This window comes from Mytilus trossulus, chromosome 6 (assembly GCF_036588685.1).
Source record: "Mytilus trossulus isolate FHL-02 chromosome 6, PNRI_Mtr1.1.1.hap1, whole genome shotgun sequence".
NCBI classification, from domain to species: domain Eukaryota; kingdom Metazoa; phylum Mollusca; class Bivalvia; order Mytilida; family Mytilidae; genus Mytilus; species Mytilus trossulus.
Window position 1 is genome coordinate 79908980 of NC_086378.1, and position 139646 is coordinate 80048625.

At 32.3% G+C, this 139646-nt stretch overlaps 4 protein-coding genes and 1 long non-coding RNA gene across 13 annotated transcripts; 3 read left to right on the forward strand and 2 right to left on the reverse strand.

The window, feature by feature from the left end:
• Positions 1 to 6024: 6024 nt before the first annotated feature.
• Positions 6025 to 7902, forward strand: LOC134721962 (histidine-rich glycoprotein-like). Its single transcript, XM_063585303.1, has 2 exons — positions 6025 to 6118; positions 6661 to 7902. The coding sequence occupies exon 2, from the start codon at positions 6697 to 6699 to the stop codon at positions 7699 to 7701; it is 1005 nt and encodes a 334-aa protein (XP_063441373.1). The 5' UTR covers positions 6025 to 6118; positions 6661 to 6696; the 3' UTR covers positions 7702 to 7902.
• A 21828-nt stretch (positions 7903 to 29730) lies between these two features.
• Positions 29731 to 82786, forward strand: LOC134721963 (abnormal spindle-like microcephaly-associated protein homolog). Of its 9 annotated transcripts, none has more exons than XM_063585304.1 (16): positions 29733 to 30005; positions 36821 to 36891; positions 37606 to 37784; positions 38359 to 38500; positions 40386 to 40499; positions 43077 to 43217; positions 44529 to 44693; positions 46084 to 46212; positions 47614 to 47757; positions 53623 to 54094; positions 75647 to 75739; positions 76994 to 77070; positions 79009 to 79276; positions 81052 to 81155; positions 81414 to 81635; positions 82404 to 82786. In XM_063585304.1, exons 1-16 carry the CDS (start codon positions 29852 to 29854, stop codon positions 82551 to 82553), a joined length of 2625 nt encoding a protein of 874 aa, XP_063441374.1. In that variant the 5' UTR covers positions 29733 to 29851; the 3' UTR covers positions 82554 to 82786. The 9 variants fall into 9 exon arrangements, with proteins under 9 accessions (XP_063441383.1, XP_063441379.1, XP_063441380.1 ...); XM_063585306.1 differs by lacking the exon at positions 29733 to 30005 and adding an exon at positions 34924 to 35218; XM_063585309.1 differs by lacking the exon at positions 47614 to 47757 and having other exon boundaries at positions 29732 to 30005.
• Positions 82787 to 87589: 4803 nt separating this feature from the next.
• Positions 87590 to 112360, forward strand: LOC134723793 (uncharacterized). The gene is made up of 7 exons (XM_063587341.1): positions 87590 to 87695; positions 88284 to 88376; positions 107620 to 107696; positions 108648 to 108861; positions 109354 to 109448; positions 110071 to 110292; positions 112006 to 112360. The coding sequence occupies exons 1-7, from the start codon at positions 87689 to 87691 to the stop codon at positions 112165 to 112167; spliced, it is 870 nt and encodes a 289-aa protein (XP_063443411.1). The 5' UTR covers positions 87590 to 87688; the 3' UTR covers positions 112168 to 112360.
• LOC134723792 (perlucin-like protein) lies at positions 89901 to 100419 on the reverse strand. Its single transcript, XM_063587340.1, has 3 exons — positions 100308 to 100419; positions 91248 to 91421; positions 89901 to 90752 (listed from the first exon to the last, which is right to left on the reverse strand). The coding sequence occupies exons 1-3, from the start codon at positions 100366 to 100368 to the stop codon at positions 90523 to 90525; spliced, it is 465 nt and encodes a 154-aa protein (XP_063443410.1). The 5' UTR covers positions 100369 to 100419; the 3' UTR covers positions 89901 to 90522.
• A 2726-nt stretch (positions 112361 to 115086) lies between the features above and the next one.
• LOC134723794 (uncharacterized) lies at positions 115087 to 119961 on the reverse strand. Its single transcript, XR_010108179.1, has 2 exons — positions 119736 to 119961; positions 115087 to 115194 (listed from the first exon to the last, which is right to left on the reverse strand). It is a non-coding gene; the product is annotated as an uncharacterized LOC134723794 (long non-coding RNA).
• Positions 119962 to 139646: the final 19685 nt, after the last annotated feature.

Consider the following 139646-nt stretch of genomic DNA (forward strand, 5'->3'; position numbering starts at 1 on the left):
GTTGTGTTGTAAATTAAATTAGTTGTATTTTATGGTTGATATATTTATGTATATACATGTATGTAAATCATTGGCTCTTCAACCAATGATATTTTACAATATCGATTATTTGTTTATTTTTCTATTGTTGATATTTTTCAGCATACTAAAAATGTTTTAACACAACACGAGCGCAAGCTTAATAGGGTGTCCTCACACAAGGTATTCGCTGGCGGTCGCCATTTTCCCAATTAGCGAAAAAATAATACTTGTGGCGATAAAAATTCGTCATTTGCTTAAGAATTTGGCGAAAGAAATACATGCATATAGAAAGATTTATTTTCCTCCTTCTTGTTTATTTACTTTTTTTTCGAGTTTCTCGGACTTTAACTTATCACACAATACTCGGAATTCACCTTGAATGACCTCATTAAGATTTTGACAGAAAATCAATTATCAGCATCTAATCGTCGGACCCGTCGGACCTAAGGGGCAGAATTTATGCAGGTCCAGCAAAACTCGTAGCTGTGCAGGACCTGATGGCCGGCAATATTTAAGTCCGCTTGGGTCCCCCAAAACTGAAATCCCCGTCGGCCCCGGCAGAGTATTTTGTTTATAAAATTGCGATCATCTTTAATAAAAGTAAATGTCCTGTTCCCCCGCATTTTCTAACTCCGGGAACCAGTATTTCCGCTCAGTAATAGTCTTTTGTACCTTTTCCATCTCGCCCCAAACAATTCTCCGTATTTCCGTCATGTTTTTTGTTTTAGAAATTCGCTCTCTAGGAAGGAGGTCTATTAAGCATTAAGTTGATAAGTTCAGGAAATATGTCATGGCTGATAAAACTACAATTGTTATGAATCACAGGTTATTTTAAAATAAAAATAATATCAACAAAATCAAAATTAACGTTTGTTCAATAGCATAATTTCATTTGATTTTCGAGTGAAAATATGGGTCTGGCAGAAATTTGATGGGTCTGGCAAAACTTGGTACCCTGTAGGCCCCATTGTCTGACAGGAAAAAAAAACTGTTTGCATCTCTGAAGGGCAAGAAAAATCTCCGATTTAAAACTTGAATTATCCTTTGACTTTGGTGTAAGTAATTGATCAGGGAGACTACTAAAGTCGTTTGAGTGACATGCGTGTTTCAAGCATAGTTTTACATCTCAACTTTTTCATTTAAGATGGTCAAGATGGTTGTTATGAAGAAGGGGGGGGGGGGGGGGGGGGGTAGAATGCATTTTGGCGTCACAATTTCAAATGACATAGGATAACATATGATCGGTCCATATACATGTATGACGGTAGAAATGGGGGTATCTTATTGAAGTATTCTTGCCAAATGAAGATTAAACAGTAATTCTTAGACATGACCATAAAAGAGGGGGGATAGGACCTTTATCGGGACTCCAGGATCGGGTGTTTTTAAGCTCGGGATTATCCCCCCTCATAAAATGTACACTTTTTTCCAGAAGATTAAAAAATCAGCTGAATTTGACAAATCACACTATTTGTTTTCCAAAAATAACGGTAATTGGATGGGGGTTGTGTGTATTCACATTATTTGAACAATTCTCCTTGGGCCGAGAAAAAAAAGATCAGTGTTTCAGGTAACCCGACCGACCCTGGTTTTTAGCCCAGACCTTAACTTTTATATTGGATCTTTCAAAAAAAAAATAAAAAAATTATCAACCGACCCTGTTTTTGACACAGGCTTCTGATAAATGACATCAAATTTTTTCTCTCTTGCTTCCTCTTGCATAGAAAGCCAGTAAAACATTTTATTAATGTCAAAAGGTATTCCAAACAGGTTAAAATCCAAGAAATTTGCACAGCAGGTGCTTCAAAAACATTGCAAATGGCCCAAGACCACAATTAATGACCCCACTGTTCGTTGTTCATGAATGTAGTTCCTTTTAATTAGTCATTAGAGTGTATTTTTCCTGAATTTTTTTCTTTCCCTTCCCCACTCATTTCTTAGATTTTATCAGAGTTCGCGAAAACCGTCGGTCCTGTCGGTCCTGACCGCCAAAATGAGGCTCGGACCAGTATGTTGTCCACTTGTGACGGTCCCAATGACCGATGCAAAAACGGCCGTTGCAGTGCCTATGTCGGCACGTTTTTTACATCGGTTATCAGATGGACCGTTTTTTCATTGGTCATTAGATGTACCTGCCGGTAATTTCCGGTACTGGTTTCCGATTTTTATTATAAACAAACCAACTGACCAAGGCGGCGAGCCACATGTGGCCTATCAAATTTGTTCAAGGAGCTGTTCCTGGCAAACGATCGGCGGAGGAACCTTATATAATAAATAAAGTTAATTTCCGTTGAAATAAGTTATTGATTTTATTTCAGGATAAAATTGACAGATTTTGTAGGACCAGCAAAAAATTTGTAGGACCGGCATATAATCTTGCTTTGTCAGTCCTATGACTGACGGATCAAAAAAAGTTTTCGCGAACTCTGTTTTATTGGGTGGAAATGAAAGATCAGAGGTGAAATAATTTTTTGGATGTTGTATTTAAACTGATTTTGATATGGAATGAGTGATTAGGCCAAGTGCAAAAAGGTCATATTTACAGTTTTCGGAACATCTCTTGACTTGTCCATAGGGGTATGGATGTATATTGGCTTTATTTGTAAAAGTGATTGCTTCAATCTTTCTGAATTTTGGATATATTTTTGGACTAGTGCTATACATAAGACACACAAAAAATTTGACAAAAGTGCATGGTGCAATTTTTTTAATGATACAAAATGTTCAAAAGAAATGATAGAGAAATTAATTGTGGTCTGTGGCCAAATGGCACACTTCCGGTTTTTGAAACTAATTAAGGATCCGGACTTGGAAAAAACATGATAAATACTCAATAACTCAAATATGAAATTTTGAATCATCACCAAAAAGTACAGATCATGTGACCATCATAAGAAACAACTATATTAAGTTTCATGAAATTTGGATAAGTCGTTCTCAAGTTACGGTGCCACATGTTTACGCTGGACAGACAGACGGACACCTGACATTTGTATACCTTTATACGTCCCGTCTTTGACGGACGTATAAAAAGCAGTACTAAGCGTGCATGTTACGCTAGTTACATATTCAAAGAATAAAGTTTTATAACTTCTTAATGTCATATCCAATATTTATCAAAACCTAAAGGGGAGTTACATGTATCTTACTTCCTATATTTTTTCATGGATGTCAATACACCTAATTGCTATTTATTCCATACCGGATAAGTTCTAACATTACACAACTTTTTCATCCAGTTGAAGCTATCTGGGGGCCGTTGAAACAATTCACCATGCACAAAACTTTTTAATGAAAACCCTTTTAATTTACCGTAAATACTTAAAACAAAATAATTTTTACTTCAATTTAATTTCGAAAAAAGTGGATCATACTATATTAAAGTTTCTTGATAATCGCTTTCTTAAGTTTTTCCTCCCTCAGCTCTCTACTGAAAAACGCTCTATTTTCAGCCGCATGACCCAAACAGGAAGTTTTACATGAGACTGGTTTTGCAAGATTGGACTAAATAGCAATAAGGTGTATTTTCTGGGATTGTTGAAAACTTGCATATTCATCACTATCTGATTTTATGGGTATAACAATCCAGACAGACAAATAGCAATAAGGTGTTTAGGAAAACATGACCTAAAGCCTCCTTCATATAAGTCAAAAACTTGGGAACTCATACTGAATGGTCAAATGTGTTCAATATGAAAATTGCAGTTAAGATGGTAAAATCACAAATCAGCCGTTAACGAAATGGACTGAAAGTATGACTTTTGCGCAAATTTAAAAGGGAAACAGAGGCGGATTTAGAGGGGGGCCCGGCCCCCCCTTTTTGGGAAAAAATTTGGTTGCTTATATAAGGAATCACTGAAGCGTGACTGGAGCGGGCCCCCTCTTAGGTCAGTCAGTGGGCCCCCACATATGAAAATTCCTGGATCCGTCACTGGGAAATGACGGGGAAGGGGCAAATTAACATTCAAGCAGAGCAAATGCTGTTTAAATTAGTATGCGGGTTTTAAATATAGAGTGAAAGTGGAGTCATCTTTATAAACTTAAGTTAAATATAACTTATGTAGACTTACCTTCTAATTCAATTAAAAAAAAAACCACACACGACTCAGAACTATGTCTAATTCACTTGGACTACTAATATGCAAACCTAAAAACAAAAAGAAATATATCATAAAATAGTGATTGAAAAATTCATAACACTTTGAAATGATAATCCAGACACGTGTTACACGGGGAGCATGTTTGTTTACAAATAATAATGTCACGTGATCGCGCACTGACCTCGCATGTTGCATCGCCCTTACAATTCACCAATACATAACCATTTTCATGCAAACATGCAACGTGAATGTGATTGGTTATCAAATAATACAAAAATAATGCATGAACCGTTGAAGAAAAAATTATTTCATCAAATAGATGGATTTTCACTTTCGACACGAATAGGTCGAGTTGACGTTTCTGTCATCGGAGATAGTATTGAGATAAATGGGATAAAACGGACCGTCAAAAAGGTCTAGAGAAGCACATCAGTAGAACCTTAACATGAATAAGTAATACTTACAAAAAATTCTCTAATTGATAAACTATATGACTAAAATTTCACGAAAATAACAATAAATAATTTTGTTCTTCGTGATGAAACTGCTTAAATTGGCGCGAAAAAATATTCTTACTCCTACTGCTTCACGTAAAAAAAAATGTATAGAACTGAATTCGACTACAGTTCAGCATAAAAAAAAACGTGAATATGCAAAAGTCTGATAATATGTTTATGAAAAAGTGTGTATAAATTTTCGTAAACGAAGTTACCTGTATACTTCACCAAGAACTACATTTGAGCGCAAAGATCGTATGTGTGATTTGGCTTATGTAACAATCGTCAATCGGAACTACTCGGCTATTCACTTCGTGCAACCAGAAAGGCCGAGTAGTTCCGATTGGTAACAAAATGGAATTTTTTGCGTTGCTATTAAATCATTGAAACCACGTGATTGAGGCCATCTATTTTTATTGCGGGTTCCACATATCTAAATCGGAATTATAGAAAAAATGGAATTTTGTGAGCAGAATCAAAACAGAAATGATGAACACTGCAACATTTCCATCAAAATAAAAATAGGATGGAGGATCTGTGTATTCACATTATTTGTAAAACTCTCCTTCTTCCTGTGAAGCGTGTGCTTTACATCGAGGCTTATTATGCTAAGCATCGACGCCGTAGTACTTCAACCAATCAGACAATGTTTATTTGGGGAATTCTATCTAATTTTACTCAGATTTTGGAATATTTTAATCGAAATTATAGAAAAATGGAACATTGTTAGTACATATAAAATAGAAAAAGATGAATACTTTTAGCTGGAGAAAATTTGGATGGGGGTTCTGTGTATTCACATTATTTGCACAACTCTCCTTACTGATGCCATATTTTGGAATTTCCGTGACCTAAATGGTTCGCATTTCGCTCACACCGAACAGCAAGCTATACGTAAAGGGCCCTAAACATACTAGTGTAAAACCTTTCAAACGAGAAAAACAACGGTTTAATGTAGAACGCTCAACATTTTGTAACAGAATGCGCCATCAATAACAAATCATCGCGCTTCACATCTGAAATTCACTAAGTTGGATAATGTTTATCTTATTCGATTCTCAGTTTCATGAATATTTGAATTCTTTCCAAAAAATTGTTTTTGATTATAGGGAAGTTTTGTAAGTCTTTAATCTCTTGCTCTTGCATCAGTAAGAAACGTGCAGGAGTTTCATGTAAGCCCAATAACTAACAAGACATTTTTTTGCATAACTTGGAAAGCCGTTTGTTTTTAATAGTAGCCAACTATAATATCCGTCAATTTTGCATGGTATGCCACTTAACACAGCATTGATATATTTTTTCTACTCAAGTATTTTATTTCCTGGTAATATTTGCTACTTTTTGATACGCATGCATCAATCGCTGTTGGTGTGACTGTCTACAAGGTGAATGGTTTTTCGGGAATACGACAACGTAAGTTACGCAAAATAAATGTGTGACGTTGTGTTTCTGTGACATAATTTGAAATCACTACTGTACAGCACAAAAGACAAGTCAAAGGTGAGTTAAAAGTTCAATGCTTCGTATATATATACTTTAATTTCTGTGCAACTCCTCGTTTCACATTTATATAAGTTATAACTTATCCAATGAATTTGTTGTTTCTTGCGATACTTCAGTCAGCCTGCAGCTAGTTTCGTTGCATTTTCATTTTTTAGGGGGTACCTTTTACACAAAAAAACTAAGGCCATGTCTATAACAAATATTGTGCATATCGCATGGGCAAATGGCACCAAATATTTGTACAACTCTCTACCAGAGACCAAATGACAAAGTAGTCATAGGTCATCGTATGGTATTTAGCATATGTCAGAAAGGTCGCCTCATATTGAATTCTAGGTTAACTACTGTAAACCAAAACTCTAACCCAATAACATACTGATTTCACGCATAATGCGATCGCGATATGACACAGCATAATTTACAGACGCCACATATCGAAAAACACTAATGGTTCCTTCCTATCGTAAACGGGGTACAAAGAACCCCGATTTGAATTATTGTCTTTATTTAGAGTTTGAACAGTTGACTATTTTTTGCAGATAAGTGGAAGACACAAAATTGAAAAAATCAACGATATGGAGAAGGAATTTTCTTCTACAAATTCAGAAGGTCCTCTGGACGGCCCGCATGCGTCAAAAAAGATTAATGTCAATCATAAGCCGGGAAATACTAACACATATAACAAAGAGAAATATACGCCAAAAAAGAAACATTCACCGATATACCATCCAAACGTTCAAAAGGTGCCAGCTAAACTAAAACATCTTTCAACTGATTCCCATGTTTCGAGAAAGGAAGCTTTTCAGTTGGAGAAAGAAGAAGAAGAAAACGAAGAGAAAGAAACCCCAAGAGATACCCACAAAAAAACACATTCTGAAGAGACGAAAAATGAAAAAGCTACACATTCAAAAGAAAAAATGCATACAAAGGAGGCACTTCTAAAGGAGAAACACCATGCTAAGAAGACGCATCCAAAAACGACACTCAATGATGATGAAATAGAGACACATCTTATGGAAATACACAATTTAAAGAAATCACAAGCAAAAGATGTACACGATGTAAAAGCGCTGGATACAAAAGAGAAACATAAAGAAGCACATCCACACGATGTAAAAGTAGCACATCCAAAGGAGAAGCACGATATAAAAGAAGCACATTCACACCATGTTAAAGCAGCGCACCCAAAGGAGAAGCACGATATAAAAGAAACACATTCACACCATGTTAAAGCAGTACATCCAAAGAAGAAACATGATGATAAAGAAGCACATTCACACCATGTTAAAGCAGCGCACCCAAAGGAGAAGCACGATATAAAAGAAGCACATTCACATTATGTTAAAGCAGCGCACCCAAAGGAGAAGCATGATATAAAAGAAGCACATTCACACCATGTGGAAACAGCACATCCAAAGAAGGAGCATAATGTAAAAGAAGCACATTCAATCCATGTAAAAGCAGTACACCCAAAAGAGAAAGATGATGTGAAGATAGCATATTTAAAGGAAATACAAAAGGAAAATGATATCATGGAAACACCACCAACAGATGTAAATAGTGGAAAGGAAAACCAATAAAAAGAGGAAAGTAATACAATGGAAACACGACCAACAGAGGCAAATGATTGGAAGGACAATAAACTAACAGGGGAAATTAAATGAAGAAAATATACTACCAAAAGATGCAAATAATGAAAATAACAGACAACAAACAGAGGACACGAATGAAACACAATCTATACTGAAAATTATGTAAAATAAACTGATATCACAGAGATATGTCTCGCCTTTCTTTTGTTATTTTTATTATGCAAATGTTGAAATCAAAATAGCAATACTTTAACATCTTACCATCAAGTTATGAAAATATTCAAAGTTAATGAACCATGACTGAGTTACATGGCTAACATATCCAACTAAGTTAGACATCACGTGACTTTTGTGACGTATAATAGCCGCCATTTTGTATTATATTTCCCCATATAAAATGCATATATGCTTCAATAAAGTTTAATTTTCCCACAAACCTGATCCGTTTTCATACTTTTGCAAATCAATCCTTGATATTCAAATATATTTCTATCAAACAATGTTGGTCCTAACAGTTTAATTTTTGATTAAATTCGGTCAAATCGACATCGTAAAAAATGCACTTTTTCTCGTCATTTCTCCGTTGACTCAATGCTAAATTACCGATACCCATGTCTACTTTTACAACAAATAAAGAAATTCTGTAAATAAAACACAAACTTTGCAAATCGATCAAGTATATTCAAACATATAGCTCGCAAAAAATACTACTTAAAACAGTTTAATTTCAGGACAATTTCGGTCAAACATCGATTTAAAAAAGGGAATTTTCCGAGATTTTTCAAAATGGCGGCTGATGTATCATATGGAAATGTTGCATCAAATCAATGATTTTTATTATAGTAAGACTTTCCTAGATTATATATAATTTTTCATAAAGAATCTCTGATGTTTCTGTCATTTTCCTTTAGTGATATTTCGATATCATTGATTTCAAAATAACTTTTCTCAATAAAAAAAAATATTTTAAGTGTGACACAGGAACATTTATTTTGACAGATAATCATCCAGGCGATACTATTACCAGAAAATAGTTTACAATATCTATAATAAAAAAATTTCTCTTCTTTTTAAAAAAAATTTTTAAAAAGTTTTCTGTATATTTTCTTTTTCTTTAGAAATATATTAAACATTTCTTTTAGAACAAAAAAAAAATTTTCATCCTAAGAGAAAAAAAAACGATGTCCAATTATAATAGATAAATATTCTATACCTTTACATTCCTTGACCGAACAGGTGAAATCTAACTTGGGTTAAATGTTACATCATAATATATTGTCAGGTAGACGTGCAAACCAAAAGCAACCAGGTGACATTCAACATCCTGTCAGTGTGTATACATGTATTGCCAGAGTTTAAATTTTGTGATATACAAAAGTTTTCATAAATGTACAAATAAATATATTCTCCTTCCCGTGTCAAATCAGAAGACGTATGGTTCATAATAAACTTTAGAAGAATTTTATTATTATGAAAATTTCTTTAAAATTTTTTTTTTGCTTAAAACGCATTCAAATATTTATTTGTTTCTATAATTATTTCAAAGAAATATTCTGATTCAAATTTTAATTTAAATGAATTTCGATCATTGAATATGATTCTATTGTTATTTATTTTTTAATTCAATATTTAAAGCTAAATCCAGGCAATGACTCGATATAAAGTTTAAATTGTGTTAAAAAAAGAGTTATTGTATAAATTCCAGCAGAGACGTATGATACGATTGATCAGGTTTTAACAATATTGTATACCGTATAATATCTATCGACAGAGTTATCGGTCCTGAATAGGACTGATATAGTTGGGTATGACAATTTCCATGTAAATGAGACGAGCCTGTGCTAATACAACTGCATACCAAATACCATTGACTTATTATAAGTCGTTCCCAAACCTAATTAGAAACATTAACTTGTAAACATTACTGTGTAAAAGTTTCAAAGTCAATGAACCACGAAGAGGGGGTGGGGATATATTATGATCTCCATGGAAACAATACTTGCAAAAGCAAACACATTTTGCATACCAAATATCATTGACTAAACATTAGCAGTTCATCTTAAACTGATCTAATCACAAACTAATACATCATCCTGTAAACTAAGATAAGTTTCAAAGTAAATAGACCATGACTAAGGGGCGTAGCCAAATTATCTCCATGGAAATGAGATATACCAATGCTTATACAACTGCATACCAAATATCATTGACCTACCACTTGTTGTTCCCCAAAAACTGGCCTAATCATAAACTAATACATGTAAAATAAGCAAAAGTTTCGAAGTCAATAGATCATGACTGAGGGGGCAGGTCCTAATAATCTCCATGGAAATGAGATGTGCCAATGCTTATATAACTGCTTACCAAATATGGTTGCCCTATAACATGTGGTTCACCATAAACTAGACCTAATCACAAACTAATACATTGTTGACGCCGTCGCCGTCGCCGACGCCGGAAACAGCATACCTATGTCTCGCTTTTTGACTCTGTCAAGGCGAGACAGTTTTGAGGAAATTTATAAGGACTTGTACGTCAAATGGGTAAATGATTTCCCACTATTGTTAAATGTGACTGTCATATGTACAGGTGGTGCACATCAATTTATCGAACGGATCTTTCAATGAAGTCTTTTTAGCTCACCTGGTCCGAAGGGCCAAGTGAGCTTTTCTCATCACTTGGCGTCCGTCGTCCGTCGTCGTCCGTCGTCGTTAACTTTTACGAAAATCTTCTCCTCTGAAACTACTGGGCCAAATCAAACCAAACTTGGCCACAATCATCATTGGGGTATCTAGTTTAAAAAATGTGTGGCGTGACCCGGTCAATCAACCAAGATGGCCGCCACGGCTAAAAATAGAACATAGGGGTAAAATGCAGTTTTTGGCTTATAACTCAAAAACCAAAGCATTTAGAGCAAATCTGACATGGGGTAAAAATGTTTTTATCAGGTCAAGATCTATCTGCCCTGAAATTTTCAGATGAATCGGTCAATCGGTTGTTGGGTTGCTGCCCCTGAATTGGTAATTTTGAAGAAATTTTGCTGTTTTTGGTTATTATCTTGAATATTATTATAGTAAGAGATAAACTGTAAACAGCAATAATGTTCAGCAAAGTAAGATCTACAAATAAGTCAACATGACCAAAATGGTCAGTTGACCCGTTTAGGAGTTATTGCCCTTTATAGTCAATTTTTAACCATTTTTCGTTAATTAAAGTAATCTTTTACAAAAATCTTCTCCTCTGAAACTACTTGGCCAAATTAATCCAAACTTGGCCACAATCATCTTTGGGGTATCTAGTTTAAAAAATGTGTGGCGTGACCTGGTCAACCAACCAAGATGGCCGCCACGGCTAAAAATAGAACAAAGGGGTAAAATGCAGTTTTTGGCTTATAACTCAAAATCCAAAGCATTTTGAGGAAATCTGACATGGGATAAAAATGTTTATCAGGTCAAGATCTATCTGCCCTAAAATTTTCAGATGAATCGGTCAATCGGTTGTTGGGTTGCTGCCCCTGAATTGGTAATTTTGAGGAAATTTTGCTGTTTTTGGTTATTATCTTGAATATTATTATAGATAGAGATAAACTGTAAACAGCAATAATGTTCAGCAAAGTAAGATCTACAAATAAGTCAACATGACCAAAATGGTCAGTTGACCCGTTTAGGAGTTATTGCCCTTTATAGTCAATTTTTAACCATTTTTCGTAAATTAAAGTAATCTTTTACAAAAATCTTCTCCTCTGAAACTACTTGGCCAAATTAATCCAAACTTGGCCACAATCATCTTTGGGGTATCTAGTTTAAAAAATGTGTGGCGTGACCTGGTCAACCAACCAAGATGGCCGCCACCGCTAAAAATAGAACATAGGGGTAAAATGCAGTTTTTGGCTTATAACTCAAAAACCAAAGCATTTTGAGGAAATCTGACATGGGATAAAAATGTTTATCAGGTCAAGAACTATCTGCCCTGAAATTTTCAGATGAATCGGTCAATCGGTTGTTGGGTTGCTGCCCCTGAATTGGTAATTTTGAGGAAATTTTGCTGTTTTTGGTTATTATCTTGAATATTATTATAGATAGAGATAAACTGTAAACAGCAATAATGTTCAGCAAAGTAAGATCTACAAATAAGTCAACATGACCAAAATGGTCAGTTGACCCGTTTAGGAGTTATTGCCCTTTATAGTCAATTTTTAACCATTTTTCGTAAATTAAAGTAATCTTTTACAAAAATCTTCTCCTCTGAAACTACTTGGCCAAATTAATCCAAACTTGGCCACAATCATCTTTGGGGTATCTAGTTTAAAAAATGTGTGGCGTGACCTGGTCAACCAACCAAGATGGCCGCCACCGCTAAAAATAGAACATAGGGGTAAAATGCAGTTTTTGGCTTATAACTCAAAAACCAAAGCATTTTGAGGAAATCTGACATGGGATAAAAATGTTTATCAGGTCAAGAACTATCTGCCCTGAAATTTTCAGATGAATCGGTCAATCGGTTGTTGGGTTGCTGCCCCTGAATTGGTAATTTTGAGGAAATTTTGCTGTTTTTGGTTATTATCTTGAATATTATTATAGATAGAGATAAACTGTAAACAGCAATAATGTTCAGCAAAGTAAGATCTACAAATAAGTCAACATGACCAAAATGGTCAGTTGACCCGTTTAGGAGTTATTGCCCTTTATAGTAAATTTTTAACCATTTTTCGTAAATTAAAGTAATCTTTTACAAAAATCTTCTCCTCTGAAACTACTTGGCCAAATTAATCCAAACTTGGCCACAATCATCTTTGGCGTATCTAGTTTAAAAAATGTGTGGCGTGACCTGGTCAACCAACCAAGATGGCCGCCACCGCTAAAAATAGAACATAGGGGTAAAATGCAGTTTTTGGCTTATAACTCAAAATCCAAAGCATTTTGAGGAAATCTGACATGGGATAAAAATGTTTATCAGGTCAAGATCTATCTGCCCTGAAATTTTCAGATGAATCGGTCAATCGGTTGTTGGGTTGCTGCCCCTGAATTGGTATTTTTGAGGAAATTTTGCTGTTTTTGGTTATTATCTTGAATATTATTATAGATAGAGATAAATTGTAAACAGCAATAATGTTCAGCAAAGTAAGATTTACAAATAAGTCAACATGACCAAAATGGTCAGTTGACCCCTTTAGGAGTTATTGCCCTTTATAGTCAATCTTTAACCATTTTTCATAAATCTAAGTAATCTTTTACCAAATCTCCACTGAAACTACTAGGCCACAATCATCTTTGGGGTATCTAGTTTGAAAAATGTGTCCGATGACCTGGCCATTCAACCAAGATGGCCGCCACGGCTAAAAATAGAACATAGGGGTAAAATGCAGTTTTTTGCTTATAACTATGAAACCAAAGCATCTAGAGCAAATCTGACAAGAAGTTAAATTGTTAATCAAGTCAATATCTATCTGCCCTGAATTTTTCAGATGAATTGGACAACTGGTTGTTGGGTTGCTGCCCTCCAATTGGTAATTTTTAAAGAAATTTTGCCGTTTTTAGTTATCTTGAATACTATTATAGATAGCGATAAACTGTAAACAGCAATAATGTTCAGCAAAGTAAGATCTACAAATAAGTCAACATGACCTAAATGGTCAATTGACCCCTTAAGGAGTTATTGCCCTTTATAGTCAATTTTTAACAATTTTCATTAATTTGGTAAATTTATGTAAATTTTTACCAAATATAGTTCTCTGTTACTAATGGGCAAAGTTCATGATAGATATAATTGTAAGAAGCAAAATTGTTCAGTAAAGTAAGAACTTCAAACACATCACCATCACCAAAATACAATTTTGTCATGAATCCATTTGTGTCCTTTGTTTAATATGCACATAGACCAAGGTGAGCGACACAGGCTCTTTAGAGTCTCTAGTTTTTTTATCAAAAGTCTACAAAATTGTTCAAAGTTGGTTTACATAAAATTTGTAAAACTCATCACATATACTCTCTTCTGGTCTTACATCAATATAGAAAAATATTAAATGATGTTTAAGATCGAAGCAACTTCACTGGTTAGCTCTTTCAGTATAATTGGTTTGATGTTGTCTGGTCCAGCAGCCGTGTCTTGTTTTTAGATTTTTAACTTGTTTTTCTACTCCATTTATGTTATGAATTTTTCTTGGAGCACGGTTTGGTGTTATTTTACTTGTTATTAGTGGATGGTTATATTTGTTTGCCCCCGTTTTCTACGTGGTACTACAAATTTTTGTCACATTTCTCGTGTTTGATATATAGGTCTAGAATCTTTTTGTTGGTGAACGAAAGTCCTCGTTTTCTTTTGGGGTTATTAATATATTTCAATAGGCTTGTCTTCATTTTGTTTCAGAGGTTTAAATATATTAATACCTACTGTGTTAGTAAATATAGTTTGATTTTTTTTATTGAGCTTATATACAGTTATATCAGAACCGTGTGAATGCTCGATGCCATTAGTGATACTGAAACTGTGGTTAAATATGATATTGCTACTTTTATACAAGAAGTCACTTCTATACTTTTGCAATCTGCAGAACAAACTTTAAGAACACAGAGGCCGGTAATTGATACACGTAATTGTCAAGAAAGCAAACTATGGTTTAACGGAGATTGTAAAAAGTCTAGAAGGAATTATCGTAAAGCAAAGAGATTATACAAAGAAATTTGGTTCAAACATTTTTAAGAGCAGATTCAAATTGACAGAAAATGTATATAAAAGAGCTCTGGATGAAAATATTATTAATTTTAATAGAGAGATGCGAATAAAAATGAAAAAAATGAGATAAAAAAATCCAAAAGAGTTTTGGAAATTTTTTAACAAAGGTCGAAGAAAAGAAATACAAATATTTCAATAGATGTATTGTTAGATTTTTTCAAAGATTTGAATAAAAATAAGTGTGATGGTCAAAATTGATATACAAAATGATGTAAATGATGTACAGAATGATATGTTGAATTGTAATATAACAATTGAAGAAATATAAAAGGCAATACAAGCATAAAAAAAAACAACAAATCACCGGGTGAAGCTAAGATAATGTTATAAATGATATATATATCATCGTCTTTTGAGAAAATGAGTGACATATATGTACTTTTAACTTAATTTTTGAAACAGGTATTGTGCCTGAAGCATGGCATGCTGGTATAATAATATAGGGTTATTGCATTAATATTCCCCAATATTTATTCAATAACACTTTTATTGTATAGCAATATAATATTAGAAAGTAAAAATTGGTTTAGACTAAGATTTTGTCGTTGATGACGTCATGAGTTTTGAAGACTAATTGCACTAGTGCAATATTAGAATTTATTGCATGCTAACCTTTGGTTACTTTCTGTGGGATATATTATATTGCTATACAACAAGTATGGACACAGACGCAAATTGTCAGTGGGGTTAAAGGTCGTTACAAATGTATTGAAAGCTAGACTGGAAATGTGTATTAACAAATTGAGTTGATGTGTACATGTCTTCATTCAAATGCATTGACTGATAAAAAAGGTGGCTTCAACTTCCACCCCTCTCTATGAATTAGTTGTTTGAGTGTTTGAATATGGAGTTTGTTAATAAATAAATAGCTGCACTCTAAGCGCATGATATGTCTTGATTCCTTTAAAGGTTGAACTATTTTGTTTTGTACAATTATTAGTCTATTTGTTTTCTCATTGCATTTGTTTTTAAATGTCATTTTAAGGTCTTTTATAGCTGACTGTGCTGTATGAGCTTTTGTCATTGTTGAAGGCTATTTGGGGACCTGTAGTTGTTGATCGTGTTTTAAATTTTGGAATGTAGCTGAAGTCAACAGACATAGACAATTCACCCAAGTTTTATAAAATGATGTGGAAGTGTTTATGTGAATAATTAAGATCGGAAATAAGGAAAGTGTCAAAGTGACAACAACCCAACCATAGAGTAGACAACAGCTGAAGACCTCCAATGGGTTTTCAATGTAGCCAGAAACTCCTGCACTTATAGGTGTCCAAAAACTATAAAATCCCTTATTTTTTTTTAGCATATATAAAAATTCATAACACAGAAATGTATAATCTGAAATTTATTACAATCAAAAGGGACCTTAGGTCAATAGTGTAAACAATTCCCCAAAGTTTAATTAAAGGTGATGGATGCATTTTTGTGTTATTGTTCAAAATTGGAAAATTCTCTCTTTTTTAAGGATAAAATCTCTCTTCATAACATGGAAATGAAAATTCTAAAATTTATAAAATCGATGTGGAGCTAATGTCAATAGATATAAACATTTCAACAAAGTTTCTTGAGAGTGGGGGAAAGTGTTTTCTAGTTATTGTCTGAAGTGTGGATGATGGACTGATAGACAACAGTATACTATAATATGTTGTGTGTGAGGCATTGGTATAATAAAATGGTTTTGAATGAATAATGATTAGAAACTGTTTAATGCAGTTATTGAGGAAACGACAGTGAAGAAATTGCTGAGATCAATGCGTTTGAATCCTAAGAATTCAATTTTTGTTGAAATGAAACAAAGTTCAATTTTTGGCCCTTTGGATCTTAATGTAGACCAATTTGAAAACGGGACAATCCTGTGCAATTGAATATTCCTGGCTATTGGCAATACTGTGCAATTGAAAATTTCTTGCTATTGCGCAATATTGTGCAATTAGATATTTCTTGCTATTGTGCAATACTGTGCAATTAAAAATTTCTTGATATTGCACAATACTGTGCAATTGGAGATTTCTTGCTAGTGTGCAATACTGTGCAATTGAAGATTTCTTGCTATTGCAGAATAATGCAAAATTGAAAATTTCTTGCTATTGCACAATACTTAGTATAATAATTTTTGACCCGATTTGGACCAACTTGAAAACTGGGCCCATAATCAAAAATCTAAGTACATGTTAAGACTCACCATATCAAAGAACCCCAAGAATTCAATTTTTATTAAAATCAAGCTTATTTTAATTTTGGACCCTTTGGACTTTAATGTAGACCAATTAGAAAACAGGACCTAAAATTAAGAATTTGGACATGGTTAGATTTGGCATATCAAAGAAGCACAATACCGTAATTCATTTTTTGATGAAATCAAACAAAGTTTAATTTTGGCCCCTTATTCCTTGGGACCAAAACTCCAAAATTAATCCAAACCTTCCTTTTGTGGTCATAAACCTTTATAGATTTCTATTAACTTATACTTAAGTTATTGTTCAAAAACCAAGAAAAATGCTTATTTGGGGCCTGTTTTTGGCCCCTAAATCCTACACTGTTGGAATTAAAATTACCAAAATCTATCCCAACCCTCCTTCTGTGGCCATAGACCTTCTGTTTACCAATACTTAAGTTATAGAGCAAAAACCAAGAACAATGCTAATTTGGCCCCTTATTCCTAAACTGTTGAGACCAAAATACCCCAAGTCAATCCCACCCTTCCTTTCATGGTCATAAATCTTGTGTCTAAATTTCATATATTTCTATTTTACTTTCACTGAAGTTAGAGTGCGAAAACCGAATGTCTTTGGATGAAAACAATGATGCCAACGTGATACCAATGTACAACCAAAAAGTTTTCAATTTTTGCGGTTGTATAAAAATGATCTCAAATCAAATTTTTAATGGAGTTTGCAACAGTAATTATTCAACTACTCATTTTAATACATCATAAAGTATTAAAGTGTAAATGTCATACAGTCATGGTGATGATGCCTCCGCTAGCATATAACGTTATAAAGGTACATAAATCAAGAACTGTTAAAGTGAAGCTGCTAAAAATTGAACTTAAACCGAGTTTAGAGGTCCCGGTAATAAGCATTGTATAAACATTTCACTAAATTTAGTTGAGACAAACTTGAGAAATTTTTCCATTTGTGAAAGGGGATAACCCTAGAATGATAATCAAAGTGCTTGTAATCACTGAATGGCTATTAAAGACTGCTTAAATTTATCAGTTGGTAGTAAAGTGAATTTTGCATTGTATATTGTATATATAGCATTATTTGAAGTCGATTCAACTTCTATTCTGGACAGAGAAAGATAACTCCAATTTTCAAAGAAGATTTCATAAAGCAATGGTTTTAGGTAATATTAATTCAACAACCATTCTGGACAAAGAAAGATAACTCCAATTTATTGTCTTGAATCTACAAAAATGTTTATTTTGGTCCCTCAATTCCTCTACTGTTAGCCCCATAACCCACATAATAGACCTCAAACTTCTACTTATGGTATGAAATATCATGGTACAGTTTCAGAACAATTGAAATACTTATACACAACTTTTTGTACTGACACAAGATTAATGTGTGTATTGGGCACCTTTGGAACCCTTATTCATAAACCTTAGGGACTATATATATATAACCGCCCCAAAACAATCCCAAGCTTCCTTTTATGATTATAAATATTATGTTATAATTTAATGGCTTCCTTTTTACTTATACTGAAGTTATTATCTGGAAACCATCCGTCTTGGGAAGACGACGACAGGATACCTACATGTATTTCAACTGCAAAAATTTCTGTGGTTGTATAAAAATTTCAAATATGTACAATGAAATATAGTTTTAGAAATTGATAAGCCTAGATAGGCCTTATAATTTTTTCCCCACAAAGTTGAAGGACCATTTACACTCAGGACCGAGCCATAAGTAGACAGTACAGTCTACAGATGTATTAAAACAACCTAGCATCATATTGCTAGTAGTGGGAGTAGCATTCTTGGGTAAATTTGTTCTTTTTTTTTTATAATATGTTTGGTTCAAATCAAAATTGAATGCTTTTATCTCCCTAATACTTACATTGTAAATAGAGGTGGTACTACTTTGACAAATCCTTGTACATGAGAGTTTTCTGTCAAATCTTTATTTCACAAAGAATGAATTGCATAACAATGAACTGAGCTCAAAGCAAAGTACTTTAATAATACACTTAGACAAAGAGCTAAATCCAGTGATATACTTTGTACTACAGGTCCTTCATTAACATCCATTGACCAAAACCATATCTCAACAACATTCCATACTACATGGTTGGATTTGGAAGTCCTGAAAAAGACATGATTTTTTTTAACATATTTTAAGTATATATACACAGGTTAAAACTTTCTTGTTGTATAATCATTCCGTATCTATATATATATAGCTAGAAACTATCAATTTGCTTAATGCACATATTGATAATCATATATGTTGAGTGTACCTCTGTTGGAAATAAGAACCTAGTTTTAGTCAATGGACAAAACATTCATAACTATAAAATATTATAGATCTAAGACTTGTCAGTGTCTATTTACCATTGCCACTGAATCAGTGATATATGTATTGTACACATAATTATATACATGCAAGACTAAAATTATAAAGTACATACATGTTTGTATATAAGACTAAAACTGACATTCAGTCTTTACAACATCTTCATTCCCAAAGTCATTTTCAAATCTGACTTCATTGTGAAATAAGATTCCATATCTACAACCAATTAAAAGGAAAAATCCCTCTGATAGACTAGCATTTAAATCCGATTTCTAAAATGGAAGCTAGGACACCTTGGAACTTAGAACTAAAAAATATCGAACAATATATCTGATATATTTCAAATGCATGTACACTTGTACATGAAATAATATAAATCTCTAAAATTCACCATATTGTTCCCTATTTCATCTTCTGTTAGATACTGTATATCCAGTGGCGGATCCAGAAATTTTCTTAAGTGGGGGTCCACTGACTGACCTAAGAGGGGGCTTGCTCAAGTTATGATTCAGTGAATCCCTATATAAGCAACCAAATTTTTTCCCAAAAAGCAGCCCCCCCCCCTAAATTTGCCTCTGATATCAACCTCTAGATGTCTTTCAATTACATTCAGTTAAGTGTGGGTTGATCTTTGATTGTTGTACATGTTACAACCAGATTCCCAGCAGGGAGCAACTTTCAAGCTTCGATTTTGAAATAAGGAGGAAAATGTAACCTTTTCAATTTATAAAACAGGCTCAACAACATTTCTATACATACATGTATATAAACATATTCTAAGTTGTGGACACACCTTCATTAAATATTCTACTTCAATTAGAAGAGGAGATCAAATTTTTTGGGTCTATAAATTGTCCTTGATATTGAGGTTATTTTGACACAGCAAAATATAAAGAAAATGTAAACTATGATCTGGAAATTGACTTCGTTTTAACAAAATAAGCCCACTTAAACTGAACTTTAAATGCAAAAGACCTCTAAATGGCTAACAGATATTGCTATATAAAAGAATAGTCCATGATTATACATGTACATGACATTAAAGAATTCATGAAATTTACACTGATTCTGTCAGTTGAATGGACTAGAATGAGACATAAAGGTTTTTTTCAAACAGTTGTGTTGTAAATTAAATTAGTTGTATTTTATGGTTGATATATTTATGTATATACATGTATGTAAATCATTGGCTCTTCAACCAATGATATTTTACAATATCGATTATTTGTTTATTTTTCTATTGTTGATATTTTTCAGCATACTAAAAATGTTTTAACACAACACGAGCGCAAGCTTAATAGGGTGTCCTCACACAAGGTATTCGCTGGCGGTCGCCATTTTCCCAATTAGCGAAAAAATAATACTTGTGGCGATAAAAATTCGTCATTTGCTTAAGAATTTGGCGAAAGAAATACATGCATATAGAAAGATTTATTTTCCTCCTTCTTGTTTATTTACTTTTTTTTCGAGTTTCTCGGACTTTAACTTATCACACAATACTCGGAATTCACCTTGAATGACCTCATTAAGATTTTGACAGAAAATCAATTATCAGCATCTAATCGTCGGACCCGTCGGACCTAAGGGGCAGAATTTATGCAGGTCCAGCAAAACTCGTAGCTGTGCAGGACCTGATGGCCGGCAATATTTAAGTCCGCTTGGGTCCCCCAAAACTGAAATCCCCGTCGGCCCCGGCAGAGTATTTTGTTTATAAAATTGCGATCATCTTTAATAAAAGTAAATGTCCTGTTCCCCCGCATTTTCTAACTCCGGGAACCAGTATTTCCGCTCAGTAATAGTCTTTTGTACCTTTTCCATCTCGCCCCAAACAATTCTCCGTATTTCCGTCATGTTTTTTGTTTTAGAAATTCGCTCTCTAGGAAGGAGGTCTATTAAGCATTAAGTTGATAAGTTCAGGAAATATGTCATGGCTGATAAAACTACAATTGTTATGAATCACAGGTTATTTTAAAATAAAAATAATATCAACAAAATCAAAATTAACGTTTGTTCAATAGCATAATTTCATTTGATTTTCGAGTGAAAATATGGGTCTGGCAGAAATTTGATGGGTCTGGCAAAACTTGGTACCCTGTAGGCCCCATTGTCTGACAGGAAAAAAAAACTGTTTGCATCTCTGAAGGGCAAGAAAAATCTCCGATTTAAAACTTGAATTATCCTTTGACTTTGGTGTAAGTAATTGATCAGGGAGACTACTAAAGTCGTTTGAGTGACATGCGTGTTTCAAGCATAGTTTTACATCTCAACTTTTTCATTTAAGATGGTCAAGATGGTTGTTATGAAGAAGGGGGGGGGGGGGGGGGGGGTAGAATGCATTTTGGCGTCACAATTTCAAATGACATAGGATAACATATGATCGGTCCATATACATGTATGACGGTAGAAATGGGGGTATCTTATTGAAGTATTCTTGCCAAATGAAGATTAAACAGTAATTCTTAGACATGACCATAAAAGAGGGGGGATAGGACCTTTATCGGGACTCCAGGATCGGGTGTTTTTAAGCTCGGGATTATCCCCCCTCATAAAATGTACACTTTTTTCCAGAAGATTAAAAAATCAGCTGAATTTGACAAATCACACTATTTGTTTTCCAAAAATAACGGTAATTGGATGGGGGTTGTGTGTATTCACATTATTTGAACAATTCTCCTTGGGCCGAGAAAAAAAAGATCAGTGTTTCAGGTAACCCGACCGACCCTGGTTTTTAGCCCAGACCTTAACTTTTATATTGGATCTTTCAAAAAAAAAAAAAAAAAATTATCAACCGACCCTGTTTTTGACACAGGCTTCTGATAAATGACATCAAATTTTTTCTCTCTTGCTTCCTCTTGCATAGAAAGCCAGTAAAACATTTTATTAATGTCAAAAGGTATTCCAAACAGGTTAAAATCCAAGAAATTTGCACAGCAGGTGCTTCAAAAACATTGCAAATGGCCCAAGACCACAATTAATGACCCCACTGTTCGTTGTTCATGAATGTAGTTCCTTTTAATTAGTCATTAGAGTGTATTTTTCCTGAATTTTTTTCTTTCCCTTCCCCACTCATTTCTTAGATTTTATCAGAGTTCGCGAAAACCGTCGGTCCTGTCGGTCCTGACCGCCAAAATGAGGCTCGGACCAGTATGTTGTCCACTTGTGACGGTCCCAATGACCGATGCAAAAACGGCCGTTGCAGTGCCTATGTCGGCACGTTTTTTACATCGGTTATCAGATGGACCGTTTTTTCATTGGTCATTAGATGTACAAGCCGGTAATTTCCGGTACTGGTTTCCGATTTTTATTATAAACAAACCAACTGACCAAGGCGGCGAGCCACATGTGGCCTATCAAATTTGTTCAAGGAGCTGTTCCTGGCAAACGATCGGCGGAGGAACCTTATATAATAAATAAAGTTAATTTCCGTTGAAATAAGTTATTGATTTTATTTCAGGATAAAATTGACAGATTTTGTAGGACCAGCAAAAAATTTGTAGGACCGGCATATAATCTTGCTTTGTCAGTCCTATGACTGACGGATCAAAAAAAGTTTTCGCGAACTCTGTTTTATTGGGTGGAAATGAAAGATCAGAGGTGAAATAATTTTTTGGATGTTGTATTTAAACTGATTTTGATATGGAATGAGTGATTAGGCCAAGTGCAAAAAGGTCATATTTACAGTTTTCGGAACATCTCTTGACTTGTCCATAGGGGTATGGATGTATATTGGCTTTATTTGTAAAAGTGATTGCTTCAATCTTTCTGAATTTTGGATATATTTTTGGACTAGTGCTATACATAAGACACACAAAAAATTTGACAAAAGTGCATGGTGCAATTTTTTTAATGATACAAAATGTTCAAAAGAAATGATAGAGAAATTAATTGTGGTCTGTGGCCAAATGGCACACTTCCGGTTTTTGAAACTAATTAAGGATCCGGACTTGGAAAAAACATGATAAATACTCAATAACTCAAATATGAAATTTTGAATCATCACCAAAAAGTACAGATCATGTGACCATCATAAGAAACAACTATATTAAGTTTCATGAAATTTGGATAAGTCGTTCTCAAGTTACGGTGCCACATGTTTACGCTGGACAGACAGACGGACACCTGACATTTGTATACCTTTATACGTCCCGTCTTTGACGGACGTATAAAAAGCAGTACTAAGCGTGCATGTTACGCTAGTTACATATTCAAAGAATAAAGTTTTATAACTTCTTAATGTCATATCCAATATTTATCAAAACCTAAAGGGGAGTTACATGTATCTTACTTCCTATATTTTTTCATGGATGTCAATACACCTAATTGCTATTTATTCCATACCGGATAAGTTCTAACATTACACAACTTTTTCATCCAGTTGAAGCTATCTGGGGGCCGTTGAAACAATTCACCATGCACAAAACTTTTTAATGAAAACCCTTTTAATTTACCGTAAATACTTAAAACAAAATAATTTTTACTTCAATTTAATTTCGAAAAAAGTGGATCATACTATATTAAAGTTTCTTGATAATCGCTTTCTTAAGTTTTTCCTCCCTCAGCTCTCTACTGAAAAACGCTCTATTTTCAGCCGCATGACCCAAACAGGAAGTTTTACATGAGACTGGTTTTGCAAGATTGGACTAAATAGCAATAAGGTGTATTTTCTGGGATTGTTGAAAACTTGCATATTCATCACTATCTGATTTTATGGGTATAACAATCCAGACAGACAAATAGCAATAAGGTGTTTAGGAAAACATGACCTAAAGCCTCCTTCATATAAGTCAAAAACTTGGGAACTCATACTGAATGGTCAAATGTGTTCAATATGAAAATTGCAGTTAAGATGGTAAAATCACAAATCAGCCGTTAACGAAATGGACTGAAAGTATGACTTTTGCGCAAATTTAAAAGGGAAACAGAGGCGGATTTAGAGGGGGGCCCGGCCCCCCCCTTTTTGGGAAAAAATTTGGTTGCTTATATAAGGAATCACTGAAGCGTGACTGGAGCGGGCCCCCTCTTAGGTCAGTCAGTGGGCCCCCACATATGAAAATTCCTGGATCCGTCACTGGGAAATGACGGGGAAGGGGCAAATTAACATTCAAGCAGAGCAAATGCTGTTTAAATTAGTATGCGGGTTTTAAATATAGAGTGAAAGTGGAGTCATCTTTATAAACTTAAGTTAAATATAACTTATGTAGACTTACCTTCTAATTCAATAAAAAAAAAAACCACACACGACTCAGAACTATGTCTAATTCACTTGGACTACTAATATGCAAACCTAAAAACAAAAAGAAATATATCATAAAATAGTGATTGAAAAATTCATAACACTTTGAAATGATAATCCAGACACGTGTTACACGGGGAGCATGTTTGTTTACAAATAATAATGTCACGTGATCGCGCACTGACCTCGCATGTTGCATCGCCCTTACAATTCACCAATACATAACCATTTTCATGCAAACATGCAACGTGAATGTGATTGGTTATCAAATAATACAAAAATAATGCATGAACCGTTGAAGAAAAAATTATTTCATCAAATAGATGGATTTTCACTTTCGACACGAATAGGTCGAGTTGACGTTTCTGTCATCGGAGATAGTATTGAGATAAATGGGATAAAACGGACCGTCAAAAAGGTCTAGAGAAGCACATCAGTAGAACCTTAACATGAATAAGTAATACTTACAAAAAATTCTCTAATTGATAAACTATATGACTAAAATTTCACGAAAATAACAATAAATAATTTTGTTCTTCGTGATGAAACTGCTTAAATTGGCGCGAAAAAATATTCTTACTCCTACTGCTTCACGTAAAAAAAAATGTATAGAACTGAATTCGACTACAGTTCAGCATAAAAAAAAACGTGAATATGCAAAAGTCTGATAACATGTTTATGAAAAAGTGTGTATAAATTTTCGTAAACGAAGTTACCTGTATACTTCACCAAGAACTACATTTGAGCGCAAAGATCGTATGTGTGATTTGGCTTATGTAACAATCGTCAATCGGAACTACTCGGCTATTCACTTCGTGCAACCAGAAAGGCCGAGTAGTTCCGATTGGTAACAAAATGGAATTTTTTGCGTTGCTATTAAATCATTGAAACCACGTGATTGAGGCCATCTATTTTTATTGCGGGTTCCACATATCTAAATCGGAATTATAGAAAAAATGGAATTTTGTGAGCAGAATCAAAACAGAAATGATGAACACTGCAACATATCCATCAAAATAAAAATAGGATGGAGGATCTGTGTATTCACATTATTTGTAAAACTCTCCTTCTTCCTGTGAAGCGTGTGCTTTACATCGAGGCTTATTATGCTAAGCATCGACGCCGTAGTACTTCAACCAATCAGACAATGTTTATTTGGGGAATTCTATCTAATTTTACTCAGATTTTGGAATATTTTAATCGAAATTATAGAAAAATGGAACATTGTTAGTACATATAAAATAGAAAAAGATGAATACTTTTAGCTGGAGAAAATTTGGATGGGGGTTCTGTGTATTCACATTATTTGCACAACTCTCCTTACTGATGCCATATTTTGGAATTTCCGTGACCTAAATGGTTCGCGAAAATTAATATTTTTATATATAGTATAGTAATAATACCAATTATAGTATAACTATATAGTTTTAGAAAATTTTCGCCAGGTCATATATAGCTTCGAAGGCATGCATTTTCTTTCTTTATTTCCTTCCAACTTTGTCTCAATTTCAAAAGTTTCAACTCATTTTGTATTCTCTGTATAGTAGTTTGTGATTGATTGATTGTTAGTTGCTTAACGTTCAGTGGCAAACATTTCATGTATGTTCAGAACGAGAAGAGGTTTGTGTAAAATATGACTCGCTACTCATCGGTTGAACAACCCTGCAGAGTTTCAAAAGCATTGCATAATAACTTAAGTTTGCATTTACATCTTCAAACAACCTTATTCGGATATTTTGTATTTCATAAATTTCTGATACATTTGTGGAAATTCGCCTACCGCTTCCGAATATGAAAAAAGTGACACCTATGACCGATGGGTCTTTCCTGTTGGGAGTTTCTCTAAAACAAATATGTTTTTTTTTTTAATTAAATCTGTTGGATGGGTATCTCTTACTACCCTACGGATGTACCATTTGGGGTTTTTTTTCAGGGAGAGGGGGGACTGGAGCTTTTGAGTAAAGAAAAGGCAGAATGAGTAACTTGTCCAAAAAAAACCCTTAAATTTAACTTGCTTAATATGTATAATATATGATAATCAATCTAGAATTGAATGAACTTGTATAACCCTCGGCCTCTTTTTTCTAGACCACCCACTCCTACGCGCTTACACCTTTTATGTAATTTTGACAGGTTTTAGCCAGCAATGATGTTACATACACAATGATGTTCTAGATAAATGTGATTTGAATTAACCAAGACGCACAGGATTTAGATTTTACCTTTTTAAATCTATAATCAATGTTTTGACACCGTCCCCAAATTTAAAGTCTAATTTGTCAACCTCAGCGTCGAGAATATACCTTTTCGTAACATGTCTACTTCATCAATACCAAGCTGTTTTTAGAAGTGGGTTTTCTACAAATGACCACATTTTTTCTTTATATGCTTTAATTGAGCTATTGCGTTTCAAAAAGAAAAAACTCCATTGTGCATTTGTGAAATTTGAAAAGGCGTTCGACTTTGTTCATAGAAATTCGTTATTTTTTTAAACTTTGGCAAAATAATGTAAATGGTAGTTTTTTACGTATTATTCAAGATATGTATGAAGGTATTAAATCATATAAATGATGAATGTTCAGGGTTTTTTACGTCTAAACTATGAGTTAGACAAGGTGAAAATATATCTCCTGTACTTTTATCATTGTATCTTAATGATCTTTAATCATATTTAGAAGAACATAATATAAAAGGGTTAGAATCTATCAGTTGCGATAATGAAAATGAGTTAACGATCTATCTTAAAATTCTATTGTTTTTATATGCAGACGATACAATTTTGTTATCAGAATCAAACAAGGATTTACAGTTTATGTTGGATACGTTTTCAAATTATTGTGAAAATTGGAAACTGAAAGTTAATATTTAAAAAAAAAAAAAAATCTTATATTTTCTAGAGGAAGAATTTCAGAAAAAGAAAAAAAATATTTTTGTAATAAAGAAATAAAAATTGTCAAAGACTACAAGTATCTTGGTGTATTTTTTGTCAGAATTGGATCTTTTTTTTAACCACAAGAAAATATTTAAGAGATCAGGAAACAAAAGCAATGTATAGTTTATTAAAAAAAAATGTCGAAGACATAATTTATCAATAGAATGTCAATAAGATATGTTCGATAAAGTCATTTTACCAGTATTACTTTACAGTTCAAAGATCTGGGGTTTTGAAAATTTAGATGTTTTAGAAAAAGTACACTTGCGTTTCTGCAAGATCATATTAAACCTAAAGCAGACAACCCCAAATAGCATTATTTATGGAGAACTCGGCCGATTTCCGGTCTCGCTTACAGTTAAAATGCGAATGATAAAATTTTGGTGTAGATTAGTATGTGGTGAAGAGGAAAAAATCTCCTCAATTCTCAGTCACAAATTGCTGTTTGTACATTTTAAGAATTATGGCTTTGAAAGCAAATGGTTGAAACTTGTAAAAAGTATTTTTGATAATTGTGGTCTATCATATGTATGGATATCCCAGTCTCATTTTTCTACAGATTGGATAGAAAACTGTATAGAACTTAGACTAAAAGATCAATTTAAGCAAGAATGGTCTTCTGACATTTTTAATTCAAGTAAAACAATTTGTTATAGAATATTTCAGAATGAATTCTGTTTTGAATTTAATTTGTCGTTATTACCCTCATATCTTATGTATTATTTATGTAAATTCAGATGTGGCTGTCATCGTTTGCCCATTGAATCGGGCAGATTGCATAAAATTCAAAGAGACGAAAGAACGTGCATTGTATGTAACTCAAATGAAATAGGTGACGAGTACCGTTATATTTTAGTTTGTAACTGTTTTAGTTTAGAAAGGAAAACATTGTTACCGAAATATTGTAAAAAAAATGCAAATACTGCAAAATTTAATCAGTTATTCTCATCAACTGATTTTATTGTATTAGAAAACCTAGCAAGATTCATTAAACATGTAATTATCAATTGTCGTCCCTCCCGGATAGTTAAATTGTGTTTAACATTCACAATTAAATTTGGATGTCGAGCTGAACTTAATAGAATTCCCTTAAAAAATAAAATATTATATTCAATATTCAACTACCTGAACCATATAGTTTCTTCGGAAAATTCTTTGGCATATGATATATTCACTAAATCTGTAGATTCAAACCCTTGGGTCATAAAGGTCAAGAGTCTTTTGAATGAACTTGGAATGTCTTATATCATCAATAACTTTAATTATGTTAAAAGTAATTTAAATTCTATTAAACAAAGAATTAATGACCAATGTTTGCAAGTTCAAAATGCAAATATATTTGAATCCAAAAAGTTAGACTTTTTCAAAAGTGTCTACATAATGGGCAGAAGACCACCATATGTTGATATATTAAAAAACAGAAGTGACAGAGCTGCAATATGTAAGATCCGTATAAGCGCTCATACACTGATGATTGAAAGAGGGAGACATCTAAATATTCCCAGAAATGAGAGATACTGCTCTGTATGTAATTCTGGTCAAATTGAAAATGAAAAACATTTTCTTTTACATTGTGAAAAATACTCAACTAAGAGGGACATATTTTACCATAAAGTTTCAAATATAATTGTTGATTCTACAAAATTTCAAAAACATGAAAATAATATAATCTTTTTATTAAATAATAATTCATACACAATCCTAAAATTAACTTCCTCTTTCATCTCAGACAGTTTGAACCTGCGTAAAGCAGAACAAACTCTATAAAATTGCTAATAATCATTGTTCATAATAAATAATATTACATATTAATATTGTCGTTATTTTCAATACTTATTTTGTTTGACCAACTATGTAATTGATATATCTTTTTTTAATCATTTACTGTTGATGATATTGATATCGTTCGATGATATTGTTCGAAATATGCCTATTGATATTCTATGCATAATTACTATTTGTATAACAGTTGTATGGGCCATTGCCAATTATTGTAATTGTGTTTGTGCCAATAAAATATTTGTATTTATTTGTATTTGTATTAAATGAACTGTCTTTTCCCATATTTATTTACGCATGCACTGTTATTGTATTATAATTGCATATAAATTTCTCTGTAACTATGTATGTTTATGAGAATAAAATATTCGTACCCGTGATATTTCTGTAAGGGAGCAACCATTCAACTTAAAAAAAAAAAGAAAATAAAGGGGGGGACAGCACTTAGCGCAAAAATTTATTCTACTCAATCAAATATTTTTTCTCAATATTTAACATTATCATTATGAGGAATTGGGAAAACGTAGATTCAAAATATTGATTTAATCATCTGCTTGATCAGAATATTTTTATTTTCATCAAATTGGAGATCTGACTTTTTTGAGACCCCTCCCCTTTTTGTGTGTGTGTTAAATATACATTATGTACAACTAACATATATTGGCCGAACATGCAAGACCCTCATGGGTGGTCAATGTCGTTAAAAACCCTCCTCATCGTCTAACATATACTATCTTCAAATAAATAAATAACAAAAATGTAATATTTTTTTGGTTATCAGACAGACCGGAAGCAACAAATTCCGTGTTGTCCGATATGAGTTGAAATTTAGAATGTACATTGTTATGACGACAGGCGCCAAACTATACACACATTTCTCCACTGCCAACTAGAGCAATAGATTGCTGGTGATTGTTCAGTCAGATTTACAAGAAAAACATGGCAGTTCCATTTTCAAACACAAAACTTCGCGTTCCAAAAGGATTTCAAAATATTTTAGAAGGGCTCGCACGTGAAGTTTTGAGAAATCAACCAGATAACATCTATGAATTTGGTGCAAAATACTTCGAACAGATGCTGGCTGTTCGAGATGGTAAGATTTTCTTGATGAAAACTTTTATTTTTCCCTATTATAAAGATATATGTACAGTCAAAAAGAGATCTGTATTCACAGTTAAAAACGGTGCTGTAATTTAGGTGTGGAGTAGTGACCAGTGTGTCGACACGCTGACATCTTACATCATATATGTATAACCAATGCCGTGGTGAATACATAATACTTTTGATAGTTATGAATTATAGTTATCTCGTACCATTGGCATTGTCAACTCATACCATTGCTTACTTGTACCACGGTAAGCAATTGACGGGAAGATAGGTAATACCCAAAATACACAAGAACTTGCTAAAACCTGAAAATTGTTTGGGCTCACACTGTCAGACTTGGTATCAGGTCTGTTCACGCCCAATACACTTTAGCATCATACACATTCACACCTTATACATTTGTATCAAATTTTTATTCAAATTCTAGTTTCATACATTTCACCCTTAAGTTCACAATAAACTTTTTGAGCTCAGTATTTTGAACATTTAAGTTGGATTCTGCTGGCTTGTTGAGAAGAATTTCACAAGCAGGAAAGCAATTTGGCAAGCCAAAGCATGAAGACTGATAATAATTAGATATTTAAACTATAATAAATATATTTTCCTGAATAAAAATTGGGGAATAATTACATAAAATCAGAGACATACATGACATATACCGGATTCCACATATATTTATACATATAAATGTTTCTTAATAAAAATTTTTTTTTTATAAATTATAAAAGAAAAACACCAAAGGTATTTTCTTTTATTTTTTAACAGGTTAATTTGCCCCTTTGATAGATCTCACTTTATTTTGAAGCAATGAACAATTATTTTGATAGCAATACACTTACCAAAACATAATTTCAGATTAATTCAGCACAAAAAAAACGAAGGTGTTAAGTGCAAACAGATTTTGGGTGTGTATACGTAAGTGAGAGGTGTCAAACGTGAATGGAGGCAAACATGATTTGGGGCAAACAGACCTGGATTCAGGCAATTGGTGCCTTAAAGTTGCTTTCCCCTCTGTCACTACGCTTTACCGGACCGTCAAAAGCTAAAACTTGTAGCACATTGTACTTGCTTTCAGCATGTTCAGTGGCTTTTGTCATTAGACATTTTCAATTTTTACCAAATCAGTGAAACATCCCCTGGAGAAAAATCCCAATTTGAAACAAAAATGGCTTACAATTATTCCCAAAAAGTCAACTTTTTTCCCTAACAGTGCAGTCGTAGTAGTAGAAGTGCATGAATTCAAACAGAAAAACACTCTTTCAGACATTTTTCATGCCTAAAATGACTATACATATGTATGTGCAGATTTGAAGGTCTATTTATGTATCTTCACTGACAATAAGGGGTATAATTTGAAATGAAGGTTTACCTCTTGAAAGGGGGTCTGCAAATTTAAGTTCCAGTCAAATTCCAGGTTTATTATATATTTCCCAATTGCATAAAAATGCCGCATATTTTCCCAATAAAAATGGGAAGAGGTAGTTTTGAAGCCAACAATATCACTGAGTCCCTACTGTCTTTGTTCAACTCAAAACTTCAAAAGTAAATGTTAAATCACAGCCCTTGTACATGTACAATGTATTATCATACAAACTGCTTTGTTTTACATTTTCTTATCGGGGCCTTTTAAAGCTGACTATGCGGTATGGGCTTTGCTCATTGTTGTAGACCTATAGTTGTTAATGTTTGTGTCATTTTGGTCTTTTGTGGATAATTGTCTCATTGGCAATCATACCACATCTTCTTTTTTTTTTTATAATTAGTTATAGGAAGATGTGGTGTGAGTTGATTTGATCACTGAAAGTTAAATAAGGGTAGATGGAAATATTAACTCTGTCAAGACATGTGTGCTTCATAGTACCTAGGTAGACTGGAGTTTATTAGTATGTGGCAGCGGCTGACTCTCATCACTTTGCCCAAGTTTATGCATGATGTGTGCTTAGTTTATAGACTTTTTTAAAGATAAAATGTATGAACAGCTCAACTTTTGGTGTTCTTTGCAGGTATTTTCACTGTAATAATTCAGAAATTAGCCTACCTTTTATATACCATACATGTATAAGACCATTTAAAAATGTTCCAACTACAAATGTAGATTCAGGTTTATAAAAAAAAATCATTTTAAAGCAAAATTTTCTAGAAAGTCTTCCATGGTTCAAAGTTGCACTAAAAACTAGGAACCAACACAAGATGTTAACAGATTCTGTTTATGGTTTATCAATGCTCCAGCTGCTAGGTAACTACATGTAGGGCCACTGATAGCTATATTTGTTTCCCCTGATCTTCAAATTGTTGCTCTTGCATCTGTAAATTTCCATTTTGAACAAATTGATGTTAGAGAAATTTTTCAAATGAAGAGAGAAAAGTAGGCATTCAATTCAATTCTTGAAAACCCATTGGTGGCCTTCGGCTGTTGTCTGCACTATGGTCGGGTTGTTGTTGCTTTGACACATTCACCATTTCATTTCTCAATTTTATTCAGCTTACATCAATTATATTTTATTAGATTCCCTTAGTTACAGTATATATCTTAATGCAAATGTATTGTTTTGATTTATTGATTTACATGTAAGTGAGTAACTTACATTGTAAAGATAAGGAATCCTTTAAAGAGAATCAATGAATATATTAAACACAAAAGATTCCTTATACATTGGTATAGAAACCTCAACTGATAAATGATTATTTCTTTTTCATTGAATTTTGTTCATTAAATCTGCAAAAGTCTAAGATACTTGATGATAGTATTACATTGTACATAACTAGAAGGAAAATTTTATAGTGTAACTGCAAAATAATCCAATTTAAGACATGCACTGTAAGCTGAAATCATGGAAATAGTAGTTTCAGACATAAAATTAAACTTTATTGGATTTGTTAAATACACTGCAAGGGAACAAACACTTCTCTTTGTAAGTCTAACCTGGTCTACATATCTTTTTCAAAATGAGACATCACTTCTCCCTCTGATTTAAAGTACTGGAATACCTTCAAATTTAGTAGCAAAACACCCTGAAAACAAATATTTGATCAAATTTAACTTGTATAGAAGCCAAATGCTTTTGACAGACCTGATTTTTTTAGTTATATATTTAAATTGGCCCATGCAATTTGGACTATTCCTAAAGATATCAACTAGTTACATAAATTGTCCCTGTCAGTTTGACTAGTCCTGAAGATAACTAGTTATATATTTAAATTGGCCCATGTAATTTGAACTATTCCTAAAGATATCAACTAGTTACATAAATTGTCCCTGTCATGTTGACTAGTCCTGAAGAAAACAAGTTATATATATAAATTGGCCCATGTAATTTGGACTATTCCTAAAGATATCAACTAGTTACAGAAATTGTCCCTGTCATGTTGACTAGTCCTGAAGATAACAAGTTATATATATAAATTGGCCCATGTAATTTGGACTATTCCTAAAGATATCAACTAGTTACATAAACTGTCCCTGTCATGTTGACTGGTCCTGAAGATAACAAGTTATATATATAAATTGGCCCATGTAATTTGGACTATTCCTAAAGATATCAACTAGTTACATAAATTGTCCCTGTCAGTTTAACTAGTCCTGAAGATAACTAGTTATATATATAAATAGGCCCATGTAATTTGGACTATTCCTAAAGATATTTACTAGTTACATAAATTGTCCCTGTCAGTTTAACTAGTCCTGAAGATAACTAGTTATATATATAAATTGGCCCATGTAATTTGGACTATTCCTAAAGATATCAACTAGTTACATAAATTGTCCCTGTCATGTTGACTAGTCCTTAAGATAACAAGTTATATATATAAATTGGCCCATGTAATTTGGACTATTCCTTAAGATATCAACTAGTTACATAAATTGTCCCTGTCATGTTGACTAGTCCTTAAGATAACAAGTTATATATATAAATTGACCCATGTAATTTGGACTATTCCTAAAGATATCAACTAGTTACATAAATTGTCCCTGTCATGTTGACTAGTCCTTAAGATAACAAGTTATATATATAAATTGGCCCATGTAATTTGGACTATTCCTAAAGATATCAACTAGTTACATAAATTGTCCCTGTCAGTTTAACTAGTCCTGAAGATAACTAGTTATATATATAAATAGGCCCATGTAATTTGGACTATTCCTAAAGATATTTACTAGTAACATAAATTGTCCCTGTCAGTTTAACTACATGTAGACCTGAAGATAACTAGTTATATATATAAATAGGCCCATGTAATTTGGACTATTCCTAAAGATATAACTATAGTTATATAAGTTGGCCCATGTCATATGGACTAGTTCTAAAGATAACTAGCTAGTTATATAAATTGGCCCTGTCATTTTGACTAGTCATGAAGACAACTTAAGCTATATTAGAAATTGACTCATGTCACCTGTATATTTGTGACTAAATGCATATTGCAAGATGGTCCATCCACATTCAATTTCAATGTAAAAAAAGTGTGTGCACATTATAAGTTAGAGATAATGATTGGTCAGATCAAAATCTGTGTTCATTGTCCTTGACATTTTTGTTATGCCATTTTTTTTATCTGAATTTGCGTAACAATTATCTAATTTCTGATTCTATAGACAGGAACTGATCGAAGAAGTTGTTCATAATGGCTCAATTTTTCCTGTTTTATAGATCTCCGACATGTGATTGCTACGGATGTTGGAACTTGCTATAATTATCAATATAATTATTAATTCAGCAATTGAATTTGAATGTTTATTGATGTTATTGATTTTTATACATAATTGACATCGTTTATTCTACCATCATTCGAATTCCCCTTCCATGTTTGGTTAGACAAGTAACTCCCAAGAGAATCAAAGTAGTTCATGACTTACGATACTCTTGCTTCAAAAATTTCTTTAAATGTTGCTATTGAATACGGAAAGATGGAAAATACTAAATTTGTATAAAAGCATTTTCTAAATTGTTTTTCACACTTTAAAGTTATAGTGAATTACATTTGGATCATGAATGTGTGATAATATCAATATTTAATGAAGAGCAATAAATTTCTGTTTACTGGGCTGTATCTGAAAACAAAAAAAAGTTTTATAGATCAATAATTGTGTATATTGGCAAACCATAATGGGAGGAAAATTTTCGAGGTTGAAGAATTTTGTGGAATCAAAAAAAAGGAATTTATCAAGTGATGAGGAGGATAAAGCACATAAAAATGGAGGTATTTTTTTTAATGAATTAATGAACTTTTTAATTATAATTTACAAATTGATTGAAAAACAAATTTACACAATTTTAAGTTTCTTTAAAAAAGCATGACTGAGTAAAAAAACCTTTCTTTTTGTTTATAGATACTTTTTCTCCTTTGTAACATTTTTTTTGTAATATACGTGATACAAAGGGCTAGGACTTCTTTCATATCGATCTATGATATTGGCATTATATTGTTTGTTTATTAATATTTGCAATCAACATTGTGGTGTCATATTGATAACTTTAACATGTTTGGACTTCTGTAGCAATTAAAGGTCAAGATTTAGACTGGCTATTCATTTTGTATTCCATCCTTTAATATACCATGCAGTGAGTTTCCATTGATTGTTTTTGCCCTATGAAATAAAGTGACCTATTTCATCTACCACATTTCTTTTCAATTTACATCAAGTATAATAGTTCTTTTACTAAACATTGAATGTTTATGTCGGAAAATGTGTTTTGAAGTGATGGATGATGCTTAGTGAAAAGCACCTCAAGCATTAATCAGAAGAAATAATGGCTACATTTGTACGAGTATTGATTATTGCGTTTTCAGTGATGAAATTACGGGATCAGTTCTATTTAATATTATACAGAGGAAACTTGCATGTCAAATAATAGTTATAAGATTTTATCCTAGGGCTTAGTGATTAAGTTATTGTGTAACAGAGTACATTAAACAGCCAGAAAAATGGTCAAAGCATTTTATTTGTCTGCGCTCAGGGAGTTAATCAAATTTGGATGTTTATTGGTAATTTTTTTTCTCGTCTGTTTGATGTTGTTTATTGATAAAAGTATATGTTTTAATCTAGGCATTGTCTAGAAACATAGTGTAGTCTGACGTCCATCTTTTCTTGACGTAAGTTAATGCAATGAGACCATTATTGAACAACAAATTATCGCTAAGAAACCTTAATTATCACATTCTTCATTCTCTTACTATCCTTATTTGAATTGACACACAGTGGATTTTTTATCTGTAGCAAAAATATGCATAAAAGTAAGAAGTTTTGATTTAAATTTTTGATGATAATTGTAATTCCAATAAAGTATTATTTTTAAAATGATAAATTTAACATGTATACTTTGACCTTTTGATTACGCTAAATATCAGAATCATTCATTTAAATTTATAACATGTCTTCAGGAAAATAAATTCAATAATTTAAAGGTAGTATTTATAAAAAGACAAATATTAATGGTATATATTTTGACCTTTTTACACATTTCAATATGAGAATCGTTCAGTATTATACATGGCTGTATGTAAAACAATTAAACAGAGGTTCTGATCTTTGATGGATGGGAAAAATATTCAAGAAAGAGAATCTCGGGCAAATCCTATTCTAACCATTAGTATGTTATATGATCAGTGATATAAATATGAAATCTCAAGGGTATAAGTTCCATTAATGAACGCTATACTTGGTCTTCTTATATTGGAGAAGACCTAACTTACTTATAAGCTTGTGTCTAATTACATTTGCCCTTTTTGAACAATAAAATATGATAAAACTAATTGGAAATGCATAAATGTATAAAACTTATAAAAAGTATTGTTTTTCAGAAACTGGACATGACCCAGCTGTACATGGTGCTAGACTAGAAGACAGATTCTATAACAATGACTCGTTTAAGGTAAGATATTGTCTTAGAAATCAATTAAGTCAAATCATAAATAAGTGAGGTATATCCCACTGGACCAGGTTATATACCAGACAATGAATTACCCAAGTCACATCTAATGATGTTAGATACCAATTATATTGATTTAATGGGAAGACTGGATATAAATCTGTTCTCTAATTTCTCTTTGGTCAATTATATGGCTTGGAGGTTAAAACTCCCTTCACAAGAAAAATCAGTATTGGTACAATATTGAAAGTAATAAATTTCCAAATTAGAAATGGCTATTTAATCATTTTTTCCTTAAGACTGTTGTTACGTGTGCTTGCTTCATATTTCCTTTTGAGAAAATTCTTTTTTTTTTTCTTTTACCTTCATTTGAAAATATTTTTATTGGTAGACCCATAACTAGATGTATTTCATTTATGTTAGAAGCGAATGATGAAACAAAAAAAATGATTTACCTTGAAATAACAAAATTATATACAACCAAATATAGTATGATGCATGCTGTAAACAGTTCCATTTAAAATAAAAAATTAAATAGTACTTATAATTTTGTTAATATCAGGATACAAGGGTTTTCCATAAGAACAACTGGCTGTTTACAAATTTGAAGCGGCTGATCTAAAAGGGGGGAACATTATTTTTCCTTTTTAAATGGGCTCATCTACATCTTTAAACTATTAATAGATTTGTAAAGGGCTGATAATCTTCTATTTTTAGAGTCCTGTGGTAGATTCCGGTGATCCACAACAACAAGATGCTGCTCTAAAAATTCAAACAGAATTCCGCCGTCATGACGCTGTCAAAAAGGTTGAAGTTATGCAGGAGGAAGAAGCTGCCCTAACAATACAATCAAGTTTCCGTGGTCACCAGGATAGAGAAAAAGTCAAACAAATGATGTAAATTCTATACTTATATTTTTTTTAATTGAGGGGAAAAAATCTTTTTTTTATTTGCACTGTAACATGTCTCGCATATTTTTGACATTTTTCTTTCTTTTCAAAAGACAAATAATGAAAATACAAACAAATAAGATAATGTGCAAAAAATTCATATCAACAATAAACAAAAATATATCAGAGATAAAAATTGAGAAAAATTATTGGCTCTTCATCAATAGATCTTCTTTAAGCTTTGAGAAAAAAGATTCTCAGATTTTCTAACAAATGGGATGCTGTTTGCTTAGAAAGAATTATAAAATCCATATAATTATTTCTGTTTGAAAAATTGATTCTTTCTACATAGAATTGTTCCTTTAACTAGTAAAAGAACAGGTGTGTCATAGGTCTTCATGTTTGTGTCATACTGAAAATAGTTATACAGGATGAAATTCATGAAAAATCTAGAAATAACTTTTAAATCAATTGTTGTCATACATTTGTATATTGAAATAAGTGTAATTTTTTATGTGCTTTTCAATGTTAATGTAGTCTTTTTGACAAATTCTGATTGAGTATGATATATTTTATACAGTGTAGAAAAAGACCCAGCACAACCAAAAGCCGAGGAGGAAGAAGTAGATATAGATTTAACAGATCCTGATGTAGAACATGCAGCCATAAAAATACAGGCAGGATTTAAAGGATATAAAGCACGAAAAGACGTCCAATCAAAGGTAATATAGGAAATCTTTGTGTAGTGTTTTTAAGGGGGGAAATGTGTGCAATTTTGAGTAATTGTTTGAAAATGTGTAAAAATAGAATTGTTGTTTAATGTTTTGCTGTACTAATACACCTATTGATGAAGTGAGAATATTTTTAAAGGTAGTGCAAAGTGTGAAAGTTTTACATGTTTGTCCCAATATAGTTACCTTTTAAAGAGTTTATTTGTTAAAAAAATGAAGGTTTAAAAGTCCAAGATGCACATATTTTCAGAATATTCAATCAATACCTTATATTTGATCATATTTGTTATATGAAACAAAATTCTTAGCTGACATCTTTATTTCCAAAAAAACAAAAATTCATAATTGTCTGAAAATAATTACAAAAATTTTATGCTATGATAGTAGGACTTGATCAAAATTCAAGTTGATACATATCATGTTTGTTGTAAGTAAAGAAAGGAGAAGGGGCATTAAGGCATAGTTTTGGCCCAAGAAAATAAAATGTTTGATAACCATTTCAAATTGGCACATAATGTTTAGAAATGCATAGGCTCAAGAAATATAAATAAAAAACATAAAGATTTTTATCTGATGACGTCACAATTACGTCATGATATGTACTGTTTTTACAAAAACGATGAAAAAACAGATTTTATGCAGTTTTCTGTCTTTATTTCCTTTGAGGAAACATCCTGCGCAGCAGAGAAACAACAAAATGATTTAACAGAAGCTTTATTATATCTATTGGCATAATTTTACCAAATATAAAGTTGTTTCTTGGGTGCACACATACTTTTTCAATCTAAAATATGCTTAAAATTGATGAAAAAACAAGGAAAATCACGAAATTCAACAAAATATGCAAATTATGTCATGATTTGTTGCCATAGTAACTTGTTTGATATCAAGTTTGTTTTGTTTTTCTTAGTACCTTATACCTTAGTCAAGTTTTCAATAATTAAAGATTATGTGTGATAACTTTTAAATATATATATGCAGTAATTTTGGGGCCAAATAAGGGCCTTATTGCCCCTACTCCTTTTAACAGAAAATGAATTCCCAGAGATCTGAACTTTGAAATAGCCTTTTTCCTGATATATGATGTTATGTGATCTAAATATCAGCTATTGTATGCTGAAACATTGGACTGTTTCAAAAGTTTTATCATATTTACCCCTATTTAAAAAACACTAGGACCAATCATCAACAGATATAGATCATCCCCATGATGAAAATGAGACACTCGTCTCTAATGAAAATACTGAGGTAGGAGCCACAGGGGGAGCCACTGCAGAGGCTCCTAAAGTGGAGGAAGAGGAAGAAGTTGATATTGACCTCGATGACCCTGATGTTCAAAAAGCTACTGAAAAAATTCAAGCAGGGTTTAAAAATTTAATGAGGTCAAAGAAAAAGTGATTCAACAATATGAGGGAAGTTCTCAAAACATGATCTTATTGTTTATTCTAAAATTGGTAAATGGAAATGATTGCAGTATTGGACCAGAAGAAAACTGTCAGACCATATTATGGATTTTACTTGTTTGTTTTGAGATGTTACAATTTTGAGAACTAGAGATTAATATATAATTGAAAAAGAAACGAATCAATAAAATCATGTTTATAAACTTTGTTGGTAGTTTTTGTTGGATTTTGAATTATTTGAAGTTTTGAATTGTTATATTGATATTTAATAAATATTTATTTTTTTATACGATTTCCCCCAAAATTAGAAATCTCGGTTTTTAATGCTGCATATATTTTTCACACCCATCCACATACCAGTAAATTCTGCTTACAGATTTTAGGGCTCTGTAAGCGTATTTGTGTGGTCAGTATTTTGACAAACAGGATTTATGTTTGAAGGTTTTCTGTAAGTTTGATTTTCTGTGTTAAAGGCTAAATCAAAGAAACCAGAGGTCAAAGAACAAACCGAACTTGACAAAGCAGCAACCAAAATACAAGCAGGCTTCCGAGGCCATCAGACCCGACAACAACACAAAAACCCAAAGGTTCACATCATACAATCTGTAGTCAAACTATTTATCAAATTCTTTTATATTTATACTATGTATTTTATTATACATTAACAATCTTTTCTTACAATACAGAGTAGAAATATAATCCTATCACTAACATAAAATCTTCATTTCATTATAAAGTAGCTTTATATTTAGAGCTGATGAAATATCCTCAATTAATGCTATTGAATAATACTAATCAGGTCGTTAATAGTTGGTGTTGTGGAAAAAAATCTTTGTTTTTTTCCTTGAAGAAATCAATAGACATTACCCTCTTGATTGAGATGTGGCCATATCATCTATATCAATTGTCAGTTTTGTTTTAATGGGAGATAACTCATTATTCTTAAGTGTTCATTGCACAGTAAAAGATTTTAATGTTACAATTACAAAAAATACTTAATTCCCATATTTGTCTGTAAGGGTACTAGCAGTTTACAACTAGAATAAACAAAATTTACTAGACCAGTTGTGATATTCAGACTTTTGGCTATCCTTATACAAATACGAGCAGAATTATAGTAAGGTAAAATCAAATTGATTATTTGGATTCATTGGTTCCTAGTTTTATGGATGATGAAAATTTGAATGTACAAAATTATTTCCCTACATTTAAGAGCTGAAATGAACTATTTATTCAGATTAGCACTTAGAAATGTATTTTTTTGCGCTTGCAAATTTAGATGGCTTTAGTATTTAACCTTGTAATGTTTGATTTATAAGAAATAAGCCACAACACCGCTAGCCCTGTTTCAAATACCTTATGGAAACTCAGACAACTAGGTTTCATACAGATATTATTTTCTTTAGTCTTATCATGCCTTACCTTATCCACTTAATCATGGTTGGTTGTAGCACAGAACATGATGTAGAGTAGCTTGGAGATTGTATATTTTGCAGTTTATCTAATTAGTTCCAATATATTTAATATTGCCAATATGTGTATGACATTGTTTTTGTCATACAATTGCACACAACTTTTTGCTTTTTATATAAGCCTTTTAACTGATGACAACTCTAGTACATGCTTTTACAATAAAAAAAAAATCCATCTTGAATTCTGTCCAACAATATTGCAACTAATTTTTTTGTCCTTAAGCACTTTTATGTTTGTAAGAGGAAAATGAATAAATGCTACTGATTCTATCAGATTAAAATGTTGATCCTGCATCCAGGCTTTAACATCGACCAGTTTATTGTTTTAAAAACCTTTTGGGATCGTCAGCTTTAGTTGTAATGATACACAAGTTCACAAAAACGTAGGAAACACAATTGTTATAATTACCAGAACAGAAGGTTGTACTGTAAATTAGACCAGTATGATTTCAGATCTTTGTTAAGAGAAGGTTGTACTGTAAATTAGACCAGAGTGTGATGCCAGATCATTGTTAATGAAGTATGGACACAGAATATATAATCCAATCAGATTGCTATTGATTTTACTTCTCCAAAAACTACTTCTGATTTTAAGCATGCCATCTGGTTCAGAATTTCACAAAAATTTGAGTTTACTGTTATGTTTGAGTCTTCCCTAGTTAAAGACTTTCAAGCTATTAAGTATACTGACCTTTATTATGCTTTATATGTACAATTCTTCAGATTGTTTTTATATCTGACATATAGATTACATAGCTTGTTTGTCTAATGACAGGTGTAGAATTTGTTTTGAAATGTATTTTGTTAATATTTTCCTACTCCCATCAGTATAAAAACATATATTTTCTAAAACTGAAAAGGCCTCATTACAAAATTTATACGCTTATGACTTTTAACTCATTGTTCTTCTTGTATTCTTGGCTATCTTTTGTATGCCTCAAGTTGTTCTCTTTAAAATTTCATTAAATAGTTTTATATATATATTCATAGCCAGGAATTTCCAAGGGGGGGGGGGGGTGTATTTGGACTCATGAACTCGACTTTAAAAGTCACAATTTGAACAGAACGTTGGCTTCAACAGTGCTTATTTGGTTTCAAGGGGAGGTTCATCTAAAACCCTTCTGGCTACAGGTATGATGTTTCAGTTTTTTTTAAAGGTATTCTTTCATATATATTAGTCAATTAATTTGATTTGAGAAATGTGTCAGTTAACAGTTTTTGTAAGGCCATATATTTTGAGTTAATACTTATGTTTCTTGGACTGCTAAAAAGTTTGTTGATTTATTTATGGTTAGTTTGTTTGATCAGTCATTTAATTCAAATTTGACTTTAATTAAATGTTTTTATGTTGTTTTCTCATTGTTTTAGCTTTAAGTTGAAGAACTGTGTCAATAGATTAGTATTATGGAAGTTTAACTGTTGTTCCTATTAGTTTTTCTAATCAATCATAAAGTAGAACTAGAAATTATCATGATTATAGGTCATGTTCAATGTCAAAATTAGTCAATAGGCGAAATAAAATAAAATTTTAGTAAAGAATCATATTTTGCTTTGCTAGAAAACAGGGAATTTAATTCTAAATGCATTTGTAAATGTCTTAATTTTTGTGTGTTTGTGTGTTTTGTTTATCATTGCTAACTTCAGTGTTGTTTGTTTTGTTTAACTCAAGTTTGATGTGTGATAACATTTCAGGAAAAACAGCCAGAAACTAAGGAAGAAGAAGTAGATATTGATCTTAATGATCCAGAAGTAGAAAAAGCTGCCACAAAAATACAAGCAGGGTTCAGAGGTCACCAAACACGAAAAGAAATGCAAAGCAAAACTGATGTAAAGGTGTGTGGATCAATTTGACCTTCAGAATCCAACCTTATTTGTGATCTCTTTGACCTTCAGAACCCCTCCTTATTTGTGATTTCTTTTTCAGTATTTCCCAGAATTCATAATCTCATGAATTTTTGTTGACCTTTTGAAAATCCTTGACCCAACCTTTTATTGTGATGATTGTCTGTATTTCCTAGAATTCATTTTAACATGTGATAGTTTGCTTTTGAGTGGCTACTTGTGCTTTTGATTTAGCTATTCATAGTTGTCTGGTTTTAGTTAAAAACAATCCTTAAATCATGGTTCCTTGTGCTGTTCAACAAAGAAATGTCATATTTGTTTATATGCACTTTTGTTATTCCTAAAAATGTGCTGTTCTACTTTTTACATTTTCATTATGATTAAGGCATTTGCTTGTTCTAAGTTCATCATTGGTCAAAACTTATATTAATGTCAACATTCATAACTTAATATTGTAATGCCATGAAAAAATGCAGCAATTTCTGATAAAGTCTCAAAGAATTATTCTTGCAGAATACCAGAAAAGAATCTCAAATTTGCCTAAATATTATTTCAAATTCAATAGAAACAGAGTTATATTTCAATAGTTACATCATCTTTTCAACCATTTAAATGCAAAAAAAACAGTCATTATTTATAATAATTTATGTTCGTCTAATTTACACATTTCTGTTTTAACCTCTTTTCACTCATTCATCTCAAAAAATTAAAATAAGATTTTAGCCAATTACAATCCAAACTTTCCAGCTAGATTATCATGAATTTATATCTCATTTTGGTATGCATTCAAATTTAGTGAATATATGACATATATATTTCAGAATCTTCTTTTAATGTATATCAATTCCTGTTTTCTAAGTTATATATTGAACAGTTAACCCTTTGCAATCAAGAACTTGTCAAATAGTTTATCCTCTACTGGGAAACTTCCACTGCATTGTGTGAAAAATTCATGTGCTTATTTTTTAATGATGCTAAATTCTGTTTCTGCTTCATTTTTAACAGAGCTTTCATATATATGTATATTATGGACTAGTTAAGATTTACAATTAAAAAATATTCTATATTTAATAACATAAATGATTTATTGGATTTAAAAAAAAAAAAATATTTTGAGAGTTAAAATTTTAAAACGTCCATAAAATACTAAATATTTGGATGAGTTTAATATGTTTGTTTGAGCAATATTTGAATTCACAGTGTTTACTTAAATTTTACATTGAGTCTTTTTATGGATAATTAAACATTTTTTTTCACTCGAGTATTTAATATATAGCAGTATTAACTTTTTGCACTTCACAGTCAGAAACAAAAGTAGACCAATCTAAACAGTCCGAAACTGAGGAAGTTGATATTGATCTCAATGACCCAGAAGTAGAAAAAGCAGCAACAAAAATACAAGCAGGTTTCAGAGGTCACAAAACACGAAAAGAAATGTCAAGCAAAACTGACGTTCAAACAAACCAGGTTGGTAGGAATTGGGATTTTTTCCTAATTTTTCTTCATCCTCAATTATATATTCATTTTACAAATCATAATGTTCAGAATTAAAAATGTGACATCCTTATTAGAAGTATGCAAATTTTTATGATTCTTTTACACCATGCACAAAATAAGTTCCTACACTAAGGTTGAAACATAAGGTTAAGATTATATGTTGCTTAAATCTTTTGTGATGATAATTTGTTAGTCTTGTTTTATGTGCTCTTTGCTTAGATAAATGCTAGACACCTTTTAATTTTACCGACAATTTTAAGTAGACTTGATTGTAGTGCATTTTGAGACGCCAGACAAGCACCGGAATGTGTATCTTAAAGTGATTGCTATTGGCTACCTCTTTACTTGGTATTTGTTATAATTAATTCTTCAAGAAAAAAGTAATGAACTTAAAAGAAATGATGCATTTTATTAAAGTTTAGATTATTCCTTTTTCTTCAGGAGAATTGCTTATACATGCTCTTAGTAAAAACAACTGGCAAAATAATTTATGAAAAGCAACAAATTTTACCAAAACTAAATTTATAGAGACACTTTTGTAACATGTGTAGAGAAAATGCAGACTAAAAAATATTGTGTCTTTTGATAGCTAATACCAGTAGATATATACATCACAGTGATGTTAGTTGTGATCATTTTGTACATAGTAAAATGCAGTTGAGCAACTCTATTTTGTTAGGTCACAAAATTGCATTCATTGTGATTGATTTAATATATGGCTTCTTTGTTTGTTAATCATCTTAAAGTTTCATATCTCAATCATTTTTTAGCATTTTGAATTATTTATGATGATATAATTATTAACCACATGACATAATCAATAAGAGAAGCAATTGTGAAAAAATATGATTAAATTTGTAATAAGGTTTTGAGAAATGATGCAAATAAATTAATTCTTATTAATGAGGTTTCAGAAAAGGCTAAATATGAAATTTATTTTGATTATAGTATTAGTAAGCACATCTATGAAATGCTTGAGATATGAATAAAAAATTAAAAAAAATGTCTTTAAAATGTTTTACAGCAATAATAAAAATTAATTACCGTGGATTCATTTATGTTTGTGGATACCAACTTATCATGGATAGAGGAAAATTGTACTTTTTCTTTAGATATTTGAATTTGTGGTTGTGCCAAATTCTGCATGCAAACCTTTACTAAATTTGAAATTTTCTACTCATTTGAACATTTTTATTCATGCCTATACTGTACGATTTACATTGTTACTATTTACGAAAGTTGGTGTCCCCAAATAATAATGAATTCACTGTATGCACTAATTTGTGACCTTCCTGCTACACGTCTTAGCTTGCTACTTACATGTTTCATCCTTTGTTGTTTCACCGTCATTTTCATACAGGAAACAGAACCAAAGAAAGAAGAAGAAGAAGTAGATATAGATTTAAATGATCCTGAAGTTGAAAAAGCTGCCATTAAAATTCAGGCAGGATTTAAGGGTTTCCAAACTCGAAAAGAAATGCAATCTAAGGTTTGATCCATATTCTTTTTTCCATCATTGCTTAGTAGTTCTAGTCAAGTATATTCCACGCCACATGTTTTAGTGAAGGAATGTTTCTTTCAGACTTCGTGTGCGTTTATCACATTTTTATTTTTTCATCATTTTACTTCATAAATCACACATGTTGGTCCTATACAAATACATCATTACTCAGATGAATAAATAGTGCCCAAATACTACGTTCATACAAATATATATCTATAATACTAAAATTACGAGGTCCAATTTGTCAGCCGTCATCACGTAAAAACGATGAATCAAAGAATTCAACTTTATATATAACTAATATAGTACAAAGGTGTAGATTAAAAATTACACCACTCCAGGCCCTTTTGTTTTCCACGTAATTAATATTGCCAATAATTAAGAAGTTCCGGGTCGAGTTTGATACCAATAGTATATTCACCTGTTACCTATTACCTTATCTGTATGTTCCGCATCTGACAGACGCACCAACAAACGGTGTATTCAGGATTAATATATGCTATATACACGGGTCATAATCACAGGGTTGACACTACTTAATTGTCAAATTGTTACTTATTGTAGTATTTTAATCAGTAAGACTTTCATGATAACAATATGAATACTAAAAATCTGGACTTAAAATAAGGCGTATAGGTACAGTTTTCAATTTGTTAGCGGGCATGACGTAAAACAGCGAATCAAAAAATTCAACTTTATTTATAAATAATAAAGGACAATGCTGTTGATTAAAAAATACTCCATTCCAGGACCTTTTGTTTTCCAAATAATTCATATTAGTAATACCAATAATTGATAAGTTCCAGTTCCACGGGTTCAAACAGAAAGATTTGAAAGCAGAGAAAATTGTGTATCTTATAATCGGCATGACTTTATCAGATGACAATACTAATACTAAAATAAGGCTTGCACATAGTTATATCAGGGACCCGCGATATCACAGGTGTGTTCTAGTATATATAATATATATCATTACTCTAGTTATATTCAAGTGTGCACAATTATTGTGTTTGTACAAATATCTCCTTACTTTGACAGATAAAGGGTGCACAGTTATTGTTTGTGTTCATACAATTATATCATTACTCGTGTTATACTGAAGTGTGCACAATTATAGTGTCTTGTTACTAGACATCACAAAAATATGGAATTTTATTTGTATTTTAATTTACAGATTTGTGTTTATTCCAAAATTGGCATCCCTCATGTAAATGACTATATGAATGATTTTACTTGTAGCAATTAAATACTAAGAACTTTTGCCACCTGAATGGAAAATTACTCTTTAAATGTTTCTATAAATAGTTTACTTCTTTGACCCAATATTATTTGAGAAGAACCTAAATTGTTACTATAAATAGTATTATCTTCTTTGACCCTATATAGTCTGAGGAGAAAGTACCAGAGAAAAAAGAAGAAGTGGAAGAAGTAGTAGATATAGATTTAAATGATCCAGATGTTGAAAAAGCTGCCATTAAAATTCAGGCAGGCTTTAAGGGTTTCCAAACTCGCAAAGAAATGCAATCGAAGGTTTGACATTTTTCCTTCGTTTTTTCGTTTTATTTATCCATGCCTGCCTTGTCTGTTTTAGTTTCTCTGTATAATACTTTCTTTATAGATATATATTTATGTAGTCTTATAGTTCCTAAACATTAAACGTACTAATAATTGTAGATATAATCCATAGCTTGAAAAAATAAAAATGTAATTTCTTAATTTTTCTTTATATGTGGTTTTTACCTATTTTCCCTGTTTTTGTCTCTATATGCATGTTTACTCCATAATTGTAAAATCTGAGCTTGTATATAATTCATATCACTGCATTTTGATTTGTATTTATAAAACTATATAATTTAACTAGTTTTTTTTGCTTAAGCTTGTGCATCTTAAATAAAGATGGATTAAAGGGAAAATTCACGATTTTTTACTTATGGTTTAAATATGTTCATTATGACATAATATATATATTCACAAAGTTTTATCGCTATATGTGCAGTAATAAAGGAGAAATTCAATATTTAATGAAAAAATATTAACTACTTCCTGTAGGTCGTGACGTTTTCTCCTGGTTTTTGCATGCCGGGATTTAAAAAACAATCATTAAAAGTCTTGGTTTTTAATCATATTTTAACGTAATCGTAAGCGCGCCGATGACTTATGCTTTATCTAATAACCATCCGATAATAAGAAGATAAAACGCACATACGTTCAATTGTACATATTCATGAGATAAATTTTCTATGTTAAACGTATATATTCGAATTATTTTTGTAGACAACACAAAAAGTTATAAATTGATTTTTAATTAATGTATTTTCGGACTGATAAGGTGAACAAAGTAAAGTACAATAATCTGTAAAGACAATATGTTGGTGTACTCTTATTGACCTTTTACTATCTCTGCTATGACTTGGTTGATACGATGTGTGTATTCACGGTTCTGTAGCAATACTCGTAGATGGCTTGTTGAAAGGTAAATTGTTATTTGCACTTCGGTATTTAACCACGCCTCTCGGGCACACCTTGCCAGGTGTGACTGTCTATTCGGATCAGTGAATTATAAGACAAGGGGAGCATCCAATACACATATTTAAAATATATATTCAAGTTGGTGACAAATAAAAATAAAAATTGATCGCCGTGGAATTATTTAATTATGTTTGGTGCTATTATTTATTTGAATTCAAATAAGTTAATTTACTAAGAAATACACAATTTTTGGTTAAAGACAGGAAACTTAATTCATATGTCCGATTGAAATGATTTACACCTTTTAGGCAAATAAATGAATGAGAACACTTAGATTTAGACTTTTTAAAAGCCAAGTACAAATTAATAACTGGAACTCACTGAAGATAACTCTACCGAAGCGGAATATAATATGAACGAATAAAGAAAAAAATACTTTTGTACTTGAGAAGTCTTAAAACATTGACAGCAAATTTAAGGTCTTCTTGGAATGGAATCGAAAAATTACGAATAGATATTCTTTATCAAGTGTGAAAAACGTCAACCAAATTTAATCATAATCGGGGACGTCCTTATTAAAGTAGTCTTTGTCTCACAACGTATAATACTTAATAACTATTTGACCAAAGATGTTTAAAAACAAAAGACAACGAATTTAATGTCATCTTTCCCTATTTTAGAATGTAATTATAAGTCTGTTCAACTGGCAAGAATACCCCTAAAGCGGACAAATATCTGACAAGCAGATTATTCTTTAAATTTGCTGTCATTGAATATCAAGAAAGAAAATAAATCCCGAAAATGATTTGAAACTTTAATACTCAATAGCTTTCCTAGAAAATATTCACATCCCTCGGGGATTATTAGTGTACGTCCAGTTGCATATGTCGGAACAGTTGTGGTAATGACGAATTTCTTTCTTTATTCGAGAACAATCTAACTGATATATAAATCTGTGATTTTACTATGTCCATAACTTCGATGAACCAAAGCAAGTTATAGATCGACCTGTATTTAAATCAAATTGGTCCTCTTCTTCTTCTTCTTTTGATATACAATAGTCTATCGAATTGGATGATTACATACTGTTGGTATACGTGGACTAGTCTATTTACAAAACTTTTACCCCAATTTGCACAAAATGTATGTTTCTTTCTTATGTTCAATGTATACATGTATATATTTTAAATTGCGCTGTAGTTCCGTAACTTTCTATCCGGGCGTATAAACGATCGTCGACAAGTGCGCACATTTTTTTAATCAACATTTCTGGAATGATCCAACTATGTCCTTTACTATTGACAACGAGTAAATATTACATTGTTCCAGAGACATATAATACAATTATATGTCTCTGATTTTCCCCAAATTAACCCTTGGAAAAAAATTAGTATATTTGTATATCTTCAATTTTTTATTTTTTTTTTTTTTTGGTATCATTTTTTTTTTTATTAATAATATTCTTTACACCAGGAATTTTATTTATAAACAAGCGTATGAGTTAAGTAAAAATGACTAGTATATTATATCACTTTCGGACAGGCAAGACAGAGATGTATATTATACATGCACCTGATAGTTCAAAATGGAAAGTTATAAGTTATCGGCCGTGTACACTGATCAATACCTACAGAAGTGAAACGATGCATGAACTTGCAGGCCCGACAGGAAATCGCTTGAATACCTGGTCGTGTCACCTTACACCCCTCACAATACCTTTGGGAGTAATACCTTAAGCCATGCGAGTGGTCAGTGGAGCGAAGATCCTAATTTATTTGAATAAAGTATATTACTTTAAAGAATTATGAACGAATTAGATTTTCGAAAACAATTTTCACGGAACTCTTATTTATGATTTGAACTTTGACTTTTTAACTAATTCCAATATTAACAGTTTAAAAATAACAGACTATATGGTTAATAAAGATATAAGAACTTTTTCCGAATCAAGTTAGTTAGTCAGATAAAACAACCGTACGATTGACAAGATATCGACACGTAATTACGACAACATCGGTTACTGTAGTTTTGTTTCTTTATGGTTTATAGACATATCGTGATTTTTATTTGGACAAGATAACAAAATGGCGGAACTCAAAGAACTGATACTCAAAATTTAAAATCGATGGTGATCTCTTATCTAGCGGAATAAAACTTTAATATTTATAAATTTGAGCATTTTTATACAGAATGGACATAATATGAATTTTTGATTTTTTTGCGAAGTTTCCCTTTAATGATAAGAAATATTATATGTTTGTTGGATGTCTTAGAGCAAAAACACTAGATACATTTACCAATCTATTCATTATTAAGTTGTTTTACTAATAAATGAAAAGGAGCTGCCCAATTTAGGATATAAATGGTGATTGTGATCAGGAAAAGAAATGTCTAAAGATACTAAACTCAAGTCCAAATTGACAAACTGACAAAACCATGACAAAAAAAGACACCAAAAAAAGGTCGAAAGACAAACATAAAAAAGCTAAAGACTAAGAAAGTAAGGGTAATAATATAAGGTGATATGAGGTGCTGAAAGTGTTCCCAAGATCTGTATTTTATTGACATTGTATAATTTAAGGATAATATCTTTTCTTGGGAAAAGAATTAGATAAAAAAAAAAAATAATTCTTAAAACATATATTAACTGCAGAAAAAAGCTGTTAGGATGAACATGAGATATAATTGACACCTATAGTTGTTAATGTTTGTGTCATTTTGGTCTTTTGTGGATAGTTGTCTCATTGGCAATCATACCACATCTTCTTTTTTATATTACAAATTGAAAATGGTGAACCAACACCTGAATTGGTTATCGTGCAGTTGGGTAATAGCGGGTTATATTACAAATGTAAGAAATAATAAGAAGATTACTAAGTAATTATACACCTTTTAAAAAAGGGGGATTTTCTAGTTTTCTGTTAATAACTCAAAAATGATTTTGTGAAACTTTGGTGAATTGTTTATATCTATTGATCATGAGGTAAGCTACCTTTAAAATTTTACACATTTTAGGTTTTATGTTTCTGAGAAATGGGATTTTATTCATAAAAAAAGGGGGATTTTCAAGTTTGTGGATAATAACTCAAAAGTGCTTTGAATTGTTTTCATTATTCTTCGGTGGCTGTTTTATATTTATTAAAATAACCTCCCTTTAGATTTTTATAAATTTTTGATCTGATATTGAGGCGTTACGGAATATTATTCTTTTAGAAAGGGATGGGCATATCATGCATTCATGGCGCAGCTCTTTATTTGTTTATAACTAGACATTTCTTTTCCTACTTGCATTCAATATTTATAGCATATTTAAAATCTGTTCTTTATTTTCTTGGCCATTTTAGATTGATAAAGCTTTCATAACACATGTATATCCAAGATATATTTTTTAATATTTTTTCTAATACTTGCTTCTTTTTAATAACTAATAATCTCATATTAGATTGTTTTATCTTATTGTTGATAAAATTTTATTCCATTTATGGAATTCAAGTTGTAGACAAATATCATACTCCTTATTGAATCATTCAACTTTCATGTGTAAATGGTCTGTTTTTCATTGTTAAAGAAATATCATATACATATATATGTCTGAATGAAGTTATTATAGACTTGTTTATTTTGAGATATGTTAATTTATTTCTTTTCAGTGTATAAGTACATGTAGGTAGAATATTTGCAATTTTATTTAATGGTTATTATGTTATTTACATGTTCCTTGAAAATTTTATCCATAAGATATAAGAAAGCTTTTTACTTGTTAGGACTGACTTGTGAGTAGTGAACAATATTCTACCAACATTTAGTTTGGACATTTTTTTGCTGGAGTTACAGGACATTGGCCTTTTTTCACAATTGTATCAACATGAAATGAGGGGGGATAGGACCTTTATCAGGACTCCGGGATCTGGTGTTTTTAAGCTCGGGATTTTGGGATTGACCCTTTCAGGATCCAGGAATTCTTGTTTTAGAATTTCGGGACGTTGGGATTTACTTTATTTAGATTTGGGACCTCATGATTTCGTGTTTTTAAGCCCGGGATTTCGAGATCAGGACCCCTCCTATCCCCCTCTGAAATCTAAAGAGTGTTTTCTAAAAAGCTTCTTCACTTGTTAGGATTTTCAATTGTAACTCTCAGACAGTATCTTAATTACTTAAATAATCTACTGAGACTGTTTGCCAGAAAGCTCTTGTTCTTGGTTAAGCTGGGGGGACTGTTGAAAAACAAAAAAACTTGAAAAATTAATTCCTCTTGTGATGGCTTGACAGATACTGTTCATACTTGGTAGGGTTGTTTGTGTATTTGACCATACTGTATATATCATCCAGGGGTGGATCCAGCCCTTTTCAAAACATAGGAGAAAGGGATGTTCCAACCATATGTCCCCATTCAAATGCATTGATCTTCCCAAAAGAAGGGGTGTTCTAATCTTTAACATAAAAGTTTGATGTACAATGTTTGAATTATTGAAGTATATTTATTATATGTATGGTATTTTCAGTATAGATTTGTGTCTTCTGTTTTTGAAAAGGTTTAAAACAGATACAAATGTATATGAAAATGATTTTTGACATGAATTTTTGGCATGACTTAAATGTATATTTTAACGAGTTTGAGTTACAATATTACTTTTTAAGTTGACAGAGTAATACATATAGATTGTCAACATTTGATTTTGATTTGAAAGTGATATGATTTCATACATGGTTCATACCTATTTTTGTTTTTATTGTCATTCATATTTATATGCTTGTTTTAATGTTTGCTTTGCTTCCATTGAATAATTCATGTTTATATTCAACACAGATTTTATTTCAATCTTAATTGATTTGCTAGATTTTAATTTATTTGATTGTCTTCAGGATTTTAATTATTCATCCAGGGTGAATGTATAATGATAATAATTGAATCATTCTTTTTTTCAGAAATCTGACACTGAAGTAAAGACAGAACAAAAGACAGAAGCAAAGAAAGAAGAGAAACAGGAGGAAGAAGTTGATATTGATTTAGAAGATCCAGCAACTGCTGATGCGGCACTTAAAATTCAAGCTGGATTTAGAGGCTATAAAACACGAAAAGAATTACAAGGACAAGTAGAGGAAGGTAAAACGAAAGAATCAGAATCAAATACTGAATCTAAGGAAGAAACAAAAACTGAATCCAAAGTGGAAGAAACAAAAACTGAATCTAAAGTGGAAGAAACAAAAACTGAATCTAAAGAAGAGGAAGTTGATATTGACTTAACGGATCCAGAAGTGGAAAAAGCGGCAACGAAAATTCAGGCAGGATTTAAGGGATATAAAACACGGAAAGGAATCCAGGACAAGAAGAGTGAAACATCTGTTGAAGAAAAGAAAGAGGAAGAAAAAACAGAGGAAACAGAAAAGAAGACTGAAGGTGAGAAATCAGGTCAAGGTCAAGAGGAAGAAATTGATATTGATTTGAAAGACCCTGATGTTGAAAAAGCAGCTGTCAAAATACAGGCAACTTTTAAAGGTCTTAAAGCAAGGAAAAATCGTAAAAAAGAGGAAAAGGAATAGGTTATAATCAATGAATTTACAATGATCCATTCATTAATCAAGAGCCATATCCTTTTTGCAGTTACCTCCCATTTAATGTTTTATTTATCATACTCGTAAGGAAATTTCTTTAATAGTTATCCCCCAAGGACCCTGTGTGCCAATCTGCCCATACTTTATTGCCACTTTACAAAAAAATCGCCCCACTCTTGTTTACCGACTCGCCCCACTTTTGAAAAAGTGTAGAAATCAAATTGAACAATCATTCTGACAACTCACTTATTAAGGAAAAAGGTTTAAATCCCAATGAATAAAGGTCTACCAACTCGCCCCACTTATAAAAAGATCTTGCTTCCTTTAAGTATGTTGAATAACTGTTAATTCGTATCCAGTCGTCCTGGTGTAGTGGTATGTGTCGTGGCTTGATATGCTAAGGTCTTGAGTTCGAATCCCAGCATATACACTGGTTTTCATCTACATGAATTTTGATAGATAGTCTTCTCTGTATAATTAATTAAGTTTTATAGTGGATTTAACATTCCCACCAAAATGTTACAGAACAAAGGAAAGCATGCATAATGAAGAAACTCAAACTAGAACAAAGGAGCTGGGATAAAAGTGAAATTATAAATTAGGATGTTATTTCTGTATTCATTGAATGCATATTTTAATGCTCCCCAAAATTTCTAAGAGTAAATATTCATCTCCTCATCCATCGGTCCTTTCTTACATGTATGTCTTTGAATATTGGAACAAATGGTTTCTGCATATGAATCAGCTGTATCCTTTGAAGGGAAAGAAAAGCAATAGGTCAAGTAAGGGACTGTTTTAAAAACTTGGAAATTTGTTTCAAAATGGCAATTTGAGTTTCATGTGCTTGATTGGAATTGTCAGGATCACTGTTACCAAAAAATTTGAAGAAGAAAATCAATTGTGAATGGTAGCTTCAATGATTTCTCTATGCTATTGTCAGTTGATAGTTTTCAGTACACAGTTAGTGTATTCAATCTTCATTCATTCATCAATAAAGTTTTCACTCATCCATGAAATAATTGGAAATGGAATATTTTTGTTCACCCATTTGTCAGTAATGATCAATATATGACTATATCTATCTTTTGCAGACTGAAATTTCTGAGATTATTATCAAACTTGACAATAAATATACAAAGGTACAGGGCAATTTGATACTTAATTTGTGCAAGTGGCAGCTAATGTGATTGAAAGTTAAATGAAGCAAACACATATCAGGCATTGGAATACCAAGATGATTCAAACTCTATAAACTTGAAATATTTCAAAAATATCATTTATATTCAGCTGTTGACATTTCTGTCTATGAAACCTCTGTTTGCCAACTCACCATAGGCAAATCAGAAACAAAAATTGCAAGCACTGATCCATATATTTATTGTATAACAATAATAAAATCTGGTCATTACATAAAAAAAACTTATTTCTATAATTCATCTCATGAAAAAATATGTTTTGAACAATTTGCTCTGCTATCTGTTTGCTTCATGGGTTGTTTTGCTACAGTTTGCTAGATTTCTAAACCATACTAACTCCTGTTCTTTCATCCTTACTTATTTATATATAATATATAAATCAAATATAATATGCACAAGTGTTTGTGTTGCTTTGTAAGCAATTTCTTTTATACTAATATGCTTAACATGAATATTGATTGTTTCTAAATATTATGAAAAAATGTCAATTTATAAAACAGTCAGTATTCATGTGTAATTTATATGTGGATTGTCATACCACATTTCTGTCTGTGTGCATTCTTATAAAGTGTGTAATATAACTGAATAAGGACCTAGGGAGTTAAGGGAGATAAATCTTAAAAACTGCAATGTGTTTGTTCAAGTCAGATGAAAGCTTTAAGCTTATTCTGATACAGATGTAAAATAATCTGTGTTACTTATAAACTTTAGATATTTGTCTATAAAATTTATTGAAACAAACGTATTAATGATTTTAAGAAGCATGTCCTTCACCTTAGGTCTACATCCTGAAATATATCTGTACTATAATTCACCACTTTTTTAGCTCACCTGGCCCGAAGGGCCAAGTGAGCTTTTCTCATCACTTGGCGTCCGTCGTCTGTCGTCGTCCGTCGTCGTCGTCCTGCCTCCGGCGTTAACTTTTACAAAAATCTTCTCCTCTGAAACTACTGGGCCAAATTTAACCAAACTTGGCCACAATCATCATTGAGGTATCTAGTTTGAAAATTGTGTCCGGTGACCTTGCCAACCAACCAAGATGGCCGCCATGGCTAAAAATAGAACATAGGGGTAAAATGCAGTTTTTGGCTTATAACTCAAAAACCAAAGCATTTAGAGCAAATCTGACATGGGGTAAAATTGTTTATCAGGTTAAGATCTATCTGCCTTGAAATTTTCAGATGAATCTGACATTCCGTTGTTAGGTTGCTGCCCCTGAATCAGTAATTTTAAGGAAATTTTGCTGTTTTTGGTTATTATCTTGAATATTATTATAGAGAAAAACTGTAAACAGCAATAATGTTCAGCAAAGTAAGATCTACAAATAAGTCAACATGATCAAAATGGTCAGTTGACCACTGTAGGAGTTATTGCCCTTTATAGTCAATTTTTAACCATTTTACGTAAATCTTAGTTATCTTTTAGAAAAATAAAATCTTCTCCTCTGAAACTACTGGGCCAAATCAATTGAAACTTGGCCACAATCATCTTTGGGGTATCTAGTATAAAAATTGTGTCTGGTAACTTGGCCAACCAATCAAGATGGCGGCCATGGCTAAAAATAGAACATGGGAGTAAAATGCAGTTTTTGGCTTATAACCCAAAAAACAAAGCATAAAGAGCAAATCTGACAGAGTTGAAATTGTTGATCAGGTCAAGATCTATCTGCCCAGGAATTTTCAGATGAATTGGATCATCGGTTGTTAGGTTGCTGCCCCTAAATTGGTAATTTTGAGGAAATTTTGCTGTTTTTTTGTTATTATCTTGAATATTATTATAGATAGAGATAAACTGTAAACAGCAATAATGTACAGTAAAGTAAGAACTAAAAATGAGTCAACATGACCAAAATAGTCAATTGACCCCCTGAGGAGTTATTGCCCTTCATAGTCATTTTTTAACAATTTTCACAAAATTTGTAGATTTTCACTAACATTTTCCACAGAAACTACTGTTATAGATAGAGATAATTGTAAGCAGCAAAAATGTTTAGTAAAGTAAGATCTTCAAACACATCACCATCACCAAAACACAATTTTGTCATGAATTCATTTGTGTACAATGTTTAATATTAACATAGACCAAGGTGAGCGACACAGGCTCTTTAGAGCCTCTAGTTTCTTAAAAATCATAAATTTGTATAAGTTGTTAAAATTTATTGTAATTCCATTCATTTGGAATTTTCTCAAAAAGTTTTTTGGAACACCACATATAAAGAGACATTTTGTAATGTCATTATCAATATAGTACTAATACCTTTACATATCTTAACATGAAAGATGAACTTGGTTACTGAATAATATTGTGATCAGTAATCATACAGAAAAATACTAACACTTTTAATCTTTACATTTTACATTGTGGTTGGAAATACACTTTACAAAAAATAGCAAATAAAAGTCACCTAAATTGGTGAAAATTTTTACATTTGCTATTGTGAATGTCTGCTTGTCAACAAATTTTGTTAAAATCTATTCAAATCAGTTGCTGATATGCATGTTATGTAAAACATGCACGTTGTAAAAAAAAAGTCATATAGACCGTTTTCATGTACTTTTTTTTTTAAATATTCCCACAGCTAAATTTTTTAAAAATAAATATTTCCAAGCAAATATATCTAAGATCAAATGAATCTACTTATGAAATTGTAGGTATATGTTTATCAAAAAGCTGAATGTTTCAAATAAAATATATCTTAGATCGAAAAGATCTACCACTGAAAGTGTTGGTATATGTTCATCAATTATGACGTTTGTTTTTAGCTAGTACCCCTTCTTGCTTTCTAGTGCAAAATAACATCTGTTAACCTGTTATCTATGCTTGAATGTTTTGCCCTTGGTGTATAATTCAAGAAGCAGAATAAAAGGTATAATTGGGATTCAGATTCCCTCCTCTAGGTTAAAACCTGTGGTGTTTACAAGTGCATTTTCCTAATTTTTGAAAGTCCTGAATCTTTCTAAACATTGTAAATACCATAAGATAGATAGATAAGAAGCTTATCATGATGATACACCTCTTAAATAGATTTTTATAGAAACATATTGAATTTAACATCGACATGATGCAGATTTATACATAATCAATACATGATCGTGTATGTATATAAAAATGTTTTGAAAAAACATATCTTAAATTTACAAATTTTGTATGCAAACTTTTTTCATTATATACATGATATATGCATTGAAACTTGACAATCTTAACAATGGTCATTTGGTAAAGCATGTATTTATTTTATTAAAAGATAACATTATCAAATTACAATTATAATTTCCATGGTTTATGTCTAGATTAAATGAATGCCTAATTACACTAATATTTTTAATAATTTATTGTCACCATAGATATTGTCTTAATGGGTGCTATTTTTCTTATTTTTTGGTCAACTGAACTTATGTGTAACGTTAAGGATACAAGTTTACCCAAAAACTGACATATTCCATGTATTTGTCAACTCTGAGTTTACTTAAGAAAATGTAAGATATTGTTTATTTAAATCTTGGTTATTCTTCAAAAATGGGTTTGTGGAAATAAATAGATAAAAAAAATATTTCTTAAAAGATGCAAATTTATCATGTCTTTAATTGTGTGACCTGCCCTAAAAGTAAGCTTCTCTTTTGTGTGAAATTTCTTCAGCCATTTGTAGTTTACCACCTTAGAAATAGGTCCCACTTTTTTAGAAAGGGGAGTAACTCATTTCTAAAAACAACATGTAAGATACTGTTCCTAATTTTTACTAATGACATTTCTTGTTGATGTGTGTAGCACAGAGTTCTTATTTATGATTAATTCCTATTGTTTGAAAAAGATATTTTTAGTATAGAATTTTTAGATAGGTACACATAATGGAGATCTGAGCTTTCCACGCATCTGATTTTAAATGCTTTTTTGATACTATACATGTATAAACATGTAGATTAAAATTCATTTTTGATACAGTAAGATTGGCAATAAGATTTATCAATTGATATTTTTTTTTATTCTTAAAGTTAAAAGCATAATTATGATTTTTAGTTAGAAATAAAGACATCAGATTCTGTATTCTTATCTTCAAATAAATTTATCTAATTTTGTCGTCATTTTTGACAGAAATGAAAAGTTTAATAGTCAGTTTTATATCACAGTGAGGTTCTGTCCATGGTTCACTTATTTTTATTTTATAATTTTTTGTAGAAGCAGCAGCAGAGCACAGCTAAGATGACCGTAGATTATATTGTTGAATATTTTATTTATATGCAGGACAGTATTTTTACCTATGTTATTTTGATAAGTATTCCATGTTTGTTAAAAGCAGATTGTGATATTAAATCAACATTGTATAAGGAAAGTTCAGACAAATTATATATACATGTTTTTTTCTGACCATAATACCCTAGATGGGAATAATTGGTTTAGCCATTTGAAAAGGTATTAACACTGATTGAAATAGTTTATGTAATATTTGATAGACTGAATGAATAAATTTGACTGATATTTTTCCTATCTAACAAAAACTGTTTAGCTGGAAGTTTCTTCAAAAAGCTTAACAGGAATTTTTATTAAGTTTGATTGACTGCAGACGAAGATTTATCAATTTTTAACATGTACATGTAGATTGATTGAGATTGAATCAATTCATTCTAACTTGAATTTGTCTTATATCTTAAACTATTTCACTTAGTGTTTACAGACCTCTCTTTGGTCTACTCGGGAGCTATATGTGTGCAGTTTTATAATTGGGTAACTGGTTTACATATTGTTTAATTTTCTGTCAATATAATATTTAGAGACAACAACATCTGGGTTTCTGTCAATATAGTGGAAGTTTATTTAAAGTCTAACACACATTATGCTATTTTTTAGCTACCTTTCACTCTAGTATTTGGAAATTTTACCTTTTTTTCAGTTTTGGAAATGAAACAATTATAAATAATGTTCCTATGCTGAATAGCAATCTGTTCAACAGAGCAATATTTTTGTAGAATTGGTTTCTAACAGTTATAAATATACAAATATTTTTACAGATCTGAAAAAAGGCAAAATAATCCTTTTTATAAATATATATTTTAATGAGAAAAAGCATAAAGACTTGTGATAAAACTAATGGGCTCTCAATATTTTGTGTGAAAAACTTCTACAAATCTATTGAAATTTAATGATTGATGTCTATTTAGAAGTAAATAGTAGATTCAATATGTGGTATTTAACTTGATATAATTTGGAATATATTAACTGCACACTAATTTATGCTTGCTTGTCTGTACTTTCTTTGTAGATTATTATAGATCTGTTCACCTTTATAAGAAAATAAAAATTTTAAACAAGATTTCTCTCTTTCTTCATGTCCTTGTACTTGGAAAACACATTAGCTACACTGCAAGGTTATTATAAATTTTGATGACAAATTTAATGGAATTGTACATGTATGTACTGTGTTGTGGACACTAAAAAGTTCCAGGGCTATTTATTGTAACAGATTAAAAGGTAATTGCTGGGATCTTCAATGCAAAGACTGACTTCAGTAGTACTTGCATATGAGGAACTTACTTGATTGGTTAAATGGTTGCTTATTGACGTAGTTAATAATAAATTGGTTATGTCACAAATTTTTTTTGCATACAACTGCCATATTTTTAACTTTAACTAGATTACTAGAATTTAGAAAAAGAATGTATATACATCTTTCATTGGATTAAATATTTTTGCATAAATATGATCAAATTCTGAAAATTAAGCATAGACGCCTTGTAAATTGTTGTTTGAATAGAAAAAAAATATTTATAATGACAAAATGATGATATTACATCATTGAAATGGAAACTTATCTGTCAATAACAGATCAGTTTAGTACTGAAATAATTAATAACAAACCATTTTTTAGCTCACCAGGTCCGAAGGGCCAAGTGAGCTTTTCTCATCACTTGGCGTCCGTCATCGTCCGGCGTTAACTTTTACAAAAATCTTCTCCTTTGAAACTACTGGGCCAAATTAAACCAAACTTGGCCACAATCATCATTGATATATCTAGTTTAAAAGTTGTGTTTTTTTACCCGGTCAACCAACCAAGATGGCCGCCATGGCTAAAAATAGAACATAGGGGTAAAATGCAGTTTTTGGCTTATAACTCAAAAACCAAAGCATTTAGAGCAAATCAGACAGGGTTAAATTGTTTATCAGGTCAAGATCTATCTGCCCTGACATTTTCAGATGAATCAGACAACCAATTATTGGGTTGCTGCCCCTAAATTGGTAATTTTAAGGAAATTTTACTGTTTTTGGTTATTATCTTGAATATTATTATAGATACAGATAAACTGTAAACAGCAATAATGTTCAGCAAAGTAAGATTTACAAATAGGTCAACAGGACCAAAATGGTCAGTTGACCTCTTTAGGAGTTATTGCCCTTTATAGTAAATTTTTAACCATTTTTCGTAAATCTTAGTTAACTTTTACAAAAATCTTCTCCTCTGAAACTACTGGGCCAAATTTTACCAAATATAGCCAGAATCATTATTAGGCTATCTAGTTTAAAAATTGTGTTTTGTGACCTGGCAAACCAACCAAGATGGCCGCTACGGCTAAAAATAGAACATAGGGGTAAAATGCAGTTTTTGGCTTATAACTCAAAAACCAAAGCATTTAGAGCAAATCTGACAAGGGGTAAAATTGTTTATCTGGTCAAGATCTATCTGCCCTGAAATTTTAAGATGAATTGAACAACTCGTTAGGTTGCTGCCCCTAAATTGGTAATTTTTAGGAAATTTTGCTGTTTTTGGTTATTATCTTGAATATTATTATAGATAGAGATAAACTGTAAACAGCAATAATGTACAGCAATATAAGACTCAAAAATAAGTCAAAATGACCAAAATGGTCAATTTACCCTCTAAGAAGTTATTGTCCTATAAAATCAATGTTTAACAATTTTTATAAAATTTGTTGTAAATTTTTACTAATATTTTCCACTGAAACTACACGGACAAGTTCATTATATATAGAGATAATTGTTAGAAGCAAGAATGTTCAGTAAAGTAAGATGTACAAACACATCACAATCACCTAAACACAATTTTGTCATGAACTGTCTGCTTCCTTTGTTTAATTTAAATATACCAAGGTGAGCGACACAGGCTCTTTTGAGCCTCTAGTTTAATTGTCTGTTTATAAAATTATAATTTCTTAAGACACTAAATTGGATTTGTGCATATTTTTAGATCCTTTTTGGCTGTACAAAGTATGCCTGTAAATTGTCAACTGCTTTTGTTTCTTACATCATTGGGTCTCAAACATTTAGCTTTGAGAGTTTCTGAATAAGATCAAAATAAAGAATAAAAGTCCATACAAAGCTAAAATCTATGTAGTAGGTCTATAGAAAGGTATTCTTAGATAAGTTGTTTTTATAAATTCTTCACAACTGTTGATGTTTAATGAGAACTTTTATTAGATAATGTTTCATCAATTATATTCAGTTAAATATTCTTTTTCTTCTATTCTCAGTTAAAGTTGAAAAGTACCAAAGTTGTATGCATAATCTAATAAGAATCTGTGACACAACCAATTTACTGACCCGATTCTTAAAGTACTACTGACCGGTCTGTTTAAAAAAAAAAATCCAGATGTAACTTGATACAGATACATTTGTGTAGAAACTAGGTGATATAAAACAAGGATTTCTTGCTCTCAGAAGTAGGGCAAGGGAAATGTTAAAAAGAAGATATAAGTAATAAAATGGCACCCATTTACTGTTTGGAATAGGAAATTGTTTGGTTGTCTTTATGCCCAACCTACAATAGTAGAAGGGGCATTATGTTTTCTAGTATGTGCCTCCATCTGTATGTTCATCTGTCTATCCGTCCGTCTGTCCCGCTTCAGGTTAAAGTTTTTGGTCAAGGTAGTTTTTGATGAAGCTGAAGTCCAATCAACTTAAAACTTAGTACACATGTTCCGTTATTATGATCTTTCTTATTCTAAAGCAAAATTAGACTTTTGACCCCAATTGTACGGTCCACTGAACATAGAAAATAAAAGTGCAAGTTTCAGGTTTCATGGAAAATGATAGTGCGAGTGGGGCACCCGTGTACTTAGGACACATTCTTGGTTTTTTTTTATTGGACTTGATTACAGTCACTTGAACATATTCAAGGTTTAGTGTCTCACATACAGTTGGATTGTATTGCACTATTTGATTGATATAATGGGTAAAACAGTTTATTTCTTAGAAAGAAAGCTTATTAGTAAAATACTCCCTAACTGGTAAAGTCATCCAAGACATAATTATGTCATAAACAGTGGTATGACAGACGTAACACAAATCTTAACTCAATCCAGACTAAAAAGGATATATCTGTATTTCCCAGTCACATTTATATTGGAGCAGACAAAAGTCATGTCTTTACAAAATCGTAATAGTCCAGTCAATCTAGCATAAATTTGACCCTAACCCGAAAGTAATTGCAACAGAAGATTTTTAAGTTTTGATCTTTAGCATTATACCCCAAATATAAACAGAAAAAAGTCCCATAAAATCTAACTTGAGGAAGACTAAAACAAATCACCATTTAAAATTCCCATGAAGATTTGCATTGAAAAGGGAGATAACTCTGGCAAAAAAAGGCTGAAATATCAATAACAAGAATGTGTCCATAGTACACGGATGCCCCACTCGCACTATAATTTTCCATGTTCAGTGGACCGTGAAATTGGGGTCAAAACTTTAATTTGGAATTAAAATTAGAAAGATTATATCATAGGAAGCATGTGTACTAAGTTTCAAGTAGATGTGACTTTAACTTCATCAAAAACTACCTTGACCAAAAACTTTAACCTGAACTTTGCACTTCATTTCTATGTTCAGTTGACCATGAAATTGGGGTCAAAACTATAATTTGGCACTAAAATTAGAAAGATCATATAATGGGGAACATGTGTACTAAGTTTCAAGTGGATTGGACTTCAACTTCATCAAAAACTATCTTGACCAAAAACTTTAACCTGAAGTTGGACGAACGAACGGACGGACGGACGAACGGAGGCACAGACCAGAAAACATAATGCCCCTCTACTATCGTAGGTGGGGCATAACAATTGATACACAAATATAACTTTACCGCTTCTATTCATCAGAATGTATTGATTGTTGATTTTTTAGGGATCTTTAGAGAATAACAAACATCTCTAAAGGTCTTTTCATATATTTTATCAAGCTATAAACTAGATTTCATAATTCATCAGTAGACCATTTATTGAATTTTTCAACATGTCAAGGTAAAGAATCTCAAATTTAATAAAAATAATTAAGCAAGTATTCTTCTTTTTGTGGTTTAAAATTTCTTTAGATAAGTAAGTTGCTGAAAAAATATAATATACAGATATAAACAATACCAAACTTTTGACATTATTTTTTCAAAATGGTTACAAAGCTCCAAATTTGCAATTTCGTCAATGAAAAATGCACGAAAAAAAAACTACCCATAACACTTCGGTTTTGAACATTTCATGAGCAGAAGATTATATGATTTAGTCAAATACAAACTTATAACCCCATCAAAGTATCATTCTTTACATAAATTTCAAGAAAAACAACCAAAAACTGATATAAAAACCCTCATTTTGCAAGAGTTATCTCCTCTTCCAATGTTAATTTCAATAGGAAATTAAAAATGCTGATTTTGAGTTTTCCTCAAGTTAGACTTTTTTCTGTGTATATAAAGGGCATAATGCTATAGATTAAACTAAAACATTTTCTGTTGCAATTAGTTTTGGGTTAAATTTTAGTTTAACTTGACTATAACATAATGGAGCAGGCAAATCTTTCGAGCACAACTGTTGTTTTGAAATTTGAATACTTGTATTGTCCTGCCAAAAATCAACCTGAATTGATTGCTGACATTAATACGGTTATCCATTTTAATGAACCTTTAAGATTTTCAAATCTCGAAAAATGAATTTTAACAGATATAATCTCACTTGGCCACACCCATTAATGAATATGTAAATAGATTTGAATGGCCATGCGAGTGTCAAAAAGCGAGACATAGGTATGCTGTATCCGACCGCGACGGCGTCAACAATGTATTAGTTTGTGATTAGGTCTAGTTTTTGGTGAACCACAAGTGGTTGGTCAATTATATTTGGTATGCAGGTGTATAAGCATTGGCACATCTGATTTCCGTGAAGATTATTTTGCTCTATCCCCTCAGTCAAGGTTTATTGGCTTCGAAACTTTTGCTTATTTTACATGTATTAGTTTGAGATTAGGTCAGCTTATGGGGAACCACAAGTGGTAGATTACTGATATTTGGTATGCAGTTGTATAAGCATTGACACATCTCGTTTCCATGGAGATGATTTGTTTCCGCCCCCTAAGTCATGGTCTGTTTTCTAAGTTATCATATATTAGTTTGTGATTAGGTTAGTTCAAGAGGAACCATTAAGGATAGGCCAATGTTAATTCTTATTCAGTTGTATAAGCATTTGCACATCTCATTTCCATGGAGAATATTTGGCCTCGCCCCTCAGTCACAGTCTAATGACTCTGAAACTTATCTTAGTTTACATACATTAGTTTGTGATTAGATCATTTCAAAATGAACTGCAGATCTTTAGTCAATGATATTTGGTATACAAATTTATTGGCATTTGCAAGTATCGTTTCCATGGAGATTATATAGCCACACCCCCTCTTCATGGTTCATTGACAGAAACTTTTACATAGTTTACAAGTTAACGTTTGTATTTAGGTTTTGGAACGAATTATAATAAGTCAGTGGTATGTGATATGCAATTGTATTAGCATTGGTACATCTCATTTACATGGAGATTGATTAGCCATGTAACTCAGTCATGGTTCATTGAATTTAAATATTTGCATAACTTGTGTAAAATATTTTGATATCAAAATTTCATAATCAAAATTACAAAAAGCCGAGCCATATCTCTGTGATAACAGTTTATGCATTTTCCTTCAAGTTCTTTTTTTTTCTTTTTACATTTTCTTACCACACTTGACCTGAATATTCCTTTGGATATCAAGTTAATACTTTTCCTTCGTCTACAAAGCACGTGGCTCCTATATAAATTGACGTAAATGTTTAGAAACGGAATGGGTCTATCAATGCCCATGCTACGTCAATCTTTAAAACCAAAATGTTGCAAAACACATATCCTACCTCCATGACAAATATGTTGACCCTGCAAATAAAGCCACAAATAGTCGTTATATAAACTGCTTGATAAACGAATTAGGTATTGACAACTCACTAGGAAACTCAACATGTACCCTCACGACCCTTAAGTGTCCTTACAAACAACGGTATATTGCTGAGTCTTGCTAGTGCTCCACGAAACCTCTTCTTATTAATATCCATTTTATTAGCAATCAAAAACAGGCTTCAAAGTTATTGTGAAACTGCCTATTCTAGAGGTGGCGTGAACCAAATGTGGATACTTAAAAAAAATTCCAAATATCTTTTTAGTACATAAAAGCTAACTCGTTTTCATCCTGCAATAGTATTAAAACATTTGACTTTTCTACACTTTACACGAGTATCCACATTCCAAAATAAAAGACAAATTGAAAGAGTTGGTATGGCTTTGTTTCATAAAATAAAATGGCCAACGTAGATACAATTATCTTGTCTTAGGGATGGATAAATTCGACTTTGTAAAGGACCACTTTGATTCAAACAAAAAATTCTCTGAAATTGATATTACCAAGATGCTAGATTTCTTGATTTACAACATCTTTGTAACGTTCGGAGGAAGTGTTTTTTCAACGGACGGTCGGCATTCCAATGGGAACCAATTGTGCCCCTCTTCTTGCCGACTTGTTTCTTTATTATTATGAGGCTGACTTCATACAAAAACTTTTTATGAAGAAAGATAAGAAGTTAGCAATATCCTTTAACTTTACTTTCCGCTATATAGATGATGTTCTTTCACTAAATAATTCAAAATTTGGTGACTTTGTTGAAAGCATCTGTCCCATCGAACTAGAGATAAGGATATAACAGGTACAGTTAAGTCGGCCTCATATCTTGACGTACCTCTAGAAATTGACAATGAGGGTCGGATGAAAACAAAACCTTATGACAAAAGAGATGATTTCAGCTTTCATATTGTAAATTTTCTATTTCTAAGTAGCAATATATCCAAGCAGCACCTGCATACGGGGGTATATATTTCCCAATTGAAACGATATTTCCGTGCTTGCTTTTTCTATGATAATTTTCTTGCTCACAACGAAGCTTTTACACCAAGTGTTCTAAATTGTAGAGTTAAAATCATCCCATCGTAAATTTTACGGACGCCATACCGAGTTGCTTGACCGTTATGGAATAACCGTTTCACAAATGATATCGGATATGTTCATAACGTCGTAACTACAACCCATTCCCTTTCACGAATGTACCGGATTTGTTATTACATGAGCAACACGACGGGTTTCACATGTGGAGCAGGATCTGCTTACCCTTCCGGAGCACCTGATATCACCCATAGTTGTTGCTTATTCTTTAGTTTTCTATGTTGTGTCATGTGTGCTATTGTTTTGTCTGTTTGTCTTTTTCATTTTTAGCCATGGCGTTGTCAGTTTATTTTCGATTTATAAGTTTGACTGTCCCTCTGGTATCTTTCGTCCCTCTTTTAAATGCGTTTTTTTTTTACAACTTTCATGTTTCCTGAAAATAATTAAAGAAAGTTGAACTGTATACCCAAAATACTAGTTTCAATATTATTTGCCATCCAGGAGTCGTAAAATTGTCACTTTTTTGTCTTCGAATTGTAAAACTGTGGTAACGTAAGCTTGTGATCAACAGTTAAAGCTTGATGACGACGATTTATGACAGGTTATTGCTTATTACGGTTTTTATATAATGAAAATATAAATTTAGAGATTTTGACTCACAAGAAGCATCCAACTTTTATAACAGTACAACATCCGTGTATTCTTCTGCCAACACCGGTACGGAGAAACCCTCAGGGACAAATAAATCATAAGCAGTGATATCTAAATGTAATATGAAAATTAATAAAGGTACATAATGTATAGCAGCAGATGCACATTTCGACCATTAAAGTCTCTTCAGTGATGCCAAATTTTTCAACCTAAAATGATTTAAAACCCAATAATGAACCAGAGCAATGTCTAAGGGTGACACATTTTAAAGTTTACTAATTGTGTCCAAATACTCATATGGTCCGGAACATATATACGCCAGACGAGCGTTTCGTTTACATAAGATTTGGACCATGTAGGTATATTTTTTTTAAATTACATTATACAATTTTCAATAATATAAAAACTTTAACTAAAAACCAATGATGGTTACATGACAATCTATTATTTTATAATTCAAATACTACGTACAAATTAAATATTGATGTCATAGTTAATTTTCATCGCTAATTACATTCTTGCATGAAGGCCTGGAATGACATTTATTTCCACACGGTACCATAGCTTTTTTGCATTTGCAAGTCTAGGTTGTGCACGATCCTTTTCATTTACACCTTTAGTTTGCGAATGAAAAGCTAGTCTTTATGTAGCTGTGTACAGAGTCATTCCGATATGTCTACGATGTTTTTTTAAGAAGCTCTAGGTCTCAAATATCGTAACATGACTGCAATACACCATATTCACAAGAAAACTTAAATAAACTATGTTACTTTCCAATGACTTCTTCACTTGTGTGACAGTTTATTAAGATTTTTTTGGATTTTTTTAAGTCGACATATTGCTATTCACGCGTAATAACAAATCGGTAATAATCATCATAACCATCGGTAATGACCGTCGGTAATGACCATCGGAATAATTGTATTGATAGTGTTATTATAGTTTCGACAAGTAAGTAACATTAACTATGTTAAAATTCTGATTTTTATTTAGCTTATTTTTTTATTATAACATAATAATAAAATCACCTAATATGATAGCGTCTTTTTTAAGCAACGGGTATGCAATATGAAGAGTTTAGAAATATTAAAAGAAAACTGTAACAGAGTGTTAATTATCCCGACCATTCGCGTACGGTCGGACCATACGCGCATGGTCGGACCATATGAGTATATACCCATATGGTCATGACCATACGCGTATTGTCCAAATACTCATATGGTCCGGAACATATATATATATATGTATATTTGAAATTAGTTTACCAAAACGATAAAAATGGCAAAACAAAATTACCTTCATCAGAAATGCTCAAGTCTAAACCTATAAAGGTAATAGTTTAGAGGTCATAAATCGATTGAAAGAGAACAAATTAAAACCGAGGGAAATCATAATAGGAGGAAACCAAAGTAACGACTGCAACACTGCAGTGCAACAAAAACAAATGCCACTATACATAATAACGAAGTATCTGATAACAACACATTCCTAACCTGGTACGAGTAATATCTTTAATTAATATTCTTTAATATTGTCAAAAGTAGTATACCACCATATAAAAGTAGCATAACACCATAAAAAAAATATTTTTATGGAAATATATCAGTTTGTTGTAGGGATATCATATTCTTGTATTTCTGGGGAAATCGTGGTACCGGGTTGAACCTGGTTTGGAATGTAAAATTCCTCAAATATCCTTAGCATATTATTGAAAACACCGAAAACGTTTCCTTTACGAAAGACTCACCAGTGACGCTCAAATCAAAACAGTTAAAGGGCCAAACAAAGATAAATTCGGAAAGCATTTTAACGCAAAAATTCCAAATGAGTTTCCAAGTACGGCCAAGGAAATGTATTCATTGTGGTAAAATAACCTAAGTGTATTTTATAATTCAACATGTATATACAGTGAAATTACACGCACACAAAAAGAACAACTTACAGACTCATTACACCCTATAAAAGTGTCGACTACTGAGCAAAATATAGAATCGGATATAAAACGTACAACCGCAGTGACATCGCCCTGTTGATACAACTAAAAAAAGATACAAAGCTATCAGACATAAAAACATGATGAGCTCAATGATAAAAAAAGAACCTTAACACATTTCCAAATTTATTAAAGCTAAATAAAGACAAAAGTAGTATACCGCTGTTCAATAGTTATAAACCAATTTAACAGGATCACAAACAAAAACAAAAACAGAACGAAACACATAATACCCCAGTCCCACTAGGCCAGGATCGCACGTCGATCTGTGCAAATTTTGATGATCGTAGTACGATCGTGTAGTTCGCAGTAAGGTCGTATCACGGTCGTGGTGAGGTCTTCAAGATCGTGACGAGCGTGGCAAACTTTGAACATGTTCAAAACAATCGTGGTGCGGTCGTGGCGAAATCAGGTCATAGTAGAAGCGTAGTGATAGCGCACTAAGATCGTAGTAAGATCGCAAAGGTCGCTGTACCATCGTAGTGAGAGCGTAGCGAAAGCGTGATTCTATTCGGAGAAACTGCGCTACGATCTCATTGCGACGTTATTACGACCTCACTACGACCATCACGATCTCACCGCGACCAAACTACGCTTTAACTACGACTATACCACGCTGTTCACGACCATAGTACGATTCTATCTCGCCCTTGCCGTCCTCACCACGCTCTTCCTACGACCTGACTACGTTCATACTACGACCATTATTCTCATTGTCATTTTCCCATAAAATATATTAAATCTCTCCAGGTTTTGTTCGTATGTATGTAATTGAGACTTTTTGTCCATTTTCTCTAACGGCTCAACCATGGTTCTTGTTTTCATATAGATTAGACCGTTGGTTTTCCCGTTTGAATGGTTTTACACTAGTAATATTTGGGACCTTTTATATCTTGCTGTTCGGTGTAAGCCAAGGCTCTGTGTTGAAGGCCGTATCTTGGCCTAGGATTGTTACTTTTAAAAATTGTTACTTGGATTGAGAGTTTTCTCATTGGAACTCATACCACATCTTCTTATATCTATTGACACATCTGTTTCATATCTGATATCGTTCACTAAAATAACGTCATTTCAGCTTTATGGACCAGCAATAGGTTGTAATTTAGGTCGGATTGGTCGGTCCGACATCTCTACTTGATCAAGATTCGTTACTATGATATCAGAGCTCCATCTGCCTCTACATCAACCCTAACACCACGCCCACGTGTTCTAGTAGATTTTGATGGCATGACTGTATTTTTTTCGAGAAATCTACGTATTAATCAGAAATAGAACTGAAGCAATGATACTGAGTTGATATGGAACACGATGTTGACGTTATTGCTGAGAGCGTAGTAAGATCGCGGTTTGAACGTAGTGTAATCGTGGTAAGAACGTGCTATAATCGCAGTAGAAGCGTGGTAAGATCGTGTTGCAATCGGATAACTCGTGGTATGGTCGTAGTGAGAACGTGATGAGCGTAGAAAGATCTTGATAAGCGTAGTAAGGTCGCAGAATAAGCGCGGTGAGAACGTGTTATAATCGTTGCGGGATCGTTGTAGAAGCGTAATGTAGTAGTAGCATCGTGAAAGCAACGAAAATTTACATTTTCATGCCGCTCATACCGCGACCTCACCACGATCTGAATTTAATTTAGATCGCGGTGAACGTGGTGCGATCGTAGTCTAGTGGGAGTGGGGCTTAAGGTAGCAATGAACAGTTCGGAAAAAATATTAAAATTTGCCCTCATAATCATCTGTCTTTCAACTCAATTTTTGTCAAATTGCCTCAAAAACTTCGTGTAAAAAAAGTGTTTGTAAACATAACGTTCATTTCTGGACAGATGACCGGTCCAGCTATGAAAATACTACTAGCCAAACAGAAAATAGCCCATAAAACATGTAAAATATAATCTTTATAGTCTTATAAACCATCTTCTCAAAAGGCTAAATTAGTACTTTTAAAACTGTCTAAAATGAATTTTATAACACAATAACTTTCATATTTGAAAAATCCATCGGGGCCTAAATGCGAAACCAAACTCCTAACTCATAACTAGCGAAATAACAGCACAACCTCCCGCTTAGCGTAACTTTAAGAGAGTTGAATAATTATCAAAGGAGAATTCCAGAAATGTTTGTTTAGCATTGACTTCACAGTTGATTATGATCTCGGGGACTAACAGTCAACTAACAATGGTTTCAACCCAGTGCTATAAGTGACGATACACCAAAAAATGCATGAATTAAGGCAACAGTAGTATACCGCTGTTCGATAGTCATTAATCGATTGAAAGAAACCAAATCCGGGTTACAAACTAAAACTAAAGGGAAACTATAAGATGAAAATAACGAAACAACAGAAACACTAAAGTGAACAAAAACAAACGATAATGCAACACACAGAGAAAAGAACTATAAGATAACAACTGCCATTGTACGGACTTGGTACAGGACATTTTAAGAAAAAAAATGGTAGGTTGAACCCGGTTTTGTGGTTAGCCAAACCTTGCACTTTTCGGTAATGTTAAATACAACACACTTAAATTTCCCCATTACATGACAGAACTACAGTACAAATAACATTGAAATACACAAGTAAACAATACAATAGTTACTTTCGACATGCCTACTACATAATAAAAATGAACACGTAAAACAACATAGGTCAACACACAAAAACAGCATGCGCATCTTAATGATAAAAAGAACCTAAAATAGTCAAATTCATCAAAGGTAAAATTTTCTGTAGGATTATGTTAAATCGAATTCTTTAATTGAATATTTGAATCCAGGGTTAATGCAAACATATATTCCTCGTGTTGTTTACTTGGCTCTTATTATAAACAATGAAATTACGATGGGATGGTGATAGGGTTAAAAAGAGGAATAGTAAGAACGCACACATAGAATATAAATTAGCTTAATGAAAAGCAATATGTTCTTTATCACTGATGCAGCTACTGACGATGCTATGCATTATTGCATATGTCATGTTCACACCAAAGATATTATTAAAATTATTTAAGGGCATACGATACAGTTTTGATCCTGTATTTACAAGTTCATGAAAATTTGCACATAGGCTATTTTTTACCTGATTAAATCAAATATGTAATAAAAAATATACCTTCATGTGCTACTTTTTGAGTAAAATGAGGTCGAAATTTTGTATATTTGCTCAAAATTCTGATTTGTGGCCGTAATTTCTTTTTCGAAAGAAAGACATAACTTTTTTGTTATAAAAGACAAACACAAATTGTTTTTTTGTTAAATAATCGGTAATTTCTGTATTTTATAAATATTCTAAAAAAATATGCATTTTTTTATTCAGAAATAACTCATATTTATCAAATATTCATGAATTGAGGAAAAAACGTCATTTTTTACTGCATGTTTATCAAAATTAAAAAAAAATCCTCTATTTACAGTTTTATAAAATTTGGGTCACACAATCTCCCTGCAAAATGAAACAAAATGCCGTTTTGAAAAATAGGGGTCTATGAACTCGTTTTCAAATTAAATCAGTTTGAATGATAAAAATCAGTCGAAAAATGCATCTTTTCCCGATATGTCTCATTTTGACGTCGCGAAAATAACAAATTACGTTAGTGACGTCATTACCTTCCCTGTAACTGTATCGTATGCCCTTAATTGACGAAACCTCTTTAACGGCAAAGGAAGTTTATTTCAGATGACAGAGACCAGAAAATCAAACAAACATGTTTGTATTAATTGAGGAAAGCCTGAAGAAAACATATCATTATGATGAAGTTACATAAAGTTGAACTCAAATACGTTTCTTTCACAACAAATCATTAGATATATTCGATGGAGCGTTGGCAAATCGTTATATCTATAGGAAATGATTTAATACAAAATATTCTGTGGTCATAAATTGTCTTGGGTCTATTAAAAGTTTGTCAGTTGAGAGGTAAAAGTTTGTGAGACCATAATGTTTACCCTGTTCATAATTGAATGATATTTTGAAACCAAATCCTGAGCATTTCGTGGTTCTTCCATCGAAAATGTTTGAACAACTACATAAGTTATGAGCAAAATTGATGAAGGAAAAGACAATATTTAAATCGAATATTTAAAAACTTATCATTTAGTAAATAACACAACTTAACTAAACAAAAGCCCAGTAAATAAAGGCAGTAGTAGTATACACCTGTTATGTGACGCAACATGCAATACAGTTTATCTTGTCTTATTCGACACACTGGAGGCCCAGAAAAATATGTCGGATTAGGCATGGTGTCGTAATATTCAAGTTTTTTTTTGCAAGGATAGACATATTTTTTCGGACCATGATAATAGGTCAGTTAAAGCAGGATGTTGGAATACTCGGATGTCGGATTAGGCAGGTTACACTGTACCAAGCATTAGGAAGCAGAATTTGCAAAATGACAACTATGATCACTTATAGAATTGAAACGAAAACGTCTAGTTGAAACTTGAAAAATGTATCTTATTGTAAATTCAATGTACAAAGTAAATTTTAACTTTGTCTCTGATGCAAACATCATCATCGACATACACCGTTCACTCAGGAAAAACTTATTTCAGGTTTTTCATGCATTCCTACTTTACTAGAAATATATATTTCGACAGTAAATTGAAGCTTCTACACGACTTTGGTTACAAAATACCATTATCAAATATGACGTTAAAAAGAAGAAAAACACGGAAATATCTTGAAATGCTAAAAGGACGTTAGATACGAACATGATAACTTTGGATAATAACAGTGCACTTAAAATTAAATAAAAAAGACATAGGGAAAAAATGAACATGGAATTTTGAAATTCCATTCGTTCAAATTGCTTTCTTTTTATTTACCTTCATTAGAAACTCACAATGCCGAAATTTTGGGATATATAAGAACAGAAACAGTTAATGACATAAATGCAAAAGGGACTACAAAATAAAGGCCAAATTCCTCTATGTTTCCTTAAATAAAGGTAACAGTAGTATACTGGCGTTCAAAAGTTTTAAATCGATCGAGAGAAAACAAATTAGGTTACAAAATAAAACCGAGGGAAACACATCAAATATAAGGGTATAAACAAAGCACAACAGGGACATAGTAAAAATACACGAAAAGAATATTTAATAGATTTTTTTTATTGTTTCTTTAACCAATGACATCGCTTTTAATGCGATTACAAACATATTTTGGATTGATTTATACACTCGCAAAAATAGTTTCAAAAAGTGCATTTTTTTTATGTTTTACAACATAAGTTTTAGATTTGAACCACATGAACATGACCTCAATTTATTAATACGATTCTGAAATCATTTTTACATGCATGTTTTGAAGAATCATTTTTGATTTAATTTTGTAGAGCTACGAATAACACTCAATCCAAACCAAGCTTCTAAAATGCTCGAAGTGTTGTCAGCCTTTCCAAGTTTCAAGAAACCTATCGACTTACCAGGTTTGTTCATTTTAATATGAGTGTATAGCTGTAGATGGTGCAGGTGACAAACTCATACACATTGAGAAAAAAAAATACAAAGAAGCAACTATTTCTAATGCAAAGTCAAAATGTGTGTTGTTATTTTTAAGATATATATAGGGGAAATTGATTTTATTTTGAAATATCTGCTATGTACTTGATAATGAGACAACTATCATATGTGACCAATTGACACATAAATTAAAGCTATTTAGATCATCATTCGACCTTCAACAATGAGCAAAGCCCATACAGCATAGTCAGCTATAAAAAAAAAGCCCGAACATGACAAATGTTTAACGATCCGACACGAGTTTTTTTCTTCTCTAAACGTCCTTGACTACCAACGAGGGCTCTGCACGGTCTGAAATGTAAAACAATTCAAGCGAGAACTAACGGCCTAATGTATGTACAAAATAATAAACATAAAAAAAATAAGCTCTACAGCAACAAACAACAACAACTGGTATTAAGTTGCTTTCATTAATTGCTTAATCGAGAAAAAGAGGATTGAGATTTGAGACTGCGGTGCATTTCATTAGTGAGATACAGTCATCCAATTCGGGATAGTGGCTGTAAAACTTGTGTAGTGCCGATTTCACTTTAGATTTCTCATAACTCATTATAGGTTGCTCTTTGTAAATGCAGCTGTTTCACAAAACCACGCCTCGTTTGAGGAGATATTTAATAGTCATAGATATTTGTTTTGTTTGCGTACTGGTTCCCGGATATGATCAGTATGTTTCATCTTAACATAACTTGGAAATATTACGAGCTGTAAAAAAGTTGCTACACATTTTGAATTCTAAGGAAAACCAAAAGTGCAGTGATTGGTAGTACAGAAGTTTAGTATTAGTTGACATTCTTCGAAATTTGAGGCTTATTCATGTTGAAAAATAAGTCGCACAACCCTTTGTTATGTCTTTCAAAATAAAAAATAGTAGTGCATATTAACTTTCCATTCTGGCGAATGATTCTTTTACGAAAGATGAAAATAAAAGTGGAACAGTTTGTGCCGTAAAGGGCTTCTTATAGGAAATTTCATTTACTGTTATTTATGAAGTGCAGCCTTCATTGGGTTTTGGATGAAAAAAAAAATACACATCTGTCATGAAAAAAGTCCATTTTCGGTTGTCATGTACGGACGTAGTGTATCAATTACGTTATTTATGACTGTGTTTTTTCTTATCAAAAGTTATTCTAATTGTTTTTTGTGATTATATTTGATTTCAGATCATTTAAGACTTTCAAAACTGCACTTAAAAAGGCTGAAGAAATGGCGAAAATTGGCAATAGAAAACAAAGAAAAAGTAAGTTAATATTATTACGTCTAAAATTGATCAGTTATATATATTAAGACATGGTTGTAAAAAAATGAAATACTCTTAATTAATCTTTTCTTGTTTACCAAATGCGTGTCGGCTCAAACTCTCAAAGCACAATATATTTCCGTAAGAAATATCGTGTAGCTAAACTTGTAGCCTACAATTCTGATGAAAAATAACAGACGACAAATGAAAATGCAAAAACAATAACTTAAGTCGAAATTGAACTGACAATGTCATGGAGAAAAAATAAAATAAGAAGAACAACAGACCAACTGTATCGTGATCTGATTAAATTCATGATAACTTGTTATGGATAACAGAAAATGATGTCAAAAATTAAACCGAAATTATAATATAACGTGGCTCTTTCGCTTTGTGAATAAACCATGCTTTAAATCCAATAAAATTTGTTTGCACATGCGTATATTGACTGCTGCAGAATAATGAATTTTATTAAATTGGCATGTCATTAATATATTTCAATAACTTAAAACAATCCCAAATTCTTCAATGATGCACATCTTGTTACTTATTCATTTAGTGTGACTGTAAAGTGTTGCAATTCGAAATTGACATATTTGACCTAGGGTCGATAACCGTTCACGTTGGCTGTTCAAAATTCATCCCTCTGAAAAATCACATTGCCAGTCCTTTGCTTGTTTACAATTAAAATAAAGGGAGGTTCATGGAAGAGCATACACTACCCCTTTGCACTTGGCTTATTTTGTCTAGCAGGTAATGACGTCATGTTTTATACTTCGTCATTTTTTTTTCAGTATTTTGTATTAAAAATTTCAGATAAAAAAACTCAGAGTAGAATAAATAAATAAATCTGACCAGACCATATTGTACTAAAAAATCGCTCTAAATGTACAATGTTTATAATCTGAAAACAAATTACATGTACAAAAACAGTAATGACTGAAGAACTTCAAGTTATGACCAAACAAATGTGATAAATAACGAAAATACCGAACTTCAAGGAAAATTCAAACCAGATGGTCATTTATCAAATGTCAAAATCAAAGCTCAAACACACCAAACGAATAAAAAACTTCTCTTACACTCTCTACATGACACAGGCATTTCCCTATGTAGAACGAGGCGAATAATAAGGTATATGTATTCTTATTAAATGATCAATTGAGGCAATTGTGTTGCAGAATAATATTTTTATGAATATACATATTGAAGTTCGTTTATATATTCCCATCTTCGCTAGCCAAGGGTTACGATCCACTCTCGCTCTCTTCATCCTTGGCGGATAGAGATAAAATTTCGGAGACACACGGTAAGGATTTTAATTGGTTGCAGTCAAAACTCCCTGCATCCAATCAAAATGCGCCTATAACATGATCACGTGTTAATGTAGAAAGTGTTTGTAAACAATTGCCACGTGTTTTTTGTGCAACCAGCCTTTACATCCCTAAACATACGACTATATTTAGTGAAAACTTGAATGTTTTTAATCAAAAAATAGAAGTTCCTGTGTATGTTTCATGCACAAATGCATGAATGTTGACGTATGCTTTCATTTCCGGCTTTACCAAGTGTGTAGAATCTAGACGCTACCGTGTGTTTACCTCCAAATTGAAGAGTTCAAGTGCTACCATTGGTCAAGACTAATGTATTCAGAATTGGCGTGATTTTTATCTTCCGATAGATGGCGCAACATTGTTATCACAAATGTTGGCTCAATCCGCCAAGGGTGAAGAGAGCGGGAGTGGATCGTAACCCTTGGCTAGCGAAGATGATATATTCCATACAATTCAAATTATATAAGACAAGGAAACGAAGAAAACAACTAAAAATGTATCCATATAAATCCGTACATCACAACCAGTCATTTTCACTATGTTTCTCAAACCGGTTTCACTAAAAGACTTGCAAGTTAATAACATATATAATGCTTTGTAACAGCCAACATTTGCTGGGTCTACAAAACTAACAGCAGGCGCCTATAGATTATTCCAAGACAACCAAGTTCTTGATAATGAAAGCGACAACATAAAAGAAGAGGACGACGACGACAGTATATTCAGTGACCTTTCTGATGAAGACGAAGATGAAGGTCAAAATGCTTTAGGAGATTTGGGCTCTGGTTTTAAACAACTCAGCAAGGGGATGGGAAACGTATTTAGCAATGTAATAGGACCAATAGGAACGACAGCTGCAGAACCAGGAAAAGGTAAAATTTCGTAATATAATTTTCATTTAATGTGTGACCGTTTTCATATTATGTTGTTGTTATTGTTATTAGGAATCCTGACGATCAATCTTAATTAGAAAACGGCTTTTTTTCCGAACAGTTTAAATTTTAAGCGAATAAGTGTTTTTCATATTTATTTATTGCAATTTTGTAGGTTTCTAATTGAATAGTTTAACACTCAACAATTACTTACTCTATTTGAGGAGATACTTCAGGTGCTGTTTGGTTTTAGTGAGGTTCGTTTTGTTCAGTATTCAGTCCTTAACTGGCTTCTTTTAAATGGAAAGATCAAATGTTTGGTCTGCAGCTTGATAATGTTGAGGTTTAGCGAGTAATATTTTTTTCCATCAGTCGTTCAGCTTGTTCCTGTTTACCGATAGAATGAAAATTTACCCCAGTTGTACAAGGAAAATTGTTCTATGTATAATTTTTGGACTAGTTTGAATCTCGGTCTATTTCTGTAATTTATTCTTACATACTTTTGATTTTTTAACCCTGTATGCGTACATTGCCTATGTAAATTTTAAAATTGTTTGTATGCACATTGAACGACAAATTTATGTGTCGTATATAATTTTTCTGACGTCGGACACTCAAGTAGATCCATGTGTTCGTGGATAGGTTTTTGTGTCCTGTTAAATTGTTCCTTTTAAAAGTTTTGGATTCTCATAAATTCTATGTATAACTTTTGGACTAGTTTGATTTCTGTAATTTATTCTTACATACTTTTGATTTTTTAACCCTGTCTGCGCTCATTGCCTATGTAAAATTTAAAATTGTTTATAATCCAGGTACTTTTGATAACTATTGTATGCACATTGAACGACAAATTTATGTGACGTATATAATTTTTCTGACGTCAGACACTCAAATCAATCCATGTGTTCGTAGATAGTAGATGTTGTTGTGTCCTGTTAAATTGTTATACGATGATGACTGATGTTCCCATATTTTGACTATTTTATTGATTGTGACTGTTTATTTAACGCATCATGTAAATGTAACGGAATTTGATGAGACTGTTATTAAAGTGAGAGGGTTAGCGCTATAGAACCAGGTTTAATCCACCATTTTCTACATTTGAAAATGCCTGTACCAAGTCAGGAATATGACAGTTCTTGTCCATTCGTTTTTGATGCGTTTTGTTTTTTGATTTTGCCATGTGATTATGGACTTTCCAAATTGATTTTCCTCTGAGTTCAGTATTTTTGTGATTTTACTTTTTTTTGTATAATGTTCGAGATTGCATGTTAGTTAAGTAAACGCGTCATTGTTTTTGAAATCCTGCGGTGTGTGTCGTTGTTGGATATTTTCGTTGTTGTTCTGAGGTTTGCATGTTGTGTCGACTATTTTGTTTGATGTTTGTGTGTTTCTCTGTTATGAAAGTTCTTGCGTGTGTTTTTGTTGTATTTCTGTCACGTCATGGTTTAGCAATACTTTTTAACAATGTCACAATGCGGGTGGTTTGGCATGCCATTAAACCAGATTCAACCCACCATTTTTGTTTCTTGAAATGTCCTGTACCAAGTTAGGAATATGTCTTAATAGATCTTAGTATTTTAGTTCTTGAGGAATTCGGTTCTGATGGTAGATTCTTGTCATAGCTACTGCCTTGTTCACGAGTGAACACTGATTGCCGAGCAATATGTTTCAATTTCAAAATATACTAAATTTCTCTTTTATTCATTCTTCATTTAGATACTAGAATATAGTAAATTAACATTCGATACCACATTATTGATTTCATGTTTTAGATGGTGAAAATAGAGCTAAGGGTTTGGTTCCTTTGGTGACAGGCATGACGGGAATGATTGGCAAGAAGTTAATGTACGAACCTTACAAAGCTACGCGCGATGCGGTAAGATATTTTACTATTCTTTTGTGCAAAGATATGTAGGTCAAAACGAAAAAAATGCTTAATATATCAGTTACTAAAAATACTACCAAATGACTTTTATATTCATTACCTGTTATATAGACAAAGCAAATTCAATGGGATAAATTTGAAATTCAAATGTATATGTGTAATATAAAAAACCGGTTGTTTTAAAAAAAAATACAGGACCAAAACAGCATCAACACCTTATAACAAGGCAAGACTTTTATCATTTTTTAGCTTGAAGATTGGATTCAAGAAAATAGAGGAGCAATTGAAAGTAAGGATATCCAGACAAGAGAAAAACAGTTAGAAATAATAAAACAAATAGTATCAATGTACGAAGAAGAAAAAGAAGATGAAGACGAAGAGATAACAAAAACTAGAAACATGAAAATAATGGAACTTATAACAGAAACCGAGAAACTTGGTGAACTGCCAAAAGAAGTCCAAGCTAAATCCGTAAGTAATTGCAATGTTGAGAAAAAAAAATATACATTTCATTCATGTAGGTTCATGTAAAACAACTTGTAATCTGCATTTTAGAGAATAAAGCAAGATATATTAATGTTATACACAGCATATTTTTTCCCATTTATTTATTGTGTAAATGTGAGACTATATTCAAACTAGGTCGAAATGATTGCTAATAGAATTGAGGTTAATAATTTAGAAAGAGTTTTCGTGGAACACTTGGACGAACTAGCAATACAACTTATCACACTTATGTAATTTAGGTATCCAAAAAGTAATGGAAAATCTTTATTAAAAATAGGACAGACCTATGATTATTAAGGATTTCTATCCTTTTAGTGTCATTGGTTATATGTTGAGTTTCCAAGTGAATTGTTACTTTTGCAACTTCTAAATGTCATTTTTTAAACTCATTTCTGCATCTCTCAGTTTGATCAGTAAATAAGTTACTCGATGAGTATTGTTATGTAACAGTTTTAGTCCTTTTGATATTTAAAGAAACCAATGCTACTGGATCTGAATTTCTTTTATCCAATTCTTTGATTACATCATTAACAAGCATTCTGAGAGTATTGCATGGCAATGCATAGTTCCCTACCGAGTACAAATGCATTATACTGGAAACAAAATGCTAACGTGTTCTATAACTTGTCATGGTGTATTAAACAAAAAGAAAATACCAAGTCAATATCCTCAAGCATGACTAAAAACAGTGTGGAAAACTGATTTTTCAAGTATTCTAATTTTATTCTGTAGGCCGAATTTTATCAAGAAGCTGACCACACCCAGATGCTCGAGGGGATGACCGATGTACTTACTAGTACGATGGAGACCATGTTTACAGGCTTGGGAGAATCATTGTCAGGTGGTGGAGAAGACGGAGGAGACGGATGCACTATTTTATGATCAAATACAGATTTTTAAACTGCTCATAATATACAATATTTTTAATATCATAATTGGAAAACTACCTCTGTTTTAAGAGCATTATATTGTGTATTTGTTTAAGGTGTAAAATTAACCATTTTGTAGTATTTATAAAAGATGTAATAACATAATAAAATTAAATTTAGTTAAACGCGTGACGAGGTTACAAATCACAAAAAAATACAAAATAAAGAAAAATTCAATAGATACAATCATTAGATATAAAAAGGTAAACCACTTTAAAGTTGCCATAAAAATAAAGATATCGAAGACACATAAATGACCTTATGATTTTACCTTTTAAAGGTTGTATCATTTTCGTGGATCGAGGAAACTTGGAAGTTAACTGGATAATAATTTTCTAGTTTGCCAAAGTCTTCCCTTCATGCCATTCTAATGCGTGGTTAACCTCTTCCAAAGAATTCTCAGAAACATATAAACCACATGATTCTGAAGACGCACTAGAGTATATGGTCCATAGATAACATATAAAATAAATAGGAGAGTAGAGAATTCAGCTTTTAAGTCCTATGTTTTGAAATATTTATCAACACGATTTGTTTACCTAATATTCACATATTGCCATCTTAGATTAGACTAGTATTGTTGTGAAAGTCAGAAAACTATTACAATTGATTTCCTGATCTGCACAGTATCACCAATTGTATATTAAAAAAATTACAAACTTACATAATTTTTTATACATTTTTGTATTGTCAGTTTTTTATCCTTTTTTTTTAATTGTTTTACATTTTGTCAAGTCGACAATTTTTACATTCACAGTTGACTATACGATATTAGTTTTACTCATTGTTGAAGGCCCATACCCATACGATGACCTATAAATATCGATAGCTGCATTATTCCACTACATTCAGCCTACTTTTGGTAGCTGTCTCATTGGCATTCATACCACATCAGATTCTCTCTATTCTATATTAACCATCTTTTAGACCATTTGTTTGGCTCAGAAAGTTGTGCTTTAATTCAGATAATTGAATCATTCCCTTATAATTGAATGACGTGTCATCTTTAAAGAGATTGCACAGCGTATTCTGGATATTTTGGAGGAAAAAAAAGATTTTGAACTTACGAAACCATTTTTGTCTAACCAACCTCAGAAATCTGAACATGCAATATTAAGGTGATGCGATACCAGGTTGGATGTCATAAAGCTTATTTTTTCAAGGTTATTTTGAATTTATTTTTTATTTCAAATATATAATTCATGTAAGCTTCATATATAACTTGTATTGGTTCACATTCAATGAAATAACTTGGACATTGACGACGGCTATATCTTAAACCGAACTATTTGTCAATATGATTTCACATATTGCCACCTTACATTAGGCTAGTATCGTTGTGCATGTCTGAAGACTATTACAATGGTTTTCCTGATTTGTACCATATTACATATTGTAGACGATTTGGTACATATTAAATTTGCTGGTTGGTCTTTTTCTAATAAATTTATATTCATAAATAAAATACATAAACGTATGTTTTTGTCAATAATAAAGGGTATCTTTATAACTACTATCGCTTATTTTTCTCTTTTGATTAGTTTGGCCTTTGTTTGTTAGTTTGTTTGTTTTGGATTTTTTTGGGTTTTTTTGGTAAATTGTTTTGTCAAGGCAACGATCACATGTAGAGCTTACTAAACAGTATAGTTTTTACTCAATATGGAGCTTTATGTAGCTGCTTTATTCCGCGACATTTGGACTATGTTGAATGGTTGTCTCATTGGCAATAAAACCACATTAGATTCGCCTTAATTAATATTAACCTCATTTTAGACAATTCGGTAACTTTCAGCAAAGTTGTGGTTTATCACAGATAAACGCATTATTATCTATATACTCGAATGATGTGTCATATTAAAGAGAATATTTTGCATTTTTTTTTTCTTTCTAAAACAAACCATTGGTGACCTCTCTTTATATCTCAAGTAGCTTTACACAATTTAAATAGATTACCAGTTATACCATAAACCTCCTTTTTATGTAACAATCATTCTTGGTAAATTTTAACAAAGTCTTTTGGTAAAATCGCAAAAAAAAAGAACACCCAACTAATGTCTTTATTTTCTAGTGATTTCAAAATGTAACAATAAAAATCAATGAATTTAGAAAAAAAAACACCAGGGAAGGCGAAAGGTACCAGAGGGACACTTAAACTCATAATCGAAAATAAACTAAAAACGTCATAGCTAAAAATAAGAAGACAAATTGACAAACAAAACAACAAAACACAACATAAAAACTAAAGACTTAGCAACACAAACAGCTTAAAACACCACAAAAAAGCATACTTGTTAAAACGCTCTCGCCATTTTTTTCTAAAAAAATCCTGTATTAAGTCAAGAAGATGACAGTTGTTATCTTATAGTTCGTTTCTGTGTGTGTTGCATTGTCCTTTTGGTTTTTTATTGCACTTAAGTGTTTCTGTTGTTTCGTTTTCCTCTTACAGTTGATATGCCGCAGTTTATCTCAAGTTTTAGTTTGCAACCCGATTTGTTTTCTCTCAATCGATTTATGACTTTCGAACAGCGTTATACTACTGTTGCCTTTATCTCATACACAAATACACATAAAACCTGTTTGTTGTTGGTGAACCTGCTTTTAATTGTGGTTCTTTTATAGTCGTCACAAAATATTCACAAAAGCACTGTTCCTTTATTTTGGTTATACAATTTCGTGAAGGAATTTTGGTCATGATGAAAATACTATGTCCCTACTTTTTCCCATTTTATGACAGAGACTGGTTTTTGTATTACTAATACTTGTGACCGAAAACATTTTCCGGTGCTTTGAGTATATATGCTTTTACATTTTTAGAGTTATTACTTAATAATTGTTTGGATAACTGCTTTAAGGTAATCTACTTTGTATCCTTACTTTCCATCCAATTTTTCCACTATTCATATACATTAATTCATAAGTTATCTTGGGTGTTGCAGGGAATTGTCTTTATGGTCAGATCATGTTTTTGTACGTCATATAAATTTGTACTATGCATGCGTTTTTTTTAAATGGAAATTGTACCAGCATAACCCTTCCGGAGCACCTGAAGTCACCCCAGGTTTTGGTGGGGTTTGTAATGCTTAGTCTTTAGTTTTCTATGTTGGGTTTTGTGTACTATAGTTTGTTTATTTGTCTCTTTATTTTTTAGCCATGGCGTTGTCAGTTTATTTTCAATCTATTAGTTTGACTGTCCCTCTGGTATCTTTCGCCCTTCTTTTAATGGCACGAAACCCAATGAGACTCCCCGTCTACTATTTTTTTTTTTGTTGAATGCGCTTATTAACATCCTGGAAGCAATTCTCCTAAACTGGAGATGATGTGTCAAGCTACAAGATTATGCCGCTATATCAAAAATAAATTACATAATTGTGTGAAGAGGCTCGAGGTAAAGAGATTTCTGTCCAACAGTACAAGCTATTCATACGAAAGTTGTTTACACCAAGCATGCAATGTGACTGTCCACTCTAAAATAGTACTCAATAAACAACTTTCGAGTTCGATGCATTTCCGTCAAAAACTCTTGTTTTAGTGAACGTCATTTGTGCGTTTAGGGGCGTCGTCACTTCCATTCCAATGTTGAGCGAGAGGTTGGAAAACTATAATTCTATATTGTACGAATTATTTGGCAAATTGAATTCTCAAAATTGACAATCAGCACTGATGTCATTAGGGAGTTGCAATTAAGTACCTACAGAACAACCATTATTTCTTGTTTATTCTGCACAATGACGATCACTAAGACGCTGAATGAACGTTAATAGTGCAGGGATACAGGTGACCCCCTCTATCTGATAAATGACGTCATAAAGGCGCGTATAATTGACGAGTTTTTTTCCGGTGACGGATGAACTCGAAAGTGGTATATTACTAAACGAGATGAGGTATGTGAATTTTTAGTAAATGATTCCAAGAATATTGAAAAGGAAATCAAATAAAGGTTGATGATGATTCTCCCAGTATTTTTGCCACTTTACCCCTGAAATTTTGCCACTTCTCAGTATTTTGCCCGCTACCTCTGTATTTTTGCCATTAATGTTAGTCTTTCCGATTTAGACCAGAAAACTTTTACCCTTCCTCCTACTGATCAAGATTTTGTGATTAAGAACTACTGGATTAATGGTTTATCCCAGAAATCACATCATTATTGTTAAACCTTTCTCATAATTCCCGATATTGCTAATTTATATATATTATATCACCAAACCTTCTCTAGCCGTATCATAGAAGCTAAAGTACCAATACATAAAAAGACAGTGTGTACTAGAGAAAAAGAAAAAAATATACCTGTAAGCGTGCTGACGGATAATTGTTATAAAATTCAAAAAAAGTTATTGAAAATATTTTGCATAGTATTTTGATAAAATCCTCAATTTTTTTGACAGTCTTTCGATCATGCTTTTGTTGTCAGTGAACTTTGAAAAAAAGAGTAGTTGAAGATAAAAAATAATAACCCTTGGCAAAAAAATAAAAACTTCGCAGCATTTCTAAGGCTTTTTCAAAATCATTTGACTGTCTCCGAAGTATATTTCTGCTATAAAAATTAAGGGCTTATCATTTAATAGAGGATTTGAATAGGGATCAAAATGTGAGAGTAGTGTACATCGTTTCTGTCTAGTGTTGCATCACAGCTGAATTTTTTTTTTCTTTTCATTTTTTTTGGAAAAGGGGGGGGGGTGCTTTTGTCCTGTTATTTACATATATAACTATACACATCTGCTTTACCATTGCTTATTTATTATAATCCTGAAATTTATGTTAATCCCATGAGTAAGTATACAGAGTAGTACTTGCCTCTTGGGCTAGAGTGTGAAGGTTAAAACAGCAGGGATATGATTTGCTTATGTTAGCATAAAACTGTGTGATTTTAATGTGTAATTTGTTAACTCAAGACATGTTTTGATCTGCTAAAATGTATAAATATGTCGGATTTTAAAATAAAATTTGCGTCATTGTCGACTTACTTATTTTTGGTATTTAAATTCATAATACTGAAAACGTTCAATAGATCCAGTTGAATATTGTCCATTAAAAGTCTCCATGATTTAGTATTGACACAAACAATCTATAATCGATTTCAACAATTTCATCATGTCAGGTATGTAAGAAATATCAATTATATTAAAATACTACATGGTCGTTAAAAAAAATGTTCATATCATAACTGATATTTTGACTTATAGAATACACATACTAATAACATTACAATTTTAGTATAACTTGAATGGGCATCGTTTTTAGTTATTTGGTTTGGACCCGTTATAAGGTATTTATATGGTAATTATCATGTTAAAGTACAGGTAAAAAATGGGAAAATTGCAAAACTTGTGGCGCCAATTTTGAATGTTATCATTTGGTTTTGTCTTACAAATGCGTAAAAAGCATCAGATAAAAACGCTTAAATGACAGTGTATCGTAAGTCCTACATTTCTATGCGAAGAGTTATAATCGCGAAATAATGATTTATATGTCTGCTGTAAACCACTGTTTTCTAACTCCGCCGAAATTCAAAAATTACAATTAAACATATAAATTGAGAAGATCCTGTATAAGTGTCAATGCAACAACTTTTTCCTCAAGGTCCCAATTTTTGTAAAAATTAACCATAATAGATCAAAGAACGTTCTTCAACATGGAGCATTGGCTCCCACCAATGATCTGTTTATTTTTATCATATATTTTGTAGACGTACGAATAACACTGAACCCAAATCAGGCATCGAAAATGCTTGAAGTTTTGTCAGCATTTTCCAGCTTTAAAAGGCCAACAGACTTACCAGGTTTGTATATACATAATTTCACCTAATTACTGTAACACACATATATATATAAGTAGCATGGGTTCGAATCCCGGCGAAAGCAAATTTACAGATTTTACATTTTTGGGTTGATGTTTAGACGAGTTTGTACAATTTTTTTTTCTTCCCTCGCAGGGATTTGAACCCATGCTACAGATATATATGTTACAGTTACATAGCCTAACTCGTTCAAAATTCGCACGAATCGTATGTGTAAATTGCCTAATAGTAAAATCTTCAGCAGTAAAGAAGGTCTGGATCCGATAGGGGGCATGCATTTATGTTTTCTTTAGTTTTCATGCTATTTTCTATCGATTCTTTACATTGATTTCCACTTGTTTCTATCCTTTGTTTTGAATGTCTTTTTTCTCTAAATAATATTTTTAGATAAGTTCTGCACTATCCCATCCAGGCTCTAGGTTAAGGAAAGTAAAGTACCTAAAGACTATTTTTAACGTTTACATTTGGCTGTTAATATTAAATATAATTTTTGTATCAACTTATGAAAATACATAGAAGATTTGTTGTATGCAATAAGATAAATGTATCATGTAAGAAAGTTTCAATTTATGTGTATGTTGAATGACGGCACCGAAAGACCTGTTTAAAGGATATATATATGAAAATAAACTGTTTACGTTGTATGCAATGATTTAATTCTTAATTTATTTAAAGAGGATTGGCAACCGCCAGAGTCTAAACTTTTTAAATTGGACTAAGGTTTGTTTTACGTTTTTGGTTTGCACAAGGCCAATCATTTATGGACAATTCTCAGACACTGACTCACAACAGCTTTATAAATTTGTTCACTCGGGCATGTGCGGTAACATTAAGGTGGCACTAACAATATAATCTTATTTTAAAAAGTTAAATTTGAAAAGTAAAATGTCCACATATGGAATAAAATCAAATCTTTCCACTTTTAGCCAAAAAACCTTATTTCAAGTTAAATAGGAAATTTTACGAGTGACGGAGGTTCTTTAGTCAGTTGAAAAAAATATTAAATTTTCTTGTTCTGAGGATTCGTTTCTCTCGACTGTCACACAAAATCATACATGTAACTTTTGGTTGATGGATGAGGGTTATTTTTAATGAAAATTAAAGATATTGAGAAACAATGGAAACATTTGTAAAATGATACTGTTTTATTAAAATGTTTGATTAAAATTAAAAGGATTTTTCATGCTTTTAATTTGAAACATAAACATAGACAATTCTTTTCGATTTATTGTAATGGTTTTTTAGTATGCCTTTTTGGTTGTTTAAAGTGAAATTTTCAAAATACCGAACTCTGAGGACAATTTAAAACGGGAGGTCTCTAATCAAATGGCAAAATCAAAATCTTAAATACATCAGACGAATGGAAAACAACTCTCATAGTGAGAACTTGGTTCATGTTATGTTTGTTTTCCTATTTTTTACGTGTCAATAGCATTGTGTTCCTAACTGTACTTAAACAAATAAGTGAATCCATGTAAATATTTCTGTATGACACGAATACCCCCATCTGCTATATATACACCATTTATAGACTTCCAATATTTCTATGGACATGACGACAATAAGGAATCAGTGGCGGATCCAGAAGTTTTCATAAGAGGGGGCCCACTGACTGACCTAAGAGGGGCTCCCTCCAGTCACGCTTCAGTGATTCCCTATGTAAGCAACAATTTTTTTTCCCAAATAGGGGGGCCGGCCCCCTACTCCCCCCTAAATCCGCATCTGGGAATAAGGACACAGACTGTTGGCCATAGTAGTAGAAAAATCGTAAAATGTTCCTGTTGGTCGATAATTTTTGGCTGTATTAGTCTAAAATTAGGAAATGAGTTATGATTGCCGATCATTGCCAAGTTTACATTCATTTCAGATTTAGTATGTCGATTAGTACAAAACATTTCGGTGATTTTTCATATCACATCGAAACGGTACCATCCTACAGCTTAACGCAACTTATACCCCAATTTATATCACATTCATGAAACATACTCGATAGGTGGTATAAAGTTCATTCATTCACTATTGTTATAAATGTTTAAAAAGTTTTCATATTATCTAAAAAAAAAAATAATATATATATATATATGACGCTAGAATATACGGTGATCTGGTACATGTACTCGTGACATATTTATGACATCGTTATTTCACAGAGATAATTTCTCCGAACTCGAATATTGCAACTTTCATCCTGAAACACATAAACACGTCGTAAATACACCACCGTACAATTTTGTTCATTATCACTAGTGTACATGCTGTCATAATTGTTAAACTGGGTTAGTAAACCAAATACATTTATGAATGGGTCCCCATTTACCCATTGTTCTGCCTTTAATCCAATCCATATGTTTGATTTGCCTGAAATTTAAAACAAAATGTACATTGGTAATTTATACATTATTGTTAAATTTAGAGAGAGGCCATGATGCCAACAGTGAAAATAGAACTGTCAATATGCGTTATTTTTCTTTCATGAACGATCAGCAGTCATGTTGAAGTTAATTTGATCAATATATTGTAATTAAATGATTAGTTACAAACATCATGTTTGGTAGGACCTTGCAGGTTAAAGGGGTTATGATTTGTTCCTATATTGTACGTCGGATCATATTAGGTTTTTACTTTCGTCAAGCGTTGCCGCAAGAAGTTCTATCGAGATGTTTACCATGAGTTGCTGGTATTAAATTGGTACCAGTTTAAACTGTTTTATCATCTAGATATTGGTAAACTTCTCTCCCCTGACAAGCAGAGTATGCGCCTATGTATTTGGGATCATCATGGCCCTCGTTCTCTTAAGTATTAACAGTTGATTCTTTGACTAAAAGTGGATTTTAAATTGTATGTGGTACTTACAACTTAAGAAAGAGTTAACAAAATTCCACTTTTGTGCTGTTGTGATTGTTATCAGATCTCCGCCATTTTGTTGGCAATGCGTTCTTGCGTCATGCCATGTTTTTCCACTGGTAGAAAACAATTTCAAGCAAGTGTTTGTAAGGGTATCGAAATAGTATCCAATGTCTGTGCAACCTATCAAAAATTAAATATTACCACCTTGACATAATAATATAGAATAATTTAATTGTTAGCTAACGTGTTGGTTTTTACTATCAACTAAGAAGACGTTATTGTTGTTTTTTCAAGTGATTCATATTTAAGCGTTCATGAGGAAAATAAATCCGGAGTGGTTCATTGGACGGTGAAGTTTATAAGGTGTTGTCAATTTTTTAACAGCACTGGGTCGATACTGTTGATAACGGACCACTGGTTTCAGAGGACATGTTTTGGCTTAGTAGACATAAGACATAAGACATAAGACATAAAGCTTTATTTAGAGTTGGTATAAGCAAGCAATTACAAACATAAGCTCTGAAGAGCTTTTAAAACCGGTTAGTAGTAGTTAGTAGTGGGTCTCATTGTGGTCTAAGCGTGACGCGGGATTAACAATTTTTTGTAAAGCGTGACACGTGAAAGTAAAATTATTGTGCCGTAGAAACGGGAAATTACAAAAAAACAAATTATAACTGCTTACGTACATAGTATAATTAAGCGGGATACGGGAATCGGACAAAACAGTGAGCGGGATATGGGACCAGAACAGCCCAATGAGACCCCCTCAGTAATACTGTACTGAGCCTTTCTTAAATTGTTCGTTTACATATCTAAAACTTAGAAAGAAACTTAAGTTCTAACTGCCTTGGGCAAAGTTGACCTTTGTTGTGTGTGACTGTTATTTCAAAGTTGTTAGTGTAATTAGGTCTTTCCACTTTTCTGTGGAAAGACCTATTGTTTTTCTTCTGATTATTTTTTTTTTTTTTTTTTTTCTTCCGCCTAATTTTGTTCTTGCGATTCGCAATATGTCGCTTAGATATTTTGTATATGATATCGAACAGTTTATGCGCTTTTGAAATTTACCCTGCGTAAACAAATACTTTTCTTTGTAGTAGTTATCTCCCCAAACACTGTTTTCCTTGTTAGCGCATCTCCTTCGCAACCGTAAAAGATTATGACAAATTTATTTTACAAAATTGCTCGTTATATCCTTCGCATGATTTGTCCTATTTTGACCGAAGCGATATGACCGCTCCATATGAGAGTTATTTCCCCTTATGCATCTGATATAAGTGATATGAAATTCTATCTTATAAACCATAAGTGATAGAGACCTATGATCTTTTGATTTGAGGTCCTTGGTCCCAAAAAATGAAAATTGGGTCAAGGTCAAAGGTCAAGGTCATATTTTAATATTTGAATTTGGCTTATTTTCACTTATATCCAAAGACTGTATAAGATATTAACAAATTATTTTTACTAAATTGTTAGTTGCGACATGTCGTAAGATTTAAATTTTGATTGCAAGCGTACGTTGAATGTAAAAGGGAGTTTTCTCCCCTCTTGTATTAAAAAATACGCGTTTGGTGATATAACTCATTAACTAAATATAATTAAGACCTATGGTCTTTTGATTTGAGGTCCTTGGTTTATGACCTTGAAATTGATCTCAAGGTCATAGCTTAATTTGACGTTCTAGATTTTGACCTTTGCTTTTATTCTATATGTATACATGATAAAGATATACAACTTTTAGAAAAAGGTATCAAACCATTTAACCTTGAAAAAACACAACCGGAAGTGACCTTTTGTAAACCGGAAGTAGCTATTTTTTGTACTTTATTAATATAAAAGTATATAGAACCAGATATTTTTGGAATCGGTTTCAAGTAAATATTTAAATATAATCGGAAGTAACATTTTTCAAACCGGAAGTAACAAATTATCTCCCTTATTTAAAAAAAATGTATGGAAACATTACATTTTTGGAATCAGCTTACTAGGAGCTATCATTTGACAATTGAAATGACATTTTAAACATAGTTTCACAACTTTTCATATCAAAATATCAATATATTTTCATTCTTTCATTTTCGCCGATTTCATTTTTTCATTTGCGCCGATTATATATTTTTTCCTAATTGGATTTACAGGTAAGTTACAGGTAAGTTCATACTTTTAGATTGGCTGAGCAGAGAGTATAAAGACGAATCAAGTGACATTGCAATTGGTAAATGGCCATCCCAATGTTACGGGTTAATACTATTCATTTCCCTAAATGAAATCGATGACTGCTTCACGTTTGACATTGCCTGACGCTCCGCTCCTTCTGATGACAAATGTCATACATTCTTAGACAACGTAAAAGTACACATTCGGCATAACGGTCAACCAATTCGTGATGGCGTCCATAAAACTAACGAAGGGATGAATTCAACTTCACCATTTGGAACTCTTGGTTTAATAGATTCCTTGTGAGAAAATGCGATCTCTAGAAATGCCCCCACCAGTACGTATGTCAGACAAAGAAAAGGTGGCCTTCGTTATCGACAATTACGCCAAATATAGAAGAGACGAAATCATGAGAAAGATGTGTTGCCTATACATACTCGGAAAGAACAGATTTATGATTTGAATGTATTCCGTTTTTAAAGGCAGTGCTTTAAGGCCTGACTTTTAAGTCATGAGGTTCATCTTTTCATACGCAATCTATGCAGGGGGTCTTTTTGCCAGAAATAGATCCGGAAATGTTCGAATTTCTCCTCTTCTTTTTATGGTATGATATGGTTTTTGTTTCTTTCATTTACATTGGGGACTAAAGAAACGATCAGTGTGTATTTTTCGTTTTATAGAACTTGTTATTAGTGTGTATTTTGCATTATAAGCAGTCAACCTGACTACAAACTATCATTATGTGTATTCCGTGTGGAAAGAGGTCGGGTCAATTTCGAGTGTTATCTGACATCTAAAGATTCTTTCAGACGTTGATAAAACAATGAAAAGTCGACTGAACATGATTAATATTGCATCTTCTATAATTCAAAGCGGAATTCGGTTTATGAACGAGAAACCGTAAAGCGTTTTCAATTTCGGTATTAGTTATGTATGTTGTCTACGTATTATCCTGGTTCCCGGTACTACGTTCCGGGTATTAGCTATTTGATATATGTGATGTGTAACATTACGATCGGGTACCAGATAATCTACGCGTGTATGTGTACATGATTTCCCGCCAAAATGACCGACATACAGCTATGGAAAATAGTCCATAAACGTTCCGTATAATGATATGCAAATTCATAATTAATCGTAACTTTTTTTTATCTTTGTATAATAAATATAACAAAATGGATTCCACAAAATTGAAGATAGCATTATTTTACGAGGATTTCTCATATTTTTCTCACTTCCGGGCGCAGTAATACGTATGTTTTGAAGAAGTTCGAAGAATTTGACAAAGTGAATTGAGAAGGAAACGGATAGATATACGTCCTTGCTATCAGGTAAAACAATTTAAATGTACAGAACAAACACATTTACTTCACACAAATAGTACAGGCTTAAGCTTTTTATTGTCTTATACACGACTGTAGTCTAGTGTTTAAACGACGGCGGTGACCTACAAGGTACGGGTCATACTGGGTCAAGTCTAAATATGTAAACATATCCACGTGCTATTAGGTAGAAAGCATCGTAATGCAATATCTACAATTTTTCCTCCTTTATACATCGTTTAACCAGATATATTTCTCCTTTATACATCGTTTAACCAGATATATTTCTCCTTTATACATCGTTTAACCAGATATATTTCTCCTTTATACATCGTTTAACCAGATATATTTCTCTTTCAAATACACTTATAAAACACGGGTTGTATGTATGTATCTTTTCTAGTGTTTTCTTGTTCTTATTAAAGTTCATTTGTTGATGTTTAAATATTTTTGAACGACTGAACACAGGAGTGAATGAATGCAACAATTATATATACTGAAGACTTGGGCTGTACAATGATAGTGTACGTATATCATGCTGATAATTATTCTAGCAGTAATTATATTATTTAGGATGTAATGACAGGAATTCATGAGCTATGCCTCAGGCTTTCTGAAAAAATATCAATGACAATGTAAACAGGAACGAAACATTGACACGAATGATGCTCTCTTCTATGTTATAGTTATTTAGGTATGTGTGTTGCACAAGTTTCAAAAAAACTTAAGTTATAAAACTTTTTTTCAGGGCACAAACCCACATTAAAGAGACTTGTCTACTGCCATACCCATCCTATTTTCATGCACCATTTGCAAGCAAGAGACTGAATGGTTTGCAAAATTAAAAATCAGGACGGTGTCCAATTAAAACAAAAGAACTAAACTGGATGAATATTGTAGGAGAAATCTAGAGGAAATTTTTGATTTGTGAAATTGGTTTTCCTGAAAAGTCATTCATCCTAGCCTGCAGGAAGGAACTATAACTGTCCACCACCAACTGACGAGCTAATGTTGAGCTTCACATATGGAATTACTCAAATACCATCAATGTCTATGTTTTCAGCACAGATTTCACAAGTTATGACACAGCTGTGCTTTTTTTATACCTGTTAAAGAGTTGTATACTAAATTTTATTTTTTTATCAATAAATATATATTGTGTCATTTAAGAACTTGTATTTTGCCAAAAGATGCATACTAGTGAATGAAAGTGGTGCAGTTCATTTTGCTTTGGTATATAGAATTGAATTACAATTGTTCATGTTATTGGAATGCTTATAAAAATAAGGAGATGTGGTACAATGTATATGATATTTAGTGAGTTTATCAAGCAAAAGTGAATAAGAAATAGGTATAAGCAGTTACAGGTACTACTGTACAATCTCAAACAATGAGAAAAACTCATACCGTAAAGAGAATTTCATATTTACAAGTAAGTTTTGTTTTTGCGTTGAATAATTTTCTTCTATTGTTTTAATTGCAAATATGGGAAGTGGTTAAAATGCTAATGAGACAGCTGTTATGGCCACAGAGCCTTAATTGAAAACTTCTTTTTCATTCATGCCGATAGATTTTGTCTGGAGTTAGAAACATATCTGACAACTTTTCAAAATGCACATGGGGGTTTTACGTGAAAGATGGTTCATATAGTCATATAAAACCTTCAAGGGGGCCTTCAAATGGAAGCAGGACAAGTCGCCCCACTGGTTAATCGCCCCACTTTTTAAAAAAACGCCACAAACTGATTTATCAAATCGCCCCACATGTGAAATTGGTTAAATCATGTTTAATATTACTCCTGCCAACTCGCCCTACTTATAAAAAAACGGTAATATTAAGATTAATATATATATAATTAAAAATAAAATCTTGCACCACTTTAATGAAAACTAATCTACACAGAATACAAACAAACCGAAAATTAATTTAATTACTATTATTGATATATACTGAAATTATATATAATTTGTTTTAGATTGTTGAAGAATAACTGTAAGTTTTGAAGCTTAGTTATTTGCATAACAATTGAAAAGAAACCTGTTAAATGTATCATAATGCAATATAAGGAATTGAACTTATATTCAATGGGATAACATCTTTTTCCATAAGTGGGGCGAGTTGGCATTACTAAATTCATCCTGGTTATTAATATATTTATCTAGATTTCACCGATTTCCATTAGGTGGGACCAGTTGGCAGGATTAATATTAACGGGATTTAACACAGTTCACAAGTGGGGCGATTTGGTAATCCAGGTTGGGGCAGTTTTTTTGTCAAGCCTGATTTTTTTCGCAGAAAGCTCGACATAGGGATAGTGATCCTACGGCGGCTGTGATGTATTATAAGTAATAGGATAACTATATTTGGTATGTGCATACCTTGCAAGGTCTTCTTGCCCGTCAGACAGTTTTCACTTGACCTCGACCTCATTTCATGGATCAGCGAACAAGGTTAAGCTTTGGTGGTCAAGTCCATATCTGAGATACTATTAGCAATAGGTCTAGTATATTCGGTGTATGGAAGCAGTGTAAGGTGTACATGTCCAACTGGCAGGTGTCATCTGACCTTGACCTCATTTTCATGGATTAGTGGTTATAGTTAAGTTTTGTGTTTTGGTCTGTTTTTCTTATACTGTTTGCAATAGGTTTTCTATATTTTGTGTATGGAATGGTTGTAAGGTGTACAGGTCTACCTGGCAGGTGTCATATGACCTTTACCTCATTTTCATGGTTCAGTGGTCAAAGTTAAGTTTTTGAGTTTTGGTCTGTTTTTCTAATACTATATGCAATAGGTCAACTATATTTGGTGTATGGAAATATTTCATGATCTACATGTCAGTCGCACAGGTTTTATTTGACCTTGATCTCATTTTTTACGGTTCATTGCTCAGTGTTAAGCTTTTGTGTTTTGGTCTGTTTTTCTTAAACTATAAGCAATAAGTCAATTTTATCTGTTGTATGGAAGAATTGTTAGCTGTACATGCCAACCTGGCATGGTTTATCTGACCTTGACCTCATTTTCATGGTCCAAAGGTCAATGTTTAGTTTTCTTGGTTCATGTTAAGATTATGTGACAGTTGTAATAAAGCTTTATTATTAGGACTATCAACATAATATTAATGATTAGTTAAGAAGGCGAGACATTTCAGTGTGTACACTCTTGTTTTTAAAGTGGGGCGAGTTAGTGAAAAAGTGGGACGATTTGTCATGGATTCCCTTCAAATATATTCTAATGTGGTTTTTGGCTTCTTCGTGCATTAACAAGCTCATAGCCATTGTTGAATTAATTGTTTTCTTTAAAATAGTCGACAAAATTGCTCTTACAAAATTGCCATTTGGGAGCCTCGAGCTCGATGGGGGAAATACTCTGCAAATACTGACAGTTGGCAGGTATGGTCATCAAAAAAGTTGACATGTTTCTATGTCCATTTACCGTTATGTTACTTGATGTTCTTGCTATACACACAGTACAGAGACTAGTCAATCTTTGTGAACTATTTTTTATGGGAGTCATAGAATATGCGTATACAATCAATAATTAAAAATAGTCTATTTATATTGAAAAGAAAAAGTTCTTATATGTCTAAAGAAGAGGGACGAAAGACACAAAAGGGACAGTCAAACTCATAAATTTAAAGCAAACTGACAAGACCATGGCTAAAAATGCATTTCATGGGAGGCACAGAAAATAAACTGTAAACAGTAGACTATAGATATAGGTGAACTAGCCTAGGTACAAAAGAACTCTAAATCTTAAATTCTACAAACCACCTCTGTTCTATGGAAGATAATGATATAACTGGACTAGAAATACACACAACCTGTAATTAACTGCCTTTACAGCGCTTTCGCGCTTTGATTATGGATTTGAATGCTGTACATATATTTTTAATTCTTCATTTTAGTATAAACACAGTGCTTTTATCTAAGGTTTTTACTTCTTGATTTTAAGCAGGAGACAACAGTTATATACATGTTATGATTGACAATTCATAACATATGTACAACTGGCTAACGGAATAGGTCTTTAATTATAAATGAAAATAACATTACTGGGATGGAGAGTTGTTTCATTGGCACTCATACCACATCTTCTTATATCATTTCACCTGTAATTTACCTGTAAAAAAATCGGCGCAAATGAAAACAAAAATCGGCGCAAATGAAAGAAAAAAACGGCGCAAATGAAATGCAGATCGGCGCAAATGCAAAACGCCGTTGGAATCTTATTAACCATTGGCTTTCAAGTATTCAGCTTTGAGTGTTCCTAGTGAAGAAAAGTACAGAAAGATCGCGAATATATATAATTTTAAATAAAGGGAACAGTAGTATACCGCTGTTCAAAACTCATAAATCCATGGACAAAAAACAAAATCGGGATATCAAACTTAACCTGAGGGAAACACATTTAAAAATATAAGAGGAGAACGATGACACAACACTAAAATGTAACACACACAGAAACGGACCAGGCATCAGACAAAATCCCACGAGAATAACAAATATAACATCAAAACCAAATACATGAATTTGGGATAGACTAGTTCCGTGACACCAAGGATTTGTATAGTCGCAATGTGAATTAACACCATGTTGTTTCTTTTCTTTTTGTCATGCAGGGTCAGTAAGACAACATAATAATACAGTAGGTGTTGTGATCTTTTGTTAAGAGCTGATCGGTTTCTATTTTGTATTCTTTTACATCGTCTTCTGGTCTTTGGTGAACATTTTATAACGCATTTATGAACAGTGTATGTTTAGTTAGGGGTATATTAATTATTCATTAGTTGAAATTGACTTTGAACTAGGTTAAAGTTATTGCAAGTACTCTAGTGTCGGTACAAGTACCTTGTATTATTTGGTGTTATTGTTTTTCATTTTGCTAGGTTCTGGTGTGCTTATTGTCAATATAATGAGTTCAGCCTTTTCCAAACGAGTTTTTACAGTTATTCTCGTGTACATTTTTAAAGGCACACCCTTGTCAGAAATTAAGGGTAGTGTTAAGTTTTGACATACATTTTCAATTCCACTATACTCTTTTTGTGCCTGCCTAAATCAGAATCCAGTCATTCATCGGTTGTAATAATTGTTTATTGTATGCTTTAGATTGCTTTAGTTGCCTGGTGGTTTTTTTTACGAAATGTTCCATATTTTTTTGCCTATGAGTTTTCTAGAGAAGGAGTTTTTATGCCCCACCTACGATAGTAGAGGGGCATTATGTTTTCTAGTCTGTGCGTCCGTTCGTCCGTCTGTTACACTTCAGGTTAATAAAATTTTTGGTCAAGGTAGTTTTTGATGAATTTGAAACTTTGTATACATGTTCCCTTTGATAAGATCATTCTAATTTTAATACCAAATTAGAGAATTTATTCCAATTTCACGGTCCAGTAAACATAGAAAATGATAGTGCGAATGGGGCATCCGTGTACTGTGGACACATTCTTGTTTTTTTTTTTTTCGAGATTTGAAAGCGTTTATACTGTCGACAATATGGTTCCATTTTGACGATCATCGTACACGATTTAATGCACGGTGTTAAGGATAACCACCAATTTAATCTACAAAAACAATACGTCTATTAATAAACTAACCTTCTTTCCAAATAACATACATGTTCAAATCTGTCATTACCGTGTCAGCATCGATTGTCATTGGCTCAGGAGATTCAACTATCCAGCAGGTTCTTTCGAGTATATTCCAGACTATTGCAGAACACGTCTCTGGGTTAGACATGAAACAAAGACTGCCTTTATGTAAAACTGTTTTCAGTTTACAATGCTAAGGTCTTGGATCCATAACCAACAGCCTGGTGGTGAGTGGGGCAAGAAATAAATTCAATGAAATGCATTACTCTTGGCATGCTCAATCTGGAACGGTAGACCTTTGGTGGATTTATTAATTGTCCTGGAAATGTTAGTGTTGCATGTCTTCGGGCAGCATCAATTTTAAAAACACTCTGTCCTGGTACCAGTTCCATTAATCTTTCCTTTGTATGCTTATTTGCAAATAGGGATAAAATTTGCATCTGACTTAATCTGTTGTTCTGCTGTTAATAGGATGCAATCAATGCTTCAGTCATTGTGTCAGGTTTGTCTTCTTTTAATGATATCCACTTCTTGCACACATCCTTCAAAAGATTATTTTCTTGACCTGGTGCAACATACTGTGCAATCAGCTGGATAGCTTCTGTAATAATTTTGGTATACTATGAGGATGAACTTTTTGAGAGGCTAGTCCATGGCAACTGTAGCTGTGAATTTGGTGCTGGAAAATTTCTGGAAAGCATTTTTATTCCGTGCAGCATTGAAAATATCTCTTGGGGCCATGTTTTCTTCTTCCCAATCAGAGGTTGTGGTCTGGGAAAATGTCTGAGTGGAAAGTCACATTCTGATTCTGAAAAAAAAAATTATAATGTTTTTTTAGAATTTTGGTTCACTTTGAAATCTTTGGACCCTTTGAACCATTATGTAGACCAACTTATATGGAAACGAGACCCAAAATTAAAAATCTAAATACACAGTAAGATTCGGCATATCAAAGAACCCCCATAATTTAATTTTTGATGAATTCAAACAAAATTTAATGTTGGACCCTTTTGACCTCAATGTGGACCAATTTGATTAAGGGCCAAAAATCTAAATACATGGTTCGATTCAGTACATCAAAGCATTCAAGAATAAAACCCCATTGAAATTAGCCAAGAAATAAGCAATTTATATAAAGCATTATAAAAGTATTGTTTTTCATCTTTTTGGCCCCGTTTTTTAGCCACTGTTTCCTAAACAGTTTGGACCATAATACCCAGAAAATCAATCCCAACCTTCCTTTTTTGCTATGGAACTTTGTGGTATAATTTCTTAAAATCCATTCACTTACACAAAAGTTGTTGTCTGGATAACTAGAAAAATCATTATTTGGACTCCTTTTTATCCCCTTAATTCCTAAAACTGTTAGAACTATATATGTTACCCCCAAAATCAATACCAACCATCCGTTTTTTGGTTTCAAACTTTGTGTTTAGATTTTATAGAAATCCATTCACTAAAACTAAGGTTATTGTCCAGAAACTTAGTGTCTGCAAGCGTGATACCAATATACGAATTAAAATTTTGTTAACTGTCTACGTGCATTCAGGTATTGCAGATCAAATTTATTTTTTCATAGTGTGTTAATTTACTTTTTTTGATTGAGGTAAGCCTTCCAATTGATATTTAATCGTGGGGTTTTCTTTGTTGTGATGTTATGCTACTGTTTCAGAAAAAGGGAGAAGGTTTGGTATCATTGAAAAGTTTAATCTCGCTGCAAATGTTTGCACCTGTCCTACTGTCCTACGCCAGGAATCTGTCGTACAGTAGTTGTCGTTTGTTTATGTAATTTATAAGTGTTTCTCGTTACTCGGTTTTTTATATAGATTAGCCCATTAGTTTTCCCGTTTGAATGGTTTTATACTAGTAATTTTGGGACCCATTATAGCTTTTTGTTCGGTGTGAAGGATTCTTGCCTTAAAATGAGAGAATCAATGTTACCCCCATTGCACATTGTCCCAGGTCAATAACTAAAAAAATATTGTTTTTCTTTTAATATTTTATAAATTGATATCTTAGCAAAATGAATATTGTTTTTCTTTAAATATTTTATAACTTGATATCTTAGCAAAATGGAGGCTTAGGAGCAAAACCAATGCTTATTTCCAAAATAGCTAAATAACACAGTAGCAATGTCCCCTGCTTGCACTTGTCTGAGATATTGCTGATATTAATAAGTACCTAAATCACTCCAAGAAAACTTAAGTTAGCATAGTTATTGTTCATTATTTGTTGAAATTTTACTAATAGATATAGGAAGATGTGGTGTGAGTGCCAATGAGACAACTCTCCATCCAAATAACAATTTAAAAAGTAAACCATTATAGGTTAAAGTACGGCCTTCAACACGGAGCATTGGCTCACACCGAACAACAAGCTATTGAGGGCCCCAAAATTACTAGGGTAAAACCATTCAAACGAGAAAACCAACGGTCTAATCTATATAAACAAAACGAGAAACGAGAAACACGTATATATTACATAAACAAACGACAACTACTGTACATGTACATCAGATTCCTGACTTAGGACTTACTAATAATCTGTTTATATCTTAGGTTTTTTTTGGACATGATTGGTTCATGTCTGTCATATTTGTTGTTCGTTAATTGATATGTCGTAAATATGGGCCATTTGCTTTCATTCTTTTTTACTGTTTAAAATTTTACAGCCGACTATACTCTATTAGTGTTTTTTATTGATAAAGCCACTTCACTTAATAAATGTAATGGTAGTGGATAATTGTCTCTTTGGCAATCAAACCACATATCCAGAAAAATTTAAAAATATTTTTATGTTTGAACCATATTTAAAAATGAATTCAAAAAAGACAGGCAAATAATCACAAGATTTAGAACTAGCTGTCATGATCTTGAAATCGAAAGAGGGAGGTATATTGGGATTAAAGCTGAAGACAGAAAGTGTAAGCTATGTAAGAACGCAGTTGAAGACGAACTACATTTTCTTTTAAAATGTCCTGTTCTAAAAGATACTCGATCTCAACATCTATCTAATTTAAATTCCAAATACAAAAATTTTTCAAGATTATCTGATGAAATGAAATTTGTTTAGTATCTTTCATCTGAAGATTTGTTTGAAACTTCAAACTTATCTAATTTATTGCATTCCCTTTTTGAAGAACGAAAGAAAATTATAGAAAATATTGTTTTAAAAAAAAAAAGAAAAAAATAGAAGAAAAATATAGATAGATATATATAGGAAATAAAATTGATCAGGAGTTGTCTCCCATCGGCCTAGTACTATAAAGAATTATGTAATTTCTCCAGGTCACAGTGGCACCTATAACAACTACGTTTTGTCTATAACTTGGTTTATATCAGGTTAATAAGTGTAAATGTGTATTCATGTGTTGTTTTTGTTTTTTGTTGTCTAAATGTACTTTAATCATTCTAATCATTTTCTGTGCTTTATTTTGTAATTAATTCATTCATTTGATTGTATAGCTCAAATTTTGGGCACCATGATTGGTTAATAAAATTATCTTATCTTATCTTATCTTATCCTCATTCTTTTATTATATATATATATACATATATCATGTATATATGAAATAAATAAATAAATAAGGCAATTAGTTTTTTCGTTAGCCAACTATGCAGTATGGGCTTTGCTCATTGTTGAACAAAAACAGTGCAATAATTTCTGAATTGACAGTAATTTACTATTTATATGATAAGGAATGGTACTGTAAGCACTTACTGGTGAAAACTAAATTATCAGATTCTTTTGCATTTGAAATTCCTGTTCATTTCTGTTAAAATTCGATATATCTTAAAGTGCCCTGTTGAATTCAAATCATGCTAAATGTGCGTAACATTTTATAAACTTCTTTGTGCTTGTTGACTGAATTATGACAGGAAAATTTTGATTCAGTTGGCAATTTTTTTTATCAATATTTGACGGCTTTTAAATTCATCAATTCACAGTTGACTTGTTGTGAGTCAGTTTTCAAATTATTCTGCTCTAACCAGTGCTCAGGCTATCTTAAACCTGCAGTGAGGTGATATTGAAGCTTAACTGTTAACATGTACATCCCCCCCAAAAAAGAAATAAAATACAATAATACCACCACCACCCCAAAAAAATTGTCTCAGAATATCTCCCAAATATTTTTTGTATGAATGACATTTAATGTTTTGTAAGAATTTAATCAAATTGAGTATTTCACATGAAGTGCATTTACATTTTTGTACATGTACATTGTATAACCCCACCCTCCCCCTTTTCCATACAAAGTTTTATCTAAAGAAGTTTTATCACACTTTTAAATCATACTAGAAATTTGTACCTGAACCAACTGGCAGAGATATTCTCTTTGTCATCCATAGCTCTTTGCATCCTGATGCTGGTATGCCTCTGCCTGGTTTTGCAACACTCTGGTCTGGCTGTGTAGTAGTCCAAATAATTATGACGTCTGGCAAGGCTATTTTAATTTTTTTTTGGGACGCCTTAATCCACCATTTTCTACATTTGAAAATGCCTGTACCAAGTCAGGAATATGACAGTTCTTGTCCATTCGTTTTTGATGCGTTTTGTTATTTGATTTTGTATAATAGCCGTCCCAGACGTCATAATTGTTTGGACTAGCTGTGTAGGTGACTGGCACCTCCTTGTTTGACCTGTTGACGCCTCCAATATATTCAAAAATCATCCCTGTGTTTCGGGCATATGTTAATGTCACATGACGAATAGTCTATTGAAAATATCCTACTTCTGTACAGTATCAAAAGCCCTTTTGGTAGTTCATAGTCCGTGGAGTTACACCCAAGACTACATAAATAAATGGGTACTTGTGGGTTTGTCACATTTGGATATAGGGATACACAGGACATTTGAAGCATAATGCAATGATTGTCCACATTCAGCTTTATAAGCAAATGTACATTGCATTTCATTCTTTTTCTCATACTGCATTGTTATGCATTAATAACATAGTTACAGATTGTCCATGAAATAATACAGCAGAAGATGTGGTTCCATTTTGTCTCCAATGTAAACATTAAAGAGTACAATCAGGGGAGGTAAATCAATCTTTTACTAGGGCACCATAAAAAAAAATTCTTAATTTTTCTGTACAGCCAGAAATTTAAGGTTAAGTTTGAAATTATTAAATCAAATATATATGTACCAAATAAATATTTGAAATTAGAACTGTTATGTCCTGATGAAAACTATAGCATATGAATATTGGATTAAGATAGGACAAATATTTTGATAATTAAATTCATCTAAAACCCTTGAATTTCTCAATTTTGATGTTAAACAATTAATATTGTGTGCTAAAATTTTACTCTTTAATTATTTTCTATATACTAGTAACTTTGAGTTAAAATTGAGGAGCTTGTTTAAAATTAAATAGTATATTCTGCTTGAAATTCTTCTTTTTTTCGTTAACATTTTAGATTTTTTGACATGCTCAAAATGTCATTAAAAATTATTTGCAAAGCAAAAGCTTACAGATTCTGAAGATTTCAACCTTATGAAACATAAAAAGCACAACAGAAACAAAATTCAGGTGTTATCTTGCAAATTGATAACTTTTAAAAACAGTAAGCAGCACCAACCTCTTTGTACCAATCATTTTTCAAAAGTTGGCATCGTGCCAATTCATAACATTTGCCGGTAAAAACCGTTTTCTGCAGTTGAAAACATGTTTAACTTGCATTCTGTCAAAGAAAATTACTACGTTTGCTATAAAAATGACAAAAAAAACAATTACAAAAATGGCCATTTTTTCATAAGAAAATGCTTGTGCCATTGCTTGGATGTGTTCTAAAAATAGAATTGCTTATTTCTAGAAATAGAATCAAATATTTGCACTTTTGATGGTTTACATAGAGTCCCTACATGGTATCCTTCCATATACATGTCACATAACATTATATTTCGAAACTAGCTTCCGGACGATTTTTGGCAAATTGCATGGTTTTCTCATGGACAAGCTCAAAATCTAGAGATGTAAAACCCCTGCATCGCCAATTTCGTGCATGTATGGATATATGGATTATTTAATTGTAAAGTAGATATTTAATTTGATAAACAATGAATACAAAAATACAAATAATTAGGTTCAAACAATTTTAATATTTGCTTTGTCGTGTAAATCTGATTTTTTTTTAATAAATGAATAATAATTTTAGTAGGGACAATTCAGCCATTAAGTGATTACTGATTTTATAGATCAAACAATTGCATGCTGGGGAAATAATCAATTACGAAAAAATACCAAACAAAAGCTAAATTGCCTCATTATAGTGAATTAGTGAAAATAAACGAAACACCTAGAGAATTTTTTCATATACATTCACGATAAGTGTAAATAGAGCGCAAGTTCCATACCAGGAAAGTCGCCTCCCAAAACATCAAGATAAATTTTGAAAAAAAGAGTGTGTTTAAATAAAAAATATGTTAATAGTTGCCAAGAAGATATGATGTACTTTCGGCTTAAAATATATGCTTTATGTCTTGTACTTATGATACACTAGAACACACCCGCGAAATCGCGGGTATATACAGCTTGTGGACTGTTGTAGGATGACTTTTTTTGGTAAAAGATAGTATGTATGGGAAATTTCATAAAAGGTATCAACAGCCTTCTCCCTTGTTCAAAAATCCGATATTTGTTACCTATCTGTTAAATTCAAATATTTTCGTGTGTCTGGCCTCAGACCACAATTATTCTCCTCCTTTGCTACAATGCTGCTTTTGGTAAAAGTCAAATAAAATTAACAATTTGCACCGTTTCAAACATGAAATAAATCTAACTGCTTATATGTAGACCATCATTAGTCTAATAAAATATCATTATGCTTCTAGGACAATCCGTCAGTGTTATTTTCTTTTCTTTTGAGAGCCTCATTAAGATGTCAATGGTAGGATATGCATCATGTATAAATGATTATAAGGCTAATTTGAGGGGTGGTCGGAGGGGTCCTGATCCCGAAATCCCGCGCTTTAAACCATGTAATCCAGAGACGCAGAATTAAAAGAAATGCATATCCCGAAATCACGAAATCGAAAAATATATTTCCGGAGGTCTTCTCGTTTAATAGTATAGAAGATATTAGATATATATGGTGGTTAAATGCTCCACAGAGATTCTGCAATATTTGTATATGCATACAGAACCATGGTAAACACAACTTACTTACAGTACATACGCAATAACGTTTAGAATTGAGATAATTGTAAAATTAAAAGAAGAAAAAAAATTAATAGGAATAAACCGTTCCTATAATGTTCATTATTTTCTCTTGATGAAATAAATACGGAAGTAACTGCTATTCCTTTTTTTTAGATCATCTACGACTATCTAAAGAACAAATCAAAAGGATAAGAAAATGGCAAAAAATGGCGTTCGAGAATGCGGAGAATGTAAGTATTTAGCCTGCGTTTTGAGGACGAGCAACATAAAATTAGTGGATTGTTATACACATTGAGTTATAATGAATATTGATAGATTAACTTGCATTTTGAACGGACTTTCGAATTAACAAGGCAAGCTCTAAATGGTAGGAGATCAGGTTGTAATATATTTTTATAAGACCGCAAATAAATTGGTATCACATCGTCGTCGTCCGCAGACAGCTGGTTTCCGGACAATAGCTTAAGGTGTATAGAAATCTAGGAAATTTAAACACAATGTTTATAACCATGAAAGGAAGGTCGGGATCGATTTTGGAGGTTATGGTAAAAAAGGGGCCGAAATAAGTATTTTTCTAGTTTCCAAACAATAACTTATGTTTAAGCAGTGGCGGATCCAGAGGGGGGGGGGGGGGGGGGTTCCGGGGGTGCGCACCCCCCCCTTTATTTTTGCCGATCAATGCATTTGTATCGGGACATATGTTTTGCACCCTCCCTTTGCCCTGGGTTAGCACCCCCCCTTTCGAAAATTCCTGCATCCGCCACTGTTTAAGTGTATGAATCTCTCTGAAAATAAACCACAAGTCTTCATACCACAAATGGATGATTATGATTGACCTTGGGTTTTATGGCCTAACCTTTTTAGGCATTAGGGGCAAAAAAGGGAGGAACTAAAGGATTTCCTGTTTAATGGACAAGTAAGACAATTCAAAAGCAGTTTAAGGGAGGTAAGCCAAACACATTTAAAGTACAATGTTGTGTATGCTTTGATTACCTCCCTTATACTGCTTGTAAATTATGTATAAAGAAATGTTGTATCGTCTTGAAGTGATTTAGCTGTCTACAGTCTTTTTTAATGAGTGTGTTACCTTTATACATGTACAGTATCGAAAAAAAATTACGCATAATTGTTTATATGGTGTAAGCAAACTAACATTTGTTTCATTCTACTTTCAATTGTAGCCATCATTTTCGAGGACAAACAAATTAACAGCTGGAGCTTATAAAATCTTCCAAGACAAACATCTACTCAGTGAAGATGATGAGAAAGCAAGTCAAGAGGAATCGGAAGACTCTGATGAAGATTTCGATGGCGATTTTAGCCATCTGTTTGATGGTTTAGTAGGACCTAACGGAAAAGTAAATCTGACTACAACACCTGGAGGCAAACCCAAAGGTACCAAATTCCATCATTACCGTTTGGTCAAACTATAAACATCTGCTATCCGTCGTTCATGTGCCTGCATCGTTCAGTGTATATCTCCATAAAATTGCATATCACGACTTTGTGACGTCAAATATGCTTGACTCGGGCCTGTCACCGACGACAAAATGTTTCACCGTACGGCCTTTAACAATTACCGAAACTCAAAGATAAAATAAATAAAACAGAAAACAAACAACATAATATTTACTAATTCATAATTAAAACCGAAACATATATAACTGACAAATGACGAAATACAAAACAAAAATTAAACATTTAACCGTTGTGCATTCTTAACATTAAAGATCCATTGGTGGCCTTCAGCTGTTGTCTGCTTTATAGTCGGGGTGTTGTCGCTTTGACACATTCCCCATTTCCTTTCTCAACTTTATTAATGTTTTTTTTTCTTATCAGGAACGTATAATTTCAAAGGTCTTCATTGAAACTATTTGATTGTTTCAGTTGACAAAGACACCCCTCCAGAAATAATCCCCATGATGACGAGTATGGTCAATAAGAATTTGATGTACGCACCAACCAAAGCTAACGCAGAAGCAGTAAGATGTTACATTTATTTCTTTAATTTCACAAATAACTGTTTCCTTGCTTTCTTGTATCCCTTTGAATTAAATTAAAGGTCAGCTTTATTATGACTTAATTTATTCATCAGGTAAAACAATAATTTTTACTCAAACTTTTTTTTTCTTTTTTTTTTAATTATGTTAAAGACAATCAGTTGATTATACCAACTTCGAATTTTTGTTTTTGAATAAAACAATTATCCGCAAAAGATTGTGTGTTAGTTGTTTGCTTGACTTCCAATCGCAGATATTACACACATTTGCAGGACAAGAACAAATAACGAGAACATGCACTTAACGGATATAGGTACTGCAAAGAAGTTCGAGTATAGGAATAAAACACGGGAAATTTGCAATGCCACTTGTTAAAGAGGAACTATTGGATAGAGGCAGATATCATCACAAGCTTCTTAGTTTTTTTGTATTTTACTAACTTCGCAAATACATGAAATTAAAATCTAAGAACACATTCGGAGTAAGCTGTATAGTTATGCCATATCAGCTTATCATATTCAGACAGGAATCAAAATTGCAAATTATATAACGAGGGTATTCTGAATATAAGTTTTAAAGTGCAATTCATGTTATCTTTTCTCAGCTCGAAGAATGGATCGGGGAAAATAGACACACAATCAGTGCGAAAGAAACAATAAGAAGAGAAAAACAGTTAGAAGTCATGAAACACATTTTAAAGTTGTATGATGAAGAGAAAGAAGGTGAAAGTCGTAAAATCTCAGAAGAAAGGAAAATGAAAATTTTAGAACTCAATGCCGCATTTGACGAACTTGGAGATTTGCCACCTGAAGTTGAAAAAAAATCTGTAAGTGAAATAAACTATATACCGTAAACATATTTTTTGTGCAAATGCAAAACAATATTAATTAGGCATATGAAATACTGTAGGAATTAAAAGACAAAAACGATGAAAAAACGAAAAGGATATAATATTCAGAAGAACCGTATATATATAGATTTAGACTTGTTTATATTTTTTCGTTTGTGCTTGCATCATATTTTCCCTCCGGTTTATATGATCCGTTCATCCTATTGACTCTTACAATTCAAGAGTCTATCTAAAAATGTGGGTAAATTTTATATGGCCTTCCAAATACCGTTTCGATTCCTATCATCACTGAAGAGACATTTATTGTCGAAAACCAGATATGGTGTACAAATAAAATATTGACACCTTATGTTTGAGGAATAATATCTTAGCCGCTAGTTAATTGTTTTCTGTTTAGTATTAAAGTTATATTACGATTCATTTTGTTACATCTTGATCAATTTTATTTGGCAATCGCCAATGGCAGTCAGCAGGGTTAAAGAACATCATTTGTTCGACCTGTTAGTCAAATGCGTTTTGTTTAAATATACTTTTTCACTTTTTTGGTCTTTTGGAAAATGTTGTTTGTGCTGTATTTAGACCCTTCTACAACGAAATTTGTTTTACATGCACACGTAACACGTATAAAAAAAAATGCGGGTTTTATCCAACGCAATCATAGGTTTGAACGTAGTTTTCAATTTAGACTCATTTATATATATATATACAAGTCTAAATTGAAAACTACGTTTAAACCTAATGATTGCGTTGGATAAAAGCTTTCTCCTTATTTCTGAATATAATATACATTTAAAAAAAGAAATGATGTAAATCTTGGTGATTCATTGTACACACCTATATCGGCAAGATGGATAATAAATAATATTATATAGCTATCCAACTGTTTTTATGGGATCATTGAATTACTGTAATAAGTTCTTTTCTTAAATCCTCAGCTGATAAATAATGTAGAATTTATTTTAGAACTGAGGTTCTAATTACACAGGGAAAAAGGCAAATATCAAAAATACCAAACTCTTAGGAAAATTCAAAAAGATAGAGTCCCGTATTAAATGGGAAAAAAAGGTCACTCACATCAAATGAATGAAAACAACGGTCAAACCATCAAATGAATGGAAAAAAAGGTCAAACCATTTGTACCTGCTGAAAGTAAATCTAGAAAAGCGCTTCGGACGCATGAAAAATATAAAGTGTTGTTTTCATGTTTAACATATTGGTCACAGAAGTTGAAGAATTCATTCTCCAAAAGGATATATCAAAACAGATAAATTCGGATTAAATCCAAAAGGATATATCAAAACAGATAAATTCGGATTAAATCCAAAAGGATATATCAAAACAGATAAATTCGGATTAAATTAGTACCTTCTTCGTGAAAGTATTAAAAAAAACTGAACTCCAAGCCTAATTGATTCAAATTCCACAAAATGTAACAAAATCAAGCTTATTAATCAACGGAACGAGCGAAAAACAACTGACAAATTTTATAAGAACTTCTTTATAAGGTTTGAATGTTATTTCCATAAAAAAAACATTTCTTTCGCCGAACAGCAATTTTGCGACATTGAAATAGATAACAGTTATCTTCCGTAGACCGATTCCAAATTACGTTAAGTCAAAAGAAATCGTGAAACTCTTTGTCATAGCTACACGAATAAATGTTAATTGTCAATGAATTTTGTTTTGCAGAAAGAGTTCTACAAGGAAGCCGATTTTAACACACTTATCCCGGGTATGATGGAAACATTACAAGGTACAATGTCATCATTATTTATGGGACTTGGAAAGTCCTTGAACGGACAAAATACACCAGGGAAAAAGGGAGGAGAGGAAGAATGTGCAGTTATGTAAAAGAAAAAGAAATGAAGCATTTTGTGTATCTATTTTCTCCTGCATTTATTATATTTGATACTGACATTTTACCTTTGAAAGGGGAACAGCAAAGTCTATTATTATGTTTTTCCCGAGGAGAGTCTCACATATTCAGAGGTTGTTTTGTACCATTTTATCATACATAATTTATATATTAAATTTTTGTTATTAATTTTGTAGATTTGCGTTTAATATATATTCGATGCTGTTTATTTATTTTTTAGAGCTCGAATCAAAGTTGCCTTGATAACTTTGCCTCTTTGTAATGGTGTCAGCTTTTAGTTAGTTAAGAGAAACCGTAATGGTTGACTTGGTAAAGTAATATGTTCATTTACACTTCTCCTATCACACAGTAAGACATGATGAGAGGCGCTAGTTTCTCTGTGTATAATATATGAATACGAGACCATGTGCGTCGGAATTTTGCGAATAATTTGTTACGTCTGAAACGCATATTTTTGACGTTTTGGCAATATTTGTATCATTGTTTGAAACTATTATGAAAAGTAATAATTTGTTATATTTTTGGAAACAGTAATACCTAATCTTTGGATATAAATTTCAAAAAGCTGAACTATTAAGATTTCATAGAAAAGCTATTTATAAAAGTGCTCTGTCGCATTTCACGGCATTGACGCATTAACGTACTTAAGTAAATGAGACAAATCTGCATCCAAGTCGCAATTATTTCGCGGAATGTATAAATACACTGACACGTCTGGTCAGAACGGGGACTTTGAAATGTATATTTCGTACAGACAGTACCACGCTTGCAACACTTTGAGGGGTCGTCAGGCGGACTGCTGCAATGCTAAATTTCTATTCATTTTCAAGTGACAGTTTAAATTTCGGTCGACCACTTAAACAGTATCTGATTACAGAAACAAGGATAAGAACAAAAAGACATTTTCTCGTTACATTAGAATACAAGCCGAATTTTGCGTATAACAAATGGGCTAGTTTATGCCAATAAGTAGGTGCTGACATGAAAAGTATCATGAAAACGAAAACCAAACTTTAAATGGGCTTTGCATGTCCTTACCCTGTAAGAAACAGAAAAACAAAAACCCAGCGTTAGGAGAAAAGTTGGAAAACAGGCTGCACATACTAGTACACTACCAATAATTTACCTATACTTTTTTGGTACATTTCTACCCTCGTGCATATCAGTACTGTTAGGAAAGACTGAAAACTTATAATGTTATACTTTCAATGAAATCAGTACTGATTTTGTCAGTACTGTTTCAGTACTGATTTTGACAGTACTGTTTTAGTACTGATTTTGACAGTACTGTTCCAGTACTGATTTTGACAGTACTGTTTTAGTACTGATTTTGACAGTACTGTTTCAGTACTGATTTTATCAGTACTGATTTTGACAGTACTGTTTCAGTACTAATTTTGTCAGTACTGTTTCAGTACTGATGTTGACAGTACTATTTCGGTATTGTTATTTTCAGTACTGTTTCAGTACTGATGTTGACAGTACTATTTCGGTATTGTTATTTTCAGTACTGTTTCAGTAGATTTGGTGTTGTTAATCTTTTTAACTTGAATGTGTATTGTTTCAAAAAATATTTGGAACTGAAAACTTTTAAACTCGGTAAGTATAGTATGCTATATAATAATTTGTGGCATATTTTGTATCTTTTGTAGATATCTCTGATTAAGTGTTTATCATTAGAGAAGTTTTTACAATGTGCATCTCAGTACAATTGGTATCCAAATATAGGTTTGATAATTCTGTAAAAATATTATTATTATCCTTTTTTTGCTGGTTACGTTTTTCTCTTAGACTATATCACCCTGCTGCGCAGATTTATTTTAGCGACGTGAACATGACCAAGGAAAATTATCAAGCTTACTCTCGTCTATCGAAATACTATTGAAGCGAAGGAGAAAACAACAGAAATGAAGCAAGATAAGCAGTTTATCGGATTTTACCCATTAGGAGCACATGAATTCACTCCCGGTTTTTAATTGAGTTCGTGTGGTCTTTTATGTGTTTTTCAAAGTGTTGTTGTAAATGCCCTTTTGTTTTGTGATTCTTTGCTTACTTCTTGATTTTGGTTGTGACTGTCTTTCAGTGTTTATAAAAATAATACGCATTAGGAGCACCTGAATTCACTCCCGGTTTTTAATGGAGTTCGTGTTTTTTTTATATATGTATTTTTCAATGTGTTGTTGTAAATGCCCTTTCGTTTTGTGATTCTTTGCTTACTTTTTGATTTTGATTGTGACTGTCTTTCAGTGTTTATAAAAATAATACGCACTCGACATCAGGAAGATTCACACTGTGGTTCGAGGCTGATATTTTACAGTATCAATTGTATAATAGCGCATAATTTATATATATCAAACAAGATTAAAATCTTCAATACTGTTCATTTTTTGGTATTTTGCTATTGCTTAAAATATGTTGTAAATAATGCAGTTATATGTTACTATGTTAGGCAATGCATTATAATCAACACAAAACAATGTCTCGATTACCTTATTTTTAATCATAACTGGAATTTCCTTTATTTATCATAACCATTTTTTAATATATAATAAAACATTCAATGTCATACCAACATGTGAAGTTTGTGGCAAAAATCTCTGTCATTTTCATGCCCCTTGGTTATTTTATGACCCTTTAAAGCTCATAAATAAAACAATCAAAGAAACAATTAATTTTGCATGTTTCATTGCTCTCCCCCTATGCCATCTTTTCTTTGGAATGCTTTGTTGAATGTCAGTTTCCCGGCTCTTTTCCTCAATTCAGTCCCGGATATGATGTGTCTTTTTACATGTACAGTGGTAATTCAAGAGGACACTTTTTAGTTCTAATATGAGCTCATTATAAGCATCCACCTTTAATGTTTTGGTACTTGTACGAAACTCAGGATTCAATGGTTTCTGATGAGTGCCATATTGTCTAGATACATCATTTTGTTTATAGGTCTTCAATTTTCACATCGAACATTTCCATGTCTGCTTCTGTCTCCATTGCTGTTAATCATTCTGAGGAAAGAAAATGTAATGAATTTATAAATAATAAAATAAAGAATGGATATGGGGAATGTGTCAAAGAGACAACAACCCGACCAAATAAAAAACAACAGCAGAAGGTCACCAACAGCTCTAGGCTACAATAAATTATCTTATGTTAAAACTTTCCTCATTTCTGTGTTATGTAAAAATAAAAAGAATGCACAATTATGGAAGGGAATGGTATAACATCAAAATTTACTTATTACTTTATATACTACCATAAGTCCAGTAATCACTAATGGACTGGACTTCTTATACTACATGTATATATAATATTATAATCAATCAAAGTTGAAATTTGTTTCTAAATAAAAAAAAAGAGGAAAATATGATAATTTAATTCATCATCATCAAAGTATTGGTGTTTGCCAGTGGCAAGTATTTCATACACGTGTAGCTTTAACCATCGGTCTATTTATGTGCTCTTTATAATAAGATCCGTGAAACAACGACGAAAGACATTTAAATATATACTACTGTGAAAGTACTTTTATTCGTGGGGTACCAATTTTCGTGGTTTTCGTGGATGACTTTATCCACGAATTTAAGTGTCCAACGAAATAAAACAACCATTGTCCAAATCTAGACGTGGAAAGATCCATATCGCTAGGTTTGACTACTCATGGATATGATCTAGAGAATAAATATATAGAATAACGCCACATCTGGAGAATACTTTGATATCAGTCACAGAACTACAACGACATGCAGGATTATACCCGTTAAATCTTTAATAACCTAAACTATACAACTTTTGATCTTTTAATTCTCATAAAAAATATTTTTCATCGATGAAAGTCAGATTTCCGGTATTGATATGCTAGTATAATAAAGTGTTCATTTTATATCCTCATAGCTCTTGACGGTATATATAGGAAATAATAGTTTCTTGCTGGCTTTGGTTTTGATAAAAAATATTTGACAATTAAAGATACGATTATCGCATTTGTTTATGATACTGTTTTCTTTGGGTGACATTTTTATGGCCTAATTAACACCTTTGATGGTCTTTAATCTGTTGATCACTTTATCATAGGTTAATTAGTGTTATCAATTTACACCGGTCAATGTTTACTTTGCAATTTCCTTCAATCCAGACTATTTGTAACCTTCGTTTCTAAAGGGTTTTTTTTTTTTAGAAAACTAAAATCCACGAATTTAAAAACCCACGAACAGGTTAATATTGCTCAAACCACGAAAATTTATACCCACGAATTAAAGTACTTTCACAGTAACTACTTTATACAAAAGTACATTAATGTTTAATAGATTGAAGTGGAAATTTAATTTAATTGAAAATTTATCGTACATAGTCATATATGTAGCACCTAGCCAGAGATGTTATACATCTATCTATGGTAGCACACAGAAACGTGTCCGATTCCTCAAAAACGCGTCAGTGTGACATCAATGATTTGATAAACATGTCAAATTGCACTGGCGAAACCACTTCTGCGGGACGCCGGTCGAGCAGTACCCTCATAGACATACATTTTGTAAAAAGACATTTATAGGCATCACCGGATAATATTAAAACAATAGAATTTACTTACTATTTATAAACGATGATTTAAACTTTACAAAACTTATTAAATGCAATATGTTAATGGTTTTTTTTTTCTAAATACGCATGACATATTTGCCACTGGACATTAAGTAATCAATAGTTAATTATGTGTTGTAAACTTAGCCTGCAGTTATGCTTGTTATGAATTACCTATGCTGAACAAACTAATGTTTATCAATGACATACAGTAAACGTGGTCAAGCACCGGGAAGAAAATACAATATAAAATGTACATCATGTATTAGTTTTCTAAATTGTGAAGTACCTCTGTCTGAACTTTATAATAATAATAATCATATTGATAAAGAAAATCATAAATTAAAGCGCTTCAAATAAAAATAACTTTTTATTGTGCAATTTTTTTTTTTAACGTGACCAGACCTATAGTCTGTGTCTGCATGCAGAAGAAAGTGTAGCATACCTTGGACATTTAACTGTACGGATTACTAAACCTTTCCTCCAGATTTTTTTTTGGCACCTGCTTCGACTTTTTTTTCTAATCATTTACAATCCAACCGAACAATACGGATTCTATCGTATCCCACACCATTAATATTTAATTGCGTTTTTACTTTACAGAGTATATGAGTTTTGAAATATTCTGGCGTTTTTAACCGGACACATTCTTAAATTATCGGACACGTTTTTGAGATTGTAACAATACAAAAAAGGTTATTGTCTTAAGTCAGGAGTTTGGTATTCAGTAGTTGGTTTTCAAGTTTGAATGGTTTCACTTTTGTGGCCCTTTACACCTTGCTGTTCGCGGTGAGAGCTCATGCAGGCACGGTGTTGAAGACCGTACTTTGACCTATAATGGTTTACTTCTACAAATTACCACTTATATGAACAGGAGACTTTTCTCATTGGCAGTTATACCACATCTTCTTATATATTGATACAACACTGAGCCACCCAACCCATCCACCCCAATTACTCGTTTGTGAGGGCTGCCTAGAGTCAGAGGTGGATTTAGGGGGGGGCAGGGGACCCGCCCCCCCCCTTTTTGGAAAAAAATTGGTTGCTTATATAGGAGAATCATTGAAGCGTGACTGCAGCCGGCCCCCTCTTAGGTCAGTCAGTGGGCCCCCACTTATGTAAATTTCTGGATCCGCCACTGAGAGTGGTTACACCGGGCCAAAAATTCATCGGACTGAAACAACATACTGGTTGTGTGTACACTGACAATCAAATTAAAATTAAAAAAAATGTATAAAATATTGTAATTTTTTTTTTCATTTGAGTGCATTTACGTAACAATAACACAATGTAACCGTAGACATAAATATCATTGTTACACTCGTAAGTATTCTATGTAGTTCCTTAGTCAACCCTAGGTCTGCATTCCGGCGATATAGCCTAAACTTCATTGTAACAATAACTTTTTTACGACTGTTACATTTCAATGTAACCATAGCCAGTACCAAAATAAAATAGAAATTTAAATATTTCACAGACATCTTTATTTACAATATAAAAATAGGAAGACTGTTGAATGATTTTCAGTGGCGGATTCAGAGGGGGGCGTATAAGGCGTACGCCCCGCCCCCCCCCCCCCCCCCCCTTTTGCTCGGACTTTTTTTTTTTTTTTTTTGGTAAAATGATTAATCAGGCTAGACTTCGTGAACTTTGCCATTTCCCGAGTATTTCATTTTTATACGACAATTCTTTAGTTATAAAGACATTTTTCGCTGGCCGGTATTTACTGATTGTCAAAGTCATGTGATTTGCTATGGTGGAGTTGACCAGTGCGTTGAAAAATCGGCACTCTGTCATTTTGAAATTCAAATTACAGTCATACACATTGCTTAGGCTGAGGTTGTCATGACAATCAGGAAACCTTCAAAGCGACACAGGATTGAGCAAGAACGTATTGACTTCTATTTCACTATTCCACTAAACAGAAAGTAATGGTAAATACTCTATACACTCTCATGAAAAAAAAGTTCCACAATATTATTTACCTACGAAAACATGTTTAACAAATTTATAATGATCCCCAGTCAGTATAATCTCTAGAAAGATTTCAAGTCTCAGGTACGAACCATTTGATTTGAGGAGGCAGTCTGAGATATTTGAGAGAAAAAAAAAATGACTCTGATTCTTGCCTTTAACAAATTTTTGGCCGTATCTGGATTGAAAACAATAGTCTTGTCCACTTTTTTGCTATTAAAAACTAAAATTTCCAACAAAAATATTTAGCATGAAATGTTCATGATGAATAAAAACGGGCGTATTTTTTTGTGGCCGGGGTTTGCATGTCTGACTGGAATGTCTGTTTTGCCGGTTTTATATATATTGAATACTTTTTTTAAGACCAGACTGCATGCAACCTGCCTACTGGGTGTGACTTTTATGTCTCCATTTGTTGACCGTCATTCATAACTTCGTTGTCATTTCAGACACTTTCGTAGTCTTTGGTGGATTTGGAACCCCTCACTTCGGTTCCCCAAGTTTTTTATGATAGACAATTAATAGGGAGAATACAGCATAAAAAATGTCCAACCCTTACACTTTACAGCAACTATAAAATATGCATGCCCCAAGCCAGGAACCGTTTAAATAGTGCATATAACACTTATTTTATGTTGTTTTTTTTAGCCCCAAAAAGGTCCCAAAAAATTTCCGACTCGCTCCACTCGACAAAATTTAATATCTTCGCCCCCCTTAAAAAAAATCCGGGATCCGCCCCTGATTTTTACCACATCAAATGCACAATGAGCAAACCCATATATCGCATTGCCCAGATCGCATAGTATGCTAAAAAAATATTTAAAAAACCCAGAAGTAACAGAAATGTTTTTGGTGTTCCCACCCCCGGGGGTCCGCCACTGTGTAACGCGTATTCTGCTTTTTTAACACTTGTGTTTTTTAACTAACGTAATATGTTTTGAATTAGCTATGCTACACTTTTCTCAGTTTTAAAATATTCAATGTACTACTATACCTTGATCTACCTTCAATCCCATTCAAAAGAAGTTTGAACTGTTGAACTGTTGAAATGTCAGTGCGAGTGCAAAAATAACGTTTGTAAACAATGAATGACGTCATGTGTAAATCCAATCACATAAACGTTTTACAATAGGCAATTGTATGTTCCATATTGACGCGCTTTTTTGATTACGATAATAACATCAACGGCAAAATTTGAGACAACATGCAGTAGATCAGCCGGGAAGGAATACAGAAATACAGCAGAGAAAATATCGGTTTACCAGCCACTTGCAGAAATTCTTAAAGTTACAGAAAGAGACGATTGTTACGACAAGTCAGAGATGGCGGATCCTTTTCGAATCATCTACGGATTGCTATTGTTCATGTATGTTTTACAAGTCAAATGTATGTCTTCTTCCATCACAAGTTTTATTCCGTGAGCATCCTGTCAGATCATATATTTTGCCGGAATCAACATTCTGTATACTGTGTCAACAGAATACAGAATGTTGATTCTGTATTCTGTTGACACAACATTCTATATTCTGTTGACATTTATACAAAAACAATGTCTTTCCCTTCAAGAATTTAGTTCAAATTTATGTGGTTCATAAGGGAACAGAACATTCGATTTGCATATTTGTTTATAAAAAAAGATGCCGTATTATTGCCAACGACACAACAACAACAGCAACAACATATATTTTATTTGCCAATCATGGCACCCAAAATGAGCGGAATAATCACAACTCTCCACAACAGATCAGATGACCAGAAATTAACAAATATAGGTCACCATACGGCCATCAATAATGAGCAAAGCCATATCGCATAGTCAGCTAAAAAAGGCACCAAAATGACAAATGTCAAGGAATTCAAACAAGAAAACTAACGTTCTTATTCATGTACAAAAATGAACGAACAATGAATATGTAACACATCAACAAACAACAACCACTGAATTACAGGCTCATGACTTCAGACAGGAACATATATACAGAATATGGTGAGGTTAAACATGCTAGGGTCTTCCCCTTAAACCTGGAAACAGAGTTGTAACAGTACTACATAACAACAAACTATAAAATTCAGTTGAAAAAGGCTTATTTAACTTTAAATAACAGATGAATGCAAATAGAAATACATCTCAGTAACAAAAACATAATGGACGTTACCGTTACTCAACAAAAAAAGTCACTAAATACAAATCTGAGAGTACTTGCAGTTACTGACAGCTAGTTCAAAGCCACTAACAACTAGTAATAACAAAAATCATGCATCTAACTTCAAAGACTTAGTTAATAGTTTTTTTTTATACTTCTGTTGATTATATTAAATCTTAGTTTTTTCCTTCTGTTAAAAAGAGATTAAATAACAGACGCAATGTTCAACAAATTTGTTTAAAGATGGCAAATTTGTGTTACATTCGTTTAATTTATAGTAATGCACACAAACTAAAGAGACAGAAAGACAAAGTTTGCCTCCAACGACAAGCAAGAATAAACCAAGAAACAGAAAACAGGCAATTTTCCAATGTCCTATTTGGCTGGCTTTCATATTATTCCCATTGTTGTTATAAAGTAGACAGAAGCAATGAAGAATCGATAATAGTGTGGTGCTTGAATATGAAGAAAAGAGAATAACAGGCAAAATTAATAATAAAAAGTGAAAAATGATATAGAATATTACAGAATACAGAAATGAAGAAACCACTTCAAGACCAGACCCTTTTATAAGTTGCACATTTTTTAAATTTTTTTTTGCCTTTTAAATCTTTCTGTTCGGACACCATTTTGGTCCGACACCCCAATAGCCTGACGCCCTATTAGTCCGACGACCCATTGGACAGACACACGAATACTAATAATCTGACACATAATTATTGAGCAATACTTTGTATGAATAATATTTATATTTTAAGAGGATAATCCCCATAGTTTAAAATGATCCTACTGAGATTCCTCAAAATAATAACATATTAGAGTAAATGTATTAAACATTTGCTTAATGTCCAGTGGCAAATATTACATGCATGTTCAAAACAATTGTTAAATAAGTACAATAGGAAAGTCCTGTAAAAAATGTCATCTGGGTGAAAGAATGTCAATGAAACTTGGACTGCCACTGGACAACGAAAGCATATTGAAGGTGGACAGGAATTTGCCCTGCTGCATATTCAGACAAAAGGCCACCGACGGCCTCTCAAAGAGTTGTTGCAATAGTTATTAACCTGCAGAGATCATGGCACTCTCTTTCTATACATGCTATATGAGGCATCCGATTAAAGGTGACCAATCTTACATTTGTTGAAAATTAAACATCCCGCACAATTTTACTACCAATGGTTTTACTGTTTTTACTGTATCACATAAACATTATCCGTTGTGATGACTGACTTGCACTTCTGGTGACATTTTCTTAGTGAGAATGTGTTCACATATGCAACATATTTTTTCCTTATGTCCCACGTAAGTGTCATCAACAACTCCTGAACCACTTTACAGAATTTTGTAAATCATCGATACAATCTTTATCTCATGATGTATTTTTTCAGAGGACAATTTACAAAGTGTTACGTCCATAATTAATACCATAACATGCATGTTGGAAAAACAACTTTTTATAAATGCATGCAAAGTATTTGATGCAGTATGATCTATTGTTATAGGTATCTTAAAATGGATCCCACCAGAACACAAAGACTAAGTCTATGAGGAAAATAAAGTTTTAGATCAACGACTAAAAATTGTCATAAACAGATAAAATATGAGATAGAGATAGAACTGGTATGAAAGGTGACAGGAGAACATTGAAATAATTTGAAAGATAGGTATATATATAGTTTTACACTCAATTATGATTTTTTTTAAAGTAAGTATTTGCAGTTATTCCTATAAATTTTTTTCAATATCATGAAATGTTGTAGTGTTTTCATATGACAACAAACCAAGAACGAGCAAGTTCAAAAAAATAAAGAGTAGAAATACAATTCTTCAACAATTGAAAGATATCATTAAGTTAACAAAGAAGTCTACGGGAAGTACATGTCCGTACACACAACTTCTCATTTAACTGTTTCACAGATTGCATTGATATTGTGCTCGAATAATCAGATTATATTAATACATATGTGTTTTGTTGCCGATCCAAAGATATCAGAGTGTTACAGCAGGACATAGTTGAACTTAGGAACCTAAAGGAAATATAAACAAAGATCTCCTTCTCTGTAACCGAATAACAGATTTAAAAGATAGTAATTTATTATAATGAGAATTTCCACTGGTACTCATAATAAAAAAAATCACAAAAAGAATACTTTTATTTAATTTTTAAACTATTGCATATGTATAAAATGATAAAAAGTTGTAGGATTGTCACTGAGACAACTATCCACCAAATTTGAGACGATGTGAATGTGAACAATAATATACAACTGTGCAGACTTCAACAATGAGAAAACCCATACCGTATTGTCGGCTACAAAAGACCATGACATAAACAATATATGAAACAATTTAATTCAGAAAAATTAACGACCTAGTTTATAACAAAACAAATTAAAAATGTTAAAAGTGCAGCCCGTATTGAAAACATGGACATTTGCCATGAACCCAGACTTGGGACGCTAAAATTCTTCTCCAAATCGTATAAGATCAGGCCCTGAAGTCATACAAAATCTCAGTGCCCGGAGAAAAAAAATCGTGGTCGAAAATTGAAATCCAGCATTTTGATTGGTTAATTTGTTGATTTTGGAGTTTGAGTATATAACTGACTCGAAAGTTTAATGACTTCAAGGCCAGTTTTCAAGTAGGTAAATCAAACATTGTTCCATTTTTCTTCTTTCATTTTTCTCCCTGTATAATATAAACCTTGTATAGTTAACGTTATACCACCTTTATCAATGCATGTACACTGATTCACATTATGTCATGGTTGACCTATGTTTAATCTTATTATTGGACTTTAACAAAATGATAAATGTTATAATCCACTTTTTCCTTTCCAGAAACAAGTTGGCAAAGATACATATCACATGCATAGGAAGAGCAGTGGAAAATAACATTGAAGCAGAATTATGAAACAGTTATTTAAAAAAAAACATTAAATTGAGCGAGAGAAAAACACATTTTTTTACTTTTCAATGCTGTTCATTTTTTAAGATTACTGTTTATTGTATTTCGATGGAAGTTATTGCAGTTGATAAGAAGATAGAACAAAATTTGAGATCTTCAGCTTGTTTTATTCAGTCAATAAAAATTAATTTTGAAAAGCAAACCATACATGTTCAAAAATCAAAAAGGTTAATTATGTACCAAATGACCTCCGTCAGACATTAATCAGTCTGTTGGAAATCTTTCTTTAATTTTTTATGCTTATTTTACAAAATGTACCTTTGTTTGTATGTCTGTAAGATTCAAACCAATCAGAGATTTCTGAGAAACTATAAACCAAGAGTTTCTGAAAGTCATCAGTCCTCATATGAACATGCTATACTGAGTAATGTAGTTCTAACCCTTTCAACTACCCGTTAACGGGATGCCTAAATATTGTAACACCAAATTTCATATATTCTTTTCGTAAAATACGCTCTGCAGTTTAATAGGAAAGAGTACAAGAGTTATGCATACATGTATCTAAGTTACTATTCACAATACACTCATTACAAGTGAATGAAATTGCAGCATGATTAATGTATACAAAAAAAAAGAAATCTGTCAATAAATGTATTTAACCATTAAAAATCTTACAATGAGCATATGATTGGAAATTTATTTATTTAAAAAAAGTGGTCGTATTCTGAATATTCGCTCAGCTCACAGTAAAAGGAGAAAAACATACACTGTTCAGTCTGAAGGTACCTGTTCATGTAGGGGAACATGTCTTATAGCAGATTCTCTCCTTGTGGTGAACTAGCATGTTAAAAAGGAGCTAAGTGCATTATTGGTCTAGTTCTGTACAAATATGTTAATTACATTGTATTTATATCTGAGTATCATGTCCTCTTCCTGCACTTAACTTGCCACTGGATCACATAACATCAATCCATCCACCCATCTTCTCAAAAGTAATATATCGAGTTCCAATGTTCAATATGTTCTGATTTGACTCAAGCAAGATATAAATACATGTAATATGGTATTGTCAAATAGAAGTATTAATAAGTATTAAAAACATAAACCTTGTAGACCACACAAGATGCAATTCTGACAATAAATATGACATAAAGCCAGAATATTTATAAAAAAAAAGCTAAAGTAACTGTCGAAGAGCTGGATCTAAAGCTGAACCACTTCAGGACAACAAAAATCAGAGAAATAAAAAAAAACATAACGAAAACATTAACATGTCACGATATAGAAAATGAATGGAAATGGGGTAAGTGTCAAAGAGAACAATTAACCCACCCCAATATACAAAACAACTAGGCATCACTATACAGATACAGTCTGATTTAAAAAGTGTTATAATGAAACAGTACTGAAGAAATTAGTAACGAAACACTACTTACGAAATAAGTACTGAATCATTACTGACGAAATCAGTACTGTCAAAATCAGTACTGAAACAGTACTGTCAAAATCAGTACTAAAACAGTACTGTCAAAATCAGTACTGAAACAGTACTGTCGAAATCAGTACTGAAACAGTACTGACAAAATAAGAACTGAAACAGTACTGTCAAAATCAGTACTGAAACAGTACTGTCAACATCAGTACTGAAACAGTACTGACAAAATCAGAACTGAAACAGTACTGTCAAAATCAGTACTAAAACAGTACTGTCAAAATCAGTACTAAAACAGTACTGTCAAAATCAGTACTAAAACAGTACTGTCAAAATCAGTACTGAAACAGTACTGACAAAATCAGTACTGATTTCATTGAAAGTATAACATTATAAGTTTTCAGTCTTTCCTTACAGTACTGATATGCACGAGGGTAGAAATGTACCAAAAAAGTGTGGGTAAATTATTGGTAGTGTACTAGATATAGGATAGAGAGTGCTTGGCAAACACTTGACAAATACAGAAGGTACAATCATCCACAAACAAGACATTATATTACCCATGGGAAATTGCAATGCTAGAATAGGACATAATAGTGGTGTGATAGAATAATGTGGAAACATGGATGTTGAGTCATGAACGAGATTGCAGAATATTTTGCAGACTTCTATGGGTTGAACTATTTTGTAAAAGGGTAAACATTGTTCTCACACAAGGAGACGTACAAGCTAACTTGTGTATCACCAGGATTGATCACATAGCAATTATTGGTAAACGGAGTAGATCTTTACAAGATGTGATAGTAAGGATAGACGCTGATTTAGGAACTTAGGAAGTGACTATATATTAGCTTGTCACAGCAAATATTAGATTTAAACTTTTGAGAGCAGCTTGCAGAGTTCATAGATTTGACAAGGGAAACTCAGAGATATGAAAAACCAACCATGACTTAAATTAGAACTGAAGAACCGCTTTCAACTTCTGAAAAAAAAGAAAAATTAAGAAACCTTCCACTAGAAAAAAAATAGAAAAGATTTCATTGAAGGAATGACGATAGCGGCAGTAAATGCTTCAAAGCCAAGAATGGGGATGTTTATCAAATCACAAAAACACCAACAATATTACAGTAAAAGACAAAGCAGGTCAGTTAATAATATTTGAAAAAGAACAAGAGAGTAGATGGAATGAACATTTAAAAGTAGTATGATATAGGTCAGAACAACATCAAACATACCGATTATAGGACACGATCTTGAGGTAAACATTGATATTCCTTCAAGAGCTGAGATTGTTATAGCAGTTAAGAACCTTGAACAATTAAGCTAAAGGAAACAGTAGGATATCAGCACAGCTATTAACAAGAGATCAGTGTACATTCTACACCTACCATTTAAACAGATTTGGTATATAAAGATAAATAACAATTGGACAGAAGGAAACATTATAAGATTGACAAAGACATGCTAATTCACAAACTACCATAACTGGAGAGGAATCTCCTTATTACCAAGGAAAGTGGCATTTTCCAAAAAAAAACCTGATAGACATTGAAACAGAAATTTACAACAAACTCAGAAAAGAACTGGCAGGTCTAAGAAAAAGAAAAGAGACAAAAAGATCAAATTACAAATAATACAAGTATGATTGTACTGAATATCAAAATCAAGATATCAGAAGTTGTGCCTTTTAACATATCTGAGCCTTTTGTTATATATTTAATTGGAACACACATGGAATGCAATCATCGTATACTTACTTGGGCAGCATAGAAACACATCAAGGAGTAGCCGACAATGACTTCCGTGTCAGAATAGGAAAAGCAAGATTTGCATTTGCAAAAGTGAGTCACATCTGGAAGTCTAGCAAATAAACTCATCATAGATACCAGGATTAAAATGTTAGATTTACTCCAGACGCGCGTTTCGTCTACAAAAGACTCATCAGTGACGCTCGAATCCAAAAATATTTAAAAGGCCAAATGAAGAATGAAGGTGTAGAGCATTGAGGACTAAAAATTTCTAAAGCATCATTAAGAACACCATAGTTCGACATTATAACAGGTGTGTACTATAAATGATGCTATATTGGGAAGCATGGATGATGGAGAATGACAGAAAAGGACATGAACAAGCTTTCCAGTTTTCACAACGGTTCCCTCAGAAAGGACATTCTGGCAACGCAAGATCACCAGTAAATACCCCCATCAAACATCAGGATTAAACACCATAGCGACTGTCTACTTTACAAAAAAAGAAGGTTAACGATTGACTTTGTTCTAAGAAGACCAGCTGTTGACATGGAGAAGAACAGTTGAAACTGAAAAGAAAGACCTCGGAATCAGATAGGGCGAGATAGAAAAGAAAGCAAGGCACACATATGATTGGAAAGATCTAGTCCTTGCCCTGTGTGCCTCCAGACATACAAAAAGTACGTGTATTGGTAAGTTAACCTTACAATCACCCAATTTTGAATCTCTTTGTCAACTGAAAGTTGAATATAGGAAAAACATCTAGACAAAGGGTGAATTATATAGAAAAAAAGTTAAATAACAAAAATACCAAACTGTAAGGAAAATTCAAAACGGAAGGTCCTTTATTAAGTTGCAAAATCAAAAGCTCAGCACATCAAACCAATGGAAAACAGCTGTCAGATTCCATACTTGGTGGAGGCATTTCTGTATGTAGAACAAGTTGGAAACGTCTGCGAGGAATAATGTGAAACGATAATATTTATTCACGAATATTTAAAGCATGATGATAAGGGAGCAAGTTAATGCAGTTTCATCATCTAACATAACAATCAGAGTGAATACAAAACGATAGTTTGCGTTAACACGATACTTCTATGAAAATTAGGTTGATATTTGTCATAAAAAACATAGTTGTTATACAATTACTCGTGCTGATTCTTGGTTTATTGACGGTTACAAAATACTAAATTAAAAGTATTTGATAGATTGAGTAACACTAAAGTTGATGGAGGTTCCATTTATCTTTAGTTAGAGATAATAAAATCCATTAGTAAAATATGAGCTGTATCTTTTTCAATCTAATTGTTAAATTTTACTGTCGTTTTATGAACCCTTTCGAATTTTTGACAGCACGAATTGAATTAAACATTAAATTTTAAAATTTCATTTTAACATTAAGTTTAAAATTTTTTATTGAATATTTTTAGAATAATTAACAATATTCATGACCTTAGGGGTTAGTTGTGTGAGTTTATTACCATGTAAAGATACAACAAATAAGAAATTGTTTTAACAGGAAACATTGTCCTGGTAACATTGTCACATTTCCATGTTTGATGAACCAAGAAATTTTGGTCAAAAACATATGTGACATAATCATATATTAAAGATATTGATACTTAGTTTCAATTCAATGAGACACCACAAACTCCCATAACACAAATTTATACCAGTATACGAGAGGAACAAACAGACATGGAAACATTAGGAAAAAAAACCAGAATTATTAAGCCTACTCAAAAGACAACTTCCCAGTTCGATGGATTTCCGTGAAACACTTTGGTATTAGTGAACATTATTCGTGCGTTTAGGGGCATCGTCACTTCCGTTCCAATATTGAGCAAGTGGTTGTAAAACTATATGCTATATTTGTATGATGCTATATATAGTATTGCATGAATTATTCGGCTAATTAAAAATCAGCACTGCTGTAATAAGTAAATTATGATAAAGTACCTACAGAACGATCATTATTTCAAGTTTATCTTGCACAATGACGACTACAAAGACGCTCAGTGAACATTAATAGTGCACGGATACAGGCGATCCCCTCTATCTGGTTGATGACGTTATCATGCGTGCTTAACTGACGATGTGTTTTTTTCCGGTGAAGAACAAAGTCGAAAGCAGTCTTTTTGAACTGTTGGATAACTTGAAACCTTTAGTTGGTGTGCTTCGATATGATGCAATTTATTCTGTTAAACATATTTTTATTATTCATTCGATGCACATAAAAAAAACCAAGAAAACCACACGTTAAAAATTTCATGCATCATATGCGTTTTTCTAATTTACCTCCATCAAGAACGCTCAAAGCCGAATATTGAAATCCATTGTTTTGCCTGAAGAAGTCGAAACCCAAGTTTTTAACAATATTTGCTGTACATGTTGTGGTTTTACTATCCATATATTTCTTCTGATGATCCCAATTTAGTAATCAGATGCAACCTTCTTCAAAATTCAAATTAATGAGTCCTGACGAAATGTGGGAAAACTGCAATCATATCTGCATGTTTAAGAGCCCTTCCAACATCTCGATAAATAATAGTATGAAGCCCGTTAAAGGCAAACTTTCCTACTACACAACATTCCTTCATTTTCCCGTTTGAATCTCTTACCTCGCCGTGATCAACCTGTAATATTCCTTGAAAAACTCATTTCAAGTACAATAATTTTAACATATGATGCTTTTCTGATATATAATCTTACCCCTCTGAAAGTTTAATTGTCGATGTCCCTGTATAAAATGAAATACATTCATTGTCATTATATCAGAATATTGTTTGATGAAGTTACTGTACCATCACTCAATTAAGTCTTTACTATACAACCGCCTAATTCACAACCATTATATATACTAGTATTGCATATTTGTTTCATTGTTTTCTCCTCATCTGTCCTTTACTATTGTTCCATGAAATATTAAAATATTGTTAAATATCCCTAACAACTCTCTGTATAGTGGTCATAAGTCATAAGTGACCGGTCATAAGTGGTCTGTTGCATAATGTATGTCTATCAAAAAATGAGCCTTCTCTTAGGGGTTTTTGAATTCGCGAATTTGGCACTTCTTTATATTGATTATTTGTTGTTAATTTGATTTTCTTGTTTAAAACAAGTAATTATTATATGATTATATTGGCAAAATATTTGTGATAATGTGATTACTTGGACACCACACAGAGGACATCCAGCATGGACTTCACTCCAAGGCAGAACCTCTATCTGGCGCTATAAAATTATTACCTTCACATTCGGTCGACCTTATCTATAGAACCTATCTTTTAGATTTATTGCCAATTTATTCTCAGATAAAAAGACCTGAAACATTTGAATTCAGAAAATTTCCTCTAAAATTAAATAGAAAAGCCTTCGATTTCCCACAAATGTATATCTGGGAAACGTACGTTATTACGCAAATTTAGTTAAAGAAATGTATTCTAACAACATTGAGGGATCATCATGTAGAACCTGTCTCGTTTTACAAAAGATGGGTCATAATTCGACAATGTATAGCATGAAATTTAGACCGCCTCGCCAAAAATTGAGTGCGTTGGATATTGTAAGTTCCGTGCAACAAGACAACTCGAACAGCTATTTATACACGGTTATTCAGCGAATAACCGCACAGAAGGCGCAAAATACTCATTTCAAGTGGCAACCGATATAGCGTTCCCTATCTGGCCAGATGTGCCAGCGTATTTATACATCATGCACAGCCAAATACAAAGTGGTGGTATTTTTAAATTGCAATGAACCATAAGGGTGAGACAAAAACGATACTTGTCAAAGCAATAAATATCGTATATTTGTTTGAAATTGTATACAGCAATATTCTAGCAATCCTATGTATATATTGAGGTATACTATACGACAAACACTATAACTTTAAACTGAATTGAAAAGGAAGACTGAATCAAGCAATGATGGTTTGTACTAGAAGAGAGAGGCCGAAAGATACCAAAGTGACAGTCAAACTCATAAATCGAAAATAAACTGACCGCGCAATGGCTAAAAATGAAAAACACAAACAGACAAAAAAAATGCATTCGGACATTTCACGTATTATAATCCTAGCTCTGTATATTCATCCTCACTTTGAAGCAAATATGGTCGTTACAATATGACATGTATGTTATGGAAAGACAGTTACTTTTCTAGTGTGAAATTAAAAACCACTACAGGAAGGAATTGAGAATAGCTTAATGTCCATTAGCGTTGACAAATTATGCTACAAATCCTGCATCTTAATGAATACTGCGCTTGTTTTGTTTCCGGTCATGATCAGGTTACTAAAACGTTGAAGAGGTACGAATAGAGCGGATGTATACTTAATCATTTAGTCACATCTGCAACCGGAAGTATGAGACACTAGATCAATGGTATCACTATGATACCGATAAATATATAATGACAATGTATATATTCTGCTGAGTAACGATCACACCATTATATCAACAAAAGTTGGAAACAAATACAACAGATAATGACATTACCAGACATTAATTTAAATTGATAGGAATGCACAGGGGATGATATTGACAGATCTGTCATGTGATAAAATCAATTTAATTGCAATTCATTCTTATTTATCATTCATCTGTATATTGAAACGTCCATTTATTTTGATTATGTCACCTGCTGTCATTGAATGAAGGTTTTAATGGGGAGACCTCCATTTCTATATTCTTTAACTTTTAAGGTCATTTTTTAAATTATTTTTATTGTTTGCCAATTCTCTATTCTATTTATTTAATGACTCTTTTTTCCTTACTATTTTTGCGGATTTTTCTATATTCTAACTTTTTTTTTACTTTGTTATGCTCTTTTTACCAATATTTTTTTATTCTGTGGACCCTGTCCAGACCCTTTTGTATGACCGGCAGTAAATTTCATTAACCGATATCAATTTTGTTCTCTTATGGTATTTCCATTATCGAGTTTCACATTACAATATTCATGATGTTTCTAAACTGATCTCAAACTGTCTCTGAAGATGCAACTTGTCGTTACAAGTAAATAAGCAGCAGTTCATACAAACCAAAGTATGTAAATAAGCATGTCTGATGATTTTTTTACGTCTGATACAACTATACTGATGAGTATGTATAAGAAGGACAACAGCTACCAATGGGACAGTCAAACTCATTGATCAAAAACAAACTGACTATGCCATGTTTAAAAAAGAAAAAGACAGACAAATAATAGTACACAAAACACAACATAGAAAAATAAAGACTAAACAACACGAACCCCACCAAAATCTGGGGGTGATCGTAGGTGATCTGGAAGGGTAAGTTGATACTGCTCCATATGTGGCATCCATCGTGTTGCTCATGTTATTACAATCACGGTAAATAGTCTAACTCGGTAGTTACATTCGTGAAAAGGGCACAGGATTGTAGTTATGATAAAAGGAACATATCCGATATCATTTATGAAACGGATATTCCATAACAGTCAACCAACTCGTGATGGCGTCCGTAAAATTTACCAAGGGATGATTTCTACTTCACCATTTGGAACACTTGGTTTGATATATTCCTTTTGAGCCGCAATCCTTTATCAAGAAAATCATGATAGGAAATACAAACAATATCTTATCAAATGGGAGATATATACTCCGTATGTATGCGCTGCTGGTATGTTGTTACATAGAAATGGAAAGTTCACAATTGGGAAGCTCATCTCTTTATCTGACTGTTGCCTGCTAAAACAAATATATGTAAAGTTTGTTTTCTCTCCTATTCACCTATTTTTAAAGTATCTAAAAGACAACCAAACATTTTAAGGCTCTACAGACGACTTGAACAAATGTCGGTCAAATTTATAATTGGATTTCATCATATATAACTACATTGGGATTTCCTTTATCATACTCAGTTATTGAATAGATCTCCGTTATTTTGTCATTTTTGCGTTTCATAAATTAATCGACTTATTTTCGAAAACCGAGTTCTGAAACAGGATTGCATTCATAATAAGTCTTATCACAAAGAACCAGACGCGTTATATGAGTATTGTAAAACGCCTTCACATTAACCTTGTCTTAATTCAACGTATAACATCTCGTATATTTCTCGGTCAGTTTCAATGTCCTTAACCGAAACACCAGTTGTTACACTTATCAAAAATACAATACAGATTATTCAATGTCCTGTACCAAGTCAGGAAATTGGCCATTGTTATATCATAGTTCGTTTCTGTGAGTGCAACATTTTAACGTTGTGTACCAAGTCAGTTCTTTTCCATTCGTTTTTTCATTTGGTTTTGCCATGTGATTATGGACTTTTCGATTAGATTTTCCTCTGAGTTCAGTATTTTTGTGATTTTACTTTTTTCAAACAGTTCATGAACGAGGAAAAAACCCGAAATAATATAGTTTATATCTTGAACATCATTGCATTTCTCCTCTGTGCTCTGTGCTCGACTCTTAATTATATCTCTGATATATATTTAAAGAGACAAAATATAACTACATGTAAATATGTGTAAATAGTAATCAAAGGCGCCAGGATTATAATTTCTTACGCCGGACGCGCGTTTTTTTTCTACATGAGACTCATCAGTGACGCTCATACCAAAATACTTATAAAGCCAAACAAGTACAAGGTTGAAGAGCATTGATTAAAAAAAGTAGTGCCAAACACGGCTAATTTTATTTATGCCTTGAAAAAGAAAAACTTTAGTTTTTCGAGAAATTTATACTTTTGTAAACAGCAAACTATAATAGTTAATAAAGGTACCAGAATTATATTTTAATACGCCAGACGCGCGTTTCGACTACATAAGACTCACCAGTGACGCTCAGATCAAAATAGTGTTTAAGCCAAACAAGTACAAAGTTAAAGAGCATTGAGGACCCACAATTCGAAAAAGTTCTGCCAGAAATGACCATATAATTGATATTAATGTCAACAACGAGGTGTTGACTACTGGGCTGGTGATAACCTCGAGGACGAAACGTTCAGCATCAACGACATCGACCCAGTGTTAATTCACTACAGTCATCTTTTTACTGTCTTATTTCTTTAGATTAAAATAAGTTGTCTAATCAACAATGTTCACGATTGTGACATGTTGACTGAGTATGGATTTGGAAGACGCTTAAACTTTTGACGCACGCGGTCTCGCTTCGTTTTGAATTCTCGCAGTTTTTGTTTGTAATTTAATTTGTCAATTTTGTTACTTAACAAAATTTGAACATTGATAAAGTACTGTTGGCTAACACATGTCATGATGTACTCCGCAAAAGCGACAATCGGATACGTTACAGATTTAAACTTTTCAGTACCGGCTGTCTAATGTGAAACGGTCACTATCAGTATCATATCGTCAATGTAAAATTGTTACTATTATATGATAATAACACAATGAATAATTCATTAAAATATCATTATGCTGCTAGCTGACAATCCGTTAAGTCAGATGTTGTATGATCAAAGATCCTTTCATTTTCGAATTTTACGGCTTTTATTTTCGATTCAATAACTAGGTTTTTTTGAAGGTAGATTTTGGAAATTCAGCTATTATTTAATTTAGTAAATTGGGTGAAAAAAAAATATCACACACAAAAACGCAAGGATGAAATTATGGCATATCATAAGTCATAAAAGGCTTCAATAACCATAACATAATTGAACAGAAAATCGAAGGACCTTCCTTGTTGGTATTGGATAACCAATCTTTACAAAATGTCATACAACACCGGTTCATTGTCGGCTTCTCTGCATGCTCGACGAAAGAGTATTCCATTTATAGATAAACAAAAATTCTGTTCGAAGTGACAAACAGTCTGTAGAAATATTGTGAAACTGTTTACTCGCGTCAACCATATGTGGATTTAACATAAAAATGATAGCATAGGCTATATATTTATTAGTTTGGGAGCTTTTATTAGCAGTGAACAAAACAGTAAAACATGCTCAAAGAGGAACAAGTGATTAGTAGTCTTGAATTTCTTATTGAAAACGTATTTGTTAAATTTGGAGTAAGATTTTTCTGCCATTTGAATTATTGCCAATCGTATGGGAACGAAATGATCATTTCCTTGTTGACCTCTTCTTAAACGCACACAACGCGGAGTTCCTTCAAACTATTATCAATAATTAAGAAGTTCAGAGAAGCCAAACTATTTAACTTCACATTTTGATATATTGATCTCCGTTGTCCTCCAGAACTAAAAATTAAAGAAACACCAGACACTTTCTCTTCCTTATGTTTAGATTTATACCTCGAATTTAACCTAAGCGATCGTCTCGGTACAACAATCATGGCAAACAAGATGATTTTTATTTTGAAATTAACGATTTAGTAGAAATATTCCAACTTCGCTTGCATATGGGATATATATGTCCAAATGCATTCATTATTCAAGAATTTGCAGTTCCTACTGAGAATTTGACGAATCCGGCGTATGTCAGGGAATGTCTTTTCCTTTTTCTAAAAACAAACTTTTTGGTGGGGTTCGTTTTGTTTGTTCTTTCGTTTTTTATGTTGTGTCATGTGTACTATTGTTTGTCTGTCTGTATTTTTTCACTTTTAACCATGACGTTGACAGTTTATTTTCGATTTTTGAAATTGACTATCCCTCTGGTTTCTTTCGTCCCTCCTTTATCGTAAGATAATAAGACCTTTTTGATAAATATTCTTTATCATATCTACGACCTTAATACCCAACATTCTTTAAGTAGAGATTCATGGTACTGACGTTAATTATCATCTAAATATCGTGTTATGTATATTCTTTTATTTGTCTTTGTAAATTATAAGTGTTTATTTTATTTTTGGTAATATCCATTTGACATGGCTCGGTAGTTATACCTACCATCATCGTGTTATTGTGCTATAGCTATGGTTAATTTCTGTTTTATGTTAGTTTGGTTTTTTTTTGCTTATGTGCCTTGTCTGTATGTTTTATTTCGGTTTTTTTTTTACATATTTGTTTGTTTTTGTAGTGATTAAGATTATAACACAACATATACCTAGTTTGACATCTTTACCTATTATGTCTGTCTGTTTTGTTCACACATCGTTGTCAATTTAATGTAACTTATGCGACTGTCATACAAGTGAGAGGCATAGCTACAAATGTAGCTATAAAACAGGTTTCATTTCCTACTTAAGAAAATACATGAGCTATGTCAGGAATATCACAATTGTTTTCTAGTCGTTTTATAAGTTTGATTGAGCTATTGATGTTGCCATTTAATAAATTACTAAGTCTGAGCATTTCGAATTTGCCTTGGAGTTCAGTATTTTTTTTACTTCTACTTTTTGATATGTTTCAGAATAAAACGAGTATAATAAATGCATTATGGAATTCCACTTTCAGGATATTTTTAACAGAAATGTATAACTAAAACTGTTTTTTACTGTAGATAGAAATTGATAATATTTAAAAACTTATATTCGGTTATTCATTAGTTTTTTATGTGTACCATTAATCCTATGGCAGCTCATGCAATAAATCAATGTGATGCAGAATAAAAAGTGAATTAAAAACTAAGCTCATTAACGTTAGATGTTTTTATTATTAAATGGACTATCATATCATTGCAATGTTCGATACCCCTACGCTTTTCGGTTTTAGATATTTTAAAATCATTATACAACCAATATTTATATACATAAAACTTATGGTTAATTTAGTATTCTCTATTAATGCTTTTTATACTCGTAACACATAGATTGTTCAATATTTATCAACTCAATATATAACAATTTTGATCATGATATCACGTTCTGATAACACATTTGTAAATATTCATAGAAGCTGGTGATTATCTAACGAATTAGATATGAGTGGATTTTTATTTTCATCCGATAATTACGTTCAACAATTAAGAAAAAGTTTAGCGTCGTAAAATACCAATACATATTTTAATATTTATATACCTGTACTTTAATTTGTTTTTCAGCAAATGTAGCAGAACTTAACCTTGTATTGTAATAACTAGACAGCTTCTGCGTTTTATTTAAATATAAATCGTTAAATTAAACTTTTTACCAATCTCAACTTGTGTGTTGGTATGTGTCTATCGTAGTACGGCGGTTTTGTGAAAAATTGTGCACAAATGCTACAAGCATGAAACTTGACATCATATCGAAAGCAAATATACACAGACACGAGACCGTTACCTTACCGATGTGTCTTATAAACAATACCATACTTTCTGATATGAAATTTTTAAACATATATTATTATGAAAATGAAGTAAAAAAAATATATTTAGATTCAAAACGACATAATGTTTTAAGGACGACATACGAGAAATTAAAGGTCAAAGGAATCGACGAACTAAACTTTAAAGTTTCTATCGATGGAGTGACTGAATGTATTTTGTAACTGTCATTCAGTTTAATGATCTCTTGAACATTTTTGATTTTAAACATATTTTATTCATTAAGGTATGAAAAGTATTAAGCAACAGGCACAGCCTATAAAAGCTCTCTCCATATTACATTTTCAAGGTTTAATTCAAGCTCTTGAAAATAAGGCACAGGGTAGTTTCATCTAAAGGAAATTAAATGTTTGATTGATACATGTATTTTGTTTAAGTCCCGGAGCAAATAATGTTGTAATAGGACAAGATCAAATATTTATTATAAAAAGAATTTCGAAACTAGACAGGTCAATAAGACTGGAAATGTGGTCTTCCATTGGTAAAGCGGGTATGGTGGATTATTGCTAATTCAATTCCTGCTACATTTGAATCCCTTAAAAGTAGACGCATGGGTTGTTGAACAGGCAGAGACCATTGCGCGTCTCCAAAATTATTTTACGAATATCACATTTGATTTGCACAGCACATTATTTTGTATAAACACCAGTTATTTAAGTTGCATATGTCAATAATCACAAAATACAACAACCAAAGACATACAACATGTTTTGTTCCAATTAAGGACCACCACTATATTACAAAATTCAAGATTAACAAGGATATGTGGTACATGATACATTGTAAAACATGTTTCACGGGTTTATGAAAAAATTTAAAGTTGTGGTATGATTATCAATAAGATAACTCTTCACAAGACACGCATACAAACGTGGCGGTGATTTAACTTGTCTGATAGCGCCAAACCTTCCGCCAACATTGGACATTTGTGTAACAGTACAACCTATGAACAAACTATTAACATTAGTTGAAGAGGGTTGAACTCGTCAGATCGATACAAATCACACCACACAAATCCTTACAAAACACCAAGGACACATAAATCAGATCTGCGATTACTTTCAGCCACTGATAGCTGGACCAAAGTCAAGAATTATTAATAAAAAAAATCATGATTAAAATATAAACTAGTTCAGATCCAACTTTCAATGATTTAATGTAAACATTCGTTAACAGTCAGAGCGCAACGCCCTTTTGAAATGCCAAAATAAAGACAGTATATGTAGGACCGCGATATACATATGTGTACAACATTAATATTCAGTTTGCTTTTCATCTGTTGATAAGAAAATCAATATTTGCACCGACAAAAACCATATTCAAAGATATCTATTTCAGGGTTGAATTTGTAACCTTTGAGAACAATTTTATTAGAAGGATCGAAAAGTTTATCCTGATTCTATCAAAATTATGAACTCAGTTAACCTCATTACCGTAAAAATAGGATGTACTATCCCATTGTTATAAGTTCTCTATACGAATACTCAAAATTTAAAATCAAATATTTGAAGCTATGCAAGAATCAGTAAAGGCTTTACTAGATTTGTAGTAACGAAATCCTTGACCAGTTTTACATGATATATTACGTTCGTTGAAATCCAAAAGGTCACTAAACTACCTAGAGTCTTTTAATGTTAAAAAAAATATGTCAACACTTTTGTTTAAATTACCATTTGTAGCAGTAAATTACAGTAAATGGACCATATTAATATCAGAAGTTTGAGTTCATATTGGCAAGCCTTCAAATGTATAAAGAGTGGTTAAAAAATAACATAGCAGCAGTAGTTAACGATTGGATTGTTCCATAGAAACACATAATTATCTCGATTGATGAACATCTGTATGTAAACAGATGTTCTTCATCAATGATATTGAAGGCGGGGAGATAAAATGTGTTTATTCATGTGCTATTAAAATCAAACTTAAGCGATGACCAAAGTCCAAAACTGTAGCTTATTTGAAGCTGATAAAACATATTTGGATTCGTAAATTACAATGAATATTTGATAGGTAATTATTTTTGTCATGTCTAGAAATGACATTCAACATCACCAATAAAACTAATCTTCCTCGGTGAAGTGTCATATAACCTTTTTATATTCATATTCCATCCATAAATCATTTTGAAAAATGAATAAAAATTAATCATGTAAATAAAATATTCTGACTTTTTAGTTACTAGAAATAGCCTTTTTTACATTTCAATGAATAATACAAATCAAGAGATAACTACATGTGATGGTTTGCTTGTTTTTAATAAAAGTACTATTGTATAGTTGTACTGACGTCCATAACATCTCAATTTCACCTTAATCAGCATTCTATAGATATACACCGTAGAGGGTAGTTAGTTTCATAGGTGGTTCATTACGTCACGTCTATTGTTAATGATGACGTCATTAGAGGGTAATGTAATCCTCCGGCCGCACCTTCTATGGATTTTACTAACCCTCTATGGTTCCGTAGGGGCTCAGTAGCGAACCA

Excerpts from the sequence above, each read along its gene's own strand:
- LOC134723793 (XM_063587341.1), top strand. Across the intron at positions 109,449-110,070 it reads CCAAAGCTAACGCAGAAGCA|CTCGAAGAATGGATCGGGGA; the intron begins GTAAGATGTTAC and ends ATCTTTTCTCAG. Across the intron at positions 110,293-112,005 it reads CTGAAGTTGAAAAAAAATCT|AAAGAGTTCTACAAGGAAGC; the intron begins GTAAGTGAAATA and ends TTTGTTTTGCAG.
- LOC134723792 (XM_063587340.1), bottom strand. The coding sequence starts at position 100,368 with ATGACAATCGATGCTGACACGGTAATGACAGATTTGAACATGTATGTT. Across the intron at positions 91,422-100,307 it reads GTATGTTATTTGGAAAGAAG|GTTGCACAGACATTGGATAC; the intron begins GTTAGTTTATTA and ends AATTTTTGATAG. Across the intron at positions 90,753-91,247 it reads TGTTAACTCTTTCTTAAGTT|GCAAATCAAACATATGGATT; the intron begins GTAAGTACCACA and ends TTTAAATTTCAG.
- LOC134721963 (XM_063585304.1), top strand. The coding sequence starts at position 29,852 with ATGGCAGTTCCATTTTCAAACACAAAACTTCGCGTTCCAAAAGGATTT. Across the intron at positions 38,501-40,385 it reads GAAAAGACGTCCAATCAAAG|GCTAAATCAAAGAAACCAGA; the intron begins GTAATATAGGAA and ends TCTGTGTTAAAG. Across the intron at positions 43,218-44,528 it reads AAAGCAAAACTGATGTAAAG|TCAGAAACAAAAGTAGACCA; the intron begins GTGTGTGGATCA and ends TGCACTTCACAG.
- LOC134721962 (XM_063585303.1), top strand. The coding sequence starts at position 6,697 with ATGGAGAAGGAATTTTCTTCTACAAATTCAGAAGGTCCTCTGGACGGC.